Source organism: Typopeltis vanoorti, chromosome 25 (genome assembly GCF_054136105.1).
Source record: "Typopeltis vanoorti isolate ZY-2024b chromosome 25, IOZ_Tvanoo_1.0, whole genome shotgun sequence".
In the NCBI taxonomy this organism is placed as follows: Eukaryota; Metazoa; Arthropoda; class Arachnida; order Uropygi; family Thelyphonidae; genus Typopeltis; species Typopeltis vanoorti.
In genome coordinates this window covers 22,265,955-22,394,715 of record NC_143573.1, presented here as the reverse complement: position 1 = coordinate 22,394,715, position 128,761 = coordinate 22,265,955, and the positions used below count along the sequence as shown (strand labels likewise).

The 128,761-nt window shown below is 36.7% G+C and overlaps 1 protein-coding gene across 2 annotated transcripts; it reads right to left on the bottom strand.

The window, feature by feature from the left end:
* Positions 1–23,818: 23,818 nt before the first annotated feature.
* LOC150092597 (uncharacterized) lies at positions 23,819–92,911 on the bottom strand. Of its 2 annotated transcripts, none has more exons than XM_090414325.1 (3): positions 92,290–92,911; positions 43,118–43,234; positions 23,819–25,719 (listed from the first exon to the last, which is right to left on the bottom strand). In XM_090414325.1, the coding sequence occupies exons 1-3, from the start codon at positions 92,827–92,829 to the stop codon at positions 25,450–25,452; spliced, it is 927 nt and encodes a 308-aa protein (XP_090270451.1). In that variant the 5' UTR covers positions 92,830–92,911; the 3' UTR covers positions 23,819–25,449. The 2 variants fall into 2 exon arrangements, with proteins under 2 accessions (XP_090270451.1, XP_090270452.1); XM_090414326.1 differs by having other exon boundaries at positions 23,819–25,716.
* Positions 92,912–128,761: the final 35,850 nt, after the last annotated feature.

Below are 128,761 nucleotides of genomic sequence, written 5' to 3'. Positions count from 1 at the left end.
GTTGGCACACTCTCCCTCGATGAGTCTTTGGACTCCCTGGAGGTGTCACATAATAATAATAATATGAAAAGCATTAATGTGGCGAACCCCCCCCTCCCCTTTGCTGCTATAAATAATAGCCTTCGATCTTCTGGGAAAGCTTTTCGGTAAGTTTTGATACGTTGCAGCGATTTCCCTTAAATTTTTACAGAACATTGGTGAGGTCGATCCCTGATGTCGCACGATGCCGCCAGGCTCCCAACAGTCGTTCCAGTTCATCCCAGGTGAACTGATTTGTTAAATGCAGGCCAGTTAAGTTCTTCAATACCCCCCCCCCCACCTCATCAAAACATTCATGCACAGACCTCGCTTTGCCGTGTTGGTACAGGAAAGGGCCTTCATTGAACTGTTGCCATAAAATTGGAAGCACAGAACTGTCTAAACATGCTGGCTACTGAATTAGAAAACTTTACACAGTTATACGTAAACGTCACTTATGCAATGTATGTGCAAAATCATCCCGCATACAGGCAAATCGGCCGTTCAGAACACACGCAATTTACAGACATAGAATACCAGTTGTGGTGGAGGTGGGTGGTAGATGGCGTTGATTCGTAGTAGAGGTTCGGTGTAGTGGTTGAGACAGTTGTAGGTGTCCTCCCGCGATGAGTCTTCGGACTCCTTGGAGGTGTCAGAATAATAATAATAATAATAATAATAATAATAATAATAATTGTATTGATCACAATGGGGAAAAATAAAGGGTCTTTCGGAGTTCCATAAAGGGCTTACTGTGAGTGTCCATCTGGCTGTAGCCACGATTTTGAAAACAGCAGAGCCGACTGGTTTTTCAAAAAGGTGAGATATCCCAGGTGTTTAATCAGTGGAAAAATAACTCATATTACTTGTCTAAGAGGCATAACTATGGTCCTGAAACAGTCTGTCAGGAACAAGATTGCTGTCATCTGAGAAGACTTGTACAGCAACTGACTGAAGCATTTAATGAAGGCTGTTCCCACCCCATATCTCATCGACCTATGCATAGGGCATTCAAGAGGATCGGTACCGAAAGTCCTGGAAAGTTCATCTTTAGTGTCAAGTCAGTGTTCCCGACTTGACACTGTCAGTGCATCCCTTTTTTCTCGTCCACCAGTACTCAAGGATATGGTGTTTAGAAACAACGTTAAATGCTACGGTTGTTTAATGTATGCGTCAGGCTTTCAGAAAAACGTGGCATGAAGTTAAGGAGGATTTATATATGTGTGGGAAATGTAAACTAATTGAAGAAATAATATGTGAAAACATAAGAGAGAATGTGCATGTAAATGTGAATGATTCTGTGATGAGTGAAGAACGAAAGTGCGGTAATGAGATTTTAGGGAGATTTAGGGCGCTCTAGAGTTTGCTTCAGACGGCACAGAGTGAGGTTGAGGTGTTGGATAAGAGAATGGAAAGGATGAAATTGGGAGAGATGGATAGACAGAGAAAGATTAAGATGATGGGTAAGGTTAAGAAAATAATAATAGGGGATTTAATGATTCGTAAAATAAATACCGGAGATGCCTTTAAAGAATTGGGCGGGAGGTACGGTAGAGTGTGTAACTAGAGCTGTAAAGAGAGGTGATAGTGTAGATGAAATGATTTTAATGGTTGGGACGAATGATTTGGGAAACACCCAAATCATTCGTCGTGTGGCAAGTGTTTAAGGAGATGCTAGAGATTGCTAGATTTAAGAGTAAGAGTGTTAGAATTGTCAGTGGGTTGCCCAGATATGATAGTCGAGAAATGAGAGAAGGGCAGTGATGATGAATGAAGTATTAGCTAGGATGTGTAAGAAAAGAAGGGTGGGATATGTGGATATATGAGAGGAGTTTTATGGAAGAAAAGAATTATATGCCAAAGATGGTCTGCATTTGAATAAGTACAGGAGTAAGCTTTTACAGAAGTTATTATTTAATGAACATATGGAGGTTTTGGACCAGGGAAAACGAGAGTTATTAGAAGGGAAGGGTGTGAGGACGGTTATCGGAAATAATGACAGGAAAGTAGAGTTAGCTGTAAATAGTACTAAGGTCAACAATAACATTCAGAGCAGGCTAATTCATACACCGTGTGGTTATCAGGGGAGAGGAGTATTACAGTTTATGTATACTAATGCCCGAAGTATTCGGAATAAGTGTGATGAATTTTTGTCATTATTTAGTTCTACTTGGCCAAAAATTATAGGAATTAGTGAGACTTGGTTAACTAAGAATGATTTAGTCATAGGGATTGAATGCAAGGGATATAGTATCTTCAGAAAGGATAGAGAGGACAGAATGGGGGGAGGAGTTTTACTAATGATAGACGAAATGTTAAAGCCGAAAATGATAGTAGTGCCTGAAGGTGACAGGCATGTAGAGGGTAGTTTATTTGAGGCTGTTCGGTGTGAGATAGAAATCATCAGGATGAAATATGTAATTGGTTGCTGCTATAATCCAAGGGTTATAAGGGAGAATGTAGATGGTATGCATTGGCAAATTAGTAAGATTTAGAGCAGTATTTCACAAGTTGGGTACAACAGCATCAAAGGGCTCTGTATATCATTTCAAACATACCTTCAGCTTAAAAAGCCTGAGAACCACTGATATAAATGAAAAAGAGGTTGAAACATAGTTGATATAAGGTTATAACTAACAGCATGCAAGGAATGGGCAACACACAGGAAAAATGCTGGGGTTCTGATTAGGGTTACAAATTATCACCATTGTGAAAGGAGGAAAATTTCTGTAGAAAACATTAACAAAGGAGGACACAAGTAAAAAAAAAAAACAAAAATATAAATAAAATAAAAAAAGAAATAAATCTTAAATTATAATCATGTCAATTATTTTATTACAACATACAAATAACACGTTTTCATTATATAAAATAAAATGTATGTTTAATTATTTTACTCTTACCCTAATTTTGCATAACAAAAATCTCATTAATGCTAACAAAAACTGAATTGTTAGCATTAATGAGAGTTGCTGTTAATTTTTTATAAAATCATTTTTTCTGATGTATGCCAATTCTCTTAAGCAATTGCTTAAGATTTCTTCATAAAATTGCAAACAATTTCTATCGCAAAAGTTGAATTTCACCATTACCAAACTTTTCACAGATTCAATCAATATTCTGTTTCGTTTGTCCGACTATTGTAATTCCATTAAACTAAATACTCTCTCAGTGGTGCCATTGTGAGCAGGAATTGCAAACGTAGACAAATTTTAAGGAATTCTGAATATTGTTCCAGATTGTCTATTGTTTGAAAATACCCAAACCATTTCTCATTTCCTGATTGTTCTTTTAAATTAGAATTCTGCTCCACAACCATTTCATTGAACAGACACTGTGTTTTACTTCTTACAAAATTGAAGGGGTTAAAATTCCAAACTGTAAAATTATATTTACTGTTTTTGTTCAAAAGTGGGAAGATGGAGGTCAGATCAAATTGTAGGACACAGTAACCCTAGTTTTGATGAAGCCACTCAAAATAGCAAGGCTTTTTTTTAAAAAAAAGTATACGGAAACAGGGGTATATTATACGTATTTAAGGGTAGTACTGTCTTTAATAAATATGTGAAAAGAGCAATTTATTATAAAATACATTCAAAATACAAACCATCATGCTTAAAACATTTTCATAAAGCAAAGACAAATATTCCTTGAATGGAAGTTTTCATAGCACTTTACAAACATTTCTTGTCTTTCAACTGAACAATATATAAGACAGTGGTTGTTGCAAATACACCTTTCCTGAACATGCCCCAAAAATAACTACGTGATGCGAGATCTGATACTTGGTAGCTGAGTGGGCAGTGCCCTCACTTTGCTACTAGATTTGCTGATAGGATCTACAGACTAAAAGATGGTTTATCACATAGTACAATCTTCAGTTTCAAGAGTAAAGTCATGTTATTTTAAGAATTACATCAGAATAGTTCATTATTTGCAAACTGATATAAAGTAGATCACTGTTCCAAAATAATTTTGCACATTTGAAAAAATTGTTATATTTATCAAAAAGCAATAAGTAAAATGTTATCGTGCAAAAAATGAATGGACTGACAAGAACATTTTCCAAGTGGAACAAAATATGCTTCAGATGAAATTAACTATTAGTTAACTTGGTGATATTTAGCAAAATTACAAGATAAATTACTAAATCAATTTTTTAAAACATATCATATGTAATTTTTTTAATTAATGAAATATTCATAAAGTTGATTGTTAATGACAATTAATAAGATGTTATACTCTGACTGAAAGTACCCAATTTTACATAAAAACAACTTCCAACTACATCCAGAGACATGATTCACAACCACTGAGTGGTTACTATGCAAGTTACTATTTAGCAAAGGCAATTGACAGAGTGCCACATGATAAGTTGATATTTAAGTTGCAGCACATGGGTCTGGATGTCAGATTGGTTAACTGGATTCAGGATTGGCTGTCTGATAAGTATCAGAGAGTTGTGTATGGTAGAGCAGTTTCAAGGAGGCAGAGGGTTACAAGTGGGGTCCCACAGGGCTCAGTACTAGGACCTATATTGTTTAACCTTTATATCAATGACATTGCCAGTGGATTGCAAGGGGATATTCAGTTGTTTGCAGATGATGCGAAGCTGGGAAGGGTTATTAGTAATAGTGCAGATGTGGTAGCCCTGCAAGAGGATTTGAATAAGCTAGATAGATGGGCAAATGAATGGGGATGTCAGTTTAATGCAGCAAAATGTAAGGTCTTGAGGTTTGGGAAACATCGATGGGATGCTGCATACTCTATGGGAGGAGTTATACTGGAGGAAGTATGGGAGACAAGAGATCTGGAGTTGATGATTGATAGAAAGCTGAAAATTAGAGGACATATTACAAAGGTGGTGAAGGTAACACAGAGGATTGCTGCAATTATGAGGACACTGACCTGCAGAGATAAAAGGGTTATCATTCTGTTGTATAAGTCTCTGATCAGACCACACTTAGACCATTGTTCTCAGATTTGGTCCCCAGGATTTGAAGGTGATAAATTAACTGTGGAAAGGGTACAGAGACGGATGACAAAAATGGTTTCAGGACTGTACAATTTTGGTTATGAGGATCGGCTGAGGGAATGTGGACTGCAGAGTTTGGTGGATAGAAGAAGGAGAGGTGATATGATTGAGACTTTTAAACTGTTGAGAGATGGTTACAGGGTTGACACCGGGGAGTTCTTTCGCTTGGTTGAACAGCGGGAAGGAGTAATGACAAGAGGCCATCCCTGGAAGTTACGAAAGGAAACTGTGAGCAAGAGGGTGAGGAGTGGTTTCTTTGCATGGAGGGTGGTTGAACCATGGAATGCATTGCCTGATGGAGTGGTGAGTGTGAGAACGGTCAATGAGTTTAAGGAGTGGTATGATAGACTTTGTGTTTCTTAAGGGGGACCTCCCCTCGATGTGTCTTGGGAAGGACCTCCCACAATGAGTCTTTTGACTCCATGGAGGCCTGAATAATAATAATAATAAAATAAAGTGAGGAAAGAGCATATGTAGAACTACAAGACTGGTGACTATGAGAAGTTCGGGAGATAGCTTGCAGGAGTTGGGTGGAAAGGAGATTAATGCTGCTTGGATGAGATTAATGCTACCTACCAGAAGCAATGTCTAAATGTATTTCTAAATGTATTCCACAGGTCAGAAGGTTAAATGTAGGTGTGAGATGATGAGATTAAGCATGCAATACAGAGAAAGAAGGCATTATGGAGGCAACATAAGACGAATCAATTGCATGAGTAGTACAAAAATGAGGGTGAGGATGACTCTGTAAGGGTAGCAAAAGTGCACTATATACAATATATATATATATATATATATATATATATAGCCAGCAAAAAAAAAAAAGGAATGATCATGGTAGGATGACACTGATTGCAGAATAATAATGACAACTTCTTCAGAGGATACCTAGTTGAGAGATTTAATGAGCAGTTCATAAAGTTCTTTCATCCTTGTGAATGTTACATCATGCAGAGTTTCAGAGAAGTGAATGATGTGTAGGACTGACTGTGAGTGATAGAGAGGTATATATGGGAAATTAAGCAAATTTGATGTTAATAAGGCTGTCAGACTTGATATATATCACCAAGTATTTTGAAGGAATGTGCCAAGGAGTTGACATCTGTCTTGACATATTGGTTTAATACGAGTCTTGCACTGGGTCAAGTTCCAAAGGAAGGCAAGATATTCCACTTCGCAAGGGAGGTAGGCTAATATGTGTGTCAGGTATTATGGTGGCTGATGAGAAGCAGGATCCAGAATTGGGATGACAATAGTGGTATTATCTTTAATGATAGCATGGATTTTCTAAAGGATGTCATGTTTTAGTAATCTGCTTATTACAATAAGGTGATAGCTGCACTGGACAAGGATGGATATACAGTAGTATAATTAAATTTTGCAAAGGCTTTTGGTAGTTTACCAAACTATTGATAGTCAAACCACAGCAGATAGGATTGGATATTATTAGACTAATGCATTGGACTGGAGATTGGCCATCTGACAGATGTCAGCAAGCTAATGCATAGGACAGCAGTATCCCAGAAGTCACTAGTGATGTGCCTCAAGGGTCTGTTTTAGGGCCATTGCTGTTTAATCTGTATTTTAATGATATTGGCAAAGATTTGAATGGGGATATTCAGTTGTTTCCAGATAATACAAGTTATTAGGAATAGAGTAGATGTTGTGGTCTTACAAGAAGACCTGAATAGACTGAGTGAATGGGCATGATAGTTCAGTGATGTGATATGCAAGGTTTTAAAATTTGAAAAACAAAGATGTGATGTAGAATTTATGCTTGGTGGTGGAGGAAATAAGGGATCTTGAGATGATGGTGGATAACAGTGGCGGCCCGTACATAAGCACTGTGACACTGCAGCACCCCCAAGGAAAAAATGAAAAAAGTAAATTTTGTTTGTGTTTATAAATAATAACAATGCTTACAACATTATATAAATGCAGTACAACATGTTAAAGGTTACAGGTTATGTTTTGACATTGATTGAATAGTTAATAATTGGAATTGTTCGATGAATGCTTTAGATTATGAAAAAAATGCACTGCGATCTAATGTTACATCATTCCCAACTGTAACTGCTCAAACGGCAGTGTATTTTTAGTAAGCTTACGCACCTTATTTCTGTGAGATATGAAACATTTATTATTGGTGCGTGTGCCTGGTGAACTATTTTTTGTAAATCTTATTTTATTTTATTAAAATAACATATAATTATTTATTTATTATAGATACAAGGCTGAATTATGACAAGTGTCACTGTTGAAAATATGAAAAGAATTATATTTTTTCAATTATTGTTACACAAAACAAATGCACTGTGATCTAATGCCGATATTCGTTTGCACTTGTCATTGCTATTGATACGAAACTTTTATTATTGGTGTTTGTTTGTGGTGAGGATGAAATATTTTTAATAAAGCAATTTTTAATGTGAATTTATTTATTAATAAATTCGTTACTGATTAGGAAAAAAAAAAGGTTTTTTTTTTTTTTTGTATATGCAGCACCCACCCACACATTGCCAAACTTGTGAGGACAACACAATGAATTCTGGCAACAATGCAGACACTAAATTGTAGAAGTAAAGATATTCTGGTTCCATTTTATAAGGCCTTGATTATGCCACAGATGGATTACGGTGCACAAATTTGGTCACTTGGTTTTCAAAAGGATGAAGAGATGATTAAAAAAAAAGGGTCCAGAAGCAATAAGGTCAGTTTCTGGTCTCTAGAATGCTCAATATGAAGAGAGATTGAGAAAATGCAATTTACAGAGTTTAGTGGATAGAAGGAAGAGGAGTGATATGATAGAGACATGCAAATTGGTAAAGGATTGTTATAGGATTATAATTATTATTATATAACACCTCCAGGGAGTCCCAAGACTCATCGAGGGATTAACATTGAGGTTTTCCATAAAATAGTGGGAGAACAAGAAGTCATCCACCCGGATGCTTTATGCATATTTATTTATTTAGCATATGGCTCACAGACAAAAAGTGACATTACTTTATGTTATATATATATATATATATATATATATATATATATATATATATATATATATATATATATATATAATCATTTAGTTTAAAATAGACAAAATACTTAAACATGATATAAAACAGTCATAAAAGTGCCATTCAAGAATAGACTACAACTGTATGTCTAGGTTGATTATCCAATCAACTGACTTGATATAGCGTGGATGAAGTCCGACAGGTTTCGACTGTATCCACGCTAGGCACATTCTACTGTGATATGATGAATTGTCTGGCAGGGTAATCGACAATCGCACCTGGGTGAGGCAATCATGCCCTATTTGTAAAGGTGGTCTGCACATCCGTCATGATTGGTATGGATTCTGTTAAGGGCAGACCAAGTTTTTCGCGGTAGGTCAAAACCCGAAGGCATCTGTGTTGGGTCCACTAATTCACGGAAGTCCCCTGTTGAAGTATTACACCAAGACTCTTTTCCTTTCTCCTTCATGTTAAAACTTGTCTCTGCAAGATTTTTTGCTGTTAGGATTGGAGGGTGCCTTGACTTTAGCCTATTTATTTCTAGGGTCAGGATGGCTTTGTGGATTGGGAGATCTTGGATTTCCATGATTTTGCTGTATTCATGTAAAAGAAAGTTAGATCTGCAGAGGTGGGATGTTTGCTTAGCACTGGGAGCCAGTAGGATGGAGTTGATTTCACAGTTCTAGAAATGAGGTGCATAGAGGTGTTAAGCTAAGCATCAACCAAGTACACATGGGTGCTGTTTGGCCATACAAGTGAGCAGTATTCATCTGCAGAATAAACCAGACCAAGAGCAGTGCAGTGAAGCATTGCTGCTGAGGCATCTCAAGTTGTTCTGCAGAGTTTTTGCAGTATATTGTTTCGTGTTTTTAGCTTAAATCTGCAATGTTTAAGTTAAAAAGGAGGGGAGCTAGAAAACTGACCCTTGTAGTAATTCATTATCCAGCGTTCTTTGTTTATTTTGTTCTCATCCATAAACACTTGGAAAGGGGGATGTGAGAAGCAGATTTTTTTTGCATGGAGAGTGTGAGTGATTGGAATGAACTGCATGAGTGTGTAGTGTCTGCAAAGATTTGAATGTATTTAAGACGGTATTATGCTGTGTGTATGCAAAGGGATTCCCCTAGATGAGTCTGACACCACAGGATTTTAGGATGATAATACTACTAAAAAGTACTTATCAAAAATTTTATTAAAGCTACTCTACCATCCATATAACAAAACAGTGATTAGCATAAAAACATTGGAAATATGGGAGAACTTAGATAAGGGTATTCCCTATTTTCAATACAGTAATAGCTGTATACTTCCAGTCACGACATATGGATGTGAAACATGAACTTTGACACAGAAAATGACCAAGTTGGATTACCCAGAGGAAAATGGAGAGATCATTAATCAGTATTACTATTCTAGATAGAAAGTGCAATACTTGGATCAGGGCTCATACTAGGATGAGAGGCACAACTACCATTAAAAGATCCAAATAGCAATGGGCAACACTCAAAAATGGACAAAGTTGATATCTGAATGGTATCCAAGTGGTACCATTCAGATATTTTCACCTTCAGATATAACATTCACCTTTTGTACACTGAAATTTTACTGTTTTACTTACTCACTGTCAAGTGTACAAGTGTGTTGTGCTCTGATGATGCTGATTTGAAATTCAGCAAAATATAAGCAGTTAATTAAACATCTTTTGATTAAATTGTTTGGTGTTGTTAATACCATTAAAAACTTAAGTCATGAGCTATAGGAAGACCAGAAAGCTGGCTGAAATTCAATGACATAGAAAAAAAGCTCAAGATAGTAATGAATGGAGAACTTTGAGAGAGGCCTTCATCCAGCAGTGGACAGAAAATTGCTTGATGTCGAATACCCCACATTATGACACTTTGCTTTATGATGATTCACTCACATGATGGTTTTCGATTATGACCAATACCCATTTATATGACACTGCATTCACTAACACAATGGTTTTAGCAACATGACACTCCCATGAATCGACTGATGTGCAGTTTTTGTTGACTGTTTACAATATTGTTGCTCACTACATATCTCTGGGTTTTGCAGTGAATTATAAACTATTTATAACTATTATTTTATTGCTGTTAATAATGGCAGATAAAATTCAAAGTAAGCATTGCGGCCAGTGATAAGAAGACAGGTAAACCTATAACATTAGATACTAAAGATTAAAATGATTAAATTCAGTGATGCTGCCTATAGAACACAAAAGATAAGCTGTAGGTTAAACTTACCTTCACTACTGCTGCTACCAAGATAAAATTCTTAGTGGATGTAGCTATACTATTTAATAATAGCCATTCATAAACATGACAATCTTGTTACTGAAATGGCAAAACTTTTAGTGGTGCGAACCAAACTGGTTGGCATGTACCCATGAGCCAAGCTATTCAGAATAACTTTTTCATTTGTGGAAATAATTCTAAATTTTTCATTTGTGTATCTGACATAAATACCTTATTTACATCAGTTATATACATACATGTAACTGCTTGAAAACATTACATGCATCTACAAGTGAATAAAAAAAAAAGGCAGTGATTCACTATATGATGAAATTTGCTATACGACAGTGGCCTGGAACCTAATGTGTCTAGCAGGTATGCCTGAATTATTAGAATTATGCCAGAATGAAACAGAGAATAAACACAGAAGAAATTCAAAGGAAAAAAGATTTTATTTTAGATACTTTGCTTTCTGAATACGATCAATTGATATTACAATAAACTAAAGATACTGTGCAAAAAAAAAACTAAATAACAAAATGCCAGTTTCTCAAGGAAAGCTATTTAAACAAAAAAAAAGATTGAATAGCTAATAAGATAAGAAAATCATTTTAACAGCATGTTAGGTTACACAAGACTAGACAAAAAAATGGAAAAAACTAAGAAACAGAATGTCAAGTAGATGAAAACAGGCAATCTGGCATAAATCTGAAGGAATGTCCAAAATGTAATTGATAATCTGTCGATATTATCAAGCTGGTCAGTTATGGTTTAATTTTAGTCTTCCGTTTTTTAGTTATAATATTATTTTCCTGACCTTCTTGGAGTCAAAAGACTCTTTATGGGAGGTCAATGCTAGTCAATACAATGTCTATCAATGTCTTCTTAAACTCATCTGTTTGCACTTGCTGGCAATACATTCCATACTCCCACCACTCTCCATGCATAACATTGACTTCTTACTCTTTTATTCACTATTTCTTTTTGCAACGTCAAGGGATGGTCCCTATTCTGCCACATGAAAAATCTCCCCAGTGTTAATCTGATAACCCTTCAACAGTTAAAAGGTCTCAAATCATACCCACCCCCTTGCCTTCTATTCACCAAATGCTATTCTACAGCCTGCATGCCCTCAGTTTATCCTCATAAATCAACATTGCACAGTTCTGATATCAATTTTTCTTAGTCTCTACATCCTCTCCAAGGTTACTCCATTCTCTTCAAAATCCTGGTAACCAGATCTGAGCAAATGTTGAGATGTGATCTGATCAAAGCTTTATACTAAGGGACCACCACCCTTTTATCTATCATGGCCAATGTCTTCAATATCTTCACAACCCTTTGCAATATATCCTCTGAACTTCAAATTTCTATCTACAATCACCCCATGATCCCATGCTTCCTCCAATTTTTCTTTTTCTGAGATGTCTTTTCAGTTTATTCAAATCCTCTTGAAGACCCAAAACATCAGCACTATTACTAATAAACCTCCAAAGCTTCACATTTGCAAACAACTGAACATTTCCCTGTAGTCCTGTAACAATGCCACTCAGTGGCAGCCCGTGAAGTTTTAAATGGGGTGCTGCCTATACAAAATAATTTTTAAAAAATTCTTTTTTTCCTAATCAGTAAGCAATTTATTAATAAACAAATCTACAGATTTATTTATTAATAAATTGGCACTAATTGGGCAAAAAAATTATTTTGTATAGGCAGCACTCCCACTTAAAACTTTGTGGGCCACCACTGACAAAGATTCAAAGATTGAACCGCAATGGTCCGAGGACTGAACCCTGGAACTTCACTCTTAACCTCCAGTTAATAATTACACATTTTTTTTTTTTTTTTTTAAAAAGACTGAAAAACAATTCATTTCAACATTTGATTTTTATTAAGGAACAAAACATTTCAGGTTTTGTGAAATATGTCATTAAAATCAATTGTTCAGAAGCTTCCTCAGAAAGGATGTGTGCATAACTGTGCAGTTTATAGAGATGACAACATTGAATATTTTCTAAACAGTGATTAGAATTATTGCAAAAGCGACTAAAGCCAAGTGGAATAATTGGTGTCTGCACAATTTTTTTTTTTTTTTTTGTGCAATTCAGTTTATTTTCACACATGCAGGGTGAGTTAATTGCTTCAGGTGCAAGTCAAACTAAAGACCATAAACCAATGTATTATTGTCTATTAACGTTCTATAGCTCATTTCTTTCTTGCAGGAAAACAAAACCAGAATTTCTGGGAAGGAAAATCGTGATGCTCCATATGAGAGTAGCTAACTCACCTTCATTTCAAACCCTTCAAGGCCCATTCTAGATAGATGGGAGAAATCTTAAAATCCAGGGCATTCCAACGGATTCAGGTTTCCAAAAGCACCTTCAATAAGCAAGTACTTTTGGAAGGAGGGAAAACCTCTCTTTCCAGTAGAAATTTCTGCAATAAAACTAGAAAATGTTTCAAGTTTTAATAGGACGTTTTAATGAAAGAAAATAACAAATGCACAAAAATTAAAGCAAAAGCATTCACAAAGCTCAAGTAATGAACACAGGAATCTTTCATGCTATATACGAGGTGGTATCAAAAAGTTTCGAGACTAGCTCTGTTTACGAGAAATTACTTTATTTATCTATGTTTACACACTATCACCTTCAAAATAGTCCCCTTGCAAAGCAATACAGCATTCCTGCCACTTCTGGAATGTGTCCTGGAAGTCTTCTTTTTGAAGCATGTCAAGCACCTTCTGTGATTCGCTCTGGATCTCCGCAGTGGTGTCAAAACGGTGACCTTTGAGCTGGATCTTCATCTTCGGGAAGAGGGCGAAGTCTGCAGGAGCCAAATCTGGCGAGTAGGGTGGGTGCGGAAGTGAGATGTTGTTTCTGGCGAGAAACAAGCGTGTGAGGAGAGCTCGGTGACAGGGTGCATTGTCGTCGTGGAGCATCCAGTTTTTCATGTGCCACAGATCTGGTTGCTTTTGCCGAATATCCTCCCTCAGATGCCTTAAAACCTGGCAGTAGAACTCGCTATTGACGGTCTGGCCCCTGAGGACGAATTCTCGATGCACAATGCCGTGAATGTCAAAAAAGACGATGAGCCTGCACTTGGTCGAGCTGTGGACCTGCCTCACCTTTTTCGGTCGTGGAGATGATGGCCTCTTCCACTGTGAAGACTGTTGCTTTGTCTCGGGGTCGTACCAGTACACCCAAGTTTCGTCACCGGTAATGATCCTCGACATGAAGGATGGGTCGTCCACGGCACGCTGATGGAGTTCTTGGCAGACTTCGACGCGGTGTTCCTTCTGCTCCTGGATCAGCAGCAATGTGGCGCATATTCAAATCACACGTGAGGATTGCCTGGACTGTTCCGTATAACACACCGACAATGGCAGCAATGTTGTGGAGTGTTCTTCAACGATCCTCATGCACAAGTTGCCGAATGGTTTCGACATTTTTGGGGGTTGCTGAATCATGTCAAACGTCTCTGTGGCAGATTTGCACAGTTTCATGCAGAATTTCACGTTTGCTCTTTGTTCTAACTTGCTGTCCATAATGAAATCGCAGATGTGGTAACACAGGTGGTCAGAATAGCATCAGTTGCATAGCTCCCGATGCATACAGGACGATGTCTTTTGGCACACAGACTTATGAAGGTAGGTGCTCCCTGTGACTGTGCATGTAGCCTTGTACTGCCATCTGTTGGCGTATTACAAACCTAGTTTTGAAACTTTTTGATACCACCTCGTATATATATATATCAAATGTCTTGTAGTGATAATCAGCGATTGTTGGAATAATTTTCCACATTAAAGAGTCGGAAATATAAGAGTGTTTATACTAAGGACATTTTCAGGCAAATGACTAAAGAATTCTGTGAAATGACAGCTATCTTTAGATAGGCTCACTGCTGTAGATCATTTCAATTTAGTTTGGGTCAACGTAGTAGGACTTCAGCACTTGTTTTAAAATAAACAATATTTATAAATATTGTTACATAGTAATTTAGTTAGAACTGTTCCAAAGGATTTAAATGCCAGCATCTATTTCATGTTGAGCCAATCCACATTTTTAAATGTGGATTGGTTTAATATGACTGATGTTCTGAAATGCATTTTTCAACTGATCTACCTGTTTTGACAAAAATAAGTTACAGAGAACACAGAACTTGATAATAAAATAGGTAGCAAAGAATCTGTCTTTAGTAGAAGGTAGCAGCTGGATATTTGAGGAACTGGTAGGAAGGTGGTACCATCTTTGCTACACATTCAGAAATGCTTTTTATACAGGAAACAGGAATTTGTGTATTTCTTCGGTTGGAGGTTATGTTCACTTAGAAGAGCTATTATAGACTGTTTCATGTAAGAGCTTGTGAGAAGCAAAATTTTATCGTCTTTTGATATCACAGATTTAATTATTTCATATTTTTGGGTAGCGTGGTGTGCAAAAGCATGACATATATAGTGTCCTGTGAACGTTGGTTTGTGGTAAACCGAGTAGATAAGGTTGCCATCACTTTCATTTAACGTAAACATCCAAAAATTATATTGCCCTGAATGATATATTTCAAAAATTTTATTTAAAAAAAATAAAATAAAAATCAGCCAATGCCTTTTTATTCCCATATAGGGAATAGGTGAGGCTGTTTCAGCCCTAACTTCTGGAGACTGAGTGGGCAGTTCAATCTCCACTGGTACCCAATTAGAGATAATTGGCCCAAGGCTATCACTAATTAAGCGGCAAGCAGTGAAGAGAATCGCTCAACAAGTGCCGCCATCTCAGGGTCTCTAACCTTAACACAATATATTTTTAATATCTGAAATAGTGTGGGTTCTATGGTCTATTTTGAGTTTACGGGACGAAAAACCCAGAGTTTCTGGGAGAAAAAAACCCACTTGCCCATGCATACCAGAGATCGACTAATTCAGGAACTGGTCGAAAAAAGGGTTAGAAAAATTTCCTCTAGTTGCCGACTAAACTCGAAACAAAGTCTTCCATCATGCGGTCAAGCACCATGGTGTGCAAATGCTACATCTACTGAGCTACACAGGCTCTTATAAATTTTATAAGAGCCTCTGTATTATATCTTTGCCATCCAGGTGGTTTTGGATTTATATTTATTTAAGTTTTCTTTAAAAAACTAAAGTTTGCCAAATTTGGAGATAACAAGAGATAAAATTCTAATGACCCAAAATGAGATATTGGCAAAAGATGTTGAAACCAACCACAGTATCAGAAGATTGTAATTTTATATCTTATTTTTGAGAAATTCTGAATGTATATATATATATATATATATATTATGGTCCAAGTAATTAATCGGTTTATATTAATAATTACCAGCTATTATTAATACAAACTGAGGTTAAAGTAAATAATTTACAATTAATCACATGAACCGGTAATTATTAATACTTCACAACTATTGATGGTAAATGTAATAATAATTTTCGATACGCTAAGTTTGGGAAAAGTACCATGCAACTCCCGGCTTTGCAAATTAATTTCTCTTGGTTTTTGATGTACACTTCAACCCACATTGAACATTGTGAGCAATTAATCTAATTACGCATTGATTTAGTGAAAACGTGAATTTCACGTAACACGTTTTTTTCTTTTGTTTGTCGAAAGTGCTAATGATTAAGCAGTATTAGGACAGATGGATTTATTTTTAGGTAGATAACTATATAATTGACAAGTTCGTTAATTGTCAGCTAGGCACGTGTTCATAATTTTGTGAGCCCACTCTATCGATTGGCTGTTTTCATTATGAAATTCTGCATATGGTTTTCAGAGAAAATTACGCATGCTTTTTTCCTCCTGGCTTCATCTCTCTGCCCTGGAAGAAGCTTAGTACTGATTACTACGTTAATTGGAGAGGTTGCTTTTTCTTATTTACATCAGTCGCTAGTAAGTGCGTACATTTTTCCACATTTTCATTGATTTTATGTACCCATAAACATAATGGGAGATTTAGAGATAATGAGAACACGATTTGATGACCAAGTTAATATGTTGAGATTGAAAAAAGGGAAAAATAATCAGTTATTCACAAGAGAAGAGTATTATTCGTTTTTAGCAAAAGTTAAAAAGAACAGAGGTTTCGGCAAAACACGCGAAGATTATCGAGCTATGATATTGTAAAAATTGGAAATGTTGAAAAACTTGTCATATCTCTTAAAAATAAAAGCAACCCGATTATGTATTACACTTTCTTGGAGGAAAATTTTCAGTTAATTCATGATACTCATATTGCCATGGAAGACGAAACAGAATGATGAAAGAGCTTAAAGAGCAGTATAACATCATAGGTGAAATTGTTATATATTTGAATCTTTGTGAACTCTGCCAAAAGAAATTGAGCATTCCAAAAAAATGGCTCGTTGTTAAACCAATTAAAAGCAGTGAATTTAATTCTAGATGTCAGATTGATTTAATTGATATGCAGTCACAAGTTGATGGCGATTATAAATTTATAATGGTTTATCAAGACCATCTTACAAAATTTGTTCAATTTAGAGCTTTGAAAACAAAACTAGCTGAAGAAGTTGCATATCATCTTTTGGATGCATTCACAATATTTGGAGCCCCATACATCTTGCAAAGTGACAATGGCCGGAAATTCGTGAATAAAATTATTCAAGAAGTCTGCGGAATGAGCTTAAGGTTGTTCATGGAAAACGACGGCAAAGTCAATCACAAGGCTCGGTTGAAAGAGCAAACCAAGACATTGAAAAATAGAGCACATCACTCTGGAATAAATCGCAGTCCCTATGAAGCTAAGGTAGGTTTGAAAACATACTTACCAGTCAATACCGTGTAAGAAATCATGAGAAGATCTTGAGAGGATATTAAAAGATCAAACTAATAAGGATGTTGAATGTCAGGAGATAATATCAGAGAGGGAAAGCAGTATTAGGACAGAGAACAGTCACAATGTGGAAGTGGAAATAGATGATACAAGTGAAGACTTATCTGTTAGAGATCCAAACAAAAACAAGTGTTAGCCAAATTGAAGGAAAACAACATTCTGAAACAGGAACGATAAAGTAAATTATTTACTTTAACCTCGTTATTTAGTTTAAAATATTTTTATTACATTTGCCAGATACCTCTAGGAATTATTAATAATTACTGGTTCATGTGATTAATTCTCTAAATTATTTACTTTAACCTCGTTATTTGGTTTGTATTAATAATAGCCGGTAACTATTAATAACTGGATTTATTACATTATCTGTAATATATATATATATATATATATATATATATATATATAACAGATATATATATATATATATATATATATATAGAGAGAGAGAGAGAGAGAGAGAGAGAGAGAGATGAAATGATCAAATTAAGCTAAATAAAAATTTTGAAGTTTTGTATGTTGGACTGCAATTGGAATCAACAACTATGTAATAGGATAATTCTTTTAATGTAGTTTTGGTACAGCATAAATCCTGAGAGATCTAGCCAAATAAGTATTTTTTCTTTCTTCTTTTTAATAAGCACACACAGCTGAACAAATATGCTCGCCCATGGCAAGTACCTGCAGAATGAACAATTTTTTTTTTTTTTTTTTTTAATATTTAATAAAAAAAACTTCTCCAGCCATAGCACTATTAATCATTTTGTGGACCTCCTAGATTTATTGGGATGTGTCATTAAAATACTGAGTGATCTTGGACAAGTATATTGTTTTGCATGGTAAACAGGATTTTGCTTAATCTGTGAACCACTGTATACAGCTGAGTGAGTATTTCTCAGGTATCGTACAAATATTTGTCTCTTTTCAGAAGTAAATTGATATTTCAATCATATGCTTCAAACAAGAGCTGAAAAAAACTGCCCATACAGTTTTTTTCAGCTCTTGTGATAACAGTATTCTTGTTTTTTAGTGAACACAAGACTTAAATTCTGAAATAAGAATGTTAATAATTCACGTGGTTTTGAACCACAGATTAACTATCAAATAAACACTATTTATTTAATGGTCTAATAGTGTTTAACCAAGCATTTCATGATCACAAATGTCAATAAATTTGTATTCTCATTTCTATTACTGTTTTCTCAAAACTGCTATTTTGTGAGATGTAAAATGACATTTGAGAGTTCATTAATAAATTCATTTACTTTAATATGTTTCAAAATTAGTGTGGAAGTTCTACACATTTCACTGAGCAACAGAGCCCACACAACTGTTGTCAGTTAAAATTTGAATTTTCTTATCTTTAGTTACATCACTAAGCCTTCCGTTCTGACTTCATACTTGAAGTTAAAATGGAAGACAGTCTCTCTTACACATAAGATTTGCAAATATTGATTTGGTATACATCTGAATATTTTTATATCCAGAAGGGCAGGTAGTTTGGAAAGTTGTGCAATTTCTGGATGAAACACAAATGAAAATATTCTACTGGTTACAAGGATAAATTCCTTTATTATATTTATTTTGAGCAAGGTGTTATCTTTATGTCATCATCATCAAATTCCTGACATGTAACCTCAAGGGGTGTACAGGATATAATACTACATGAAAAATTTACATCATTACTAACTTCCTATCTACAATTTTACTCCAAATCAGTCTGTTACTTGTCAAGACTCCAACATTATCAGATCTCATATTTCTATCATCTAAGGCACTTTGTTCCGTATCAATCCACCTATATCTTGGTCTTCCTCTGGGTCGTTTTCCTGCAAACCTGGCAGAGAACACTTGTTTTGCTAATCTTTCCTCGCCCATTCTGTTTAAGTGACAATACCACCTGAGATTAGCTCTGCTAACGCATTCCTGGATGCTGACAATGTCCAGTTCTTTCCTAATATCCTCATTTTTAATATGATATTGCTATTGATGCCATCTGTTCATGCCTCTAATCTTTCTCAGGACTCTCATATCTGCAGTTTCTAGTCTTTGGTCAAGTGTTTTACTTCTGACACAGCTCTCAGATCCATAAGTTAAAACTGGTTTGAACATTGTCTTGTATACAGCTAATTTAGTGTTCCGACTAATTTCTCTCTTATTCCATATGAATTTATTCAATTGACTTCCCACCATACCAGCTTTGCTGATTCTGTTGTCTATTTCTATATTTCATTTACCATCTTCACTAAAAATCGTGCCTAAGTAGCTGAAATGTTTTACTTGTTCCACAGGTTCTCCATTCACAACACAGTTGACATTTTCAATGATTCTGCCTATTTTCATTGTCTTTCTTTGTCTTTTTATTGCTGACCTTCATACCATATCTATGACAACAGTTATTCAAGTTAGTCAGAGAATCTTGCAGACTTGTAGCAGATTTATTTAGAAGTATAACATCATCCGCATAAAGCAAAGAGCTCAAATTAACATCTCCAAATCTGATATCATGTTTAATACCACTTTCCTTCATAATGTGATCCATATAGATAATGAATAACAGAGGGGATAATGTACATCCTTGTCTCAACACCAGATTTAACATTAAACCATCTTCCTGTGCTTCCTTCAATTCTAACTGCTGATTTACAACTCAAGTAAAGACTAAGTATTGCTTGATATAATGCCCCATTGACACTATATAACTGTAGTGTATTGAATAGCTTCTCTCTTGGCACCTTGTCATATGCCTTTTCCAGATCGACAAAACTTAAATACAGATCTTTGTTATATTCCCATGCTTTCTCAACTGTTTGTCGTAAAGTGAAGATCTGATCCTGACAGCCTCTCTTTGGCCTGAATCCAGCTTGTTCTTTTCTTCCACAATTCTTCTCAACCATACTTGTATAGATCTTGCCAGGAACACTCATTAGGGAAATACCTCTGTAATTCTCACATTCAGTTTTATTTAGCTTTTTATATATGGGTACTATTAGAGCTCTACTCCAATCATCAGGAATTCGTCCCTCTGTCCGGGCTTTCTGAACTATGCAGTGCAACCACTGTAAGACTTTTATACCACCATACTTCAGCATTTCTGGTCGAATATCATCTACTCCTGCTGCCGTTCCACATTTCAAGCCTTTGATGGCTTTTTATCTACTTCAAGTATGGATATGTATTCCTGACTGTATGCCTGTTGAGTTTTTTTTACCACTGTGCTCTCACTGCTTGTTTCATTTAGCAATTTTTTTTGAAGTAATTGCTCCATACTTCAAGGGTATCTTTTTCTCCTGTTTTCATGTCACCTTTATCATCTCTAACTCCTTTTACAGCACTCTTTCCTCCATTTCTAAGCTTCTTCAACAATCTCCAGAATATTTTGCCACCTTCTTGATATTTATTTTCTATGTTCTTGCCAAAGTCCTCCCATGACTTTTGTTTGGCTAGTTTTACACAGTGTTTCGCTTTCTTACATGTGTCTCTGTATTCTCTAAGAGAGAAAGAACTTTTGATATGCTTACTTCTTTTCCTTCACTGCCTCTTTAACTTCCTGTATCCACCATGGAGTTCTGATTTTTCTATCCTTGCAGACAACCTCACCATATGCCTCTCTGGCTGAATCAATCACGGTCTTCTTCACGGCTCGCCACCGAATCTCCAAGGCTTGGTTCATGTTCTCAAACTCTTTCATTTTTTCTTCAATAATCTTTGTGCATTTTAGTCTACAGTTCACATCTGAGAGCTGCTCAACTTTTATTCGCTTTAAACTTTCTTACATGTTATTCTTTTCAATATGAAATTCAATTTTATCCTGCTCAAGACTAAATAGCGATCGCTTCCAATTTCAAATCCTCTGTACACTCTGGTGTCCTGCACCAGGGAGAAAACATCACTATCAACAATAACATAGTTAATGAGGCTTTTCTTATTCCTTGCCTCTTCTCTCCATGTGAATTTGTACACATTTTTATGTTGGAACATGGTGTTAGTAATAACCAGTCCATGTCCTGAGCAGAAATCCAACAAGTATTTGCCATTATTATTAGCTTTGCTCTTTTCTCCAAATTTTCCCAAAATATTTTTGTATGTCTCACAATCACTTCCTACTCTGCTATTTAGATCCCCAACAAGGACCAACTTTTCCTTTTTCATTGTGTCAGTTGCTTTTTCTAAAGCATCAAAAAATTCCTCCATTTCTACTTTAGTAGAACCTTCTGTGGGACCATAGGCACAAATAAGTTTCATTGTCCAATTCCCCATTCTGATATTTGCCCACATCACTCTACTTGAGACTGCCTGCCATTCAAGAAGATTAGCCTTGTATTTTGTGTTGAATACTATGGCTACTCCTTTTCCTTGATTGTCATTTCCTGAATATAACATTTTGTATTTATTGCTCAGAAAGATCTCGCCAGTTTTTGTCTTTTTTGTTTCAGTCACTCCTATTATGTCAATTTGGTACCTATCTAATTCATCAGCTAGCTCCATTTCTTTGCCATTCAGGCTTCTTATGTTGATAGTACCGATCTTTAACTCTGGTGATGTTGAGTTGGAGTGTGCTTTCAGATTTGTTCCAGTAGCTGACTTTGATGTTCGCCCTGGTTCCCTGGTGAAAACAATGGGGGCCATGTTTAACTGGGCAACGCCCCAGCCGACATGAAATTTTGTCATGTTGTACCATCATTTTCTATTGGTTTAAGCCAATAAGAATATAATTTGGTCGGCTAAATCCCAAATTGCCAGCCCATTCTCGTTCGTTCAGTATCCAGGTAGATACCCAACAGGGTGCGCCACAAGAAGGTGAGGATTTTTATGTAAGAACTGAAAAGGAGACTTTTTTTTTTTTAAGGGTAGTTATAGATATTGATTAAAATAAAAGTCAAGATCTCCTCTATCTTGCTTTATTTTATTTTTTAAAATATGAGATGAGTCTGACTCCATGGGGTCTCAGGATAATAAAAGCTGATGATACATCTTGACTAAAGAAGTAGAAAGATTTCATGTGAAGATACTGATTGGTATAGGTGCATTACCTCAGATGCTATCACCTCCCTTAATTTTTTTGTTATCACAGCGTCTGAGAACAGTAAATGCTTCTTTCCAATTCAAATGTAAACTTCTTGATGCAACTGAAAGCTTCTTTAATAGTGTTGTTGGTATTTAATAAAGAAATTACATTTAAACTTGTTGGAGGCATTATAGCAAGTCTAGTTAAAGTTTTTGAATTGAATACATCAACATCTCTGGAATTCTCAGACATAATGTGTCCTCTGACATGGAAATGTCAAAACATATAACAAACAGTACAATCTGGCCATGAGCTCACTGTTGTTATCTTTATTTGCAAAGTTATTCATGTAGAAATTCAAAGAAGCAGCCCTGTTTCAAACTAGTCCTTAAATTATCCACTCAGTGGTGGCAGTGTAGTGAAAAACAGCTGGAAATATAACTAACTAGTTTTAAATAATTTATATATGCTTTAAAAGATAAATTACTATTGCGTTAAAAAAAAAAACATAAAAGGGTATAGATCTAAATCTATAAGAAACCAAATCATACAAATTATCTTCTCATTAAGTCTTGCCACCATCCAATTTTTAGTATTATTTTAATCAGTGTTGATAATACTTTGGGAAAAAACAGCTTTATGAATTTTATGAGATGACAAAAAATCAAAATCACTTGATTTACTCATTGATTCAGTCAAATCTATGACTGAAATATTACATTTTTATGTCTAATAATAGCTATATTACACATACCTTCCATTCCTAAGTGGCATTACATTTGCAATGCAAATTATACTGATTAGTTTCCTGTAATCATTACAGAAAACTAGTCAGTATGGATTATAATCTAATTCAAAACTTACCAAGTTTTCTAAGATTACCAAAACAAAGTCCTTTCCAAATATATCGAGGTGTACACAAAATATGTACTTACAAGGGCCACACTGGCTGAAGTTATGCAATCAGAAAAAAGGATATCATAACCACATAACATATAAGGCAATAAAAATCAGGTCTTAGCTGCCCACATTACCTCTGACAACCATTCCATGGACTGTCTACATTGGTGCTGTATCTACAAGAGACATGTTGGAGTATATCGTTTCAAAGCATCCTGAGAAGTCATCTGTTCACATAATATGCAGTCTATACAAACTTTGGAAGTCACCTTAATTGGTGACTTCCAAACATGCAAAAATCAAATCTTGGTTTAATTTTTGCATGTTTGGAAGTCACCAATTAAGATTGCATGACATTTCAATTATTCCAAAAAAAATCTGGTATCACTGCAAAGCAAATATTCTACACATGAAGTTGGTCTCTTTCACTCTATATTCATTATCAAATTCCTTTTTGTTTTAATCTTTTTACATCTTATTTTCTTTGGTTAATTACCTGTTCATACCATTGAAAAAGAAAAAGTACTATAACAGCTAACATGTTGGTGGTTTGATTAAAAAATGACAAATAAGCAGTACTATCATTTGTCATGAAAACTATTCTGAAAAGGGATATATCATTCTTTGAACCATACTTTACAGGGATATGACATCGTAACTGCGAGTTCTTTTGGGATTAAGGTTTTTTTTTTAATTATGGAATAAATAAATATCTAGATAAATGATTAATTGACCAACTTTATTGCATCAAGTAACAGTTGTCAAAGAAAGAGCTATGTATGTGATATATATACACATATATATATATACACACACACACGTCTGAAAATCAAAGCATTTGGTATGGAATGGAAAACAGTTTGGTCATTGCCTTACAGAGCTAATATACTCCATTATCAAGATGCTAAAAATTTTACAGAAAAATAAATGATCAGATTTTGTTATATTCAACACTGCTTACAAACAAGAAATTAACAATTTTATAACTATGTAATCATTTCAATTATGTCCAAGCCTTTATATAATTAGATGTAACAAAGTAGTAGTTAAGGCATTGTTTACATAACCATATGAAATGACTAAGGCACTTTTAATTTAACAAAACTGTGCATTGATAATTTTAGAACAAGTAAAATATATTTAAGATACAAAATATAGTTATCTTAAAATGTATTTTAAAAATATATGCAAAAAAGATATATACTCCTGTAACATGTTAGTAATCCTACATGATTAAATAACATCTGTTTCAACAACAGTTCATTATATACTTCATACAATTCAAAATACAACATGTATGTCACATATATACTTTGTCAATACACCGTAGGAAAGCTATCAGAACAGGCTCTTTATAGCAGGAAATCAAGTCTAACAAATATTATTGTATGAATTACTATTATCTCATGAAGGTCAGAAAAGTTGACATTAATAAAGTAATATTTACAAAGTGACTGACGGACTAAGTTATACCAAAATATTGATTTCCATACTATAAGCATGCTGAAGTTATACTGCAGTTTCCAACATGTTCAAAAATCTAAATACTCATTCATTTAAAACTCTTAGCTATTCAGATTTATATTCATAATTAAAAATGTTTAAAAATGATTCAAATATTGCCCACACGTGACACTAGTGTGCTATAGGTTTTGCAACCTTATGTGGGATTCATATAAAAAATAAAACTCCAATTACCACTTTAGTATTTGAGCAATAAACTGATGTGAAATTTTCAGTTTAAGGAAACAAAGTGAAATGACTTGCAAAATAGATGACTTGTGCTACATCAATTAAAAGAAGCACAAATGTTGTAATTTACACCCATTCCAAAAGAATCTTCACAGTTTGTAAGAATCAACAAATTCTTCAGAATTCTAAGAATAACTGCATTTTAGATCTATAGTTTATCCAGATTTACGTCTCAAACATTCTAATATCACATATACCAACAAAATTCAAAAAGGCCTATACAGAAGAATGTGGCACCTGAATAAAAGTAAAGGTAATTACAAATAAGTACACTTGGATGACACACGTGTACTAAGAGTATTTATATACTCATTACACCTTCAACGCAAAGTAGCTGAATTTATCTGAACAGGAAAGAAAATAGGTAAAATACACTTTCGCCTTAATAAAAAAAAAACAAAAAAAAAAAAACATACAAATTAATCATATGAACAAAAAGTAGTTACCCATGTACGGTAACATTTAAGGTAAAGGTTTCCATCACCCAATTTAAATTCTAGATTGTCAGGATAAAGTATCAATGAGAATCAATACAACGATAAGGCAACTGTGTTAAAGGAATGGCACTCCACCTCACCCAAGTTCCTTAATTCTTAATTACATTTGTTGAACAATTTCATACTTTTGGCGCATATCCATTGGGGTGTTTTTAGGATCCCTTTTCTTTCGGGATGCCAAAAGCTGACGCATTTCAGATGCACTCATGTCTAGATTAAGGTCTCCAGAATTTGTTTTCTCTAGGGTTTTTTCGGGGTTAGCTGCTATTGGTCCATTCTGGCTATGCGAACTCTTGGCAGACTGAGGGGAATCTGGAATAGAACCACCAAGGCTACCATTTTGTGGAGTGGAACTGTGAGGACTAGACTGCTGAAATACAGAATGGTTAGAATTAGGATTCAAAATAATTCACAGTTGTATCATTAATTTGAATTGTGACTATAAAATAGCAATTTTTTTTTTTATAAAATATTGATTATCCTCCCCCACTTCCTCCAAATACAAAAACAACACACAATTCATTCATCCATCCATTGTACATAAAAAAAAAGGCGTGACAATATCCAGCTCTTTCACAATCATGAAAGAGTAGCTGTTTTTAGAAACTAAAGTGAACTTTTCCTCTTCTACTCCACAAAAATAGAAAATTTAATATACTTCAAGCACATCAAGGGTCCAATCCCATTTTTTCACATACTAGAATAAATGGTGTAATAATTATTATTATTATTCAGGACTCCAAGGAGTCAAAAGACTCATCGAGGGAGGTCCGACCTTCCTAAGACAAAGTCTGTCAAGACTCGGGGGGGACCTCCCCCCCCTGAGAAACACAAAGTCTATCATACCACTCTTTAAACTCACTGACCGTTCTCACTCTCACCACTCCATCAGGCAATGCATTCCACGGCTCAACCACCCTCCACACAAAGAAACCACTCCTTACCCTCTTGCTCACAGTTTCCTTTCGTAACTTCCAGGGATGGCCTCTTGTCATCACTCCTTCCCGCTGATCAACCAAGCGAAAGAACTCCCCAGTGTCAACCCTGTAACCACCTCTCAACAGTTTAAAAGTCTCAATCATATCACCTCTCCTTCTTCTATCCACCAAACTCTGCAGTCCACATTCTCTCAGCCGATCCTCATAACTATCTTTGTACAGTCCTGAAACCATTTTTGTCATCTGTCTTTGTATCCTTTCCACAGTTAATTTATCCCCTTCAAATCCTGGGGACCAAATCTGAGAACAATAGTCCAAGTGTGGTCTGATCAGAGACTTATACAACGGAATAATAACCCTCTTATCTCTGCAGGTCAGTGTCCTTCTCATAATAGCAGCAATCCTCTGTGTTACCTTCACCATCTTTGCAATATGTCCCCTAAACTTCAGGTTTCTATCAATCATCAACCCCAGATCTCTTGTCTCCCCTACTTCCTGCAGTATAACTCCTCCCATAGAGTATGCAGCATCCTATCGATGTTTCCCAAACCTCAAGACCTTACATTTTGCTGCATTAAACTAACACCCCCATTCATTTGCCCATCTATCTAGCTTATTTAAATCCTCTTGCAGGGCTACCACATCTGCAATATTACTAATAATCCTTCCTAGCTTTGCATCATCCGCAAACAACTGAATATCCCCCTGCAATCCACTGGCTATGTCATTGATATAAAGGTTAAGCAATATAGGTCCTAGTACTGAGCCCTGTGGGACCCCACTTGTAACCCTCTGCCTCCTGGAAACTGCTCCACCATACACAACTCTCTGATACCTATCAGACAGCCAATCCTGAATCCAGTTGACCAATCTGACATCCAGACCTATGTGCTGCAACTTAAATATCAGCTTATCATGTGGCACCCTGTCAAATGCCTTCGCCAAATCTAAGAAAATTGCAGTATATGCCTTTCCCTCCTCTAATGTTCTTGTAACTTTATTATAAAAGGCTAGCATATTGCTAAAACAAGAGCATCCTTTCACAAATCCATGTTGATTCTCACAGATAACATTACCCTCATCTGCCCAATGCTGTATACGGTCCCTCACTACTTTCTCCAAGATCTTCACAACTACTGATGACACACAGACTGACCTATAATTAGACACTTCCAGTCTGTTACCACCCTTATGCAATGGCACTATCTTACCTTCTTCCATTCCCTGGGCACCTTTGCGAAAGCCAGACTTTCATTGAAAAGCCACGTTAAAGGTACTGTCAATTCCCTAGCACATTCTCTCAAAACTCGTGGCGAAATACCATCCAGTCCCGCAGCTTTACTGACATCCAGAGTACTCAGTATCTGAAACACACTCTCCTCCTGTACCTCCAGACCTCGAACCAGTCCTATCCCTCTAGCATTAAAACTGACTCCTCTAGGATGAAATACTCCAATAAAGTGTTCATTGAACAATTCCACTATGTCCTCTGCATCAGTCACTCTATTCCCATTTTTATCCCACAATATCATTCTTCCACAGTCATTTCTCCTCCTACTGGCCACATAGCTAAAAAATTCCCTAGGATTTTCTTTGGATCTTAGGGCCAATCTCCTCTCATATTCCAGTTTCGCTTTCCTTACCACACTAGTCACTCTTCTGGCCTGTTTCTTATATTCCTCATGCATCTCTTCACCTGTCTCCTTATATCTCTTCCATAGCCTCTTTTTCGCATGCAATTCCTGTTTAATATTGTTTGTCATCCACTTTACTCCAAATTGCATCATCTTCTTCACTTGTGGTATACAACTTACCATTGTTGATAACAAATATTCTTTCACTATTTCCCACGCACTGGTGATATCCCGGCCTTCCAATTCCTCCCTCCATGAAACTTCCCGAAGTTGACGTCTAAGACTATTATAATCACCTGCCTTATAATTCCACACAAGTTCCCATCTCTTTGATACTCCTGCATGTCTATTCATTTTCCAAGTCAACACCATATGGTCACTCTCTCCAACTGGTGGGAGAGACGTCAACTCAGTTATTATCAACTCTTCTGATGCTATAACCAAATCCAAAACTTTTGAACCTCTTGTTCCCTCTGTTACATGTTGCCCAAGACATTTGTCCCTCAAGAATTCTAGAAATTCCATTCCTCTATTGCTACATGCATCTTCCTCTCTCCAATATAGGTCCTAGTACTGAGCCCTGTGGGACCCCACTTGTAACCCTCTGCCTCCTGGAAACTGCTCCACCATACACAACTCTCTGATACCTCTCATACTACTCATACCCAGTAATAATGGACAAGTAACACAGCTTCTTATAAACCTATTGATAAGGCAATTGATATTATATAATCCATAGTCTGCTCTGTTAACATTCATATTCCCTGGCCAATTCAGTTCGCAAGGAAAAAAACATGGGAAGGAGGCCTTGTCATATTTACTAATTCACCTTCAGCTGAAAATCCCTTGTAAATGTTCATTATAGGCACTTTTATAGTTATACTACTATCAAAGGTTAATAATGATGTGAGGATAGATTCTTTTGTTTAGAGAGTGATGAATGAGTGATATGAGTTGCCAGAGAGATGGTTGAAAGTGCTTTTAGAAAAAGATTTAAAAATAATTTTCATGCAAGTTTCAAATGTTTTGTGCATAAAGCTGCGCCAACATAGTTATTACAATGCTGGAAGAGTATAAAAAATCTTTAGTCACATGTTCACATAATGACCTGAATATACATGCAAATCATTTATTTTATGCTGGATATATTAATACACCACATGAACATAAAGATATTTTGAAGTTTGTATTTACAACTACAAGAGATTTTTTATATAAAAAATATGAAACAGTAACATGGAAAAAACTTTGCAGTATAAGTGTGCAATATTGCTGAAAAAGACATTCTTCCCATAAGAGCCAATGACTTACAAATCAATACCACTGATGACCTGAAAAGCTGATATATTCAACTAAATATTGAAAAACTCTTAATCCTAGTGAAATGCTTGCTAAAATGTTGATTTTAAGAAAAGTAAAGCCTTTAGTCGTGTTATTAAGAAATGTGTCATGAAACAAGACTATGTATGCAACAACTATAGCAAAACTCAAGCAATTATTTGACAGGCAACAGCTTGGATGAAGTGGGAGATGAATTTCATCACTTGGTGAGTGATGGAAACCCTTATTGGAGGCCTGAAGTGGCTTGAAAAAGTTTCATGTTTGGGATCTAAAGCAGGGTTTTCAAACCATGTAAAACAAATAAAATAAAAGAAAAATATATAAAAATTGATAAAAATGGAAAAAAAAAATCATTAGCCCACCAACCACGGTACAAATGTGCTACATATATACTAATAACCTTTCATGGATGGAACAAAAAAAATTATATATAATTCTAATTCAAAAGATTACAGTTCACTATTTCAATCATTATTACTACTATATGGTATCTCCATGGAGTCCAGAGATTTATCATGAAAGGCCCAAACTATTATATACACAAATCCTATCATACCTATCCTTAAACTACTCATTCACTATCAGGGAACTCACAATTAATTCTGGCAATCCATTTCACTCATTCACCACTCTCCATGCAAAATATTTGGTCCATACACCCTTACCAACCATACTCTTACAACTTCCACAGATAACTCCTAGTTCTGATTATTTTTCATATATTAAAAAAATTTCCTTTGCATTAATTTCATAAAATACCTTTAATATCTTATAAATTACTATCATGACCCTCTTTTCTACCTATCAACCAGTAACCCATACATCTTCAGCCTATTTACACATACCTGTCATAACTTAAATTGCTAATCTCTAAATCTTCTCAACTATCTCCTGACTCCAAGAAATTCAGGTGACCAAATGTATGCACGTAGTCAAGATGCAGCCAAATCACAGCCTTATAAAGAGTGAGAACTAACCTATCTTTACTTGTTTGCATGCTTTTCAATATTCAAATACTCCTCTCAACTATTTTACCAACTTTTGCAATATGTCTTCTGAACTTCAACTCTGTCCACAACTATTTTCAAATCACTAGCCTCATAAATTTCCTGCAATCCAGTACCATCAATATGATACCACCACCCTAAACAATCTTTTCGATGTGTAGGGCATAACCTTACATTTTGCAATATTAAATTGACAATCATTATCCACTGCCCACAATGGCAGTGAATAATCGTGCAGGATATCTACACCCTTATCAGCTATTGCTCTCCCCAGTTTTGCATAATCAGCAAACAACTGAATATCTCCTCTTAAATCTTTCCCTATATCACTGATATACAGATTAAAGAGAAGTGGCCCTAGGTACTCCCCCACTAGCCATCATTATTCTCCTAGATTCCACTCCACCATATACTACTTTCTGGTGTCTGTCTGTCTGTCTGCCACTCCCATCAATGCTACTAGATTCATATCCATTCCCATTTGTTCCAACTTTTATAATAGTTTTCTCATGTGGTATTCTGTCAAATGCCTTTGCAAAGTTGAGCAGTATCATGTTCCATTTATCCATTTCACTGTCACTATTATAAAATGTGAATAAATTAAGACATGACCAAACCTTTACCAAGTTGTGCTGACCACTATGGAGTATTGCATCCCTATCCACCCACTGTTGGTTTTTACCTTTAACCAACCATTCCTAATATATTAACTGGGCTGTAGTTTGTTCTCTCTGTCTTGGAGCCACCTTTATGCAATGGAACTATCTTTACCCACTTTCCACTCTCTTGAAACCCTGCCAGAGTGAACAACTTTATCAGAGGCAATGCCAATTATCTTGCACATTCATATAGTACATGGGGTGACATGTACTTCAGTCCCACTGAATCATTTACATTCATATTTTTCAATATTCTGAACACAATTTTGATATATGTCAGTCACATCAGCAACTGCAAAATCTCCACTTCGATGATACACCTTTGCAAAATGATCAATGATCATTCAGCAACCCTACTATTTCTTTTGCTTCTGTCACCTTCCCACCATCAGCATTGCTTAAAGTCGTCCTACCATAATCATTTTTTCCTCTTACTTGCTACATAACAAAAAAAAATATCTTTTGGGTTTACTTTGGCCTTTCTTATCAAACTAATCATCCTTTTTGCTTGTATTGTATTACTACTCATGCATATGCTGATCACATTTTTGGTTATATTCCCTCCACAGTGTTTTGTTTCTTTCTCTTTTTTTTTTTTTTTTGCAGCTCTTGCTTTTTATCTCTACTCATCCACTTAATTCCCACTTTCTTTTATCCTACTGACCTTGGGTATGCAGTCTGATACTGTTTCTCTCAATCTCTGACCACTTCCAATGCTCTACTGACATTCTTTCCTTCTAGCTTCTCTAACCATGGTACTGCTCCAAGATGACTCCTATGCCTGTCGTAATTACCAGCTTTATAGTTCAACACAAACCCTTTCTTGACAGAGAATTCTGTATGTTTGGCAACTTCCCAAAACAAGACTGCATGGTCACTCTCCCCCCAATTGGAGGCAGAGAGTCTACCTTGGTTATGGATACATCTTCTGATGCTATTATCAGATCCAAACACTGTCAAAACATATTGTCCCTTCTATAAGATGTTTCATGTAATTATCCCTTAGCAACTGTATAAATACCACTTCACCTTGGAGTGAAGTGGTATTTACACCTCCTCAAATCTATGTCTGCATAGTTAAAGTCTCCCATAATAATTGTTCGGCCTGCACTCATTGTGCTAATCTGCTGAGACATGGTATCTTCCTGTGGATCCCCTATAGCAGCACCAAACAATATATTTTGTCCTATTAGCCCTCTATATCACACCAGACAACCTCAAATGAATCATCTGCGGGTTCAAATCCCACCGTGGGCATGGATGTTTGTGATTGTCTGTGAAAGCACTAGTGGTGGTAGTCAGCGGTAGATGATGAAGGTTGGTGGAGTAGTGAGACGAAGAGTTGATGCCCTCCCTTGATGAGTCTTTGGACTCCCTGGAGGTGTGATATAATAATAATAAAAATGTTGGTTGTAATTCTTCAGCTATTGTAAATCATTCTACCTCCTGTCCCACTCTCTCTCTATCCTCCCTGAAAATACAATAGTTTTTATATTCTATACCTCTAACTATATCATTTTCTGTCAACCAGGTCTTGCTGATGCCTATAATTTTTGGCTGAGTTCACCAATGCCAAAATTTCCTCTTAATTCATTATGCTTCTTGCATTCATGTATAATCATTTCAAGATCCCTTTGTATCCACAATTACTCTTGTTTATGTCATTACCAACCCATTTGAAGTAGAAATCTGTGAAATCACATTCAGCACTGCATAATCAGTTCTGTAGATGTGTTTATTTATTACAGTGATGGCCAAGACACATTTGACTGCATTCCCCCTAATATCTCTAGTTTCCCTGGTTTTTAACTTTCGGACTCTCACTAAACAACACATTCTCCCAAACCATTTAAATGTAGTCTGTCTTGCTTCTTTCAACAATCCTTTATATCATCTCACTGCATATCTCTCACTGTAAACTGCAGTACATGGGGATGGATATAGGGTTGGTGAGATGGATAGGAGGGTGGTTGATGGAGAGATATCAGAGAGTAGTTTATTCAGGAGTGGAGTCCAAAAAAAGGCCTGTTACTAGTGGTGAGCTGTAGGGTTCTGTTCTTGGACCACTGTTATTTATTTTGTTCATTAATGATATAGGAAAGGATCTGAGAGGAACTGTTCATTTATTTGCTGATGATGCAAAGTTGGGTAGAGCAATAGTGAATCCACATGATGTCAAAATTTTGCAGGATGATTTGGATAGATTGGCAGTCTGGGCTAATAAGAATGGATGTCAGTTTAATGTAGCAAAATGTAAGGTTATGCATTTTGGGATGAAAAAATTAGCAGTAGTATACCACATTGGGGGAACTGTACTCCAGGATGATGAAGCCAGAGATTTAGGTGTGTTGGTGGATAGGGAGTTGAAGTTTAGGGGGGCACATTTCAAAAGTGGCTAAATCAACTCATCAGATCACTTGGTTACTGAAGAATACTTTGATGAGCAGAGATAAGCAAGTTATTGTTCCTCTCTATCAAGCCTTGATAAGACCCCATCTTGACTACTGTGCCCAGATCTGAGCCCCTAGGTTTCTTCTTGATGGGGAGGAGGTAGAGAGGATTCAGAGGCAAGTGACCAGGTCTATGGAATGAACTTTACGAGAACAGGTTGAAGATCTGTGGGTTACAGAAATTGGTTGATAGGTGGAAAAGGGGTGATATGATTGAGATATTAAAATTACTGAAGGGTTTTTACAAGATTAATTCAGAGGAAATTTTGCAGAACAGGTCTGGTGATGGGAGAACTAGGGGGCCATCCATGGAAACTGAGCAAGAGTGTAGTTAGCAAGGGGTGTTAGAACTAGGTTTTTTACTTGGAGAGTGGAATAAGCTGCCATAGTCTGTTGTGGGTGCCATGACTGTGAATGAGTTCAAGGCAAAGTATGATAGATACTGTGCAAATGCCGAATAGTTGTTTTTGATATGATGTTTAGGGCCTCCTTCGATGAGTCTAAGGACTCCTTGGAGTTGCCTGTAATAATAACATTATTAATAATAATATTTCTCTCCTTTCAAATAATTTGATTCTGCTATAACAATCATCTCTTTCACTTTTTCCTTTTGCCAACTAACAGCATCACTAACATCCTTGATTTTCATATCTGGTGCTTTTGTCACTTGCTCATTAAGTATACCTTATCCTTATTTCCAGTTTTTCGCACTTACATACTTTCTGAAGTCGCACTTTCATTTCTCCTGCCTGCTGTACTACATGACAATAATTTCTCTAGCTCTTTTTTTTTTCCCTCTGAAGGATGCAATGTAAAACGTGATATTTCACTCCTTACTGTTATTTCATAATCCACATTACTTGCAGCCACTTTTTTCACACTGTCATTCAACATATCATTCACTAATTCCGATTTGGCCAGAATGCTTTAGCTTTCCTTACATTAATATTTATCAATTCATTTTACACATGACTCACATTTCTTGCACTGGTACATGAAACATTTACAAATTCAAGCATATCTCAACCGTTAACTCTTGGCAATGAATATATAGAACATAGACTACATCATACAAGATCTGTCATGCTAAACCGGATGGCCATCTTCCTTGCACGCAGTGCCATGTATTAAAACAATTTCTAAACGATATACCATATTAAATTACACACTAGTTTAAAAAAAGTAAGCTATGCTTGATTATTTTTACTGTACTGTAATTAATATAGTACCAGGGCAAATGTTCCAAGTTACTAGTTTACACTTCATATGATTATTCATGATCAGCTATGTATGGCTATATAATTAGAACAAGATAGAATTTGTTTGGGTTTGAAACTGCAAGTTTTTACTTTATTTCCACTACTATAACACTTTTCAGTAAATAGAATGTAACAAATAATATTCATCTTCCTGATAAAACAGGTATCTAACTTCTTTAAAGTATTTGAAAAAAAAATTTTAAAAAAATTTTTTCCCCCCAAAATATACTGTAGTAAAGATCCTAAAAGGCTTCATTCTGGCATAGTTCTGATATTATATAAAAAGGATATTATATATCCTTTTTTGTTGTTGTAGCCAGATTCAAGTTTTCCTGAGAGCTTATGAGAATAACTTTTTGACATAGGAGTTACCTTAAAAGCCATAAGCAGAGTTCACCTTTTATTAGTGGATTTAGGTTTAACTAGCCTGTCAGCTGTTTCAAACTTGAAACCTAAAGACACTAATAAAAGGAAATATGGGCTCTGGACAGAGTTTAAGTAGCAACCCCTTTGTCATAGGCTATATTCTCCTAAGGTCTAGGTGCTTTATGACTTTACTTATGCACATATCTTATAGTTTCTGCCTGGCCTGATGAGAATTAACTACTGAAACAGCCATTAGGCCAGCAAAACCTAATAAAAGGCAAATATATGGACTCTCAGGTAGAGTTCACGCTTTCAGTAATGTAAACCAAGGCGACATGACACAACCGAAGGTTATACTTTTATTAGTATAATCTCTTGAGAAAATTTGAATTTGATTTTTTAAAATTTATTAATAAATTCAAACATTGCCCTTAAACAAATATTTATGGGAGGCTATTTATACTATTTGGAATTATTACTGAAACAAATGAGGCTATGATGCCAATACAGGCAGCCCTCGGTTTACACCTCACTTCTGTTCCTGAAAAAACAGGCACAAACCGAATTGGCGTAAAATGAACCCGATTTTAATGAGAGGCACAAAGTTATGTTCCATTCAGTCAAAAAATATGCACATGAAGTATGTGTAACATTATTATATTTAAAGCTTTGACAATACATACATATATGTTTGTTAAAATAAAATTATTAATAATGAAAACAAAACAAAATTATATACAAAAAATATGATACTTCGAAAAGATATTACATATTTCTATGTTGAAGTTCCTGATTTCGGATCACTTGCATTTTTTTTGAAAAAAGTATCCAGAGTTAACTACTTGGATTTTCTTTTACTTTCTTTAAGGAGTTCAGTGTAAGGTTGAATAGATGCGATTACACTCCTTTTTATGTTTGCACTTGGTTCCCAATCGTGGTCCATTTTGCAGAATTCATCAGTCAATGTCTCTATGCTTGCAAGGATATGCTGTAAATCAGCCATTTTTATATCTCTCAGAGGACCTTCATTTTCTTTCTCCCGCTTTAGATGTTGACTTCATTATTCGGCTAATTCTTTTAAGTCTTCATTGGAAAGTGGTTTATCATGGCTCTCTAAGACTTCTGTCACATCTTCAGCTGTAATATCATCCAATCCCACCTCTTGCACAAGCTTGATAGCATCTTCAATAACATTCTCCTCTTGCTCTAATTCCTAGAAGTTGTGCATAAATGGTGGAAGAAGTTTTCGGCATGCTCCTTTTAAACACTTTGTTCCAAGCTGCCTTGATGTTAATGCCCTTCAAAATATCGAATGACCACCAATAGTCTTCAGTAGTTTTTCCTGAAGTGTCCAAGACTCTTACTATTTCCATAAATGTTATACGGAGGTAATAGGCTTTGAAGAATGACATAATCCTCTGATCCATTGGTTGCAAAAACGATGTGTTTGGGAGCATGTAAACAACCTTGACATCCGATGTTCTTACTTCAGCAAGGTTTTGAGGATGTCCAGGGGCATTATCTAAGAGAAGCAATGCCTTGGCTGGCAAATCATTTTCTTTACAGAAGCAAAGCATGGTAAGACAAAAATAATTTGTGTACCAATCTATAAAAACGTCTTGTGTAACCAAGCTTTCTTGTTCCATTTCCAATAGACTGGCAGCATGGCTTTTAGACCCTTGAAGGCACGTGGTGTCTGTGAATGGCACACGTGCGGATTGCATAAGTTGGTTGATAAGAGAAAATGAGTGGAAGAGAAATATTTAAGTTACTTAAAAGGTTTTATAGGATTGATGCAGGGGAAACATTTCAACACTTGGGGATGAACAATAGGTCATCCCTGGAGTGAATAAACGTGTGGTTGGCAGGGGTGCGAGGAGTAGATTTTTTTGCTTGGAGAGTTGTGAATGAGCGAAATGGGTTGCCAGAGTCAGTTGCGAGTGCTTTGTCTTTTAATGGGTTCAATCAGACGTATGGTAGATTGTGTGGATAGTTGGGATCTCTCCACAATGAGTCTTCAGACTCCATGGAGGTGCATGTACAATAACTATTATTCTTTGTTCTGCGTCCCTGTAATCTAAGTCTTGTCCATAATTATGGAGAAGTAAATGCTGGATCGAGAGCATCAGAGAACTTGTCAATAATCAAGATAACCATACTACTTCTGAATGGAGAGTGATCATGCAGCCTTGAACCCAGGGACTGCAGATTGGCAGAATTTTCAGGTAAAAAGCATGTGTAGAATCAGAGAGTAGGTGAACAAGCTAAGAGGACTAGCTTGGCACTGACATGGATCTTTATCTTGCACCTGCCACATTTTTAAACAACAGGATGCATACAAAGTGCAAGTGTAGTAAGTTACAAAATCATCAACTAAGTTACGAATAGCAGTCTTTGCATAGCAGGGGCTAGGTGTAGTACTAAAGTATAGTACAATTATACAAAAAATTGTCCACTTAAGTAGTGCAAACTTAAAAAGTAGTATTATCATAAAATAAACCCATCTTTCCTTACTACTAATGCTTATCTTTAACAGCTAGCATCCAATATTGCAAATGCCTTCGCATGCTAGCAGCGCCATCTATGCACAGATCTCCCATACATAACAGGAAGTGAGAGAACAAAGAGTTCCTTCCCTGGAAATTGTTTAAGAATGCATTTAACAAAGGAGTGAAGACTTGATTTTTTGCTTGAAGTGAAGGTGAATACGAGAAATGGATTGCCAGAGGTAGCTTTAAGTGCTTTATCAGTGAATATATTCAAGAAGAATAGGGTAGGTATAATGATTAGCAAAGGCTCTCCATAAGTTCAACTCCATGGAAATGCATGAGAATATATTTTTCAAAGTTCTTTTTCAGCTTTTCAGTATAGCATTAATGCTACCTTTATTCCTGTTTTGAACTGAATGTTGAACTATTGAATGTTAGAGTAGCTTTAATTTAAAGCAGCTTCCTTCCTTCCCATAAACGGCTTACTGATAACCTATTAGTGAGAGTTTACCTTTTATAGTTATGAAATACACCTAGAAACATGCACAATAACTATTATACCTGCCTTATTATTTTCATATTGGCTGAAACAAACATTCAGTAGGTGTAAGTTGGTAGCAAACTGTAATTATATATACTGGTTGAAAGTTTATTTTTCACTTGGTTAGATTATAATAAATTTAGTTTAATCCTTTATCCAAGTGTGAGCAAACAAAGTTTGCACCTGAAAATATCTTCAGGACTGAATATGGCGTTGTACCACCTTACCAGGGTAAGGTAGTACAACACCTTAAGAGTTGCCTGGGGTTGTTACCGGGCAACTCGTAGCAAAGGTGGACCAAGTTAACATCACTCCTATCCCAGTATCTTCCATAATGCAAAACATCTCCTTGCAGATATGTATAATGTTATGCATTAAGGGATTGGCCACTACCCAGACTAGTTTCGACCTTTATTGAGGTCTCTTCAGTGGGAGCCAGGCCCAGAGGTGGAGTACCAGGCAGAAGCATGCTTCTCCCTGGTATTTCCACCTCTGGAGATACCAGGCTGAGGTCTCTTCAGCTCCCACTGAAGAGACCTCAATAAAGGTCGAAACTAGTCTGGGGTAGTGGCCAATCACTTAATGCATAACATTATACATATCTGCAAGGAGATGTGTTTTGCATTATGGGAGATACTGGGATAGGAGTGATGTTAGCTTGGTCCACCTTTGCTACGAGTTGTGCTACCTTACCCTGGTAAGGTAGTACCAACACCATATTCAGTCCTGAAGATATTTTCAGGCACAAACTTTGTTTGCTCACACTTGGATAAAGGATTAAACTAAATTTATTATGTATACTGGTAAGTGTCAGATGCCATGGTAGAGTTGAAAGAAAAAAAAAACGAGATAATATGGATAAAAAAAGCTCCTAGGACAAAAGATTACAGGAGGAGATAGCTATGAGAAAGATGTATGAATAATTCATCTTGGTTGGATAGCCTTTGGAAAACACCCTGAAACAATCAAAGGGGATGCTGTCTTAAAGAAATATTCAACAGTTGTATGCTTTCTGATTAAGACGTGGAAGTGAAACATGGACTAACTAATAAAACTGATTGAAAAGTTGACGACCATCCAGAGGAAAATGGAAATATCACTGCATTCGATAAAAGAAAGTGCAATACTTGGGTTACAGCTCTGACCAGGATGAGACATAACAGCTAAAAAGATCTATGTGACAAGTCATAATTCAAGAAGTGGACAAAGATGATATCTGGATGGTATCTTAGAGATGGAAAGAGACATTGGAGAAAAAAAAAAAAAAGATGGCTGAACTCAGCAGCACACACAGAAAGCTAAATATAGTAGAGAATGGAGGATTTTGTGGGAGGCCTTCATCTGGCAGTGGCAAGAAAATAGCTCATAAAGAAAAGAATTACATTATGACTTATCTCTGTGAAAAATTGGTTTCCTTGCTAAATATCTGTATCATTACATGACTTACATTTCAATTAATGACTTCAGTGAATGTCATAATTTGGAAACTGAATGGTGGAGTTATAATGTAAATGTAACAAGCTAAATGTAACCTGCAAATTGCTATGAACTACACTATGCTAAATGAATTAGAAAACAAAAAAGGAATATTATGGATACATCTTCACTGATAAAATGAAGCCTTCTGACTCTTTACTGAATTATAAAGAAGAGAATTATAATAGCATAGATCTTACAATACAGAGAAATTGAAATTTTGCAACTTATGGCATGCAGTAAGAAAAACTTGACGATTATCCCTGAAAGTTAAGTAATGTGCAATAGGCTAATACTAGGCACTGTGCTTCAGTGAAGATGTTCAAAGGGAAATATGCTAGGCATTTATTATTATTACCCAAGACCCCATTGAGTCAAAGACTCATCTAGGAGGTCCTTTTATCATACATACAGCTCATCATACAGCACCTTAAACACACTCAAATTCTCTGCAGACACCACACTCTCAGGCAAGGCATTCCAATCATTCACAACTCTGCATGCATAAAACTTGCTTCTCACTCCCCTGCTCACAACCTCTTTACAAGTTTCCACGGATGACCTGGTTCTCCCCTGATTTTCCACTGTTTTCTGTAGAACCTCTCCAACATTGATCCTATAATAACCCCTTACTAACTTGTAGGTCTCTATCATATCTCCCCTCTTCCTCCTATCCACCAGACTCTGTAAATTGCATTTTCTCAATCTTTTCTCATATTTGACTCGCATCCCCATTCCTGTGTGCAGAATATATAACACCATTGTTGTCAACCTAATTCTGGATCCTAGTTCTTACAAGCTTCTCCAACAACTTAACTACAACACCTGACACACAGATTACAAAGAAGAGAATTATAATAGCATAAATTTAAGCAAGAGTAATTGCAAAGCACCATCCCCTAATGAGTTGGATTGATTCTCTGGAGAAATTATTACTGCCAACATCATTAAGCTCTTTTAGTTAGCACTCAAGTAACATGAAAAAAGGTCAAGGAGAAATGCATAAAATAATGCTTATTAAATTCTAAAATTGTTGAACTGTGAAATATATTTTTTAAATTTTGAATTTTTCTCAAAACAAACAAACAAAAAAAAAGACAGTTCATAAATGCAAGTTTTTTTTCAAACAGTGCACACACACACACAAGTGGCATAGAATTTTTGCATAATAAAAATTATCCATGTGCACTTAAAAGTGGCAAAGTGGCAATATACATCTAATAAAATCAGTTTTTTACCAGTGAATCTTGAGGTGTAAATGTAAAGAGCAGTCCAAGCACTATATCCTGAATAAAAATTACCACTACATACAGTTACTCCACTTCTCCTGCCATCTTATATAACAATATAAGATTAAAAAACACTGCTATATTTTGACTTTTAACACTAATAATCTCCAATAAGATATTTAATTGAAACATTAAAAGGTTTGACATATTAGTATGGCAAACATTTTAATTTATGCCCAGATGAATTAATCATAATTATGTTAGAATTTTTTTTTTTTTTTTTATCTTCTTACATATGGGAAATCAATTTTTTTTTTTAAATTTTGAATACAAGGCTGGTGTTTAAAATTCAAATATTAAATTTTAATAATTACAAACACCAAAGAACTTGCATAATGCTTTTAAATCAACTGGAAGAAGTATTATCATATTATCTGTATGTCATCACTTCATGATTGTTCTAGCTTCTAGGTACGTCACAAAGATGTATGGATCAAAATGATGGCAAAAGTCACTGCAACTATGTAGCATTGCAATTTCATCTAACTCATTCTCAAATGCATACCAAAAATATTCAAGATTATGATTAATTAAAAATCTATTCATCATTACTAAGTAATAACAAATCTACTGAATAATTGCTAGAATCATAAAGCCAGAAACATAGAGTTTTACTTGAATGTTTTTCAGGTTTCATTTCAATAAAAACATTCCTTTCCATGTATGATATGTAACTGAAATGCAACTTATGTTATGAATATTATATAAAAAAAAAAAAAAAAAGTAGGCAAATCAAGAAGCATTCTTTCACTAGCATTGCCACCTAAAAGGAATCTCAAATTCTAAAAAGACAATCATTACTATGGCTGACAAAGGTAATGCAATGCTACTTCTGTCCTCAATACCAATGATTATAATCATAAAACGAACGTACTGCTCAGAGACCGGTATGGCTTATAAGTTGCTAGATAACGATTGCACCAATTTTCAAAAAAAAAAAAAAAAAAAAAAAAAACACTATAAAGGCTTTTAAAAAAAAATGTTAGATCTTGGCTTCCTAAAGTTATTAAACTCAAAACCTTAAACTCCCTTCCATTCGATATATGGATTGCCTAAAATATATAAACCTAATTACTCTTCCCATTCTAGTAGATGCTATTAATTCCCAAACTAAATCTTTAATTCCATTTACTGGTTAGTACTTCATATTATATTAAAAAAAGTCAAACAATATCATGAGCTGCCTGATGTAACCTTATTTGCAAATATCTCCTTTCTCACTTAAAAAAAAAATGCACCCCTGCTGCCAACATTATCAATCTCTAATTTTTCCACCCATACTTTCTCTTGGAGAGACATCTTATATAAATAAAAAGTACATTTATGGGTTCTCTCTCCCCCCCCTTTACCTTCTCTTGTCAATTTTTATATGAAACATTTTGAAAACAATGATTAATATGCTCTTGATACTGCCATTCTTAAACCTATCTGGCTAGGATATACTGATGTGTTCTTTATTTAGCCACATGACTCAGGCACATTTAGACTCTCTCCTCTTCCACCTCAACAGCCAGCACCTCAGAATCCAGTTTTACAAATTAGCTGTTCCTCCTACCTCCTCACTTCCCTCTTGACTACATTAATGCTATTATTATTCCCCATATCTGGGACACCTGAGGAAAAACAGCCAGAATTTTAAAAGACATATACAGAAATCTCTACATTGCTTTCAAACCTCATTTGAAGATGCTTTCCTTCTCTGCTCTCCTTAAGGAATCCACTTCCTCCCCTATCTATTCCAGGTGTTTAGAAGTTCCTTGTTCTTGCAACTGGGAGAATGATACATTGAAACTGGGAGATCTTCCAACATTCACTTTGGTGAATACATCAGCCACCACAACTATGGTTAGTTAGGTCTACTTGACCATGCTTTGGATATTTTGCACGGGATTAGATGGGAAAAAAAAAAAAAAAAAAAAAAAAAAAAAAAAAAAAAAATGAATGTTTCATCACAGTTAAATCGGTTTCAGATTAAAAAAAAAAAAAAAATTAGCCCAATTTAAATAAATATAGTTGTGTTAAACTTGTCAAGATGTGGGAAATTAATTCTTAGACCACCTGCCCAACAGATAAGGCTAATGAAAAGCATCCATAGAGAACACCTCTATAGAATTGTAATCTTAAAATAGTTCAATTTCTTCTACCTGTTGGGTGTGTGTATGTTATTACATATGTCAGTGTATCCTGAAGTAACAGATGAAATATCATGACAATTAAACCTCTTGTTTATTCCATTAAAGTAAAAGTATAAATCAGCACCTAAGCCTAAATAAGCATAAAGAAAGAAAGGACAACACTGTTGGGGGGGATTTAACTAACCTCAGCTTTATTGCCTGCAGATGTATCATAAGAGCCCCTAGAATAATCTTCCTGTTCTCTTTTATGCTGGCTGGAATTTACTTCTGGAGGTAGCTGAATATTTCCATTTTCAATATTCTAAAAAATGAAAACATGAGATTAATTCAAAATATTAAAAAAACAGGTAAACTGCTAAATTCAATTATTAGTACTAAATGTAGTGTAATAACTTGCTATTGTGTACATAAACTAACAGCTGGGTATATTTCAGCTATTTTCATATGTCATAAATATTATTTTATTATAATACAGCATCTCCACAGATTCTGGAGACTCATTGTGAGAGACTCAAACTAAATATTTTACACCCAAAACCTATTATACCTCTCTTTAAACTCATTCACACTGTAAGGGCTCTCTCTACTCTCTAGAACTTTCACTACTCTCAATGTAAAAATCTAGTCCATACACTCTTACAATTTCCACAGATTATTATTATTATGTTATTACACCCTCCATGGAGTCGACAGACTCATCGTGGGAGGTTCCATTCAGCTGACAATATATCTACCCTATATATATAAAACGATAAGCTTTTTTGTGTAACGTTTTTCTGTCACGTTTTTTTCAAGTTATACCATATATATATAACGATAAGCCTTTTGTGTAATGTTTTTCTGTCACATTTTTTTCAAGTTATTTGAAACGTTTTGAAACTCAGGGGCTACCCTGAGTGTTCAGTCTTCAAAATTCGAGTTATATATCAACTCTATATAAAATAAAAATGTGTCAGAAGATTTATTTAATTTATTTATGATTATGCAGGATTATAAATATTTATATATATATTCATGAAATTATTTTTTCTTTCTTTCTTTATCTTTCTTCCATTAAAGTTCCTTTAATTAGAGGTTTCCAGGAATTTAAGATAAGCCGAAATGTGACAAATTTGTTACGGATGTGACGTCAGCTTGGTAGGTATGAGTTGCCTGGTGTTGCACTACCATTGGGTAGGTAGCTCTCTCCATGACTTTTGGAAGGAGACGAAATGCATGATGCTTCCTACACCTTTGCAACGAGTTTCACTACAATTGGGTAAGTAGCTGTCTCCTAAAAAGGTAGTGTAAAACAAGGGCAACTCCCATATAAAACTCGCATATATATGACTGATTATAATCAGTCATAACCTACCAGCCCGGAAATCAGGGGGTTGGGTGCCGTAGGCACCAGAGCCCCTAGTTTATCATATAAAATCTTAAAATTCTTAACGCTCCCTGCATTAACAACACAATCTGGCAATGCATTCCATTCGTGGCAATTCTCCACGTAAAAAACATACTCCTCACACCCTTCTTCATCACACTTTTACATAACCTCGAGGAATGACCTCTTGTTCTTCCCCTTTCACATTCTACTCTTTTTATAATTGCCTCTGGAGTAATAAAATAAAATCATCTCACTAACTTAAACGTCTATCATATCGCCTCTCTTCCTCCTATCCACCAAACTCTGTGATCCACATCTCTTCAACCTCTCTCTCTCCATAGCAAACATTCAAAACTCCTGATTGTCTTAGTCGCTCATCTCTGGACTCTCTCCACATCACATTGAAAACCAGGTGACCAGATCTGAACACAACAGTCTAAGTGTGGTCTGACCAGTGCTATATGAAGTGGCACAACCACTTTCTTATCCTTGCATGTTAGAATTCTTCTTATCATAGCAGCACTACTATGCGCAACCTTTGCAACACTAGCAATATGCCCTCTAAACTTCAGTCTACTGTCAACCATCACTCCCAAATCTCTAATCTCATCCACTTCCTGCAGTACAGCACCATCGATATAGCACACAGCCTTATATTTCTGCACTCCAAAATGCAACATCTTGCACTTATTGATATTAAAACTATGATCCCACTCTTTTGTCCAAGTAAAAAGTCTATTCAAATCTTCCTGAAGGGATTCAGCATCAGCTACCTATAATTCTTCTTAACTTTGCATCATCAGCAAATAACTGAAGATCCCTAGTCAGTCCACATGATATATTGTTTACAAACAAGTTAAATAGCAGGGGCTCAAGAACAGAACCCTGGGGCACACCACTGGAAACCCCTTCTTTTTTGAGACACTGCTCCACCATACACAACCTGCTGGTATTGTTCAGAGAACCAATCTCTGATCCATCTAACCAATATACTATCTATTCCCATCCTCTATAGCTAGTACCCAACTTATCACGTGGTAATCTATCAAACACTTTTGCAAAGTCTAAGAATATCACTGTATATGATTCTCCCTTATCTAGCACTTGTCACCTTATAAAATGTCAGTAAATTACTGAAACAGGACCTACCCTTTACAAATCCATGCTGACCATCATAAAGAGTGTTATGTCCATCAACCCAATTCTGTATTCTATTCCCTGCCAATCTCTCCAACACCTTGACCACAATTGCAGATTTACAGACTGGCATATAGTTGGAGACTTCCGTCTTAGAACCATGCTTGTGGAGTGGTACTATTTTGCCTTTCCACTCCTTGGGAGCCCTACCCACTGCAAGGCTTTCATTAAATAACCAGGTCAAGGGCATAACCAACTGTGGTGCACATTCCTTAAAAATACGTGGTGATGTCATTCATTCCCACAGCCTTATTCACATCTAATCCAACCAACATCTGATACAACTCTGTTTCTTTCACTTCCAATTCGCCTAATGCTTGCCTCTCTTCTATCTATATATTGTATAGATGACTCCTAGTTCTGACTATCATATATTAAAAAATTTCCTTTGAATCAATTTTATAAAAACCTTTAATATCTTATGAGAACTTATTACCATGGCCTTCTTTTCCACCTATCAATCAAACTTTGTAATTCGCACATCTTCAACCTATCCTCATAGCATTCCACAGATCTATCACCAGCTTAACTCATTTCTGAATTTTCTCTACCTCCTGATCCCTTAGAAACCCAGGCAGCCAAATCTGTGCACAGTAGTCAAGTGCAGCTAAATCACAGCCTCATAAAGAGTGAAATAACCAACCTATCTTTACTTGTCAGCATCTGTTTCAACATCATACTCCTCCAGGAAACACATGCCAACACTGAAGAAGACTTGTACAGAAGAGGGAGAATATACGGCTACCAGCTCAAAGGAGCAACCTATCAACATGCATATGGCATAGCGACATATGTCCGTAACAACATTGAGCAAATCAAACTTGTTACTACATCAAGTGATGATGATGTTAATCTGGTCGTGACGAAGCTGGGTGAACTGATGCTTGTTAATGTCTACAAGCAACCAAACGTTCAATGGCCTCAACAAATCCTTCCACTTTTGAACTGCCCAATATACACGGAAGATTTTAATAGCCACCATGAGTTATGGAAGTATACCCAGAATGATGAATGCAGAATAGCCCTCACCAACTGGGCTGAGGCCTTCAATATCCACTTGATCTTTGATGCTAAAGAGCATGACACCTTCAGTTCAGCAGTATGGAGAAGAGACTATAATCCTAACCTCTGTTTCATCACCTCTAATAAGAAGAATTCTTTGTGACTTTCCTAACAGCCAACGCTGGCCGGTCCTCCTTGATGTAGGCATAAAAATACCTCTTTGTCTGATCAATTCACCACCCAAGATGGAATTGTCGAAGAGCCGATTGGGAAAAATATGCCACTGACCCTGACAAGTGTGTTCGCTTCATATCTCCTGTACCCAATAACTACAACTGATATGTAGGAGCTGTCATCTTTATAGCTAAAAAAAACATATCCCTAGGGGCTACAAGGAGTATATCCGTGGATGGAACAAACTGAGTGAACAACTTTATGAAAAATTTCTGGAGAGCAGTGATTTGGATATCGCAAATGATCTCCATCACGAATTGGATACAGCAAGACAACAACGCTGGACTGAAACAACTGAGAGACTGGACTTTAGACACTCAGGTGGGAAGGCTTGGACTGTGTTACGGAAGCTAGGAGATGCTACAATGGAGACTACTAAAAAGACAGATGTTACATCAAACCAAATTGCTAATCATATTATTAAAATCTCGAGATGCCAACGTGACAGAAATCAAACCATCGAAGTTAAAAGAGAAAACTACAAGATGAATCAGAATATGCGAGACCCATCAGTGATGAGGAAATCAACAACGCACTAGCCGACACAAACATGGAAAAAAGCCCTGGGGTTCGACGGAGTTCACCCGGAATTTCTTATTCATGCTGGCAAAAACAAAAAATGGCTCGTCCACTTCTTCTCGGAAATAATGACACCGGCGTGTTACCAAAAGAATTTAATAGCTCTTCCCAAACTTGGAAAATCAACTAACTATCCACAAAACTACCGACCAATTGCATTACTAAGTTGCGCATATAAGCAACTGGAAAGACTATTGTACAACCACATAAGCAACACCATCTTTGAATTCCGATTGAACAGGCAGGCTTTAGACCTAATCGTAGTTGCAGTGGCACACTCAGGATTTAATCTTGGAGGGGGCCGAGTACTCAAGATTTAATCTTGGGGGGAAGGGGGGGTGAGCTGAGTAGATGATTTGGGAATACACACTACGCATTGCATACGACCTATGACTGAGCATCTGCAGTGATCGCCAATACATGATACCGTGATCTCTGGCCCAGTTCGGCAAACAAAGTATCGCCCAAGCACTACTTAGTTCAGTTTGCGTTCACAACGGCCGTGATTCTTGAGAGCCAGAGGATATTCCCACCTTATGTGACCGCTAATTCATAGGTGGTATAGAAATAGAAGACACAACATGGCACAACACAAATAAAAAAAGAATTTTAATTAGGAAAAGATTTTTGTAAAATTTTCTAGTCTTTTTTCCTTTTTCTTTTGAGGGGTGCCAGGGTCCCTTGGCCCCCTCCCTGGGTGCATCAATGCATAGTTGTGACCAGGTTCTGGTGCTGACGTCATACATAGAAGCAGGCTTTCAATGAAATCTAAACACTTATGCAGTTTTTCTTGATCTAACTGCTGCATACGACACTGTCTGGAGAGAGGGCATGCTGTACAAATTAATGAAAGTACTACCATGTCGAAAAACAATACAACTTGTTAATAATATGCTCAGCAATAGATATTTCCGTGTTGTCCTTGGAGAAAATATTAGTAACCAGAAGAAACCTAACAACAGTCTTCCATAAGGCTCAGTATTGGCCCCTCTCTTATTTAGCTTATATATAGCTGATATGCCAGATACAGTATCTAAAAAATTCTACTATGCAGATGACATAGTGCTAGCCACCAGAAATAGAAAACTAAGATGTCCGGACGAAACCCTCACAAACGACCTTTCCTCAATGCATATTTACTTTAAGAAATAGAGACTACAACCAAGCCAAAGTAAAACTGAGGTGTCAACTTTCCAACTGAATAATAAAGATGGAAATAAAAAAATAATAAGACAAGTTGGACATCCCATTTGGAAACTCAGTCCTATGCCATAATAAATATCCTAAGTATCTAGGAGTTACACTCGACCGTAGTTTATCATACAAGAAACATGCTGGGAAAAAAAACAACGAGAAATAACATCATTCAGAAATTATGTGCACTTCCTGGGGTGCAGCAACAAACGCATTACAAACATCTGCACTCGGCCTGGTTTTATTCGATGGCGGAGTACTGTGCTCCTGTCTATCTCAATAGCTGCCATACTAAACTAATTGATCGTCAGCTTAACACCACAATGCGACTTACATCTGGACCATAAAAACAACTCCTGTTTATTGGCTTCCAATGCTGAGTAACATAATAACCACCAAATCTACAAAGATGTGATGCTCTATTATGAGAATATGACAAAATACTCAGAAATACTGAACTGCCTATACATAACGACATATCAGAACTACAGCTTAACAGACTGAAATCAAGAAAGCCCCTCTTCGTGAAGCAAAACATCCGAGAATGACTATAATATCAAAGATCAATAAAAACAAGTGTGGAACATAAATACTAATACCCAACTCGAAATTTGGTTTGATAGGCGCTGCTTCAACATCCCGGGGTATGGAATTGAGCCGAAAGACATGGATAACACTGAACAGGATTCGTACCGGCCATGGAAGATGTGCAAGCTTTCTGTACAAGTGGAGGAAGTTCCCTCACCGGAGTGTGACTGTGGACACCCGAACCAATCAATCTATCATATTTCCACTGAGTGCAGTCTTCCTGCATATACTGGTAAAAGAAGTGACTTCTTGGAGGCGACACCACCACCTGTTATAGACTGAATCAGAGAGCTTAATCTTGACTTAAGTGTTTTGTCCGCCGAAAGTGTAACTGCCTATGTTTTACTTTAATTGTTTGTCATTTACATTTTTTATTTACCTTTTACATATTTGTACTGATTTACGTACATGCACTTTTATAACTATGTAGATTGCCATACGATAAATAATAAATAAATAATGCTACGAAACATAAAGGAATACTTTCTTCTAAATATATTGTCGATTATATATACGAGTATATATATTTCACCCCCCCCCCAATATTGAAATGATCAAAATGGGGAAGAAAAAAAAAAGTGAAAAATTAACCAGCTTCACAGGAATACACATACATACATTCAAGACAATGAATAAACACTTTAGCAAAGAATACAAACTCAGCAAAAAAATCAAATCAGCTAACACCTTTTTGTTCCAGTATAGGGAGTAGGCGAGGGCAATTTTTAGCCCTACCTAACTTCTGGAGACTGAGTGGGCAGTTCAATCTCCACTGGTAGCCAATCAGAGATAGGTGGCCCAAGGATATCACTAATTAATCGGCATGCAGTGAAGGCGGCGGCTAGTAAGTGCCGCCATCTCGTGGTCCCTAACCCTAACACAATATATTTAATGTCTGAAAATAGTGTGGGTTTGTCGGTAGATTTTCTTGAGTTTATGGGACGAAAAACCCGCTAGCCCGTGCCAGAGATCGACTAACTCTGGATCCGGTTGAGAAAAGGCCTAGAAAAAGTTCCTCTAGTCTGCGACTAGATTCGAACGCCTTTTGTTGTGCGGTCAAGTGCAAACACCTCTTCTACCGAGCTACACAGGCTCCTTCAAGAATACGAACTTCTGAATTAAAATAATGATTCGCTCAACCCAACCCACAAATTACAGAATTTGTATGTGCTTGCTTTTGAATACAATCTTAGTTCCTCATGAAATGAGAACAAATACATGATGCTATATCAGGATGTAAATTTCTTTCAACAAATAAGCGTGTTCGAAGTCATCCATCCCATCTCAACTCAACTGAATTCTTAGTTACATGGTTTTTATGCTATCTATTGCTTTAAGCTTGCAAAAACTAAAATTGGTCATTGAATGCAATGAAATGAATCAACATTGTATATAGCATAGCTTCGCATGGTCCTAATTCACATTTCACTTGTTATGCTACAAGTTAGCAGAACGGAAAGATGGAAGGAAAAACATTTGAGAAACTGTTGCTCTTACTATTTATCATAAACTATACCTAAGTATATTTCATCAACCAAATCCGTTACCCAGTAAGATATTTACACACATTCAAAATTCCAATTCAGTAGCAGAGCAGCTTTAAGAGCTATGTTTATTAACGTCCAAACTCATTCTGGTTTCAGCCACCAACTAAATAATTAAACCAGAAATCAACAATAAAATGTCTGATGATAGCTTATTCTTGAAGCGTAGAAGACAATGCCAATTTTTCCTTAATTGTTCATAGTAGCAGTTAATGTAGCCGGTTTTTCAGTAGCCAATACTTTAAAAAAATAAAAATAAAATAAAGGCCGACTTTTGAAATCGCCTATGATGCTCACATGAAAAAACCAGAAGTTTGCTGTAATTTGTTTTTCTATTCGAAAAAAAACAAGTATTTGCATGATTACAATATTGAAAATAAATGCACGATTCTTGCATCCCATAAAATTCTATGTTATTACACATTTTTCCGCTAACAATCCCCATTCTATACACTAGTTGAGACAGTGGCAATGAACTAGCACTGCTGCGAAACCCAGAATAGGTAATGTATTTTTTTAAATTCTTTGAAAAGATGGGTTATCGAGCAGACAGGCTCAGTAAACAGTTAAATTTAAAAAAAAAAAAAAAAAAGAGAATCTCTTCTGGGGTTTCATCCTGCAAACAGAAACTTGAGTAGGCAATTGGTAGACAAAACTAGTAGCATAGAATAGTGGCCTTCTCTGATGAGTCCTGTGACTCAATGGAAGAGTTAAGTATTTACTTATTACTAGTAAACAATCAAAACTGCTATCCCCAGTTCCAATAACCCATTATTTTTGCTTCTCATTACAGGTATATTCTAGTTATGTTCCGCCCTGTTTGAGTTTCCTGCATGTGGTTCATATAGAATTTCACTTTGTGAACTGTGGAACGCATGATGGATGTCCCAAGGTAAGAAAATGATTTGCAATGTATATGAAGCACTGAAACATATCCCTCACTTATTCCCTCCAAAAAACAAACAATAACAAAAAAAGCAGGCATCGGTAATGATTCAAGCAGGAAAGTTTCCATGCGTTAGGTCTTGCTCAAACAGCAACTGTATCTGGAATTCAGTCAACCCACAACAATTTTACACATACACCAAGCACTTATACAACTAGATACTGTTCTCCTCTCCAAAGATAATCTCTTCATTATTAAATCTGATAAACGTTTTCACCTCTTCTACACCTATTCAAAAAGTTCTACACACCGAAACCCGAATTTGCAGAAAAACCAAAAAAGTCTCCAGAATGGAAAAGTAGTCTGAAGTACAAGGAACTTTCACAGGGCTTCGATAGCAGTAAATGGATTTCTCCAGCCCAAAACTCAGTTTTTCATCTGACAAAACAACAGATTGGAAAATATTCCTATCATAACATTAATTAGGTATATGATGAAGTCACTTGGCCGCGACAGAACACAGAATCTCTTCATTATTAAATCTGATAAACGTTTTCACCTCTTCTACACCTATTCAAAAAGTTCTACACACCGAAACCCGAATTTGCAGAAAAATCAAAAAAGTCTCCAGAATGGAAAAGTAGTCTGAAGTGCAAGGAACTTTCACAGGGCTTCGATAGCAGTAAATGGATTTCTCCAGCCCAAAACTCAGTTTTTCATCTGACAAAACAACAGATTGGAAAATATTCCTATCATAACATTAATTAGGTATATGATGAAGTCACTTGGCCGCGACAGAACACAGAACAGGTTAGAGAAGATTAATATTATAAGACTGGGTGAGTCTTATTCGCAATGGATTTTCATTTGCACAAAATTTTAATATAATCATTACTTAATTAGATAATGTCAATTAATTGTGGAAATGACTGAGCACACTGGAAACTATGCGCTAATCCCCCCCCCCCCCCAAATAAAAACGTATAAGAGAATTATGTTGACGAGCAATGGAAACATCATCATCAAATTCCTGACATGTACTCTCAAGGGGTGTACAGGATGATAGTACTACATGAAAAAAATTACATCATTACTAACTTCCTATCTACAATTTTCCTCCAAATCAGTCTGTTACCTGTCAAGACACTCCAATATTACCAGATCTCAAACAATGTATTTCGGTCTTCTAAGGCACTTTTTACTGCATCAATCCACCTATATCTTGGTCTTCCTCTGGATCTTTTTCCTGCCAACCTGGCAGAGAACACTTGTTTTGCTAATCGTTTCACTCCCATTCTGTTTAAGTGACCATACCACCTGAGATTAGCTCTGCTAATGCATTCCTGGATGCTGACAATTGCAAGTTCTTTCCTAATATCCATAGCAATTGAAACCATTTCAATAAAAATATTTCAAATGTTTGTTTCTATTATCAAGATATGTAGTTGCTTTGAATAAATGAAATTTTAAAAAAATTGCTGAAAATTTTAAATTTTTTATGTGAATCCCTGGCCAAATAAAAAATACAACCCCTATTCACCGCATTTTAATTAGAAAAAACTTAAATTTAAAAATGCTAACTTGATGTGCAAATCTGCTCCAGTATTCAAATCCGTAAAGTTTTAGATTCAAATTTTGGTTGTTTCAAAGAGATTCACTAGCATCGCGTCTCGCTTTTTTTTTTTTTTTTTAAAATAGGTGAGCGATAACTAGGCAGTCAATTCGCCAATTAGACGAAAATTTAAAGATATGTACTACTTTCTTTGTAACTAAACACAAACAAATCCCATTAATACAGTACTTCAGTGGTTCTCAAACTTTTTACCTCTGAGCCCCACCTGACTGTGCCACATCCGCCAGTTTTATTTATCAAAATAGAAGTCATACTAACTGACGTTTTATTCAGTTTATTTTGTGTTTTTTACATACTATTTAACAGTTTTTGACACAAAATAATTAAAGTATCACAATATTAGGCCTAATGTCATTAAGTCGCTGCTTTCAGCTGCGCGTGTATAGTGCTGCCTGGAAGAGGATGCGGCCGCTGCCGAACTATCAACACTGCCTCTGGCGCACGCGTTTTATAAGTGCGAGTGAAGAAAATGATTATTAGTTATTTTGAAATTCATGATAATTAAAACCTGTATCATCAAAAGTTTTTCTTTCTGTATTTTTATTTGTTATTTTTAAAACTGATTTAGAGCGGTTTTAATTTTATCTGTAGTAAAGTATGCCCCCCCCTGGGGGTCGCGCCCCACAGTTTGAGAACCAGTGCAGTACTTGAATATGCAAGTGAATAAAAATTTGGTGGGAATTAGAAAAAAATACCGAGTGCATATTTCTGTTTAATATTTACTTTATGGCATGACATCTTATGAATTCAGTCCTTTACTCCCAAGTACTAAAAAAATTTAATTCGTTTCAACCGAAAAACCGCATGCCTCAGAAAATCATGGTTTAAGCGGATTCTACCGGGTAATTTTTTAATGCGTTTCAAAAAAAAAAAAAAAACGGCGATTGGATATTGCATCGGTAATAAGAATAACGTATTAATATTTTCAAAACATTAGTACTGAATGAGCCAACATGAAAATCTGCTACCATCCTCAAGCATATTGTCTATATCTGGAAGGACCACATTCGTATACCACATTGTTTGCGAGGAGGCACTCATGTACAATTGGAAGCCAAATACGAGAGCTTATGTAGAATTTAAAGGAAAGGCAAAGGCAAAGACAAAACGGCCCCTAAACACATTTGTCAAACTGATTCAAATGAAATCAGAACTAGAGGGGATCCCTCCCCCCAGTGTCATCTAGTTTCATATTCTCACTCTGCTTGATCCGACTGCATGTGCTATTTATCCTTCGAAATTACGTCGATCTGATTCCTTTCAGTTGCAAGTTCACTCCAATTTTTTTTTTTTTTTTTTATATAAAATCATGTATTATACAGGTATTATTCATAATCTGTAGTCAATTCATAGTTGACAAACTGTAGTGGAAATTTGTATAATTAAAATTTGAGTCATTTTATAATTATGTTTAAATGGGACAGAATATTAAATCTGAACGTTAATATTTTAAAAGACTAAAAGGTAGGAGATTTGCATGTTTGTGATATAAACTTGTAGATGGCGGAACTATCTCCTTCCTGATTCGTGGTCATTTCTTTTTGTTAAAAGAAGTCCCCAATACATACTGCACACACAACTCGAAGATCAATTATATCCAACTATCTCAAAAATTCATTTTTAACTTCTCATATATGCTGTCACCCTCAGAAGTATATAAAATCTGGACGTAACTTACAGTTTTTACGGCTGCAGATAAGGGCACACAGATATAATGAAACGAAAATACCGAAAGGAACTTATTACACGCAGCCTCTCACAACAACGAAGAGCAAAGTCGGGCATGATAACTAGGAACATTCTTCCGGAAGTCTAATGTCCGATTTTGTAATAAAATAAACGTAGTCACACCTGGTAGCAGAGAACCAGTCTCGAAACGTACGACGGAATGACAATCCAAGGTCACAAACACGTACCGTTACCCAAGAGGGAATGCGGTTGGGCTGGTCCCGTCCATAATCCCGAAGTACGATCCCCAGGAATGCCATCTTGACCTACAATTAACTAGCCCTTTACAGTTGGTATGACAACATGGTCTACCTTTCTCTACAATGAACGGCACTGAGAATGTCAATTTACTAATGCGGGGAGGTAACATCACACTCACAGGGTAAAGATACTTTCAAAGGCTTTTTGGTGCGGAGAAAGATACGTCATACATTTTTATTATTTACTTGTCATCTGCATTTTTAAAAACTTATGAAGTTATGATCGGGTGTAGTTACTTATTCATTCAGTGGTACACAAATGAAAAAGTTTAGCAGTTAAAAATCTTCAGGGCGAGCATAGCGAGCAAGGTGCGTATCAGTAATCAGTTTATTAAATAAGTGAATTCCAACTTAACACATGAATTTCTGCGTGTAAAAGGCTTATCATTAATGTTTTTGACATCCTAAAAATCAAATTAGGACCTTAATTTTTTTATATAAAAAAATTGAGAATTCCACAGCAACACACAATACACACACACATGTTGATGGTAGTAGTGTCTGGCGGATTAAGCAAGGGAGATGGCGAGTTGTAATGTGCCTTATTCGACCTAACTTTATTCTCAGGCTAGTATATTTATGGGAGTGAAAACAGCCATATACTCTTGTAGAGACCGGCTGACTTAACTTTGATTTCAAAATTCCTTTTCCAAAGAAATGTTCCTCTTATCAGCGACGAGCGTCGAACCAGGTCTAACTGAAAGGCGTATTACGCGTCATCCATCGGTATGGAAGCCTGACGCAAAATATGTAGTGGAGTTTTGCAAGACAATATTCTTTAGGCCGCTGTAAGAAGATATGAATTTTGAGAAATAAGACGATGTGGCAATAGTTTAACGCTGACAAAAGAACAGGGGTGCCAATGAGATATGTAAGACTTGTATTTTGGAATTCAGAAGCAGGGCTTGTCTTAAGCCGATTGAACCTAATTGGATCTTGTGCCGTGTGTGAAGCAAAATATTTACGATTTGATAAAAGTTTGAGAGATTTTGATGAACAAGAAGGCAAGAAAATTTCTTTATAATTATAATTATAATTAGAATTTTGTAAAAGGATAATCAACAGATTTAAATACTGTTTAACAGTATATATATATATTTCTGATATCTTAAATTAGGGGCCTTGCCAATATGACCTCAGTTGGGCTCTACATTTGCTAGGATCAGGACTGTTCAGAAGTTTAATATCACCTGAGGGAAAGGAAATATGTGGTTGCAATCATGGCTGAAGTAACAAATATTACTACCACGAGACTATTCTCTAAATGTGTGTTCTTTCTGACCATTTTGCCTGTTTTGCGAACATCTTGGGTTTCACGCGCACTATTCAAAGAAGCTGTGAGATCTTCAGGAGAGATTCGCAAACACAGTAAGCACAAATACACTGCTCAAAACAATTAGTCGATATTTTAGTTTCTGTCGGATAATTATAAATAAATTTCTGCAAATAATTATAACTATTGGATACTTTATACATGAATAAATGTTTCTTACTTATGGATAACGTGTAATTGATGAGATTGTTTAAATAATTGATATTACAAATTAACAAATTATACATTTTAGCGTGAAATAATTTTAACAAGGATATCCCCTAATTGTTTTGAGCAGTATATTTGGTGCAGCGAATTTTTTCTACTAGTTTCAGTAACATTATACCTGACAAGAAATGTATTATCTTCCTATTTTGCTTTAGTGATACCAAAGCAAAGTATTATAACGTGAAACCTATAAGTTAAAAGAAATGAATATTAATACAACGTAACATTTTCAACTTCTGAGGTCTCACCAATAGGAAGTTAGACCCATTAATTCAAATGATTCATGTCGAAGATTCTGGAAGGAAAAACTATATATAGAAGCTGGAATGCCAGTAAGTAATTTACTGACGAAAATTATTTACTAGCGGACTATTCGCTAGCTAAGACTAGCATTATCAGACTTGAACAATATACAGTCTGCGAAGACAAGGAATGAGAACAGTTGTCTGCAGCAAGGGCGACAGTGGCGCTCTTTGTGGTAATTTGTTATTAATGCTCTTGGGCAGATGGTGTGATCTTGCATATTTGGCGCATCGCCCTAACAATTCTGTTCATATTATCGTAGTTCTGCAGCAGAACTACGGTAATATGAACATGGATTACCATTAGTTCAAAGCATTTCTAATGATTTAGCAGAAGGTGACCGAGATTACAGCATCTACCCGCCAAATTACAGGCTGCGAGTTCGATTCTCACTATAACATGGATGCTGTGAATAAGTGGTAGCGATTTTCACTCCTCGCTGAGATACTATTGCCTCGCTAGCATACCGGAAGCTTAACCTGAAAAATACAACGTTAAGAGTGGTTAAGAGCAGAGCTTTCGAATTATTTAACTCTTGCTCCGCCATAAGTCTAGATATTCGTGACTAGACCCGAAACAGGTCTCATCAGTACAGTTTTTTTTTTTTTTTTTAAATCATGGTCAGTTTTCAGTTTCCACTATTAATGTCACCACCCATTATCAAATGTGAACTTCTTGAACATCAGGTTATTTCTGAGAAAATTTTTGGATAGATCCAGAGAGCAATAAGTAAATGACGAGGAGAAAAATATGATTTAGTACTGCAAATTTAAATATAATAGTAACCACTGATAATCATAACATTAAATACTGATGTAAACTGTGCGGCAACATCAACTGATGTGGCATGGCTGTTTAGCAATATTCTAGATCTTATGAGGTAGTATTATTACCCTGAAATAAACAGATTGCAAGCAGTTTCGAAAAACGTACTTTAACGTTTTAATATGATTGGTTCAATCCCTATGTTAACCGGAGAGAGCCTGTGGTATGGAAACCATTTAGACCAGGTTTTCCCAAACAGTGAGGTGTAAATCCCTTGGGGAGGAGGTACAGAGTCCAGGATGGTGTAAAGAACTTTTTAGTTGTACGCTGTTACAATAAATCCAGTCTCATCGAACTACAGAGCAAATCTTTGTCAAGGCAAAATTTCGTTAATCAAAATCTTAATGAATTCTAGTGTTCACAAATGGCTCCCTATCCAGTTTTGGCACGTAAGGTCTTTCAAGCCTTAATCCCATTTGCTACGACCCATCTATGTGAATCTGGATTTTCAACATTAGTCAGTGATAGAGACAAAGTTTAGAAATCGATTTGATGGCAGATATGATATTCGCCTAGCACTATCAGACTGTTCCTGGCTTTTCTGTCTTAAGTGGTCGAAATCAGCAACATCGATTTCATTAAAGCGGGTATGAAGAATTATATAATTCTTTTGTATAATTATTTTGGTTTCATCTGAACATTTTTATTTTTTATAATCTTTATTTTAAAAATGAAGTTCAATGTTCATTGTGTTCATTTCCTTATCTGATACAGTCGTTATCGATAACTAGTTTGATAGTTAAATAACTAATATTGCGTCAACCATATACATCACCACACACCGTTGAATAAGCAGTTTTCATAATACATGTTGAAATCCAGTTGCTTGTGTGAAAACTAAACTTCATTTTTTACATTTAAGTAGAAACCTGACTGCAATATTTTAGTGGTGATATTGGATGTGTAAAGAACTGAGTCTAGGAAAATGACTAAGAAGGAAAAAGATATTCTCATATACAAACTTCCTTGTTGCACAAAATTTTTTAAATTCGAATGGATCTAAAATACTCTAGAATTCAACAACACGTGAACCATGGTAGCAAGAAGCAAACAGCACCGAGTACAAGGTTCACTGCACATGACGAAATGATAAACGAAGGGCACCATGGTACTACAGAAAAATTAAACACAGACGATATGTCGACTTTAAGGAAAGTGATCACACATGACAAACCAAAAGCATGTGACATTTTAAACGCGAACAAATTAACTGATGTCCCACGAAACCAAACAAGGTTGAACAGTTGAGTTTGCTTAATGGCACAACTGAAATGTCCTAATTGAAGGATTCATCTGTCATAAAAAACGTCTAAATAAACAGAAAACAATTCGAATGAAGTGCTTGCACAAAAAAAAGAAAAAAAGGGGGGTGTTTACCTACTTCAGCAAACCATTCTCAGGTAGCAGATGACTTTCATCGTAAGCTGAAACAACATCGCTCTGGTTAATAGAGATATAAAGTGGTTATTGTCATGTTTCTTCTCCAGAAGAGGATCTCCAGTTTCAGTTCCCATCTTTCCTGTACACATGCAGTGCAAGTGATGGGCTTTGCTCAGTGCGCTCTCCACACCAAAATTAACTAAGGAGCAAGCACCGCCTCTATTCCTGAGGTTACAGCAGTAAAATTGTTTACGCAGGTCACTGAGTAGCATACAGAAAGAAGCCTATAACGCTTCAGGAAGTTACGATCAGATGGCGAATAATCTCTGCTGCTCACTCTGGTCCTGACTGTGCCCCGATTGGAATGGAGTTTGGGGAATCCCTTAAGCGGAAGTCATGTCCACAAGGCCATGTCTGTTGCATGGCCCTGTAGATTTTCCCAATATTCCACTACCAGAAAGTTAACAACATTACAAATTAGGTCACTGTAGTTAACACCTCAAACAAAAACCAATAAACAATTTCAGCAATGCAATAAAATTGCAAAAAAGTACTACTAATAATAATAAATAAAATAAACACCCTTCCCAAAAAATCCAGGTTAAAAAAAATTCAAATCGACTTTGCCAACATCCAGGATCACAATAGTAACAACCATGCAGACATCCAAACACGATCTGATCTTGATCCCCCCCCTCAACTTTTCACCATAATTCATTGAACATAAAATGTTGAACGTTTTCAACATACCCCCCCCCCACAAAAAAAAACAGTTTCTCCAATGACTGCAAATCCAATAAATAGGTTTGTTGGTGTATACTGCAAACTTCCAAAATGTCCACCTGCTACAACCCTAAATTTCGATCTTCATAACCATCGAAAATAACTAGGTCACCCAAACTAAATCCCGTCTTATATTTAGCAAAATAACACTCCTATTTAATAATTTTACTTACTTTTAATAATACTTATGTCTAAGATATCAGATTTTTTTAAAATATGAAACAGGCATTGCATTTTAACTTTATTAAAAAAAAAAAAAATCAACCTAACCAATCGTTTTCCTAATTTAATGGTTAGATGTAATTGGAATCGCTTAAGACCCATCCTCACGCGGCCCATTAGCGGGTATCTACTGTGATACTGCACGAACGAGGACTTAGCCAAAAGTCAGTGATGGTACATGATGTCATGCAGTCTGAGGCGTCGCTCGGTTAACCAGGCGGGCGCGCACACACCATTTTCATCCAAGAACCACGAACACTGCAAGGACAGTAACCGAAACAGAAATCATTAGTAAAACTGAAGACCGGTACCAGAACGAACACACAACAGAAAACAGATATAATTGGGGTTACCGCGACGAAAACAGAAACAGGTGCAATTCTGCTAAATAAGTGAGATATTCAGGCAATGGTGATCAAGGAAAAGAAGGCATAACTATCTTCATGTTCCATGTTAATTGCTATGAACTTTTTGAAATGGCAGGTAATTTCCGGATTATGGGCAATTTCAAAATGAGTAACTGGACAAAGAGACATTTGTGTCTTGGTAATCCCCACACAAAATTCTATTAGAGAAGTGGAAGTTTTCCACGGATCAGAGAAGGCAGGTGATAACGAAAAAGGAAAGACCAGTTTTTTTCATGGATTGGTAACTAGTCGTTACTAATCCATGTTCCAACAAAGATCGGCGCAAATTCGCACGGATAAAAGACTAAAGAAATAAAAAAAATTACGTATTGTCGATATGTTCACGCTGGTTCAATATACAATACACAAGAAATTAAAAATAGGTAATTACCATTTAGTCTGAAAGTTTCAAAGAGAATCAAAACTTGATCAGCTTTTAGAATGAGCCATAGACTCAAATATTATTGGTGAAAGGAAAAAAAAAGTTCGAAAACAAGAACGAAGCTTTGGAGACTGCAAATTCTGAAGAAAAAAACTGACAGATTCAGCCAGGGAGACAATCGGAGAAATACAAGGATAGACAAATCCGAATTTATTTCATGGTGCACTTAAGTCAGATTGCCTGGAAGAGAAAGCGTACCGAAATTTCATAGCAGGTAGCACAGATGGCCTGAGAGAATACAGAAAACTATACAAGTAGCCAAAACAAAAATGAGAGGACTGATAAGAATATACAACAAATACCATGAAGGTAGCAAAATGTTCGGAGGCTATTGAAAAATGAAGAAAATGTTGGGAATCAGAGATGATAAAGGTTACATAAAAACTGAAGATATTCTCGATATTTGGAGAAATTACTATAGCCTCAATGGCCATTAGACTTCGTGTTAGACTCAATGGCTTGTTTGGCACCTTAGAAATTTACTCATTAAATGGTAGTTAATCCTATTCATTGTCTGCTATGTCCATAAATTGCGCGTGTTTTAATTGCCAGTTTGCCTGTTTTGCGGGATGAAAACAGTTTCCTGGAGGAAAAATCTTTACATCTCCACATGAGATAACTCATCTTCGGTTAAAAAAAGTTCTCGTCTTAGACGAGATTTGAACCCAGTCTTTGCAAATGAAGGACATCGTCGATACCGAATTAGCCAGAAGCTCTGGAATAATTACTTTAAAGCGCAGGCCAGTAAAGTAACCAGCATTGTGCGGAAAGCTAAATCGGAGTATGAAAAGAAATTGTCCATGCAAAAGACAATCCAAAATAAGTTATCGTTATGCCGCAAGCAAAAGAAATAATGAACGTGGAAGAATAACTTTACTAAATGCAGATGGTACTCTAGTGCCAGAAGCTAATAAGATTGTTCAAATAACGAGTGCTCACTTTGCTATGATATATCAACCAGGTGTATGTAACATGATGCATGCTGCTGCTACAACACTGGATGAACAGTCAGAGGTGCACGAGAATGAGGTTGAAGAGTTGCTGTATAACCTGAACAAGAATTTTAGAAATACGGAGAGATGAAATATCAGCACGTATGCTAAATGGAATGTTCAGCCGAAATGGCTAGACCTTTCACATGTTTGTATAACTTGAGTCTCAACAGAGGAATGATACCACGGGAATGGAAGAAATGTATGATACAATGGTGGTGCAAAAACTAGTGTGTAACTACCGACCTATCAGTATCTCTGGTGTGGTAGTGAATATTTTAGAGAGGTTGGTACGAACTCGCATACAGAAATGGGTACACAAACAAGCTATACTCTGTAAGGAACAGCATGGGTTTACTAAAGGAATGTAATGTTTTAGCAACTTGCTGATCTTTTATAACAATGTTACGGCTGAATTGGATAAAGGAAATGGATACACTACGATAATGTAGGGTTTTGCTAAGGCAGGTGATGGGATACCACATGAAAGGCTATTGCATAGCGTGAAGAATATGGCATTGAAATATAAAACTCTTGACATGGATAAGTGAATGGCTGACAGAGAAATATCAAAAAGTGGTATAGAGTGGCTGTGAATCTGCCAGATTTAAGGTGACTAGTGGTGTACCTCAAGGTTAAGTCCTTGGGCCACTGTTGTTCAATCTATACATTAATGCCTCTTCCTAGTGTCATTAATGTACAGGAGATAGGCAATTGTTTGCCGATGATGCAAAGATAGGCAGGGAATCAGGGATGCTAATGATATCCACGACTTACAAAATAATGTGAATAGGCAGGAATTTTGGGTAAACGAAAATGGCTATCAGTTTAATGTTAGTAAGTGTAAAGTTATGCACTTTGGCGTGATGAGATTTCCAGCAGCATATTATAATAACGGGGTTATGATACATGAAACGTATGGGGCTAGGGCTCATGGCATAATGGTGGGTAGGAATTTGAAGTTTAAAGGTCACAGCAAAAAGTGCAAATATAACTCGGAGGATAATTACAATGTTGAAGGGAAATCGTTATAAGGAAGATTGCGGTAAGAACGCGGGCGCATCCATGATAGTGAAGTTTGTTCGCTGTCAAGAATGGGATAAAGGCTAGTTTTTTCTCTCACAGAACAGTAAGTGTAATAGTTTGCCTTAAGAGGTAGTGAGTGCATCCAGGGTGAATGAGTTTAAAGGATGGTATGACAGCTGGTTTTGGAGATGTATAGCTTCCCTCGATGAGTCCTTGACTCCCTGGAGGTATCAGATAACCCGAAATTTGGCTCCCTACGCATATTTATCCTCCTAAATAATTATAGTTACAAGTCTTTAAATTCTTTAACTGAATTGATATAAAAATTGCATTGAAATCAGCAATAAAAAGGAAACTGAGTATGGGAAATATCTGCATCCTTAAAGGAGAACTTACAGAAACAAATAAAATATTCCAGCTATTTATGCCCAATTTTTTCTGTAAAGATAGCAAATTAAATATGGAAACAAACAACACAATAAGCAAAGTAGTATGATCCAGAGGAGGGGGACAACTGAATAAATTATATGAAATAAAACCAAAATTAGCCACACTTCACTAGCAGTATACAAAACAGTACTGAAATCAAGTGTAACGTAAAGATCTAAGAGTTGTGTTAGAAATGAGTTGATCAAAGACGCGATGCATCTGTTTATCCCTCTGATTTCTGAGAGAAATCAGCGGGATAAACAGATAGCATCAGTGGCAGAATCATTAAAAACGAAGGAAGGAACCTGACCGTTAGTATTCAAGAAAGAGTAAGAAAAGTTAGTCTATGGTCACAAACAGAATGGGAGAGGATTAACCAAAAAAGTGATGACAGGAAAGAAGACCAAGATCCAATTGGAATTCTGTTAAGTATTAGAGACTGAAATATAATAATACCAGACAATATTGAAGATAGGAAGTTAGTTTTAATGTGAACTTAATCATGTAGTACATTCATATTATCCTGTGCACTTCTTACCAGAAATTTAATGATGGATTTAATGGAGTTCGTAGAGTGGTGTCCCCTATGAGCTTCCTAAAAGTCTTGACTCTGCAATGAAGAGAGCAATTAAGATGAATAATGATTACTAGGAAGTAAACTATCGGAAGCAATGATTAAAAAAAAAAAATGCTTTTCATTGTCATGCAATGTTCAAGTGACGCTATTCATCATCATAACTGAATGAAATCGTTTTTGGCATATACACTCCAGACAATTTTGTTTTACTTAATTCTCTTGTTCACTGGGCATCTACAGATGCCGTATGGTCACTCCTATGCTCCACACCAGGCCTCGCCATGTAGTCCTGTTTGCTTTTCTGGCAGCCTCAACTCTCTGAAGATCAGTCACTCCACACACCATCCATCCATCCATCTCATTGATGGTCTACCCCTGCCTCTTTTTCCAGGAACTTTACCTCCTATTACTGTTCTGAGAAGTCCTCCTTCCATCCTTTCTATGTGTCCAAAATATTTTAACTTTCTTCTGTCAATATCCTTAAGGAGCCTTAAAGTTCTACTAATCTTTTCTAACACCCATTCATTTGTACGCCTTTCAGTGTATGATATCCTCAACAGCCTTCTGTAACACCACATCTCAAAAGCAGATATCCGTTTCTTATCTGACTTCTTTAGGTTCCAAGTCTCGCATCCATAAGTCGCTGTTGGAAAAACAACTGTATCTAAAATCCTCAACTTTGTTCCCATGGAGATAGATCCATCCTTCCAGATTTTACTTAATTCGCTAACGAAAATTAGTTTCAGTGAAATAAAAGTCGAGATGATCGATGGAATTTTATAGAGATAAATACGATCCGTTGTAACCAAAATAGATTGACTTAATATATTTTACCCTGTCCTAAATACCAAATTTCAGTTTATTCTATCCAGCTTAGAGTACTGTTACCGCTTTGTAAATCTTGGACAAACATTTCCTAGGTGAAAATCCGTTCAACCAGAATTTTGCAAAACACGCCCCGAAAAGATTAATACTACGTATTGAAATTCACTAAGAAATTCAGATGTATTTTCGAAACAGAATTTTCCCTAACAAACTTGTGCATATCAGCTATAAGTTAGGAGCAACATTTATTTTTTTGAAGATTCATCATAGCGAACGTTTGCTCGCAGTTTTTAGTGCTACCAAACGATATTTCTTTTGAGCATAAAATTGAAAGCGTCTTTCGGTGGTAGGCTCAATCATTTCCATTAATCTGTGTAAACATTTCAATAGCCAGACAAATTTCATTTAATGTACAAATAACGAATAGAGGAAAATTCATTCTGTAATTATCGAAATAAATGCCAACATGCTTATTGTTGGAAGGATTTCAAAGCAAAGTGATCCAGGTTCTGTTCATACGTTTATGTAACAATTTGAACTTTGAAGGCTTTAATATTAGAAAATATGCTAGAAAAATTCACATTTTTCTGAAATGTTCAATTAAGCCATGTCAATAAACAGATAATTCGTCGGATGACAGTGGTATACTATTATCCTTTTCGATCATGAAAAGTTGTATTTCATGATCGAATGAGGGAAAAAAAAAAGTTAAATACTTCGCCTCTACCCAACCAGTTCACAAAAGGTGAACAGTATTAAAAACTTATTGCTAATTCGTTTCGATTTCTTCTAAAATCATAACAGAAAAGTTCAACCTTGCGTTGAACACAACTCAACGCATTCCAAACAATAGTTTGGTAACAGCCAGAATCCGAATCCCACTGAGCATTACTAGACAGAACCAATAATGAAAAAAATAATAATAAAAAAATCAAGAAAACAGTAATACATATGTGGGATCATAAACTCAGGCATTGTAAGGAATCGCATTCCTAGCACACCACAGAGATGCAATACGATAAAAAATAAAAGCAAAAGTCACTTAGATCATACAAAACACTTATATTCTGGAAGATTACTATACGTTTATTGCTTATACACCCCCGAATCAAAAAAATCAGAATAATCAAAGAAAATGTGTTGAATGAGTTGCAATTCTAATTTATTCATAGAAAATAATTATTACCGAATATGAATTAGTATAATCAAATCTACATACTTTGTAGATTATATAACAATGTAAACACATAAAAATGTAATATAAATTATAAGAAAACTTATTTGAAAACAATCGCAAAATTTGAATAATTTTTAATGTGGTTCAAAATATTAGAATATTCCAAAATTTTCCTGTTAGTTTTGAGGAGAGCATAGAACTAGTATATATTTCAGTAGTTGCGGGGCTGACTCTTGTATGAGGAATCGTTTGCACGTGGATTTCAGTTAATCATTTGCTAAACATGGATCGAACCGAGTGACATATAAGCTAAGAAGTTTCGTATGGTATTTCTATACAAAGAAGGCCAAACTCAACAGTTTATAGATAGGGAATTGGGATGGTCTGAAGCAAGCGTGAGTGGAGTATCGAGACGGCATTCTAATAACCGGAGTTTTCACAAAGTAATCGTTGCAATAGAGGTCAAAAGGTAATAACTACATTGAGAAATGGGAGAAGATTGAAGAATATCGTGAAGAAAAACCGCTTCCGAAGTGTAAAGTGTAATGTATTTTCAGAGGAGATGGAAAGAACTAGGTGTGAATGTGTCTAAATCTACGACGTTGAGACGACTTCACAAATTGGGGTTTTTAAATCACGTGTGCCTAAGACGAATCCGCTTATGACTTCCAAGCAAAAGACAGCTAGAATGCGATGGTGTAACCTGACAGTTAGGGTCAAGAGGACTGAAAAAAAAAAAGGTACTTTTTAGCGATGAAAGTATGCTTTGTGCGTCCCGTGGTCATCAAGGGATACGCGTCTGGAGTCTTAAGAAGCATTTAATAAAGAATGCACGAAAGAGTCAATTCCAAAGTATACCAAGAAATTCTTCAGCGGAAAATCTATGTCGGAAAATTTGTGGTGCGATTTCCTTTTCCAGCAAGATTCAGCTTCTTGTCACACTTCAAGACCACTACTAGATGGCTCAAAGAAAGGCAAATCAATGTAATTCCTTGGCCGGCAAACTCACCAGATTTCAACCCCATTGAAAATTTGTGGGGAATTATGAAGAGACGTCTTCAAGAAGTTGCTCCAAGAGATAAAAACGAACTTGTTTCTCGTCTGCAGACCATATGGGCATGTTTTGATTAAAAAAAAAAACTGTAAACCGCTAGTAAATAATATGCTCAACCGTTTACGAACGGCCATAAAAGCTAAGGGGGATGCAACAAAGTACTAATTATCATATTGTTTCCCTCTGTCTGTAATTTCTGTGTATTTATTTTCGTATTATTCTAATATTTTGAACCACGTTAAAAATTATTCTAATTTTGTGAATGTTTTAAAATTACAGTTTTCTTATAATTTATATTACATTTTTATGTGTTTACATGGTTATATAATCTACAAAGTGCGTAGATTTAGATGACGGGTTCTCAACGTGGTTCAGAACCCCTTTGGAGTTGGGAAGAGTGGCGGGCACAATATTTTTTCTATGAAAATTTATACTTGCTTATTATATCAAATAACAATTAGCAAATCAATTGACTATGAAAGTAGGATAAATATACATGTACCATTTAAATGAGCAAAAAAACATTTATCTTTACTGTGGATAAAACTATTGTTTTATCCACAGTAAAGATAAATTACAAATCGTTGTTTAAATTTATAGTTTTTTTGTTTTTTTTACTTGGATTACTCTTTCTGGGGCAAAATTTTTAAACACGAGAAAACAATGTATGGTCAAAGCGTGCCGGCAACATCAGCGAAGTGGTGACACATTCCTCAAGCGCACGGTTGCCAGTAGACTAAATACATAATTAAGAACACAAAATTGGCACTGGTAACACTCGTACTCAAAGACAGAGATTACAAAATGTTCGTAACATAACATAAATGTTAAAATTTTTTACAATTTCAATAAACATTATTAATAGGAGAAGACTTGCATTTTTCAGTTTTCATTTTATTTTTTCCCTATTTAATAACTGATAGCGGACGCATGCAAATAGCTCCGGAGATTTAAATTATGTTAATTCATATTTCGTAAGAATTATTTTCTATGCAATAAATTTGAATTGCAAATCATTCAATGCATTTTCTTTGGTCCGGAGAACCAAAATTTTTGATTCGGAGGTGTATAACACAAAGTGAGTCACTTTACCAATTTGTTGTATAGAAGTTACAATTTAGTATTTACTATTTTGTGGAGAAGTAATCGAATAAAAACTCATTTAGAAACTGGGCCGTATCGGGTTTAAGCACTCCTGGATCATGTTAGTGAGATTCTGGAGACCTTAAGGTTTTAATGAGAAATACGTTTTACATGAACTAAACAGCGCTGTTAATGGCCTTGTAGTCTGGCCCCTTGAACGAATGGATGAAAATTAATTTTCGTATTTAAAAAAAAAAATATTAAACATAGCCGTTCTGTGTATATATGGAACTATCATAAGTCTTTCAACTAAAAGTTAGTTAGCTGGTCTCATGTAGGTAGGATTTTTACTCGCGGAAATCAGGGACTTTTTCATCTAAAAAAAAAGAGAGAGAGAATATATATAATCACAAACGATACTGTAAGTGCTAATGAATGTTTTGGTACTAGTGAAGCCCCAACATTTATTAGCGGTGAGTAAATCCCCACATGCAGAGGAGTAGGCGTCCAACTATGTTGTTCGTTCTCCGCATCATAAATCGCATTGCTTGAGCCTCTACGATTTTTATTATAGGCGGAGAGTATTTAGTTTTCATGGACAACTGAAGTTGTCCATCTATTCTAGGAGTAGATGAGCGAGGATAAGGTTCTTCTCATGTCTGCTATTCTTATTCCTCATCACTGAAAAATTACAAATAGGCTTTATCTCACCACGTCGCAGCAAAACCACCATGTAGTACTGTTATTTATTTGGAGTTGTGTTCCGGAGCATAATTTATAAAGGACGGAAGTGGAATAATGCGTGGATGCACTTCACGTATAGGTCGAAGCATCATTTTAGAGGACTGCACAAAGAAAGTATTGCTGAAATGATTCATCTGGCCGGCCTTCTTTTTGCTAATTCATCCGATGGTTTGAAACTTTCATTCCACTTTAGAATTCAATTATTCTCGTATGTAGATGAAGCTCATCTGTTTCGAAATTTGCTTTAGTGATCAATAATAAGATAGAAAGGAAAGAAGCCATCACGCAAGAAAAGAATATCTTTATTTTCATTCATCTACCCACAATAATGAACGGTAATGCTAGTCACTATCCAAGAAAAGATTCGTTGAACTCCACTAGTAGCAGCATACCAAAACAAAGTTTTCCTTCAACTAGTACAAATGCCATTTCTCATGCTCCCCTGCCACACCCAATTAGGTTTTAAAACTGCTCAGATCATTTGTTCACCTAGTTAGTTGACTGACAGAGGAACTTAAAACAGTTCATGCAAACTGAGAACGCATATGCTGATTGCTGCTGCTAGATTAAGAGCATTTTGAACGTCTTGTTGTATTAAGATGCTATTGCATGTTGCGCGTTAGTATCATCATGCATTATACAATTCCAGAAAGTGTACCCCCCCATCTCACTAATCGAAAATGATATAACAGTATACATCCTTTCCTTCGCACATGTTTACAGTCCAAATTTCTCATCAATAAATCAAAAATATTACCACAAATTCTAAAAAGAGAAAACAGATAACCGAGCCAAATATTCAAAAATTAAACATTTTGTGAGCGTACATAGTTATATCAGCCATAAAAGTAATGACTTGCAAAACTCACATCAACAAAGGACTATAGAAACCAGGAAGGTACGCTTGAATGCACGTATCTAAACGCAAAGACGGTGGCAATCAGTTCCGTATTCCACGAAAACCGCGCTGTAAACAGGATGATGACTTATACGGAAAGCAACTTCCCCAGCCTATTAAAATCGCTTACAAATACTTCAAAGATTCAGGAAAAGAAAACAGAATATCAATAGTTTACGAGAAATCTGGTTCATTAGCAAAGATAAGTCCCAAAGGGGGGAAAAATCACTAACTGAATACGACAAAAGGCGTTCTGAAAGTCATGCATAATTTGTAATTGATGGAAGAAGCAACAGATCTATGAGGCCCAGAATGTTTTAAGTGCATATATCCTTTGCCTAATTTTGAAGAAAATCTTCTATTACTTCCTATGTGAGACTAGTAAACTCGCCTTCAGCTGCAAAATTTCCATAAAGGTGAGAATATATACGCCAAGGTATTTACCGCAAAGGTTGCGATGTTTATAAAACCAAACTATGGATGAAATCAAAAGCTGATCATCTTAAAAGGTGACCAGAGTGAGATCACAGAAAACCAAGGCAAAATCTCGGCACATCATTTTCCACCTAATCTGTTATTTACAAAGCAGCATAACTAGAGGCGTTGAACTTTTCACTACAGGTGAAACCACCTGAAGATTTCTACGGATAAAACAAAATTATCAACCATGTCTAAGTTTTTATTCACCACAATTAACGGGGAAACTCAGTAAAGTAAAACAATCTCACCACCGTGTGCTTGTCTCACGAAATAACCTCCAAGGTCCGTTACTTTTTTTGCTGAATATTTGCCATAAGGAGTTAGCAAAAGACAGTCTAAACACGTGAGCAGCTCCACGACCATTAACATTTCACCTTAAGAAAAATATTGTGTAATCACAGTCTGGATTCCCGACATCGATGATTTTAGAATTCTGTCGCCGCTAGTTTGTACTTCGGTCTCAAACTATATATTATATTATTAATAATAAAAATAATATAAGTTTTATAATTTGTGTTAATAAGTGAATTGCGTATTTTATTTTATTTTTTTTTTTAAATTAATTATGAAGAAAAAAATCCAACCACCACCGGGGTACACTTCCTAGGAATAGGCCCGAATTTCGAAGTGAAGAACCCAGTCTTTACAAGAAATCAGTCATCTCGTAATGGTAGAGAACATTTTGATTGAAGAAGACTTCAATTTGGATCGAAAAGTTATTTTAAAATAGAAATAATAACAAAGAAGATATGTTTAAGGGTTACCACGATATTTCATTCTGGAGAAACAGCTTCTGTTCTTAGAGGAAGACACCAAATACCTAGAATGAATGCATGTAGAATACTAAGGCAGTTAGTGGGCGTTCATATACAGAAATGGACAGTGGAGTGGCAATTCTATAGATAAAAGAACTGCTGTACAGATGAGCAGTATCAAGGAGGTAGGTTAAAGTGGAACCCAGCAAGGGTCAGTACGGAAGCTATTTGCTATTCACTATTAAATAAATCCTGTAACGCCTTTTAATCTCAAAAGGGTATAGGAGGAACTCTTATAGCCCTGACCAACCTTTTGAAGATAGATAGACAGCCAATTTTCATTACCGATAGCGAGGCTTGAAGGAGGAGCTATCAATGAATTAGATTTTGGTGGACCTAATCTTTGTTCACTCTTGGACCTAAACCCTAAAACTTGTCTATAATAGTGCAAGTTCTACGGTCGATTCTGAGTTGCGGAATTAAAAAACCATATTTCTGGGAAACCCTGCTTGTCGGCGCAAAAGATCATCTTAGTCGGGAATCAGCCGAAGAAAGGCTAAGGGGAAAAAAGTTGCTGCAGTAGGCTACTAGAATCGAATCTATCTATCTTCAGTACAGCTTAGTGCTACGGATGTAAATATCATTTACTATTCAACCTTTATGTTAATGATATTGTAAATAAACAGCAGGAGGATAGCCAGTTGTCTGAAAATGTGAAGGTTACTAGGAATGGTGAAGGCGTAGGCTCTTCAAACAGGATTTCACAATAGAGCATAAAAGGTTTGTAAGTGAGTAGGGATATTAGTTGTAACTAAGATATTAAACAAATGAGATTCAAAAAAAGTTGTGTATTCTACTAGCAGTAGAATAGTACCGGAAGGTGAATCTTTATGTGATGTGTAAAGGGAGTTGAAGGTCAATGGATACATTGCAAAAGGGAAGTGAAGAACCCAGTTCTTCACTTCCCTTACCTCTGGATGACACCAGAATATAGCTGCAATAGTGAAAAGAAACTTGCGCTACTAGCAAGGGATTTATTCTGCTGTATAACGCTTTGTTCAGTCTACACCTGAACTACTGTATAAATCTGATCACTATATTTGAAGAATGAACTTTTGAACAAAAATATTAGGCATGTGCACTGCTGGTTACAGATTTAGACTGAGAATAATTTGTACACTTTGGTATTTAGAATGAGCAGTGATACGGGAACATATAACTTGTTGAGAGGCATACAGATGAACGTTGAGAAGAATTTCCAAAGAGCAGAGCAGAAGAAAGGGATAAGGATCGGTGCGAGAAATGCATTGCCTAGATGGTGGTAGTAAGAATGTGGGTTAGTTACTGGTTATTTTGAGTTATGACAATGGTGACCATAGCTACGGGACCAGTGGATTGTCTTAATTGCGAGTCATCTTCGGGCCGATTTGCCTGTTTTGCGAGATGAAAATCCAATAGGTGTGCGATAGACAATTGCACAACGCAGTAAGCAATGCCCTATATCACACGAGTCCTACTCCATGGAGGTTCTATTCATTCATCAACAAGTAGCTTTAGTGTGGTTCCATACTCAATTATGCACTTTATTTTTTCAACAAATTAGTTTGAAAAGTGCAGCATGCTAGTTCTCTTGTTTACACGATATTTTAACTTCAGATGAGACTATTCGGTATTATGGTACAATACACACTTTTTCACTCCAGTCTGGTTGCATGGAAAAGTTCAGCTACGTTTGCAGTTTCAGATGTCATGCTTTTGAGTCATATGCGATAGTCGTATATAATGCGAATCAGCAATTCTCTACTACTCCAGCTCAAATTTGGTAACCTTACTTTATTGGGTTATAAAGTACGTGCTATGTATGTTTATTTTATGAACTTTTTTTTTTTTTAATCCGCTCATTTACGGAAAGAGTTTCTAAGTATAATAAAAGCAACTCAAGTATACCCTTAATATTCTATCCTGGTGGTGAAAGCAGTGAAACGAACATTGAGTTGCAATGAGAATTATCTTTCAAGGATAATTTTCCAAGGAAAATACTAAAAACGCGGAAAGCTCTAAACTAGACTAGAGGTGACTAAACTTCGAAAAATGCGAATCCCACACCCTTCATATTCTGTTAAATCGGTCTTTTCCCTTTATTACACCAAAACCGATATAAAATTTTAATTATATAAGCTAAAACAAGTACACAAAAATTAGAATGGAACGATTGTCTTAGTTGCGACAAAACGTTTAGAATTATGATATTTCGGTAAGCGAACTGAAAAATATTGTGTTCACACACTGAGTGACATTAACTGCCGAAACCAACGAATTTGGTTTCGGCAGTTGCCTATCTCCTTCCTATGGAGTAGATTCTTTGATTTTCCTGCCAAGTATTTCGATAAACTATAGCAAAATCAAAAGAATCAATGTCGTATATTCGAATATATTCAACTAAATTAACAATGCTCGTGGAGAGGAGGGAGAAAGCTTTGCTTTTGATTATCATGAAGAAATGTCAGGCATGTAAAATCCTTTTTCGCGAAATGGAGGTTATGCCTGTATATTAAATGGCGCGTAGTATCCGCATGTTAGCAAAGTTCGTCAAATCGCTATTTTTATTCATCTTTACCTTAATTAGGAATTCTTAACCTAGTAAAGAATTCATGCTTCGGGCATAACTTACTAGTGATTGTTCAAAACAGTTCATACAGAAAGTTGAAATGTAACTAATTCACATAGTATCGATCAACTACCCTTTAATTAGCTTGAAGTACTAAGTTAAGCATCCAAGCACAAATCAGGCCTTTTATATTCACAAGACATTAAAAAATTCCTTCATACGCAAATATAGTAAACCACTGCCTGGGGCATCCTTGTAGGAGTCAGCGGCCTGCGGTGCCACAATAAAATGTTCCTTAGAAATTGACCAAAGTATCACCTAGTTCTTCAAAGTGGATTGCCGTAGGAGAGACAGGTCTTGTTCTACGCGGAAACACTCCGAGATGTATTCCTGGAGGTCAAACACTTCGTCCGTGAAGTTATACGGGAGGTGCCGAAATATCGAGTAATTACCATGCTCCAGGAACCACACAAACTGTCTTCTTGCAAGAACTGAAAATGCTGACACACACCATTTCTCATACGGAATGACGAGCGCATAAATTATAGCACCTCCTTTCCCAACTGGATGGATTTAAGTTTTGGCACGTGTACTTTTCTGTGCATCTTTTCCTCATATATTATACACGTCGTTTAGATACAATAATCAACGAAATTATCTATTTCTTGCGATTTTATTTATAAAATCGCAAGTTTCAATTATTTGTTCTTATTTCTTATAAGAATAAACAATTTATTAAATTATGAATAAGACAAATTTTTCTATTAAATACGAGGAACCATACTTTTTCACACGAATTTTATTTAGAATTTAACACGTACTACTCTAGTAAGTGACGTCATGTGACAAGTTGAAGTCCTGTTCGAAAACATGCTAAGCTCAGAGACAATCCTGCTTATTTTACATCATAAAGAGATCGGATGAAAATGTTTTCTATTAAAAACATTATACAGCTTCGGTGATTTTGTCTTCTCGTTACGCTATTTAAAAGAAAATTCATATGGGTAGTAATGCCTTCCCCCTCCTTTTATATAAATATCTTTTTACATAACAAAGTTCGAGAGAAAGAAAATTTCTCTCAACAACAGTCATACAAATCCTAACACCCAATATTAGGGTATAGACTGGCGTCTACTTGGCTAAGCCACAAAGCATCCATTATAAGATGGTGGTGCAACTTAAAAAGAAAAAAAAAAAACATCGATGCAATGTTTTTAATACATTAGGCTTTTATCCTCTTGTAAATGAAAGCTAATGTAAACTAGCAGCGTGGGCGGGAACTGTTCTGGAGGCTACAGACGTTATGAAAATTATAACACCACTATCTTGCTTAGTTTGTGGAATACTGGACCAACCAAAATTCCAATTTTGATTTTATATTCTTCAAAGCGCTTTTCCGTATGCCAATTCAACACTTACTCATTTATTTTTTACGAAAAGTCAGATTTCTCCTTTCACGATCCTTATCTGCACTCCTCTCTCTCACACACACCTATAATAATTGACAGATTTCTAGTTTTCCGTAAATGGGTTTCTATAGCAGTTATTCCTTGTAAAGATATGTTTTTGAAACAAGCGTTTTCATTTACATATAAAAAAAGATTTTAATTAACCATGTTTCGTATTACGCAGGTGGAAATAGCATTGGGATTCCATACAGAAAACAATGGAAATTAATAAAGATAGTTTTTATTTAAACGTGTCCAGCTAACATATTTGAAAACTAAAACGGATTAATGCTATGTCAATGAGCAAACAGCTTATTAAAACTGACATATTTCTCTGGCAGTCTGTCAACATTACAATGAATAATACGGAATATATTAAGTCAAAATGAAGGTAGGAAGTCATATAGTGTCTAGGACGTTGCTGGAACAGTTTATATTCATCTTTGTCCACCAATCCACAGATAAAGCATGAATATAAGCTGTTTACACTCAAGAAGAATTACAGTTCTGGAAAATCAAGGATGATAAGCTGCAATTTTCATTGGCATTTTAAACATTACGGAAATACGCATAGTCACCCCCCCCCTCCCATTAAAGTTTAGTTAGTGGAATAGAGCTCCACAAGATTTTTTAAAAGTTCAAATTAATATCAAGAGCTAAGACGACTTCCTGCAATTACATTTTATTCTGCAACTAGCAAGGCGTGGTCAAATATGTCATTTTAAACGACCAGTGTCATCATTGATAGAGCACTTCGAATGTTCCTTAGCTATTTCGACTTTCTAGCTCCAATTCCTACGTGGGCAGATTGCCAAGAGCGGGAGAGGTGGTTACGCTATTTCTGTCTTGTGCATGAGTGAATTTAGAATTGTACTTAATTCCAGTCAACGTTTCGATTGCTAGACAGTACTAGCATGACTTTCTAAACATTTAGTGGCTCTTGAAACTGGCATGCCAGAAATGAAGATTATTCACGATCATCCCAACTATACGCGACTGATTACGGGGAACAAACTGAAGGTTTACAAAAATATGAAATCCCCGGTGCGGTTCATGTTCCTATAAGTTTTTTCTATATGTTTTTTAATCAGAGTTTTTTTGAAGCCTGTACAGTTCTGAAGGAGTAGTGGAAATAGATACGCACTCCATCTCTCTCTAAAAAAAAAAAAAAAAAAAAAAAGTAAATAAACCTTCCTGAATAATTTTCAGGAACAAAATATAAATGAAAAATCGAAATAAATATCAACACAAAATCTTAAAAGAACGAATGAATATGTCACTCGCACTTTTTTGAAGAGAAGTCTGGATCAGCCTGAGTTTACAACTGTTTTGTAAAAATGTCGATGAAATTTCTTTTCGAAGTCTCCCACTTAATTTTTTTTTTTTAATCCGCAATAAACTATACCCACTGGGCACTATAGCAATAACGCTTGCTTCAATGATTTAGAATCGTTTTATGATACAAGACATTTTAATCAAATGCCACTGCGTATTTTATGAAATTGGGTGAATTTCGAACAAATACCTTAATGATCTGATTATTTTATATAAAATCTGATTATTTTATACAAAATAAAAGTATTTATGTTGTACAAATTTGGAGGGGGAGAAAAAGACGATCTGTGCATGACGAAGAGAGATCTGGTCGCCTAAGGACAGCACGAGAAAGCATTATATCTGTTCGCCAAATCTTCGAAGATCTGAAATTAGCAGTTATGAATGCATCCTGCAGACTGAACGTCCCAAACAATTCAGAACCTTGCGCACACATTGGTGTTCGTCTTGGATCATTTTCAGATAAATTGGACAGCATTAAAATGCTGTCCAATTTATCTGAAATTTAAAGTGATTTAAATCCAATTTAAAGTGATAAAGCTTTTCTGCAGAATGGAACGCAAGACAATTGTTTTCTAGATCCACTTCACATCCCGAAGAACCCAGATCGGTGAACAACAGTCCAGATGGGGCCATATCAAAACCTTATACAGAGGAATAACCGCCTTATCTCTACTTGTCAGTGTGTTCAATAGCCTAGTAATTCAATGAGTTTAGTCGCCCATGCAATACGACCTCTGAACTTCAATTCGCAGTCCAACAGAACCTCCAAATCCAAGTTTCCTGCAATCCAATTCCAAAGTAGTAGTACACAGTTGGTAATTTCTTCATACCAAGGTGCATAAACATTACACTTTGCAACACTAAACTGACGATCATTCTCATTTGATCCCAGCGTCAGTATTTAAATCAACCTGCAAAATCCTCATATTAGTTTAACTATTCCTCTATCCAGTTTTGCATCATCAGCAAACAACTCAGTATTCCACCTCAAACAATTTCCTATATCACTAACGCATAGGTTAAATATCTGAGGCCCAAGTACAGAGCCCTCTGATTTCACCTTTCTTCCAAACTGGTCACCCTTCTGACCTGTGCTTTATACTGTTCATATAAACATATATCACTAAGACATGTTTATATATTGTTTTCACCAAAACAATACGGAGTTACCAGAAAAGTCAGATTAAAAAAGAAAAAAAGTACTTTTGTTAGCTTATCTAAACTCGGTTCTAAAAGGTTGAGCAATTGAGGGAACGAAATAGAAGTGGAAAGTTTCTGTGTTTATCAGGGGGATCTAAAAAGTTAAGAGCTAAGCCCAGAGGCTGAAATATGAAAGGCAATAAATGATGCTTTCGTTAGAAGAGAGAGAGAGAGAGAGAGAGAGAGAGATCAACGCCAGAAACGTAACAATATGTAGATTTTTGGAAAGTTTAGTGGTCTCGAGTCCTACAGTGAATGGGAAGAAAGGCTGACAGTTTTGGAAATTCAAGTTGTCCGTATAAAAATTCAGTAACAGTGACTTGCGTTTAAGATTTATTTATTTATTTTTGGTGATCTCATGACAAAAACTCCCGGAAGACATTTATTCTTAAGTAGAAAAATTTTATCTAGAGATCTGAGTTATAGCTAAGCAAAAGATTTGCTATTTCTCTCATATATTATTGTTCATCTTTACTCGTTTTATTGTTCATCTTTAAATATTATAAAATTAGTTTAAATGACTATATACCGAGAATGAAAAAACAACAAGGTTTAATATTAAGATACAACTAGTTTCGTTGAATGATTCAACTTCTTGATTCAATATCTTCTTGCAGATATATTTCTTAAGGATTTTGAAGAAAAGCAATGAATTCCTCTACTCTTAAACCAAAAATTTGGTATCGTTATATAGGCGATATATTCCTCATCTGGGAACACGGTATCAACAACCTCAATTTGTTTCTAGACCACCTCAACAAGTTTCATGAAAATATCAATTTTACCTTCGAACTGGAATCCAACGACTGTCTCTCCTTTCTGGACTTAAAACTTACGAGATGCATTGATAATATAAAAATCTCAATTTTTAGAAAACCGACTCCACACAGACAGATACCTTCATGCTTCTTCTCATCACTACCCTCCGCAAAAATTTGGTATTATTTCAACCCTAGCACATCGAGCCAGATCTTTACTTACAGATGAAACAGAAATTGAAAATGAACTCCATTTTCTTAAAAGGACTTTGGTCAAAATCTTTGTCTTAAAAAGATTGATAAATTTTTCTCTTTCCATCGCTCTACTGCTACTAAAGATTCCTCTCCCTCTAGAGCTTTTATTTCATTGCCATACATCAGCTCTCTCTCCCCAAAACTAGCAAAAATTCTTAAGAAATTCAACATTAGAACTTGCTTCACGTTTCCAAAACTTCGCTCTATACTAAGTAAACCTAAAGTGAAACATCTCCCTACTCAGTTCAGTATCCAGGAGTCTACAAGATTTTGTGTGATTGTGGAAAGCCATATTATGGCCAGATAACTAAATCCATACTTTTGCGTATGGAAGAACACCTGAGAGACATTTCCTAAATAGGACCAGAGCCCTCTCTAGCCACGTTCTCTTCTCTATTAACTCAGATGAAGGCCGCCAACACTTCGTAGACTGGCTAAAAACTTCTAATATCCATGTGTGTTATGATGAACTCGAAAGAAAGATCATAGAATCCAGAGAAATTTCACTAGATTCATCACGTATTAACAACAGCCTTAGTTTCAATCTCTCTGACGCACACATTGCCACTGTTCAGTATTGGCGCACTCGTGGCAGTTCACGCACATAGTCAACTTTAATTGGAACTCAAGCTCGCATTCCTGTTTTTAAATGTACTATTGTCTTTTATACTAGATCTGTTGATGTAATTTTATCATGTCTGTCATTTTTTGTATAATTCTTTGCCTGTGATACCTGAAGAAGTTGAATCATTCAACGAAACTAGTTGTATCTTAATATTAAACCTTGTTTTTTCATTCTCGGTATATAATCATTTAAACTAATTATATATATATATATATATATATATATATATATATATATATATATATATATATATATATATATATATGATTATCCGTTGTATTTACTCGGTATGAAGATATGTATATGTTCCTATTTTTTACTGACTGAATTCCGAGAATTAGACAAACGATTAATTTTATTTAACATACAACGTCGGAAAGCTTCAGGCGTGAGAACATTGAAAGGAAACATAAAAAACATCACAAAGAAACATTGTACCACTACAAAATCGACTATAAACTACAGTTTAGTTTTAACTGAAGCTACAGTCCGGGCTAAAGTTCTATTGTTAGGCATCTACGGTCGTGTGACTTCACGAGTGCCCCAGTATCTGATAGCAGAGCTAAATGAGTCCGGTAAATTATAACTGAGGTTACTGTTTATGTGATGAGAGTCCAGGACAATTTCTTTAGACTCGACTATGAGGCGTTATACCTCGTAGCAAAAGATTAGATTTCGCATATTATATATATATATATTTAATCTAAGATTAACAGCTCAAGTGTATTAGGTCTCTCCTACCATTCTCCCAGCTTCGAGGAAAAGGCCAGGTGTGGTAACTCGAATTTAATTTTGAAATAAATCCAAAATAAAGAGCTCATTAGAGTCTAATAACTAATACTCTTCATACTCTAATTACTATTAGAGGTACCATATTTAAAATAGATAAATGGCTATTTGTTAAATCGTATTGCAAAACTGCATGAATAATTACCACCACTGATATATCACCTGTTTAGACGCCTAGTTTTATATCTATTGCTGCAATACTTCTCTTGAAGTAGCCATGTTTCTACATACTTTGTAGGACCAGAGCGTACTAAAAAGGAAGACGGTTCGTAGTAGAAACCAGTTGTAGCGTTCTTGCAAAAAAAACTGGCGTACATAAAATATTGCTAGACGTTTACAAGAGCACGGCTGACTGCTTCTCTCTCATGCAAGCACAAGTAACAATAGCCTCCGGTGACGATTAACAATTTGTAAAAATAACCAATGTCAGGAAGCAATTCTCATATAGCATTACGTGGGCAGATTAAAAAAGAAAAAAAAAACTTTAAATACAAGAATGGCATTCCTAAGTTTATCCACAACCAATAAGCGATTCCGGGGGGGGGGGGGGGGAAAGAAGGCTCTTTCTCCCTCTAGTTCCCAATTATTTTGTTCTGACACTTATTTAATAATGAACCAATAATCATTGGTCAAATAATGTAAACCAACTGCATTCTATCCTTTGATAATATTTATTTAAAATTTTCCCTAATTCATTCATACTCTGATTCCACCAGGCATTTAATCCAGCTTTAACCGTACGAGTGAAAATATTTTTGCTAAGTCCAAATTATTTCGCTGCCTGAAAACCTACAAGAAACACGGTTTCTTGTAAATTTTTTTCTTCACCACTGTAAAAAAAACTTTCCAGAATTTAATCTGCATGGCAAATAAAAGGAAAGCGATTATACGACATAGTTGAAGTGAGATTAAAGGGATGATTACCACATCTCCCAGAGGAAAAGAACAAGAGGTTATCAGTTATTAGTTTTGGCACAAGCCATGTTCATCTGTTGCCGAAGCACTGTTTATTCCTCACAATTGGGAAGAAACTGATCGATTGCAATGATATGTATAAGATTCAGTAAATAGGAACCTCCAATAACACGGCGCCAGCTATGAATGTAGACTATTCGACATTTGGCACCGTTTATGCATAAATATCGAATGTTTCTATATTAGATGTAACTTTCACAAAAACTAGGGTCACACCTAACTGCTCTTCCATGGTAAAGTGCTTTAAAATAAAAACAAATAACTGATTTGTCATAAGCAAGAAAAGATGAGACAAAGTAACTTTTGCCCATAATTAGAAAAGGTAGGATTATTAAATTCATGCACAGTGACGTTGTTCTAAAAATACAGTGCATAGGTATGTTTTAACACTGATGCGGAAAGCATTTAGGTCGAAGGAACTTCCTGTGGCAAACTGGATTATCATATGAATGCCTTCCGCATTCTTCAAGCACTTTTTGTACAACTTGAATCATATGAATAAACTTTGATATAGCAGTAAATCCTTATCAAAGAGAATTTTTATCCTAATGGCTAAGACTGGTTATTTCTCCATGACGTTAATTATGACGAAATTCTTACCAATATTGATAGTCTGCGTAACTTAGAAGGGAAAATACGAACACATGATTCTTTACGCTGAACCTTGATGCTTTTCGGACGAACAAAATGGGGGGGGGGGGGTGGGGGGGGGGGGGGGTGGGGGGGGGGGGGGGTGGGGGGGGGGGGGGGTGGGGGGGGGGGGGGGTGGGGGGGGGGGGGGGTGGGGGGGGGGGGGGGTGGGGGGGGGGGGGGGTGGGGGGGGGGGGGGGTGGGGGGGGGGGGGGGTGGGGGGGGGGGGGGGTGGGGGGGGGGGGGGGTGGGGGGGGGGGGGGGTGGGGGGGGGGGGGGGTGGGGGGGGGGGGGGGTGGGGGGGGGGGGGGGTGGGGGGGGGGGGGGGTGGGGGGGGGGGGGGGTGGGGGGGGGGGGGGGTGGGGGGGGGGGGGGGTGGGGGGGGGGGGGGGTGGGGGGGGGGGGGGGTGGGGGGGGGGGGGGGTGGGGGGGGGGGGGGGTGGGGGGGGGGGGGGGTGGGGGGGGGGGGGGGTGGGGGGGGGGGGGGGTGGGGGGGGGGGGGGGTGGGGGGGGGGGGGGGTGGGGGGGGGGGGGGGTGGGGGGGGGGGGGGGTGGGGGAATTTTTTTTCGAGGGGGGGGGCCCTATTTGGATTTGTTGCTTCCCAAACATACAGAAGTTTGGGAAGCACTGATTTAAAAGAGCCATGAAAACCATTTGCCCATCTCAGTCTAAATTCAGTAATCACTCTTCAATGGCATATCAGAAAAATCTGGACCTCACAGTAAGTTGCAAGCCTGGTTGGCTGCATGAATAGTGTACTAGCAATGCAATCAATAAGCAGGTGTTTCTGATGGTTATGTGGTAAATGAAGTTGATCGCTACATATAAAAAGCACTGCCTACTTACTTGAGGCCCAATGTAATTTGAAAGTCATATTTTTGGTTTATACAGTAGGCTCTTTGGATTATGTAAAAAAAAACCTTAGCCCATGGTACCAGTACACAGTAGTTAGTTATATGTCTACAACTTTATGGGAGTAAAAAAAAAAAAAAAAAAAAAATTACAGATCCATGTAATAATGACGAATCCATAATTCAGATATAGTGCGAATGTTGGAGAAAGTTTTATACTGGATCAGTTAAATAACATGAATGCTAACTTTATTTGAAAAAAGTAAATGCATAAGCATCTTTCCACATTATTGTACAAAAGGTTTTTTTAGGCAAATTGACCATCAGAACACACACAATTCAAAGACAAAACTACTGTTTGATGTGGTGGGTGTTAGGTAGTTCTGTGAGTAGGAGAATTAAGAATGAGGGGGGACTGTTAGACTGTAGCTGAATGAAGTAGGGTGCCCTCCCATGAAGAGTCCTTGGAGGTGTAATTATAATAATCATGACGAACATTGTAGTCATCCAAATTAAGTATACTAAATAAGTATACTTAAATGATATTAACTGATGACTGATTTTTCCTTTCAGTTGTTTCCGACCATAGGTGACATTGTAGGCATTGCTCACAAAGTATTCCTGGTGAGATTTTTTAAAGAAAATGTTTAATCCAAAACCATTTCAAAACAGCTCTCTCTCTCTCACATAGGGTTGTACAGTGGTCAGCATTCACTGTGTAGAATTAATGGAAACAAAAGAAGTGTTAGGGCAATAATTTTTTTTCTTAATTGTAAGTAATTGCACTAACATGTTTTTGTCCCCATAAATCATACATAATCAAAAAGGGTTCATTTTGAATACTGAAATGCAAAAGATAAAGTATACAACTAGAGCACCAGAAACAAATTCATTACAGTGACATTTGTACAATACTTATTGTTAACATGTTCTCCCAATTTTGAGATGTTCTCTCTCTGGAGTGCCACAGTGAAAGCACACAGCAAACAATTTTACCTCACAAAACAGTACTTTATTTACAATGAACAAACTAAGTTTGTTCATTGTAAATAAAGTGACCATTCCACTTAGATTACTTTTGCTTATCTTCTTGGATATAATGTCTCCAGCTTCTTTTTATCTTCATTTTTAATATAGTTTTGCCATTATCACCATCTGTTCACTCTCCTTATTTTCATCAGAACTCTTGTCATTCAACTAATTCTAACCCAATTCTCAGATCGACCTGTTAAAATTGTTTTGTCTTTGCACATCCCTGTATTTTTCAGGTGATTTCTTACTGTCTATTGAAATTTAACACAAACCACTCTCTGCTATACTGTTATTTCCGTATGTAGCATGTCATATTCAATTAAAACCATGCCAAAATAGCTAACACTTGGTACCTGTTTTATGGGTTTCACTCTAAGAGAGATTTTTTTTTCCCTGCTCATTCTCATAAACAGTTTTTAGAGTTTCATATCACATTTGTTGCAATACCTTAGAACAATAGGGCAGCACTTTCAAAATTATTACTAAAAAGTTATTTAAAAATTTCTTATTTCCAAATTTGACAAAATTTGCATATTTAAAAACAATTTTTCATTCTACATATTTCTGTTGTGTTAGTATGGCTGTATGATGTAGTCACATAACTGTTCTTTGTCACTTTTGTGAAAAACAGATCATGTTTTTGTTTTAGATGGCAAATTAACATCTCAAAGATTTACTTGTTTTCTGGGAGTTTAAAATTTCTGCTATAGATCAAATTTTGGAATAGCAAGTTGCTGTGTAGCCGAACTTAATGAGAAATATTCAGTATTGAAAAAAAAAGTTATATTATACAATTTTTTTTAATTGTATGATATAAAACTTTTTTCCAATTCTTCATTTGCTATTTTCATCAAGTAGTGTGCAATAAACATGAATTATATACACATTTTTGATCCCAGGAATTTCATCTAAATTGAAACCGATGAACATCACCATTATCCATGCTTAGCATCTTAATTCTGGATGAAGTACAAGATCTGTATTGCTGATTATAAAGTTCCATTTATACCACATGGATTTTTGCTTTTCTTATGATACTTTATAAGCTTTTTTTTCAAGATAAGCAAAGCTTCATTAAGATCTCCTTATATTTCCATGTTGTCTGGCTTAACTATTCTTTGTAAACACCTATATGGCCAAGCTTGTTATTATCACTTGAAAGAAAGTAACCAATAAAAGTACAACAGGAAGGAAGGAGGGGGGGGGGGATAATACATTTGAAGCTATTTGTGCAAGATAAATGCCAATTAGGACAAAATATGTAGTTGGTTGTTGCTATAGGCCAGGAGGAGCAAAAACAGATGTGGATGACATGCAAAGTAATCATACTGAGATTTTTTAAGTATGGGAGACACATTGAAAGTAGGAAAGGGTACAGGGAAAGAAGAAAATGGAATTTATGCAACTACCAACAGATAAGTTCCTTCAGATCCAGCTATCTTCCATCACATGCTGCTTCAAAGCATGTGTGTGTGATGAAAGGTAGCTGTACTTGAAAGTATTAGATCTGGTCATAGTATCAAATATATTTCAAATGTCCATAACCCTTACCACTTTGCTTCTGACTGAGGAGAGTAATCTGGGGTGTGTGTGGAACTATAAACTGATGATTGATTAACTAACTCAGCTTAGAGCAATGCATTAGCTTAAGAAATTGCAAGGGAAAGATGTCAGTAATGCATAGAAAATTGCAAGGAGTATTTAAGGAAACCAGTATCTGATCATATATCTAGAGTCAAGAAGATATAGTGACAACTGAGTTGAATAAGGAAAATGCCTACACCATCATATTGCTGAATTTTGCAAAAGTTTTCAACACAATATTGCATAAAGCCATGTCACATAAGCAGACATTAGTCCACAGGGATCCGTGTGGTTAGCCTAGTAGCTATGCGCTTCGCAACCATATGCCTGGGAAAGGACTGTCCTGGGTTTGATTCCCGTCATCGACGTGAGGAGCTTAAGGTTCTTCCTCAGCCATAGCCAAGTTAGCCGGTCTTGGGCGTGGATTTTTTCCCCCAGCAGGGTTTTCCCCCCCAGTTTATCTGGGGTTTTTCATCCCGCAAGTAGGCAAACCGGCCCCACGAACACATGGATCAACAGCCATAAATACTTAACCCCCCAGGAGGGAGCTCAACTCATCCCAATAGGGACGGGGGAGAAATGGGAGGAAACTCCATATGAATAAATAAATAAAGTACACAGGGATCTCGAATAAAAAAGAAGGCAGGTGTGTCACAGGGCTCTGTACTTGGTCCACTGCTGTTCAATTTATAATGTCAATGATACTGGGAACAGTGCCATAACGAGAGCATGGCGAAAGAGGCGCCCGCCATGGGTGCAACTAGGTTTGGGACGCAAAACATAAAAAATGTAAAAAATAAAAATAGATATAAAAGTCCACTATTTTATATTGTATTTTTAAATTTCGGCAACATGCTGCTTTAGATACACAAATTCTGCAATACACTGCAACTCATTTTGATGGAGTTAATAGTAAGTATTTAACATATTGCATTTAGTAAAATTTAACTTCTTACATTTAAATTTTTCAAAATTTTTGTCATTTTTGGGTCAGGGGCGCAAGTTAGACACTTGTCACAGGCATTTCATACTCTCATTACTGTACTGACTGGGAAAGATACGAGGGGAAATATCCAATTATTTGCTAATGATGTTAAACTGGTGTGAGCACTAATTAATACAGGTGACAGAGATCATCTAAAACTAACAGTTTAGCAAAGGATAATGGCTTCCAATGCTACATATAAGGTGCAAAGTTATGCACTTTAAGATGGGGAAAAAAAATTACAGGCTGTTTATTGCATAGAAACTGATGATGCTGGGGTTATTTTGGAGTAATGGTGGAGAGAGAGAGAAAGAGTGTGTTTAAGGGTCACAGAATATACTGAAGAAGTGGGCAAAATACCTCCAAGGATCACTTGAATGTTAGGAAAAACATTGGTAAGTAGGGATAACCAAGATATCACTCACTTTGTAAAGCTCGGCTCTAAGAAAACTACATTTGGATTAATGTGCAGAGATCTGATTACCTAAATTTCTTGGAGACGTGGAAATGGTGGAGAGGATTCAGAGCAAGTGACCAAAATAGTGACTAGTTTCTGGGATGCTCTTTATGAGGACAGACAAAGTTTGTGGGTTAAAAAGTTTAGCTAATAAGTGTAAAATAGAGCATATGGTAGAAAATACAAGTTACTTTACTGACAATGTCGCTCCTAAGTCTTGCACCAAAAAAGTACCCAAAAGTGCCTCTAGCAATCAGTTGTTATATAACAAAAATAAGTGAACTTAACACCTTCCTGCCACTTCAGAAAGAAGTGGCAGGAAGGTGTTAAGTGAAGTTAAGTGTTAAGGAAGGTGTGAATCTTCCCGTAGAAGATTCAGAAAGAATCTTCTACGGGATGTCTTTTCATGAACTGCATCTGTAATGACCTGCATCCAGCATAAAGTTCTCCTTCTGTTCGGTGATCAAATTTTTATTTTATTTTATTTTAGATTTTGACAAATTAGTCGCTAACATGGTTTTCATTTTTAAGCCTTTCAGTTTTCTCCCAGTTTGTATATTTCAGTTGACAAGGAGTTGTTTGATTGCTTTTAAGACTTCATAGGCTTTGTGAAGGGTAGATCATACCTCAGTAACTTGCTCAAGTTTTATAACAAGGTGACGGCTGAACTGGATAAGGGAAATGGGTTTACAGTGATACTGCTGGACCTGGCAAAGGCGTTTGACAGGATACCACATGGAATTCTAATCCGTAAACTACAACATATGGGAATGGATATAGGGTTGGTGAGATGGATAGCTGGGTGGTTGATGGAGAGATATCAAAGAGTAGTTTATTCAGGAGTAGAGTCCAAAAAACGGCCTGTGACTAGTGGTGTGCCACAGGGTTCTGTTCTTGGACCACTGCTGTTTAATCTGTTCATTAACGATATAGGGAATGGTCTAAGTGGGACAGTTCATTTGTTCGCTGATGATGCAAAGTTGGGTAGGGCGATAGTGAATGCAGAAGATGTCAAAGTCTTGCAAGATGACTTAGATAGATTGGAGTTCTGGACTAAGGAGAATGGATGTCAATTTAATGTGACAAAATGTAAGGTTATGCATTTCGGAGTGAAAAGATTAGCAGCAGTATACCACATTGGTGGAACTGTACTCCAAGAGATTGATGAGGCCAGGGACTTGGGAGTGTTGGTGGATAGGGAGATGAAGTTTAGGGGGCACATTGTGAAAGTAGCTAAATCAGCTCATCAACTCACTTGGTTGTTGAAAAATACCTTGACGAGCAGAGAAAAACAAGTTATTGTACCTCTGTACCGAGCCCTGATAAGACCTCATCTCGACTACTGTGCCCAGATTTGGTCACCTCGGTTCCTTCTTGATGGGGAGGAGGTTGAGAGGATCCAGAGGCGAGTGACTAAGATGATAGCAGGTCTATGGAATGAACCATATGAGAACAGGTTGAAGATTTGTGGGTTGCAGAAACTAGTTGATAGGCGAAAAAGGGGAGATATGATTGAGACATTCAAATTGCTAAAAGGATTCTATAGGATTAATTCAGATGATATTTTTGGGATCAGGACTGGTGGTGGGAGAACTAGGGGACACCCATGGAAGCTGGGCAAGAGCGTGGTTAGCAGGGGTGTTAGAGCTGGGTTCTTTACTTTTAGAGTGGTAAATGAGTGGAATAAGCTGCCAGAGTCTGTTGTGGGTGCTATGACAGTGAGCGAGTTCAAGGCAAGGTATGATAGATACTGTGAGAATGTTGAACAGCTGTGTGAACATGATGTTTAGGGCCTCCCTCGATGAGTCTAAGGACTCCTGGAGTAGCCCGTGGTAATAATAATAATAATAATAGCTACACATAGCTCAACTGGGGATGGGTGGGGGGGGGGGATGTGTGCTAAAGTCAAGTACTTTTGTACTGAAGTCTGTACTAAATTTCCTATACACTTTTCCATTATTTACCACTAGTTAAGTATCGATAATAACATAGTTGACAAGACTTCTTGTGCACGTTCTCAAGGTAGAAGTGAAAGAAGGAAATAGTGGCAATGGTTATCAGGCAGTGCCATGTGAGGTGGAGGGTGACAGGAAGGCATTTAGTTGGATGATTTCATCTTGATCATCAGAATGAACATTTGAGAGTGAGCAAGCCAAAGGAAATTCCTAATAAGCAAATCTATTAATGACTATTAGGTCAACAGTAATAGTTAGAGAGCAAACTGTATACACAGTCTTGTCAAAAATACTGTTACAACTCTGCACACCTTGCGCTGCCTGCAGAATTGCCTGAGCCTGTTTCTATTAGTGGTGCTGTGTATGGCCAACATCCACATGTTTATTGATAGAGAGAGTTATCTACCTGTACAGGTTAACATGCAGTTGGGAGATTATGAGAACTGTGTAACCAAAATAGCACTTCAAGGTTGGAATACAGCTACCTATTATTTTCAACAAGCTAAAAATATTCGGGATCAGCAGGATGGTGTATTGGACTATTAACCATTATAACAATACAGAAGACATATCAGACCTCCAAAGAACAGGTCAGCAATGCTGTATTAGGACACAACAGCTTGTAAGGGCTGCGAAGATGTGCCTCCACCATAATCCTGTAAGAACGCAGAAAGTGATGTCATGAGAGAAATGTTTCACAGAGAACGATGTCACGTATACTAACTGATGACCTGGAAGGTGAGAGAGCTTATCGTTCTACTGAACACTTCCTAATATCAACTTATGCAGCAGAGGGTGATAAAATCAAAAGGCACTTCTCCAGTGGTACATGAACAACAGACACAGAGATATCCTCTTCACAGGTGAGAAGATTCTTACCATTAAAAAGTTGTTTAACTGCCAAAATAATCAGGTATATGCCCTACCATCCAGGATTCAGAGAGATTATCACCCCGTGTCAGTGATGGTTTGTGGGGAGTGATGTATCAGCAAGACAATGCTAGAACCTGTGGTATGGCCCCTGTACAACACTTTGTTTCACGATAGGCAATGGACCTTCCATTAGGACTCAGCCCCTGTACACAAGGCAAGGACCACATAATTGTGGTTGGAGGAAAAAGTGCTCAATCGTATATCACAATCTGATTGGTTATGTAGAAGTTGCAATTTGAATCTGTTGGACTTAAAATTGGGTCAGGGCTTGCAAAAGTAGCCTGCAAGAAATGACATCCCATCACTGCCAGCATGAAGGTGGATTTGGAGCAGGCAGTGGCAACGTTTCCATTGGATGTTGTGTGTGCCACCATCGACATGTGGCCTCACAGACTTGCCCTGCATGGAGGCAAAAGGAGGACTTTTCGAACATTGAGTGTCACTATCTACATATGATTTGTATGTGCTGAAAGCTGTAAATGATTTACTGATAGATGAAAAGCTTATGTGCAGTTCAAGTTGTAACAGTATTTATGGCTAGACTAGGTATACAGTATTAGGCTTATATATTTTTCAATGCAAGATGTGTCCCAGAGAAATAATGCAGAATGTCATTTCAGTATTTGTATTAGTGTGTTTTTCTTTTTGTGGAAAATCTTATGATTTTATGTAGTCTCATACCATCAGGCATAGAGATTAATGTACACACCTGATGTACAAGTGGTCACAACCCATTGGGATGGTGGGAGAGGATCTCAGTAGAATACCAGCAGTTAAGAAACCTAATATTCAGAATGTTAGAAAGAATTCAGAATGAAGGCTTTGAGCAGGTTACTGCATATGGAAACTTTTTTTTTTTTGACATTTAGTGGATTAAGCAGCATATAGGTATGCTGTTTGATTGGCAAAGTTTCAGGAAACAGACAATATTCTGTTGTACTGAAACCTTGCCCATCAAATCACACTTGCTTGCAATCTAACCTATACATTCCAAACACCAAAGAAGATTATTAAAGGTGTAGCATTTTTACTCATGATGTGAATGGGCAAGACACATTATTAGTATAATTTAATTTTTTTTTGTATACACAGCTTCTCAAATGGACAGAAATATTCTTATCCATAATACTTAGTAAATGACTAACCTGCATACATAATAAAATTCATCTGTGAGAATTAAGAAAGGCAAAAATTTGCTGAAGATCTTTAAAATGTTGTCCAGAAACTTTGTAAAATCATTCAACATTAAATATACAAGAAGCAAACCAGCGAAATCTTATTCCCTTCAATCCCTAAAAATTTGAAAAGAATACAAATTGGTTGCTATCACATAAGGAGATAACATTAAAGTGTGTGTGTTTATGTAATGTAAGGCTGTAATCTCAGCTTTTCTACAAAGTTCAAACTATTCCATTACCTTTTAAAGTGACTATGAAACATTAAATTTACAGATGCAATATATATTCAGAGTTCTCCTCTAAGCAAAGAACATGTCACCTCAGTTGGGTTTTGAATTATGGCCAAACCAACTAAGGCTACAAAGCCAATGCATTACATTTATAAATTGCATGCTATTTACTGACCAGTTTGCTTATTTAGCAGAATGAAAAACCTGAGAAGTATCTTCCCACCCACATAAGAGACCAGCTAACTCAACCTTCAGTTTCTATTGTAGGGTGACCCAGTGCATTACTAACTGCTAAAATGCTTTACATTTTTAAATTAAATTTATTTTTGCTAAAATCTGCTTCACTGTTTTGCTTCTTGTATATTTAATGTTGAATGAGATAACAGCTAAGTATTATATTCAGGTTATATTTCCAGTCTTGCAAAACTTGCATGCAGTAAGTTCGATAACAAGAATGTGGAAAATATTTCAGTAGGAGATTAACCTCTCTTGTGGCTGTGGCCAAACTTTCAAATAAGATTTCTAAATATGGATGAAAGATGGCATACTCAATGGGGAAATAACATTCCAAATGGACTTCATAATTTAAGTTAACGTTTTGTTCATATCTTCATTTTCCTCCAGATAGGTCTTGATATCGTTTACAAGTAATGCTTGTAAACAATATCAAGAACTAGCGAAGTAAATTGGGGGACTGGAAAAGGTAAAGACTTTCATAATTTATTTTGTATACACTCCAAGAAATGACCGATGAACTGGCAAATTTTACCTTGGAAGCCAGACGCATAATACGAGTTCAGCAATAGTTAAGTACAGTTATGGGTAATTTCTTTTAATTCATCTGCATTTGTATAAGCGTTAAGCATGCGAACTGGTATACAGGCTTGATACTTTTTGTTGTAGCATCAAAATTATTAACCTGCATTAGCTTTTTACTATTCGACTTTTGCGAATATAGAGCACAATGTTGACTGAACAATACTTGCTGTCCCGAATCCTACATGAAACAAGCACTGATATACAGTGATATACTGAGTAGTACTTAATATCATTTTTAAATAAACGGAATAAAACAATATATATATATGTGTGTGTGTGTGTATCCCTAGAAATAAACCCTCCTATTTTTAATATCCACTCTCCTCCTCCAGAAGGTATTCCCAATTCCATATTCCTATAACTCTTTACTCCCTTATAATAAATTTTCATACCTTTACGGCGGTGGCTGCAACTATCTAATGTACTACCTCTACATTAGTAGTTAATTAAGATGTGAGTTTTTCTCTTTTACGTAACTTATATAAATGTTATTACCTTAAATTCTTTGCACTAGTTATTTAATGTAAAGTTAAATAATGATGCACTTACTTTCTGAGAGGAGTCAGTTTTCATTGCAGGGGAAGCTTTTACTCCATTGACATTATGATGCGAAGCAGGGGAATGTTCCGGCGACGACGTACTACGGCTGGATGACGGTTTAGGAGAAGGCGTACTTTCAGACTGATATTTTTCAACAGCAGATTCTTCGACAGGTCGGGGCACTGGCGTTTTAATATACATTACATTTGGCTGGGTACTCTTCACAACTGTTTTATTCTCCTTGTAGTACCGATCAGCAACATCATCTACAACTAACAATTTGGTTTCATTAGGAACAGATTTTATCCGTTCTACAACTTGTCTGTGATTTTCGTTGGCAATATTAACACCATTTACTTCAATAATACGGTCGCCTTCCTTTAGTCCAGCATACTGTGCAGGGCTATCTTCATCTACTTTTCCTATATACTGTCCTTGGCGTGATTTTTCAGCATGCAAATTAAAACCATAACCATCGAAGTCTGCCCATTTCACCAAGTGACACAGCCGTGGAGCTGGTGTATCGGAAAGCTGCTCTTGTGCAGACATTTGGCTATCCTTAAAGACGGCAAAAACAGATATAAAGCTAGAAAGTCAAACAGACACTTCTCACACGCCTCCCGCACTGCGCAACAAGTGAGGCCACTGTCTAAATACCACAAGGTCCGCTTTCAGCCTTAAGCAATTACATCACCGACCTTCTATACAAGAATACGTATTACTCACATACACAGTGCTGACATCTTCTGGTTGAAAATAACACTATGTTATTCATTAAAAGAAGGGAGTGATGGTTTTCATATGATCTTCTCAGTCATGGAAAAAGAATGTTTCATTGAAGATATTCGTACCTTAGACTCCCATGTAGAATTTTTTTGCCTTAGTCTTCTTAGTAGCAAAGATACTTCGTAACAAATCTTTGTTCTCTTACGCTAGTGCAAAATATAAACGAAAGCAAAAATACAATTTCTGGTTAAGTATAATATAATCCTTCGCTTACTTTTCCTCAAAAAAACATTTTTCAGATATTATGGGCATCAGGAGATATTTTATCCATTTACTTCTTCAGTTTCAACTCTCCTAATGATATTCCTATCATCTGTTATTGGTTACAGTGCTTCATCATTGGAAGCATTTCAGTACTGTATTTCAGTACTCTTTGGTAACCTCAATTCTCCAGTTCTTCAAATGCCTTGTTTTGAATAAATTCTATACTTGTGTAAAGAACAATACTTCAAAGATATAATAGTAACAAACTAACGCCTTTTATTCCCTTATAGGAAGTAGGTGAGGCCTTTAAACGCTATCTAACCTTTGGAGACTGAGTGAGCAGTTAAATCTCCACCAGTGGCCAATCAGAGATAGCTGGACCATGTCTATCACTAATTATAGGCAGCCACCTGTCTCTTCATTGGTGGCTGTCTATAATTAGTACCAAGATTTTATTTAAGTGATGAAATTGATTTTCTTGAAATTATCGCATGAAAAACTCGAGTTTCTGGGAGAAAAAACACGCTTTTCCCATGCCAGAGATCGACTAACTCGGGAACCCGTCGAAGAAAGGCTTAGAAATTCCTCCAGTCGGCAACTAGATTTAGAACGATAAGTACGGCCTAGCGCAGGTGATGCAAGTGTCATTCCCACTGAGCGACACAGGCCTTCTCCAGATATGAATCTTTTTCTGGTTCTAAATGTACATTGGAAGAGAATAAATCTTGTTAGTTCTTGTATCTTTTGTTATCAGCTTCTCCAGAAATTTAGAACTTGTAACCAGTAACTGGTTGGTGGGTTTCTACCCATGCCCCCCCCCCCCCGACACTGATATTACTGGAGGCTGACTGTGTAGCTTTCTTCTTATGGTTCTGCTTCCATAATGCTAGATCGCCAGCAGAAAGACCGTTATAGTTTCGGTTCTAGTTCTGAAATTTGTTTTCAGCTGATTCCCAAGTTAATCAATTTTTAGCTTAGGCAAGTAACGTTAATTTTATCCGAAAAAAAATTGAAATTTTAACCCGGAACTCGGGAAAAAAAAGGACTGTAGAATTGGACTTCATCCAGCAACATGAGTTTAAGATTAGGCATGACGGATGTCTCCATCTAATCGTCAACAGCAATTGAGTTAATTTCTAGCCATGGTTTTAAACAGCAGTTGCTAGCCTAAAAATATGACTTGAAATAAATTGAATTGCTGTGGACGATTAGATGGAGACATGCTGCTAGGGATGTGTTGGTAAATTTTTAACAACTGGCTCGACACACACACACACACACACACACACACACACACACACACACACACACACACACACACACACACACACACACACACACACACACACACACACACACACACACACACACACACACACACACACACACACACACACACACACACACACACACACACACACACAGCATTGGAATGTTATTTCCTTAAGATGAAAGGAAAAATTAAAAGGATATTTGTTGAAAAATGATATTCTGTAAAATTGCTAGAAGAGATAATGCAGTCTGCTCATAAGAGGAAAAGAAGCACAAACAGTGCCTAAATAAGCACATTTTGCTCGATTTTACTCGTTACTGTCTTCATGCTTATTGCCCAAGATACCAACAGCCACTGTGGGTTGAAGTGGCGCCACACCACAATTTATAGCCATTGTCGGTTTAGAAAACCGGCTCACAAAATTCTTGAAAATTTAACAACCAGCTCGCTGAAGCCGGCACCATCACATATACTGGCCACCTATTGATTTTCAAACAGTAGAGATATATTATATATAGTTCCACCAAATGCTTTTTTTGTGGGAAAAAAGGGTAGATAATGTATTTTTATTTGTATTACTTTATCATAAATTGTATTCTTGCTTTTGTCGTTTTTTTCCCTCTAACAGAAACAAACAAAACGAGTACTGTGAAGTATACTTGAGATTAAGCAAATTAACAATTAGTTGGGTTCACAGCAAGTAGTCCTTTATATTTCTTAATGTAAAATGAAATTAGGTGAGGTGAAATATGGATAAAAACAATGATATGATGTTTCACACATATTTTACATCCGTGACAAATCACCTCTTGAACTAAAATTGAAATTGTATTATAATTACATGATGCGTCTGATCAAATGCTACTCAACAATGGTTGTAATAAATTTGGCCAACCATCACCAACACATCTTGAATCTTATCTACTTCCTGAAGGATAGTTCTACTAATACAGTACACAGCTTTATATCTCTGGACTTTAAAGAGAAACATCTTACACTTGCTCAACTTTGAAAGCATCTGCCCAGTACTTTGTCCAAGCTAAATGTTTATTCATATCCTTATTTCTTTATTTTTAGGAACTTTATATAAGTACTATATATATAAAATCACCTTATCTTCCCTTCAAAAAAGGGACGGTAATAGCAGCTGCCCTTTCCTTTTTTTTGTAACTTTTCTCCGTCATACACAACTTGCTGATTTTCAGGGAAAGGGTGAGGGAATGTATACTACAAAGATTAATGGTTTGGTGAGAAGGAATTGATATGGCAGAGACTTTTAAATTGGTGAAGAACTTTTACAGACCTTCACTGGTATTTGAGTGGGAATTCATGAAGTGAATTAATATCAACAGTTCTTATAATTCTTCTCAACAAACAACTGAAGATTCACACTGAAACCTTACTATAATTAAAAAAATAAGTTAAATTACAGGAATCAATGATCATAACCCGAACCATAGCATTTCCTGTTATCTTCCTTTTTTTGCGACTCTTTCCCATCATACACACTTTGTTGGTAATTTTCAGGGAGCCAATCTCCAATCCAGCTGCCAAGAATTCCTGTCCCTGATATTCATCTGAGACCTGTGCTTCTACAACCTGCTTTTTGATCTCTCTCCAACTTTCAGTTATTCAAAAGACATATCCACAGGGTCCTTTCTTCTTGGTGGAGCGGAAGTTAGTTTTAATGCCAATAAGAGCAACTGACTCAATTTGGAGTGCATAGATATGGGGATATGTACAATTTTAGTAGAACTGTGCTCTTGAAAGTGGATGAGATTCGAAATTTGCGTGCCCAGAATTTCGGAAGGCCAAATGTGTGGTGTATGGAATGTATACCACAAAGTGGTGTGTAGAATGTATACTACGCAATGCATTTTTCTGTACTGCGATAAGCAGCAGAGAAGAAAAGTAGTGGTAATGTACCACTGTTCTACACAAGTTTCATCACTTACCTTTGTATTATCTAGACGATCCAACTGTGAGAGAATCAAGGCAATATCACGCATTTGGTACGGTTAATTATGAGGAAAGGTTGAGGGAATGTATATTGCAAAGATTAGTGGTTTGGTGGGAATGAACTGATATGGTAGAGAAGTTTAAGTTGGTGAGGAGATTTTACAGGCCTTCCGTGGTATCTGTGTAAAGTTGTGATGAAGAATGGAATGAGAACTGTTATTTTTATTTTAATAATTTTTATTTCACTGAATAAAAATACAATTAATCTTCTAATGACCGTCTTCTCAAAGGGAGTAAGAACACCTTCAGCCTCAACTAATTTTTGAAAATTGGTAGACAGCCATCACTGATAGTAAGCTCGAGCCATTAACGAAGCAATGCCTATCATTGGAGAGATTATAGCAATCTTTCCCTTTAGTAATAACAAGTATATATTTACAGATAAATCCGCTAACTTAATTTATTCCTTACCAAGAGTAATCAAGGCCATTTAGTCATAAACGTTTTGAAAACTGGATGGTGAAGCAAACAATAACCTTAGCCAGTCACAGATAGCTGACCCAAGAGCTCAATATTTGAATGGAGAGCACGTCAGACAACTACCGCCATTTCTTAGTTCTTAATACTATTGTGTGAGATTGAGTTTCCAGCAGAAAAACCCTCCTTACCTGTGCCAGAGATTGACCTGCTCAAAAACTGGCCGAAGTAAGCTTAGAAAAAGTTGCTTTAGTTGGTGACTAGAAGTTAGAACGGTTTCTCTTTGAGCACTTAGCGCTATTGCTGCAAATGCTATTTCCAAAGGGCTACATAAGCCTATAACAGGTATATATTATGTCGGAACCATTGAGTTAGACGGTACTTCATTATTATTTTGAAAACTATGAAATTAAAATCCCGAGTTTCTCTAAGAGAATCCATACTTGCATATACTAATGATCGAGCAACTCAGGAACCGGTGGAAGAAAACTTATAACGCTCTTTCTATGGACAGTTAAGCACCATGGAAATAAATGCCACTGAATATGTTGGAAAGTTATTTGGATCGAAATCGATTATTAAACTTTAAACTCATAAGGTATGTTTTACTTAATGGTAATATTAAGTTAAATCGCTATAAAAAATAAATAACTTATTTAATGACCTTTATTCCCAAAAAGGAGAAAGCAAGGCAGTTTAGCCATATTTATTATTTTTGAGCTCGATAGATAGACATTCTCCAGCATTAGCAATTACTGATAGCTGCTTAAGGCTAACTGTGATCTGCAGTTTCGTAGCCATCGGGAAGAAGAGTACAGTTGACACTTGAACAATGCAGAGGTTAGAGGAGACGACCCCTCGCATTGTTATAGTGTATTTATCGATATCGTAATTTTACGTCGTCTGTTTACAAGATGAATCGTATGTCTGTCGGTACCTTCATTAATATTTTCTTATGTTACAAAACACTGCAGATGTTATATGCATTACTAACACTAACATCAAAAATGAAAGGTTAATATGAAAAAGAAATTCATGTTTATTTGCAGGTATAACGATCCATGTATTGATACAGCAATATGATTGCTTTATGGTAACCTAGTGTAATGCATATGATTGCTTCATGGTAAGCTAACCTGTACGCTAATTATTATTTGACACCTCCAGGGAGTGCAAGGACTCATCGAGGGAGGGCACCCGCTCCGACTCCACCATTCAATCACCATCTGACCGCAACTACACTAGCGCCATCTACTGTGGACCACCACCACTGGTATTTCCACAGACAATCACAAACATCCATGCCCATGGTGGGATTCGAACTCGCAGCCTTTTGGCTGGAGAGCGGATACACTATCCACTCGGCCAACCAGGCCAGCTTAATGAATCATTATAAAATTATTTTCTTCTCATTAAATAAATTTAATTTGTTTACATTTCCCTGGACTGCAAATGGCACCATGAATGGTCTTTAAATGTTTGTGTGTGTAAGTTTTGATAATTCTTAACTTTTTATAATAGATCTGCATATATTTTATGGTAGTAAATGATAAAGCAGACTAGTATCTACAAATATATTTCATGAATCCAAAAAAAAAACAAGGAAAAAAGGAGCCAACACCTTTTTGTTCCCGTATAAGGAGTAGGCGAGGCAGTTTTAGCCTTAACTTTTGGAGACTGAGTGGGCAGTTCAATCTCCACTGGTAGCCAATCAGAGATAGCTTGCCCAAGGCTATCACTAATTAATTGGTATGCAGTGAAGGCAGCGGCCAGCAAGTGCTGCCATTTTGTAGTCCCTAACCCTAACACAATATTTTTCATGTCTGAAAATAATGTGGGTTCGATGGCCAATTTTCTTGAGTTTACGGGACAAAAAATCTGAGTTTCGAGAGAAAAAACCCGCTTGCCTGAGATCGACTAACTCGGGAACAATTCGAAAAATGGCTTAGAAAAATTTCCTCTAGTCGGCAACTAGATTTGAACCACCAAGTCTTCCTTCGTGCAGTCAAGTGCAAACACTACTTCTACTGAGCTACAGAGAATTTTTTTTAATTACCAATTTTTATATATTTTTTTATTTTTCATTTATTTTTTTACATAGTCTGGAAGCCCTGCTCTCGAGACCAAACATGGAACTTTTTCAACCACTTCAGGCATCCAATAATTGCGGCGGTGGTCTCACACCAGGTGATGACATTCATCTTCCACCTAAAGATAATCAAAAACGTCCATGCCCACGGCAGGATTCGAACCCACAGCCTGTTGGTGATATGCATTGTTTACGTTGCTGGCATAAACAATGCCAGCAACATACTGTTTTTTATTGGATTTTGTTTTTTGTAATCACCAGTAAAACTTATGTTTAAATACACTATATTTCACTCCTGCTGTGGAGAAAGAGTTAAATAAAGAACAGTGGCATTCAATAAGAAGTGCAAGACTCTCAACAAACATACCATCCATAGAGAGGAAACTCTGTAACATGAATGCTCAGTTTCCTGTCTATGAGTGGCCTCGATAATTCTCCCCACCCCCACATACTTGAGTTGCAAGTTAAAAAGTTTACTTGATTAACAAAATTAGCTCCAGTACCTACTAAGAAAAAAAAAGCATAGAAAAGCTATGCTAGTCAGCTATAAGAATAAAATTTATAATAGGTGTAAAAAGATGAAAACAAGTTATTTAAAATTATACCAACTAAATGATTAGTCGTTATCCCTCTTATGAAAAGAGGATGTGAATGAGGAACTAAGTCCAAAAAATTAATAACCTATACCTTTTTGCGTTATTTTTTATTGTTTGTATACACAGGTATCAGAGAATGATGTATGGAGGAGCTGAATCTAAGTTAATGTCAGTGATTAGGAGTGTACTATAGCATTCTATCCTTGAACCACTCCCGTTTAACTTGTATATTAATGACACTGAGATAGTCTCAAGAGAAACTATTGGGTCAGAAAATAAGGGTTATTTTTGATGCAGAATCCTTGTGGGCTGACTTGAATGGACTAATTCTATGGGAAAATGTTAATTAATGACAATTTAATCTTGCTAACTGCAAGGTTTTGCATTTTGAGTTGAAGACTTTGCAGACTGAGTATTATATTATTATTATTATTATGTGACACCTCCAGGGAGGCCAAAGACTCATTGAGGGAGAGTTTGCCAACAGCATCGAACAACTGACCCCTTCCAACTATTAACCAACACTCAAACTTGCTTAACTTTTTGAGTGAGCCATTAGTAGCAGAGGCTTTACCAATTGCTCCAAGTGGTTGATGACTTGGACTCCTCGGATGTGTCACGTTGCAATAGTAATAATAAGAAGCATAAGAATATGGTTATCCACCATATTTTCGTTATTCGTGAAGTCCACAAATTGTTGGTAGAAAACTATTGCTCGGCTGTTTACCAATTTATAAACATTTGTGTTGACAGAGTTTCAATACAAGGATTTGGAACTTTCAGGATTTGGAACTTGTGGGATTCCATAGGTGTTAGTATTGTTTATATTGTTGCTCTTAATTTTTATTAATTATATTGATCATGGAAGTAAAAGATTAATGTCTAAATTTGCAGATGACACCAAAGTTGATAGGGTAGCTAATAATGAGGATCGAGGGTAACTACTTCTTCATGCTTACTTAAAGAGGATATTTCGTTGTCTCAGAAATGGCAATTTTTAACACTTTAAAATGTAATTTCCTTCACACTTAGGCAGTAAAAGCCCAAGTTTAATTTACTGTTTGACTAAGGACAGGGCTGTACTTATGCACAGGTGCATGAGGCTTTAGCTGGGGGCACCAAAAAATCAGGGCCGATTTAAGGTCCTAACAAACATCCATGCAAAGACCTGTAGCTCACTCCCTTGCTGATGCCATCTTATATACAGCTTTTAAAGATGGCCTTTTGTTCTTCACCTGTCCCCCTCCATTCTATGAACAATAACAGTCCCTGACCAATTTATATCCAACACAAATCTAATGCAAATTGTTAACCTAGATAATAGAATTCCAGAGAATCCTCAACATTCTCCCAACACCCTGAACCTCTTCTTAACTAGCTCCCTCTAAATGCATTGTTCACATTAGCTCTCCTCTTGGTGCCTCTGACCATAGCCTTGTCTGTGTTTCTTTTTCCACAGATCATCCTTCTCTCAGCTAATCAAAGCTTTGTATCCTATGGCACTTTAATGGTAATGACTAGGATAACCTTCAGAATTTCTGTATCTTTTTCTGATTATTGCTTCTAATCTAATAAATGAAACTGTTCTTGTTGGGATGGGTGTCTTTATTCCTCATTTCTCTCAGAATTTAATATCCTTATCCAAGCCTTAGTTTTCTAACAAATGTTCCAGAGCTCAAGCTAAAACCTCCATCCTCTCGATTCAGCTTACACAATATCATGTAAGAACTACAAAAAAAAAAAAAATAAAAATAAAAAAAATAATAAAATAACAATAAAAAATTCATACTTTGTAAATGACCAGTACACTAAAATTGTCTACTCCTGCTCAAACGGCAATTGAAATTTTGTGGCAAATTTCTGTTTTGTACATTTCCATCTCTGTCATCCTGATGGAACAATAGCAATGTCCTCTAAAGATAAGGCAGAGCTCTGCATCATGACTCTTGTTTGGATGACTGAGCAGCTCTTCTGCTACCATTCCACGAACCACCCTCAGTATGCAATTTCTGAGCTTCCATCAGAAGGCTATTGTTGTGTCGGAAAAAGTGATGAGTCATCCCTTTTTCCCACCCAACGTTACATTACCTCAGAAGGAAGGGATAAGGACATGCTTATGCCTCCTGATGGGAAATGCACTGAATAATGTCCCAAGAAAATGTAAATAACAAGATGTGTAAATTCCAAACATTGTTAAGATAGCCCATAAGTTTATTAAGATAGTAGTTGTGAATGAATTAAAGTAGAAAGTCATGTAGTATTAACAAATAAATATGCATAAGCTAAGTACAAGTTTAAGGCATGTAAAGACAGTTCGTAGCCACGGTGTCCAATCAGCTGCCGCCGTATGCGTGACGACACCGCCGAGTGAGGGAGCTGTTTCAGAATATAAAAGTTTTGGCGGGAGTTTGAATCACTCTCTTATCTCTTATCTCCAATCTCTTGTGTCTCGTCCCCGAGGTTCGTCGGCACCTAGTTTCCCGTAGGAGAGCTATATAGAGCTTGCCGCCACGTGTAGCAAGGTTCTCCCCTAGCTATGCATGTTACATCGGTCAAAGCTGCAACTACAATATGTTCAACACATAAGGAGAAAGAGCCGCTGATGAAATCTACGTCAGCGTACAGGTCTGTGCATGAGTGTTTTTGGTTCGTGTAGACAAAGGAACAAAGCCCACCATCAGAGGAGGTACAGTGAACAGATCAGAATACCTAGTCAAAGCAAGAACGGTAAGTGAAGATTTTCTTATATTAATGTAGGATTAAAGTATCCGTGGAATAAAGAAACAGAAGTTAAGAACACACGCTATTTACGTGTTGTACCATAGGAACAGTCTGCAATTTGGACACTTTTGTCTACTGCTAAGAAGAAAACATATTAGGCTCCAGCCGAACAGGAGGCCGAGCTCTGAACTGTTTAAGTGATTTAAGAAAAGTAATGTCGTATGTTCAGAAAGTAATAAAATGTTAACAGATATTTTGGGGGAGAGAATTAAGTAGAAATAAGTACTATTGTCCTAGAGAATTACATGTCAGATTTATTGAATTGTCTAGTGTTTATATGTAATGTTTCATGTATGATAATTAATGTATGATGATCAGGTAACTTAATTGTGAGAGTCTGAGGATAGGTATATGTACAGAAGTGAGGAATTTATGCCTAGTAAGAGATCATAGTGCAGAAATGTAAATGTGTTTAATTAAGTAAGGGGAATCCAGACTCTTTTAAGGTTAAGAATTTAAATAACATGTATACTTGTCTTTGTGAAATAATAAATGTGTTTCTTTTTACATAATCGATTGAGTTTGTCATATCTTCTGCAGATTTGAATTACCGTTTGGAAAATTTCGTACCTTGCATTTAAAGGGGAGACCAATAGTGATATGAGAATAGGGACCACGACTACATATATCTTGATCCCTACACTTTCTTTAAGTATTATTGGATAATGTATCAGAATTTAGTTGTCGGCTGGTGCAGTCTATAATTTATACAAATTTGTCGGCAATTGAAGCCTGATAGCAAGAGAGTCAAACTTTAAAGTTAATTAAAGTAAAGACAATTAAAGATATAACGATACAAAGATAATCAAAGTCACACACGCTAGACGCTTTAAGATATAACAACTATTAAGAAAATATACAATAACCTCGATATTTATAAGACTTCTGGCCCAAACGGTATCTTTCCAGTTGTACTAAGAGCTTATGCTCAAGAATTAATACCCATCCTGTATCACCTTTACAAGCTGTCATATTTCCCCCCACTCTCACTGACTCCCTGCAGTTACTTTCTCATAGATGCTCAGTCTCTGGAAAAAGACCGAGCATCTCATAGATGCTCGGTCTTTTTCCATAATATTTTCATATTATGGAAAAAGCTTATGCTTTTTCCATAATATTTTCTATAATAATATACGAGGGACGTCCAGAAAGTAAGTTCCGATGGGCTGTCAGAGAAGCAAAAATATACTTACAAAAAAAACTTTATTGGAAATTAAAGTAGACATCTTTCACTACTTTTCTATATAATTTCCACCATTGTTCAGGCACTTATCATAATGGGGCACCAAGAGTTGTACATATACCTTCATCGTAGAAGGTTGCCACCTGTGACGCAAACCACGTATTGACTTTTTCTTTGATCTCTTTATCATCTTAAAACTGCCGGCCACCAAGAAAAGATTTCAGATGTTTGAATAGGTGAAAGTCGCTTGGCACAAGGTCAGGACTACATGGGGGATGATGGAATTGTTCCCAGCCGAAGGTGGCGAGAAGTTGTGTTATGCCGACCGTGTGGGTGGATGGGTGTTATCACGAATCAAAACAATGCCCCTGATAAGCATGCCACGTCGTTTATTCTGGATCGCACGATGCAGTTTCTTAAGGGTTTAGCAGTACATACTCATGTTGATTGTGGAGTCTTGACCCAAGAAGTCTACCAGCAAAATTCCTTGTCTGTCCCAACACACAGTGCACATGATTTTTGGAGTGGAAACCATTGTCTTCAATTTCGTCTTGACTGGTGATGAGGTGTGCCTCCATTCCATGGACTGTTGTTTGGATTCAGGGGTTGTGTGTGATGACACCCAAGTCTCATCCCTGGTGACAAGTCTGCTCAGGAAAGCATCACCATACTCATGGTAACATGTCAAGAATTCCAATGCACTGCCCAGCCAATTCACTTTGTATTGTTCTGTAAGCAACTTTGGCACCCAGCATGCACACAATTTCCAATAATATAGTTTCTCCGACACAATTTCATGAAGACATGAACGTGAAACTTCTGGAAATTGCAGTGACAGTGACATCATTGTGAATTCCTATTCTGTTGAATCTTCTCTTCAAATGAATGCACCAAATCGTCAGTCAATAAAGATGGCTGCCCACTCCATTCATCATCGTGCACACCTGTCCTTCCTTCATTAAAAAGTGTTATCCATCTTTGTACCATTGAATCACTGATTGCGTGTTCTCCATAAACCTCAATAATTTTCCGATGAATTTCAGCTGCTTTAATGTTCCTTTTAACGTTTAACGTTTGAAAATGGCACAAATGCCTAGCTAAGGAATCGACAAACTCAGCACACATGCAGACCATTGCGATCGCAGCGCTGCAGTGAAAATATTTAAAAACAGAACTTACTTTCTGGATGTCCCTCGTATAACATAGATGCTACTCCACTGAATTGGCTACCACCATTCCACTACTTCCTGCTTATCATGTATAAATATAAGCAGCTGCTGGTCAAACTTTATGTACTATACAGCTCCAAACTGCACCGAACTAACTAATCATTCTCTTCTTACATTCAGTATACCATTGTCCTTTAGAACAGTCTTCCACATACTATTTTCTTCAATATAACCTTCAACTCTTCAAGAGCCACATTAAGATTTCTTTATTTTGTCTAATCACTTCGCCACACGTCACTGTTGTGTTATAGCTCTTGAGATTTCTTGTATGTGGGGTTGATATAAAAACGAACAAACAAAAAATTCTCAATCATATCTGCCCTCTTCTCCTCCTGCTGACAAGATCTTGCAAATGGCATTCCCTCAATCTGTCTTCACTTGACACCACAAACCACTTTATTCAATCATCTCCTCCAACATTTTCTAATACAACCTCACTCATATGAAAACCAGGTAAACCAAATCTGTGCACCTTAATCCATGTGCAGCCTGATTAAGGCCTAATGGAACCATAACCTCATTATTATATATATATATATATATATATATATATATATATCACAATTCTCATAGCCATAAGATGGGATGTTTTTGCAATTTATTCATTAATTTCAGGCATATCTACCATCACTCCAAGTTCTTTCATCCTCTTCACCTTCTTCATAAATTTCCCACCTACTATAGTACATCTTATTCTTACCAATCAAATTTTAAAACCTTACGCTGCAAAATTCACCTACTGGATAGCTCTACTCACTTGCCACTTATAAAGTCTATTTAGATCTTGTAAAGCTATAATAACTACTTTGCTTCTTATTGTTCTTCCCAACTTTGCTGATGTTGCAAAGTTGGATAGAATTATCAGGAGTAGTGTTGATGTTAATTCTCTACAGGAAGATTTGAACAGACATATAGCTTGGACAAATGAGTGAGGTTACAGCTTTAATATTAATAAATGCAAGGTGTTACACTTTGGGATACAGAGATATAAGGCTGTGTATTGCATTGGTGGAGCCATACGTCAGGATGTGGATGAGATTTGGGATCTTGGAGTGATGGTAGACAGTGAATGGAAGTTCCAAGGGTTGTAAGTGTTGCAAAGACTGCACATTGTATTGTTACTATGATAAATAGTACATTGGCATAGAGATAAGGAGGTGGTGGTGCCTCTATATAAAGCATTGATCAGACCACATATGAACTATTGTGCTCAAATTTGGTCACCTAGTTTTCATTGTAATGTGGAACACTAGAGAGGGGCCAAAGATAAGGCATATAAGATAAGACGAATGATCAAAATGATAGCAGGACTCTGGAGTGTTGGCTAGAAAAGAGCATTTGAGGGAATGTGGATTGCAGAGTTTGAGGGATAGGAAGAAAAGAGGAGATATGATAGACCTTCAAGTTAGTTACAGGATTCCATCAGATGAATACAGAAGGAATTATAAAAAGAGTGGATGTTAAGATGGGAAGAATGAGGGGGCCATCCATGGAAACTGTATAAAGATGTGGTGAAGAAGGATGTGAGGAGCAGATTTTTTCCTTGGAGAATTGTTAGTTAGTGAAATGCACTGCAAATGCAGGTGGTGTAAAGAACTTCAAAGTTCATTATGATAGACACGATGCTGGTTGAGTGGGCTTCTCACGATGAACCTATTGACTCCATGGAGTTTACCAAAATAATAATATTATACAAACAGCTATATGTTTCTAGTTAATGATTTTTCCATGGAATTTACCAAAACAGTGATCGTAATAACAATAATATGTAAACAGCTACATATTTCAGTTAATCCCATCCTACTATCATTAACATTAAGTTTAATTATTATTACAGGTATCTCCATGGAGTCAGTAGACTCATTGCAGGAGCCCAAACTATCAAAACAATATCTATCATATCTCTTCATGAATTCATTTACAGACGAAGAACTCACAACTGAGTCAGGCAATGGATTCCACTCATTCATCATCCTCCAGGCGAAAAACCTCGTTCTCACACCCTTGCTAACCACACTTTTCTTTAATTTCCAGGGATGACCTCTTGTTCTTTTGTTCTTTCATCACTATCACACAACTGAAACATTTCCTCTGCATCAATCTTATAAAAACCTTTTAGTAATTTAAATATTTCTGTCATATCCCCTCTTCTCTGCCTATCAACCAATCTCTGCAATCCACAAGCTCTCAATCTATCAATGTAGGGAGCATTTTATACATTACTCACCAACTTAATCACTCTCCTCTGAACCCTCTCCACAACCTTCTCATCTCCAAGTAATCCAGGTGACCAGACCTGAGCACAATAATCCAAATGCAGAAGTATCAATGCTTTATAAAGGGGAATAATAACCTCTTTATTTCTGGATGTTAGTGTGTTCTTCAATAACCAAGTAATCCTATGTGCAATCTTGGACACCTTAGCAATGTGTCCCCTGAACTTCATATCCCCATCCACCAACACCCCTAAGTCCCTAGCCTCAACAATCTCTTGGAGTACCATTCCATCAATGTAGTACACAGCTGGTAATCTTTTAATCTCCCAAAATGCAAGAGTTTACACTTTTCCACATTGAACTGACATCCATTACTTTTTGCCCATTTTGCCAGTTTATTTAAATCAGCTTGATTTTTTATTGCACTACCCAACTTTGCATCATCAGCAAACAACTGAATATCTCCGTTTAAGCCATTTACTATATCATTTATGTACAAATTAAACAACAATGACCCAAGCACAGAGCCCTGAGGCATACCACTGGTCAACTGCCTCGTCCTGGACTCTGCTCCTCCATACACCACCTTCTGGTATCTCTCCCTGAGCCATTCTCTTATCCATATCACTAGTTTAGTATCCATCCCCATATCCTCCAATTTGCGCAACAATATTCCATGGGGTATCCTGTCAAAAGCCTTAGCAAAATCCAGACGTACCACTGTGTAGCCATTTCCTTTGTCCAACTAACATGTCATTCTATTATAAAAAGTTAATAAATTGCTAAGGCAGGACCGACCTTTAACAAAACCATGTTGGCCCCTATAGAGTATCATATCCTGATCCACCCATTCTTGAATTTTGTCTTTAACCAACTTTTCCAATACTTTTACCACCACTCCCGAGATGGTGATTGGTCTGTAATTAACTACTGCAGTTTTATTCCTTTGCATAAAGGACCATACCAGAGTTCAGATTTAAGTTAAATAACCAAGTAAGAGGCGTTGACAATTCCTTTGCAAATTCACGCAACCCGAGCTGATATTCCATCTAAACCTACAGCAATGTTTGCATTTAAATTTTGCAATATACTAAGTGCCTCTGATTTCTTAACTTCAATTCTCACATTAGTTATTGCTACAAGTATAGAGATATCCTCACTTGGGTGATAGACTTTTGAAAAGTGATAACTCAGTAACTCTACTATTACATCTGAATTTGTCACCTCAATACCATCAGCACCCACTAAAGTTATCCTTCCGAAGTCATTCTTCTTTTTACTTGCCACATAACGGAAGAACTTTTTGGGATTACCCTTGATCTCTATGGCTAAGGTCTTCTCATAATTTGATTTAGCTTTTCTTACTATGCTGGTAATCTTCCTAGCTTGAGCCACATACTGCTCATGGGTGTACTGATCGCCTTTCTCCTTGTAAATTCTCCATAACATTTTCTTTTTTTTGCAGATCAAGCTTGATATTACTACTCATCCATCTAACGCCTACCTTGTTTGTCTTCCTGACCATGGAGACACAATCTGATATTGCCTTCCTCAGATACCTGCTGATTTTATCTCATGCACTGCTAACATCTTTCCCCTGCAATATATTCTGTCATGGGACGGCTGCAAGCTCACTCCGAAGCTTGTAATAATTGCATAACCTGTAGTTCTGTATGTACCTCTGCTTAAGAGAGAAATCCACAAATTTTGCAACCTCCAAGTCAATACCACATGATTGCTCTCACCAATTGGAGGTAACGAGGACACCTTACTTATGCATACATACATATCCTCTGAACCAATGACCAGGTCCAACACTCTCACACCACATGTCCCTTCAGTTATGTGCTGTTTCAAGTAATTATCTCGTAGAAGATGTATGAATTCCATTTCCTTTTTGCCACGTGACATTTCCTCCTTCCAACTGATATCACCATAGTTAAAATCCCAAATAATAATCACTAACCCTGCACTCATTGTACTAATTTGCTGATGCATTAAAACTATAGGCCAGGAGGTATCCCTGTACCCCCTGGCCCATAGCAGCAACCAACTGTATATTTGGTTGCGTTGGTTACTATTTCACACCAGACCACCTCAAATGAACTATCATTCACACGTCTATCATCTTGATATACTACTTTCTTTGGCTGCAACTCATCAGCCATCATCAACAGTACTACTCGCCCCCCCATTCTATCTTCTCTGTCCTCCCTGAAAATACTGTACCCATCACATTCAATTCCAGTGACCACATCCTCTGCTGACAGCCAAGTTTCACTAATGCCTACAACTTTTGGTGAGATTGCACTGACTAATGCCAAAATTTCTTCCCTCTTATTTCGAATGCTTCTTGCATTAGTATACAAAAACTGTAGATTCCCTTTAGTTCTTGTACCAGCTTTAGAACTGATATACATGTCACTAATTTCAGTAGCCCCATGCCGATTTTTATCCATTCTATTCTGCAATTTATTCCATGAATAAGGATCAACAAATATACAATCACAGCTTAAGTTTCTTCCTCTTACACTCAATCTTTTCAATTTTAGTTTCCCTGCCCAATTACTTCAACCTGTTCAGAAAACAGTAACTTCTTCAATCGCTTATGACCTTCCATGTTCAGATACAACCCATCTCTTGCATACAGCTGTCTTTTGCCTTCAAACACACTCCAGACATCAACAAGTTCCAGATCTCTATTTTTGCACATTCTTGCAATCATATCATTCATTATCATTGCTCTACTTAACTCATAATTGTCAAAATGAGGCAGCACACACACTATCCTCCCATTGACACTTTTCTTCTTCATGATATCTAACAATGTTCTTAAATCTTTTGCTACCTGATTTATACCACCACTCAGGTCATTTGTACCCACCATACCTATCATCTTTTCTGCATCATGCCCTCTCTTTATTGCTAAAGCCACTCTCTCTATTGTTTCACCAGCCAAGCACTCCTCAGGCATACCACTCTTCATACTCTTAATCATAGAATCACCATATATTTTACCACTCATAACTTCATTCAAATCCAAACAAGTGTCACTCACGGCATCATTTTCTATGCTATTCAGCATGACTCTCCCAGTTTCATTACTCAATGCTGTTTTACTTACTCCCTCACTCTCATGACATCTCATTTCTTCTAGACCTCTTGTGCTTTCATTCTGTTGACTCTCAATCACCCCATACTATTTACTATTTCATCAATCACCAAAAACTCTCCCATATTTAATCCTGTTCTAGTTACTTCAGTTAAAATAATCTCCATAGTCCTAATTTCTCTATTCAACACATTTAACTCAGTTTTAATTTCCAGAATCTCCTTACTGAGCACTTCCAATTCCTCTTGCAGAAGATGAAGGTCACTTTTCATTTTCACGAAGTTAAACAATAACAGTTCCAAAAAAGACAAATTTGCTGTTTGCCTGTTTGAAAAAAAAATTTCTATCCAACTCACTAATCTTTATTTAGTATCCAACCTAATTGTTCCAATTTAGTCATCGACTTGTCATGTGGCAGTCAAAAGGATTGTGCAAAATCTCAGTATATATCAATATATGCAGCATCTCTTGTCAAAAAGCATTTCTACCCTTGTTGTAATGCATTAGAAAACAACATGACCTCCCTGTAACAAACTCATGCTGACCGCCAGAGATAACACTACCATTATTAACCCAATTTCATATAATTTGTACCACATTCTTATTCCCATTTTTGTGAAGTGGAATAATTTTACTCTTCCACTCCTCTGGGACTTGTTAAGAAATATGCCAAGGCTGACATTAACATTGCATAGTGATATGTCATTAAGTCCTGTTGCCTGATTATTATAAAGTTTGTTTAATTCCTTATATATACTTCCTGTTCACACACCTTCAATCCATCTTCAGTACACTTGGTTTTCTCATGTATCTCATAATCTTCTTATGAGAGTTAAAACCCCTGATGAATTGTTCACTTGACTATATCTGCTACAACAGTTCAGTCTACTGTTTTATACTATTAACATCATCTTAGATAAATTATTTATTCTTTCTCTCACTGGTAATAGATCTAAAAATAAACTGTTCTGTTTGTTTACAAATGCCAGAAGTATCAGAAGTAAGGGAGGTATAATGGTTTCATCAGGCCACAGGGATTAGTTTTGGGACTGTTGTTGTTGTTGTTGTTGTTCAGTTTGTATGTATATTAATGATATTAGGATGGGTTTAACTAGTGATATGCAGCTGTTTACAGATAATGCAAAACTAGGAAGAGCAATGCAGAATCAAGCAGATATTATGGCCTTACAGGACTTGAATAGATTGCATGATTGGGCAGGTAAGTGGGACTATCAATTCAATGCTGCAAAGTATAAGATTTTGAAATTTGGTAAGCAATGATGGGATGCAAAGTATACACTGCGTGTGGAAACTTTAAAGGAGGCAGAGGAGATGAGAGAGATCTGGGAGTTGTGGTGGAAAAGGACCTGAAATTCAGTGGTCATATTACATTACACAAGTTGTTAAGACGTCACATCGGATAATGGCGATGATGTGGAGGATCCTGACGTGCAGAAATAAAGAGGTTATGATGCCATTGTATAAGGCCTTGATCAGGCCTCATATGGATTATTATACACAGATCTGGTTGGTTTTCGTGGTGATGAGGATATGTTGGAGAGGGTCCAGAGAGAATATTCATAAAGATGATCAGTGGTCTTTGGAATGTGTAGTATGAGGACAAATTGAGAGAATGTAAATTGCAAAGCCTCATAAGTAAGAAGAGGAGGGGGGAGGAATATGATTGAGACATAAATTAGTGAGGGGATTGTTATCAAGGTTGACATGGAAGAGATTTTTCAGGGAATAGGAGAGGGAGTAGAACAGGAGGCCATTGCTGGAAACTCTATAAGGAGAGTGTGAGCAGAGGAGTGAGAAGGTTCTTTGCATGGAGAGTGGTTGGTGGGTGGGATATATTGCCTGAGTGTGTTGTGAATGTAGATACATTGAATCAGTTTAAGGCACAGTTGGATGAGCATTGTGTGCGATAGTGTGGTACCTCCTACAATGAATCTGGCAGCATGGAGGTCAGATGTTTAATAAAAATTCCACATACTTATATATCCTTTCCTCACAGAAGTGTTCAATATGGCTGGTCACCACATCCAGGTAATCACTTCATGGCCACTCTCTCACTAGCTAGAGAGATGCAAAACAATCATATTGTCTGATGATATGATGAGACCTAACATTCTCAATCTTTGTGTGCCCTCCATTTCATACTGCTAAGATAGTTTTCTGAAGAACTTAATAAATTCATTTACCTTATTCCCAGATATAATATTACCATAATTAAAATCACGCATCATCCTTCCCTTCTTCAGTAATCCAATTTACATATACATTCTTTGTTACCATCAGGTGACCAAGGGAGGATTCAGAAAGGATTTGTAGCATTCATAGCTGAACAGATGGAAAAATATTGTCATCAGAAAAGTTACCAGATTTTTCTGGAGGCTGAAGAAGCAACTGACACAATGTGTTTCTGCCAGACAAAGCTACAGGTAAATGTGAGCCCAAGAAAAGAGAGAGAGAGATGTGGTCTCATCTGGCAGGCTGGATATTATGAGAGATAAGGCAAGGTGGACTAAGATCTGTTTTTATGAGGGAGGAAAAGAGAAAAAAAAAGAAAAAGGACTGTGTTCTCATTTGCAGTGAAGGTGACCTAGGTAGTCTTCACTGCACTGCACTGAGGGATGACACAGAGATCAGTGTTTATGTTCTCAATTGCAGTGAAGGTGACCTAGGTAGTCTTCACTGCACTGCACTGAGTGATGACACAGAGATCAGTGTTTATTATTATTATTATTATTCAGGCCTCCATGGAGTCAAAAGACTCATCGTGGGAGGTCCTTCCTAAGAAACACAAAGTATATCAAGACTCATCGAGGGGAGGTCCCCCCCTAAAAAATACAAAGTCTATCATACCGCTCCTTAAACTCATTGACGGTTCTCGCTCTCACCACTCTATCAGGCAATGCATTCCATGGTTCAACCACCCTCCATGCAAAGAAACCACTCCTCACCCTCTTGCTCACGGTTTCCTTTCATAACTTCCAGGGATGGCCTCTTGTCATCACTCCTTCCTGCTGTTCAACCAAGCAAAAGAACTCCCTAGTGTCAACCCTGTAACCACCTCTCAACAGTTTAAAAGTCTCTATCATATCGCCTCTCCTTCTTCTATCCACCAAACTCTGCAGCCCACATTCCCTCAGCCAATCCTCATAACTATCATTGTACAGTCCTGAAAGTTTAGGCAATGCCTACAGAAAATCTTGAAGCTTGGGATGTTATAACACTGCACTACAATTTGTAAAACGAGTAGGTTGAATGGTATGTGTGCTCTCATTATGATGGTGAGAGAAGGTCATTTATGTTTATGAGAATAAGGATAGGTGATATAAGAGAGCCACAAGGAACACCTGCAATGTTAGAGAAATGTAACATGAGAACCTATTCACAGTACACAGACAGTGAATGATCACAGAAAAAACTAGCTGCTCAATTACAAAGCTTGGAAGGCCAATCACAAAAATAAAATGGCAATTTGCTGAGCAGCCCTTTATACCAAACTTAATCAAATGCTTTGAAAATGACAAGTACAACAGTACAGGTCTTTCCAAATCTTTCCATTGTATGTATCCAGAAGTTGGCAATGTAGACAAGATCTGTCATAGATCTTGAGCAAGAGAATATGTACTGATAGTCACTGATTAATGGGGCCCTAAATGATAAAGTTTAGTGCAATAGGTCAATAGCTATTACACTCACTTCAGCTGATGGTTCAGGCATGGATATAGGTTTGCTTTCATGTTGTTACGGGGTGGGGGGAGGAGGAGAATGCTAGCTGAATATAATTATAATGGAGTGTATAGATGATGTAAGAAGGTATTTGTTCTGGATTACATATTTTAAATACAATTAGGGAAATACATTATGGATTAGAAGTTTGTCTGTTATCTAGGTTGTTTATTCTTCTGATGTTTTCTGGCACACGAAGCTTATGATACATACAGAGGTAATTTACCTGGATCATCTATGCAGGAGGTTAGCTTTTTCTTCAGGTGTTGTTACAATAGCACCATCTAGGTGTGAATGATGTGGAAGCAGATGTTATATCCCAAATCCTTTGTGAGAGACTAGAAAGCATAGCTGTCATTTGTGCAGGAGGGGAGTTTTCTGCATTTAGAACTTTCAAAGTCAGATTTTGATTTGTTAATCATTTTTTGAATTATTGTATATGCTTCAGTGCATTATGATTTTTTCTTGATCAAGACTACTTCTTGAATGTGTGTGTCCATCCTAGAGTTCTTATTTTTCTGTCTTTCCATATCAGTAGCTTCTCTGGTTGAACCAGTTGGTTTTCTACAGATTTTACCATTGAGTCTTTAAGTTTTAATTACCGCTTTCAAATTCCTTCATTGGCAAATTGAGTGAGATGGACAATTTGATACAATTTTTAAATACAGCCATATAATACGCATAGAAATCAGAAAAACTAATCATTTGGGAAATTATTATTTTTCCGGATTGAACCAGAGAAATGCTGAAATAACTCGTAAAACGAGTTATTCCAGCATTTCTCTGGTTCAATCCGGAAAAATAATAATTATAATCGAAACAAGTTCTAACTTCTTTCGATTATAATCATACAATCCATGATAGCTCTGGCAGAAAATGGGGTATTCAGTAGATCATCAACACTGTTTTCCATACCCATTATAAATATTGGCAAAAAAAAGTTACAAATTATTTATTGAAAATTACTTGTCTGTACAGGTGTTCTAAACACATTGGTTCACAGTTCACACATGCAAAACATATGAAACTCAGAAAACAGAAACAGCAACTGATGACAACATTCAATTGGACTGGTTGACAGAATAACTAATCACAGTCACTGATTTTTGGGTGCTATTGCTTTGCTTTCTGGATGGTTTCAGACCACCGAAATGCTAAGAATTTGACTCACTGTGCCATCTGTATGTCTGTGAAAAGGGCTGAAAGGTGTCCATATTTGTGAACTGCACAACCGGGCTATTAATGTGAATCTGATGTAATGTTTATGCATCGAAAAGACCTCTTCATGAAGCATTAGTATATTGTAATAAACACAAAAACTTATTTAAATTAAGGGGATATTAAATCCCACATTGTTTTAAAACCAAATAAGAAACTCAAAGATTGGAATCAGAGAGTTTCATGCCGAATATAGTAAACTATAAAAATATCGGTGATTACTAGCGTGAGCTAACGCAAGTAGTCCTAGTACGTAGTACAATACTGGGCAACTCGCAGCAAAGGTGGTGAAGTTCTGATCACTATTCTTGGTATTTTCCATAATGTAAAAACACATTTCCTAGCGATTCCTAGACCAAATAGATACCTCAAAGGTATCTATTTGGTCTAGCTACTCACTGATGAAGCCTCAAAAAAGGCTGAAACCGGTCTGGGTAGTGACCTCTCACCATAATGTAATAACAGCATACATTTCCTAGGAAATGTGTTTTTACATTATGGAAAATACCAAGAATAGCGATCAGAACTTTACCACCTTTGCTGCGAGTTGCCCGAGATTGTACTTAATCGCAATCGCCGATACTTTTATAGTTTACTATATTCGGCATGAAACTCTCTGATTCCAATCTTTGAGTTTCTTATTCGGTTTTAAAACAATGTGGGATTTAATATCCCCTTAATTTAAATGATGTTGTTGACTTTAAAGAAATTGGACTTCAGGCAGTAATGGAAAAGTTGTGTGATATCCCTAGGAAAGAGATCTTTTATAATGTCTATGACCTCCTAAACTGGAACGTTTGTAAATAAGGAGACCGCATCCAGACTGGCCTTATGTCTGTTTTTGATAGCTTAACATCCTTGAGTTTCTCAACAAAGTGTTGAGAGTTCCTTATATATGACTAATTGTCTGATTTTTCCTTTAAGTAAGTTGGCAAGGTGTTTGGCTAATAGATATGTGGGGGAGAATCTGCCATCAACTATAGGACGAAGTGGAACTTATTCTTTATGCACTTTAGGTGCACCATAAAGGCGGTGTTATAGGATGTGAAGATTTTAGTTTTCTTTTTAACTCTTCAGGCCAACTATTCATATTACAAATCAGAAGGTTTGTCTCATTATGGTAAGTCATGGTTGGATCTTTGTTAAGTATTTTGTACGTGGAACGGTCCGATAGTAAATTATTGACCTTACTAATATAATCTCTGGAGTTCAAAATGACTGTGGAGTTCCCGTTGTCTGCTTTAGTAATTATTATATCTTGGTTCCTTTATGGGGTGCTTAAGGGTCAAAGCTGTATAACTGAGAGGAGACCTCCACATAGCCTTTAAAGGAATGCGGAGAACCGACCAGGGCTTCTGACCTAATGTCCAATCCTCACCTTCTCGTGGTGCACCCTGTTGGGTATCTACTTTGATACTGAACGAACGAGGATGGGCTGGCAATTTGGGATTTAGCCGACCAAATTGTATTCTTATTGGTTAAACCAAAATAAAAAATGATGGTACAACATGACAAAATTTCATGCTGGCTGGGGCGTCGCCCGGTTAAACAAGGTCCCCGTTGTTTTCGCCAGGGAACCAGGGCGAACAGCGAAAAGTCAGCTACTGGAACAAATCTGAAAACAAACCCCAACTCAACATCACCAGAGTTAAAGATCGGTACTATCAACGTAAGAAGCCTGAATGGCAAAGAAATGGAGCTAGCTGAGGATTTAGATAAGTACCAGATCGACATAATAGGGGTGACCGAAACAAAAAAGACCAAAACTGGTGAGATCTTTCTGAGCAATAAATACAAAATGTTATATTCAGGCAATGACAATCATGGAAAAGAAGGAGTAGCTATAGTATTCAACACAAAATACGAGGCTAATCTTCTTGAATGGCAGTCAGTCTCAAGTAGAGTAATGTGGGCAAATATGAGAATGGGGAACTGGACAATGAGACTTATTTGTGCCTATGGTCCCACAGAAGGTTCTACTAAGGTAGAAGTGAAGGAATTTTTTGAGGCTTTAGAAAAAGCAACTGACACAATGAAAAAGGAAAAGTTGGTCCTTGTTGGGGATCTAAATAGTAGAGTAGGAAATGATTGTGAGACATACAAAAATATTTTGGGAAAATTTGGAGAAAAGAGCAAAGCTAATAATAATGGCAAATATCTGTTGGATTTCTGCTCAGGACAAGGACTGGTTATTACTAACACCATGTTCCAACATAAAAATGTGCACAAATTCACATGGAGAGAAGAGGCTAGGAATAAGAAAAGTCTCATTGACTATGTTATTGTTGATAGTGATGTTTTCTCCCTGGTGCAGGACACCAGAGTGTACAGAGGATTTGAAATTGGAAGTGATCACTATTTAGTCTTGAGCAGGATAAAATTGAATTTCATATTGAAAAGAATAATATGTAAGAAAGTTTTAAAGCGAATAAAAGTTGAGCAGCTCTCAGATGTGAACTGTAGACTAAAATACACAAAGATTATTGAAAAGAAAATGAAAGAGTTTGAGAACAGGAATCAAACCTTGGAGATTCAGTGGCAAACTCTGAAGGAAACATTGATTGATTCTGCCAGAGAGGCATGTGGTGAGGTTGTGTGCAAGGATAAAAAAATCAGAACTCCCTGGTGGACACAGGAAGTTAAAGAGGCAGTGAAGGAAAAGAAGAAAGCATATCAAAAGTTCCTGGCAAATAAGTCAGCTTTTACTCTTACAGAATACAGAGACAAATGTAAGAAAGCTAAACAGTGTGTAAAACTAGCTAAACAAAAGTCATGGGAAGACTGGCAAGAATATAGAAAATAAATATCAAGAAGGTGGCAAAATATTCTGGAGGTTGTTGAAGAAGCTTAGGAATGGAGGAAAGAGTGCTATAAAAGGAATTAGAGATGATAAAGGTGAAATGAAAACAGGAGAAAAAGATATCCTTGAAGTATGGAGTAATTACTTTGAAAAACTGCTAAATGAAACAAGCAGTGATGACAGCACAGTGATAAAAAACACTGACCAGGCATGCAGTCAGGAATACATATCCATACTTGAAGTAGAAAAAGCCATCAAAGGCTTGAAATGTGGAAAGGCAGCAGGAGTAGATGATATTCGACCAGAAATGCTGAAGTATGGTGGTATAAGAGTCTTACAGTGGCTGCACTGCATAGTTCAGAAAGCCTGGACAGAGGGACGAATTCCCGATGATTGGAGTAGAGCTCTCATAGTACCCATATATAAAAAGGGAAATAAAACTGCATATGAGAATTACAGAGGTATTTCCCTACTGAGTGTTCCTGGAAAGATCTATGCAAGTATACTTGAGAAACGGTTGAGAAGAATTGTGGAAGAAAAGCTTGGTGAAGAACAAGCTGGATTCAGACCAAATAGAGGCTGTCAGGATCAGATCTTCACTTTACGACAAATAGTCGAGAAAGCATGGGAATATAACAAAGATCTGTATTTAAGTTTTGTCGATTTGGAAAAGGCATATGACAAGGTGCCAAGAGAGAAGCTATTCAATACGCTGCAGTTATATGGTGTCAATGGGGCATTATATCAAGCAATACTTAGTCTTTATTTGAGTTGTGAGTCAGCAGTTAGAATTGAAGGAAGTACAGGAAGATGGTTTAATGTTAAATCTGGTGTGAGACAAGGATGTACATTATCCCCTCTGTTATTCATTATCTATATGGATCACATTATGAAGGAATGTGGTATTAAACCTGATATCAAAATTGGAGATGTTAATGTCAGCTCTTTGCTTTATGCGGATGATGTTATACTTCTAAATAAATCCGCTACAAGTCTGCAAGATTCTCTGACTAAATTGAATAGCTGTTGTAATAGATATGGCATGAAGGTCAGCAATAAAAAGACAAAGACAATGAAAATAGGCAGAATCATTGAAAATGTTAGCTGTGTTGTGAATGGAGAACCTGTGGAACAAGTAAAACACATCAGCTACTTAGGCACAATTTTTACTGAAGATGGTAAACTAAATATAGAAATAGACAACAGAATCAGCAAAGCTGGTATAGTGGGAAGTCAATTGAATAAATTCATATGGAATAAGAAAGAAATTAGTCGGAACACTAAATTAGCTGTATACAAGACTGTGTTCAAACCAATTTTAACTTATGGATCTGAGAGCTGGGTCAGAAGTAAAACACTTGACCAAAGACTAGAGACCGCAGATATGAGAGTTCTGAGAAAGATTAGAGGCATGAACAGATGGCATCAATGGCAACATCATATTAAAAATGAGGATATTAGGAAAGAACTTGACATTGTCAGCATCCAGGAATGCGTTAGCAGAGCTAATCTCAGATGGTATGGTCACTTAAATAGAATGGGAGAGGAAAGATTAGCAAAACAAGTGTTCTCTGCCAGGTTGGCAGGAAAACGACCCAGAGGAAGACCAAGATATAGGTGGATTGATACGGTACAAAGTGCCTTAGACGATAGAAATATAAGATCTGATAATGTTGGAGTCTTGACAAGTAACAGACTGATTTGGAGGAAAATTGTAGATAGGAAGTTAGTAATGATGTAATTTTTTCATGTAGTACTGTCATATCCTGTACACCCCTTGAGGGTACATGGCAGGAATTTGATGATGATGATGATGGTTCCTTTATAAGTTCCAAATTGCCTTTCTATCATAGGGAGTGGTATTTAGTTTGGGTGAAAATTATAAATATTTTATAAGAGATTATGATGGTGGTGACAGTCCCCTGTAACCACCATCATAACTTGGTCATGGAGAAATTAGAAAATGAAATTCTAGCCAACATTGTTCCAAAACCATCAGTCTAGTGGAGATATGTGGATGATGTTTTTATCATTTGGAAAGAAAAAATAGAAAGCTTACATGTGTTCTTAAATAAAATCAACTCGTTGCACAACAAAATCAAATTTACTTTAGAATTGGAAAACAACCAACAACTATTTTTTTAGATATACTGGTCAAAAGACAAGAGAATGATAATATTAAACTTACTATATATAGAAAACCAACAGATACTGGACGCTTTTGCATTTTACTTCCAATCATCATACACAAAAATATAGCATCATCCATACGTTACAAAATAGAGCCCAAAACATAGTCACAGACGAAGAAGAAGATGTATGTACAGAACTTTCTCAAATATCGAAATCGCTATCTCAAAATGGTTATCCTCTAAACATAATCAATAAATTGCTTTATAAAAATAACCTCCAACAACAAAAGATAGCAACTCAGTACGTTTCATCCGTAGTCATCCCCTATGTTGGTTCAGTCTCCACTAAAATAGCTAGAATTTTGAAGCCTTACAACATCAGAGTTGTGTTTAAACTGACTTCAACCATTAGACAGTTTTTAAGATCCCCTAAAGACAGCATTCCATTTTTCAAATATGCAGATGTTTATAGAATACCATGCCCTTGTGGACTTTCTTACATAGGCCAAACTTCAAGAAGCCTGGAAATTAGACAGAAGAAATACGTTGGCGATGTAACAGAACAGATACCTCAGGTTTGGCGCATCACTTCTCAACTTCTAACCATGCAATAGATTGGGAAAACAGCTGAATGCCATATATAGAGGATGATTACAAATGCCAAATATTCAAAGAAGCAGCAGTGGTCCTATGAACAGGAAATAACCTGAACAGAAATCAAGAAGCAGTATTGAAAGATACATGGAAAATTCTGATTAATTCATTAAGTAAAGTGGAACTACAGTACGCTAAAAACTATGTAACGCATATTCACAATAATGACTGAAGCATCTTGCTCCATGCATACATTGTCACGCGAACTGTCCAATTTGGTTGCCTAACTGTTGTCAATGGTTACTGTATTCTTTCATTTTTTTGCATTTATTATTTTTTTCACCATTTTTAGTCTTGCCAAAACTAGACAGTTTGCTAGCGAAACTTGTACATATGTGTATTAAACCAATGGTCTTGTAATCAGAATCCGTTTTTGTGTTTATTACAGTATATAAAGACCAAATATGAATAGTATAAATTAGTATATTGTGCTTAATTTTAGGAATCACGCGAATCCAGGAAACAATTAGGTGAGTCTTTAACAGGAATAAATGCAAAAGTATAATATTGGTGATATTGCTATTTTGTGGGTGTGCAGTGCACACCCAACACGCAGTGAATATATGCTGCTGATATATATTATATATATAGTCCATAGCATCTCACTACGTGATGATTTCAAAAAATCTGGGACTGGATTAATGAGGTAAGTGAAGGACAATTTGAATAGCATTTATTATTATCATTATCCTCCCCATCTGGACTTCTGTGCCCAGCTATGGGCACCAGGGTTTCTTCGTGATGGGGAGGAAGTGGAGAGGGTCCAGAGACGAGTGACCAAGATGATAGCAGGTCTGTGGAATGAACCTTATGAGAATAGGTTGAAGATTTGTGGGTTGCAGAAATTGGACGATAGGCGAAGGAGGGGTGATATGATTGAGACATTCAAATTACTGAAGGGTTTTTATAAGATTGATCCAGAAGATATTTTTGAAAATATGACTGGTGGTGGGAGGACTAGGGGCCATGCATGGAAGCTGGGCAAGAGCGTGGTTGACAAGGGTGTTAGAGCTAGGTTCTTTACTTGGAGAGTGGTAAATGAGTGGAATAAGCTTCCAGAGTCTGTTGTGGGTGCTACGACCGTGAATGAGTTCAAGGCAAGGTATGATAGATACTGTGTGAATGTTGAATAGTTGTTCTTGACATGATGTTAGGGCCTCCCTCGATGAGTCTGTCGACTCCTTGGAGTTTCCCGGAACAATAATAATAATAATAAATAATAATAATTATTATTAATGCACACTTTCCACGGAGTTAGCAGATTCATCGTGGGAGGTTCAATCAACTGACAACATATTTATCATACAGAATCTTAAACTCCTTACACGGCTTGCATTAACAACACATTCTGGTAATGTGTTCCATTCACTGACATTTCTCCATGTAAAAAATCGGCTCCTCATACCCCTCTTCACTACATTCTTACATTCAACTGATATTCAAGTTGTGGCACATGGGTCTGGATGTCAGATTTGTCAACTGGATTCAGGATTGGCTGTTCGATTGGTATCAGAGAGTTGTGTATGGTGGAGCAATATCAAAGAGGCAGAAGGTTACAAGTTCGGTTCCACAGGGCTCACCACAGGGACCTATATTGTTTAACCTTTATATCAATGACATTGTCCGTGGATTGCAAGGGAATATTCAGTTGTTTGCGGATGATGTAAAGCTTGGAAGGGTTATTAGTAATAGTGCAGATGTGGTAGCCCTGCAAGAGGATTTGAATAAGCTAGATAGATAGGCAAATGAATGGGGGAGTGTCAGTTTAATGCAGCAAAACAAGGTCTTGAGGTTTAAAACACATCGATGGGATGCTGCATACTCTATGGGAGGAGTTATACTGGAGGAAGTAGGGTAGACAAGAGATCTGGGGGTTCATGATTGATAGCAACCTGACATTTAGGGGACATATTGCAAAGGCAGTGAAGGTAACACAGAGGATTGCTGCAAAAATGAGAAGAACACTGACTTGCAGAGATAAAAGGGTTATCATTCCATTGTATAAGACTCTGATCAGACCACACTTAGACTATTGTTCTCAGTTCTGGTCCCCAGGATTTGAAAGGGATAAATTAACTGTGGAAATGGTACAAAGGCAGATAACAAAGATGGTATCAGGACTGTACAAGGATAGTTATGAGGATTGGCTGAGGGAGTGTGGACTGCAGAGTTTGGTGGATAGAAGAAGGAGAGGTGATATGATAGAGACTTTTAAACTGTTGAGAGGTGGTTACAGGGTTGACACTGAGGAGTTCTTTTGCTTGGTTGAACAACGGAAAGGAGTCATGACAAGGGTTCCCTGGAAGTTATGAAAGGAAACTGTGAGAAAGAGGGTAAGGAGTGGTTTCTTTGTGTGGAGGGTGGTTGAGCCGTGGAATGCATTGCCTGATGGAGTGGTGGGAGCGAGAACGGTCAATGCGTTTAAGGAGTGGTATGATAGACTTTGTGTTTCCTAGGAGGGACCTCCCTCGATGAGTCTTGATAGACTTGTGTTTCTTAGAAAGGACCTCCCATGATGAGTCTTTTGACTCCATGGAGGCCAGAATAATAATAATAATAATTTCAAGGGGTGGCATATGGTTCCACAAATCCACATTTCATCAACCTCTCTTCATAGCCAGCATTCCAAAGTCCTGTTATTGTGTTAGACTTGCCTCTGGACCTCTGCAATGTTTCCACATCACACTGAAAACCAGGTGACCAAATTTGAACACACTAGTCCAAATATGGTCTGACCAGTTCTTTATACAGTGTCACAACCACTTCTTTGTCCCTACATGTTAGAGTACTTCTTATAATAGCAGCACTATGATGTGCAGTCTTTGCAACATTTGCAATATGCCTTCTAAACTTCAGTCCACTGTCAACCATCACTCCCAAATCTCGAATCTCATTCACTTTTTGCAGGTATGGTATCATAAATAGAGTACCCAGCCTTATATTTCTACACTTCAAAATGTAACACCCTTTCACTTATTAATATTAAAACTACAGCCCCCACTCCTTTGTCCAAGTCAAAAGTCTATTCATATTTTTCTGAAGGGAAATGATAGCAGTGCTACTTATAATTCTCCCCAAATTTGCATCCTCACCAAACAACTGAAGATCCCCAGTCAGTCAGTCTCCATGAGATATCACTTACAAACAAGTTAAACAGCAGAGGCCCAAGAACTGAATGTTGGGGCACACCACTGGTTACCATCCTTTTTTGATATGCTGCTCCATCATGCAAAACTTGCTAGTATTGTTCATATAGGCAATCTCCAATCCATCTAATCAATAAGAAAACGTATGAATGTTATTATTTTATTTTAATTATTACTAATATTGGCAAAAATATAGAAATGGGCATAAGGTTACATTTAAATGCACTTCAAATACCAAGACCAAAAACTAGTCTTTATGGTCAAAGTACAGGGTGTTCGGGATAAATTTGACATATTTATAATTAATTATATTTTTCCGTAAGTTACATGTATTAACACACACTTCTCTTCATTTAAAAGGTTGGACCCTTCTTCATTCATATACAAGATGTCAGAAAGGATGGATAGCTGGAACCCACCTGAATCATGGAAGAGAATAACTTGTATCATGATGATTCGTGCCGGCCATCAAAATAAGGATATTTCGACTGCTGCCCAATGCTCCCTGAATACAGTAAAAACAATCAGGCATGAACTAGAGACTTGCAATGGTGACTACGAGGATGTAGCAAGAAGAAAGATCCCTAGCAGACGATCTGATTGCTTTCGTACAGCAGAATTCCTCGCAAATCTGCAGGAACAGGTGTTGAAGATCCCTGGCATTGGAATTCGGGCTTTGTCACGTGAAATGAATGTTGCAGCCTCTACTATGAAGCTTGCACTCAATGAAGACCTCCGCTACTACTCATACAAGCGCCGCAAAGGTCAGCTGTTTACAGAAAAGGCCCGTGAAAAACGTTTGATAAACGCGAAGAAACTTCTAAGCAAAGTGAAACATCCTGCGGAACCACAAACAACCTGGTTCTTTTCCGATGAGAAAAACTTTTGCCAGGATCAAAAACACAACACGCAGAATAACAGATGGCTTGCATACAGTACAAAGGACATTCCTCGTGTAATGCAGACTAAATTTCCCCAAACTGTGATGGTTTTCGGATGTGTATCCTCTGAAGGCAATGTGATGCCTCCGCATTTTTTCCAAGAGGGCCTCAGGTTGACTTCAGATGGCTACGTGGAGTTGCTAAACACTGTAGTCAAGCCCTGGATAACAAGGGTAGCCAATGGTAGGCCGTATGTATGGCAGCAGGATTCGGCCCCTTGCCACACCTCTGGGAAAAGTCAAAAATGGTTGTCTGAAAATTTCTACGACTTCACCAGTCCAAATGTTTGGCCTCCAAACTCCCCAGACCTTAACCCCATGGATTATTTTGTATGGGGCGCAGTTGAAAAAGACACCAATCGCACTTCCAGTAATACAAAAGCCCAGTTAATGGATAACATTAAAACAGTTTTTGCGGCCCTTCCCGGGGAGACTGTAGCATCAGCTTGTTCGAGGTTCCGAAGCAGGATTGAAGCTGTGATCGATGCTAATGGTGGTTATTTTGAGTAAATCTTGTTGATAGTATTGTAATTAACTCTGCCTGTAATGTTTTTTGTCAATTCATTAAATTTAATAGATACAAAGAAGATTTTCTTTTTCCTTACGAAACTGTCAAATTTATCCCGAACACCCTGTACATATTTAGCACTCCACCTACATGTCCACACAATTCTTCGTGGGGAAAATTCATCATGGAGAATATTCTTTGAAGGTAAAAATTTATTCCATAATGATACACATCTATGAAAAATGAATGTCAAACAGGACATATTTTTGAAAATATGGTTTCATTCTGTATTTCTGTACTATTCATTAAATTAGATTTTTTTAAAACTGTTTTTATATTTTTATTCTGTATAAAGTGAAATTGATATTTTGTATTTGACTGATTGGTGAGTTCCCTAATTTCTGCTTATTTCTTACAATATTAATCTTTTTTTTCTTACTGAGATACTACACACTCTATAGATGAAATATTAATTTACAGAAGTGTAATAGGGTGGTTAGGGAGTAACACCAAAACATGTGATTTTTTTTTTTTTTTTTTTTTTACTGAATTAATTCAGCAGATTAGGTGCTTTCAATTATTGGATATCCCCCTTGTATTTTATTATTATTATTATTATTATTATTATTATTAACCTAAGATCCATTCAATCAAAGACTCATTTAGGAGATCCTTTTGTCATACACACAGTTCATCATACCATGCTCTTATACACACTCAAATTCTCTGCAGACAACACCACACTCTAAGTCAAGGCATTCCAATCATTCACAACTCTGCATGCAAAACATTTTCATCTCACTCCCTTGTTCACACCGTCCTTGTACAGCTTTCAGGGATGAACTATTGTTCTCCCGATCTCCTACCATTTTTCTGTAAAACCTCTTCAACATTGATCCTATAACAACCCCTTACTGACTTGTAGGTCTCTATAATATCACCCCCTCTTCCTCCTATCGCCTAGACTCTGTAGATTGCATCTTCTCAATATTTCCTCATATTTGACATTCCAGAGATCAGAAACTACTTTAGTCAGTCACCTCTGGACCCTTTCCAACATCTCTTCTTCCTTTAGAAAACCAGGTGACCAAATCTGTGACCTAATCAGAGCCTTATACAATGGAAAAAGAATATCCTTATTTGTACAAGTTGGCATCCTCTGCATCATTCCCCGAATTTGTTCTGTTGTCCTCAGAATTTTTGCAATCTATCCTCTAAATTTTAGATCCTTATCCACTATCACCCGAAGATCTCTTATTTCCTCCACCTCCAACAATATATCCCCACCAAGCATAAATTCTACAATCCATCTTTGTTTTCCAAATTAAAAAACCTTACATTTTACTCAGTGAACTTGTATCTACACATCCATGCCCATTCACTCAATTTATTCAAGTCTTCTTGTAAGGCCACAGCATCTGCTCTATTCTTCATAGTTCATTCCAACTTTGCATCATCAGCAAACAATTGAATATCCCCATCCAAATATTTGCCAATATCATTAACATACAAGTTAAACAGCAATGGCCCTAAAATAGATCCCAGATGCACACCACTAGTAACTTTCCTCTTCCTGGATATTTCTCTCCCATACTTTGGCAAGAATATTGAAAATAAATATCAAGAAGGTGGCAAAATATTCTGGAGGTTGTTGAAATGGAGACAAGAGTGCTGTAAAAGGAGTTAGAGATGATAAAGGTGACATGAAAATGGAAGAAAAAGATATCCTTGAAGTATGGAGTAATTACTTCGAAAAATTGCTAAATGAAACAAGCAGTGATAGCACAGCGGTAAAAAACACTCAACAGGCATACAGTCAGGAATACATATCCATACTTGAAGTAGATAAAAAGCCATCAAAGGCTTGAAATGTGGAAAGGTAGCAGGAGTAGATGATATTCGACCAGAAATGCTGAAGTATGGTGGTATGAAAGTCTTACAGTGGCTGCACTGCATAGAAGAAGTATACATAGTTCAGAAAGCCTGGACAGAGGGACAAATTCCAGATGATTGGAGTAGAGCTCTAATAGTACCCATATATAAAAAGGGAAATAAAACTGAATGTGTAAATTACAGAGGTATTTCCCTACTGAATGTTCCTGGTAAGATATATGCAAGCATACTTGAGAAACGGTTTAGAAGAATTGTGGAAGAAAAGCTCGGTGAAAAACAAGCTGGATTCAGGCCAAATAGAGGCTGTCAGGATCAGATCTTCACTATACAACAAATAGTTGAGAAAGCATGGGAATATAACAAAGATCTGTATTTAAGTTTTGTCGATCTGGAAAAGGCATATGACAAGGTGCCAAGAGAGAAGCTATTCAATATGCTACAGTTATATGGTGTCAATGGGGCATTATATCAAGCAATACTTAGTCTTTATTATTATTATTATTATTAATCAAGACCTCATGGAGTCAAAGACTCATCTAGGAGGTCCTTTTATCTCACACACATCTCATCATACCGGGTCTTAAACACATTCAAACTCCTTGCAGACACCACACTCTCAGGCAAGGCATTCCAATCATTCACAACTCTGCACGAAAAAAACCTGCCTCTCACTCCCCTACTCACACCCTCTTTATACAGTTTCCAGGGATGACCTCTGGTTCTCCCCTGATCTCCCACTATTCGCTGTAGAACTTCTCCACCATTGATCCTATAGCAACCCCTTACCAACTTGTAGGTCTCTATCATATCTCACCTCTTCCTTCTCTCCACTAGTCTCTGCAAATTACATCTTTTCAATCTTTCCTCATACTCGACATTCCAGAGGTCAGAAACTACCTTAGTCAGTCACCTTTGGACCCTTTCCAACATCTCTTCATCCTTCTGAAAACCAGGTGACCAAATCTGGGCACAATAGTCCAAGTGTGGCCTAATCAAAGCCTTATACAATGGAACAAGAATCTCCCTACTTCTACACGTCAGTGTCCTCCTCATCATTCCCAGAAGTCTTTGTGTTGTCTTCACAATTTTGGCGATGTGACCCCTAAATTTTAGATCCTTATCCACTATCACTCCCAGATCTCTTATTTCCTCTACTTCCAACAATATATTCTCACCAAGCATAAATTCTGCATCCCATCTTTGTTTTCCAAATTTTAAAACCTTACATTTTGCAACATTGAACTCACATCCCCATTTGCTTGCCCAATCACTCAATTTATTCAAGTCTTCTTGCAAGGCCACAACATCTTCACTACTCTTTATGGTTCGTCCCAACTTTGCATCATCTGCAAACAACTGAATATCTCCATCCAAATCTTCGCCAATATCATTAATATACAAGTTAAATAGTAATGGCCCTAAAACAGATCCCTGAGGCACTCCACTAGTGACTTTCCTTTTCCTGGATATTGCACCCCCATACACAACTTGTTGATACCTATCAGATAGCCAGTCTCCAATTTGAGTTGTAAGTTAGCAGTTAG

Excerpts from the sequence above, each read along its gene's own strand:
- LOC150092597 (XM_090414325.1), bottom strand. The coding sequence starts at position 92,829 with ATGTCTGCACAAGAGCAGCTTTCCGATACACCAGCTCCACGGCTGTGT. Across the intron at positions 43,235-92,289 it reads AAACTGACTCCTCTCAGAAA|AATATTGAAAATGGAAATAT; the intron begins GTAAGTGCATCA and ends TTCATTTTTTAG. Across the intron at positions 25,720-43,117 it reads CTGCAGGCAATAAAGCTGAG|CAGTCTAGTCCTCACAGTTC; the intron begins GTTAGTTAAATC and ends TCTGTATTTCAG.